The 106,408-nt window shown below is 52.6% G+C and overlaps 9 protein-coding genes across 16 annotated transcripts; 3 read left to right on the top strand and 6 right to left on the bottom strand.

Annotated features, from left to right (window-relative positions):
* Positions 1 to 783: 783 nt before the first annotated feature.
* On the top strand, positions 784 to 13,043 carry TFR2 (transferrin receptor 2). 4 transcript variants are annotated; one of them, XM_082857683.1, is made up of 18 exons: positions 784 to 1,065; positions 1,308 to 1,560; positions 1,661 to 1,847; positions 4,692 to 4,832; positions 4,913 to 5,024; positions 5,126 to 5,248; positions 5,641 to 5,757; positions 5,887 to 6,026; positions 6,390 to 6,553; positions 7,238 to 7,357; positions 7,998 to 8,080; positions 8,160 to 8,223; positions 8,312 to 8,379; positions 8,462 to 8,538; positions 8,633 to 8,717; positions 8,806 to 9,033; positions 9,386 to 9,526; positions 12,632 to 13,043. In XM_082857683.1, the coding sequence occupies exons 1-18, from the start codon at positions 1,033 to 1,035 to the stop codon at positions 12,911 to 12,913; spliced, it is 2,418 nt and encodes an 805-aa protein (XP_082713809.1). In that variant the 5' UTR covers positions 784 to 1,032; the 3' UTR covers positions 12,914 to 13,043. The 4 variants fall into 4 exon arrangements, with proteins under 4 accessions (XP_082713809.1, XP_082713808.1, XP_082713807.1 ...); XM_082857682.1 differs by having other exon boundaries at positions 1,269 to 1,560; positions 7,264 to 7,347; XM_082857681.1 differs by having other exon boundaries at positions 1,269 to 1,560.
* A 5,035-nt stretch (positions 13,044 to 18,078) lies between these two features.
* On the bottom strand, positions 18,079 to 21,167 carry MOSPD3 (motile sperm domain containing 3). Of its 2 annotated transcripts, XM_082858025.1 has the most exons (6): positions 21,081 to 21,167; positions 20,330 to 20,584; positions 20,054 to 20,129; positions 19,597 to 19,826; positions 18,384 to 18,548; positions 18,079 to 18,267 (listed from the first exon to the last, which is right to left on the bottom strand). In XM_082858025.1, the coding sequence occupies exons 2-6, from the start codon at positions 20,532 to 20,534 to the stop codon at positions 18,236 to 18,238; spliced, it is 708 nt and encodes a 235-aa protein (XP_082714151.1). In that variant the 5' UTR covers positions 20,535 to 20,584; positions 21,081 to 21,167; the 3' UTR covers positions 18,079 to 18,235. The 2 variants fall into 2 exon arrangements, with proteins under 2 accessions (XP_082714151.1, XP_082714152.1); XM_082858026.1 differs by lacking the exon at positions 21,081 to 21,167 and having other exon boundaries at positions 20,330 to 20,601.
* Positions 21,168 to 22,636: 1,469 nt separating this feature from the next.
* On the bottom strand, positions 22,637 to 27,757 carry PCOLCE (procollagen C-endopeptidase enhancer). Its single transcript, XM_082857178.1, has 9 exons — positions 27,652 to 27,757; positions 26,697 to 26,805; positions 26,004 to 26,262; positions 24,942 to 25,066; positions 24,255 to 24,391; positions 23,684 to 23,910; positions 23,342 to 23,419; positions 23,037 to 23,207; positions 22,637 to 22,892 (listed from the first exon to the last, which is right to left on the bottom strand). The coding sequence occupies exons 1-9, from the start codon at positions 27,747 to 27,749 to the stop codon at positions 22,729 to 22,731; spliced, it is 1,368 nt and encodes a 455-aa protein (XP_082713304.1). The 5' UTR covers positions 27,750 to 27,757; the 3' UTR covers positions 22,637 to 22,728.
* Positions 27,758 to 29,026: 1,269 nt separating this feature from the next.
* On the bottom strand, positions 29,027 to 37,585 carry FBXO24 (F-box protein 24; the record flags this gene model as incomplete). Its single annotated transcript, XM_082856317.1, has 10 exons — positions 29,027 to 29,392; positions 29,721 to 29,891; positions 31,940 to 32,071; positions 32,337 to 32,458; positions 32,725 to 32,883; positions 33,315 to 33,549; positions 33,788 to 34,017; positions 34,969 to 35,152; positions 35,250 to 35,348; positions 37,547 to 37,585. 10 exons carry the CDS (start codon positions 37,583 to 37,585, stop codon positions 29,027 to 29,029), a joined length of 1,737 nt encoding a protein of 578 aa, XP_082712443.1.
* Positions 37,586 to 38,087: 502 nt separating this feature from the next.
* On the top strand, positions 38,088 to 51,078 carry LRCH4 (leucine rich repeats and calponin homology domain containing 4). Of its 2 annotated transcripts, none has more exons than XM_082857049.1 (18): positions 38,088 to 38,321; positions 41,835 to 41,979; positions 42,128 to 42,254; positions 42,450 to 42,555; positions 46,215 to 46,351; positions 46,471 to 46,586; positions 46,727 to 46,826; positions 47,065 to 47,155; positions 47,252 to 47,328; positions 47,437 to 47,498; positions 47,608 to 47,724; positions 47,836 to 47,904; positions 47,998 to 48,101; positions 48,233 to 48,316; positions 48,539 to 48,624; positions 48,798 to 48,935; positions 49,028 to 49,105; positions 50,414 to 51,078. In XM_082857049.1, exons 1-18 carry the CDS (start codon positions 38,102 to 38,104, stop codon positions 50,516 to 50,518), a joined length of 1,962 nt encoding a protein of 653 aa, XP_082713175.1. In that variant the 5' UTR covers positions 38,088 to 38,101; the 3' UTR covers positions 50,519 to 51,078. The 2 variants fall into 2 exon arrangements, with proteins under 2 accessions (XP_082713175.1, XP_082713176.1); XM_082857050.1 differs by lacking the exon at positions 50,414 to 51,078 and adding an exon at positions 49,423 to 49,634.
* LOC309972969 (dihydrofolate reductase-like) lies at positions 45,038 to 45,656 on the bottom strand. Its single transcript, XM_082856860.1, has one exon. It carries the CDS (start codon positions 45,630 to 45,632, stop codon positions 45,069 to 45,071), a length of 564 nt encoding a protein of 187 aa, XP_082712986.1. The 5' UTR covers positions 45,633 to 45,656; the 3' UTR covers positions 45,038 to 45,068.
* A 43-nt stretch (positions 51,079 to 51,121) lies between the features above and the next one.
* On the top strand, positions 51,122 to 52,607 carry SAP25 (Sin3A associated protein 25). Its single transcript, XM_082857051.1, has 6 exons — positions 51,122 to 51,281; positions 51,492 to 51,592; positions 51,680 to 51,786; positions 51,882 to 52,029; positions 52,106 to 52,203; positions 52,286 to 52,607. The coding sequence occupies exons 1-6, from the start codon at positions 51,136 to 51,138 to the stop codon at positions 52,577 to 52,579; spliced, it is 894 nt and encodes a 297-aa protein (XP_082713177.1). The 5' UTR covers positions 51,122 to 51,135; the 3' UTR covers positions 52,580 to 52,607.
* Positions 52,608 to 53,840: 1,233 nt separating this feature from the next.
* On the bottom strand, positions 53,841 to 55,397 carry LOC309972940 (insulin receptor substrate 1-like; the record flags this gene model as incomplete). Its single annotated transcript, XM_082856835.1, has 3 exons — positions 53,841 to 53,887; positions 53,934 to 54,707; positions 54,911 to 55,397. The coding sequence occupies 3 exons, from the start codon at positions 55,395 to 55,397 to the stop codon at positions 53,841 to 53,843; spliced, it is 1,308 nt and encodes a 435-aa protein (XP_082712961.1).
* Positions 55,398 to 59,671: 4,274 nt separating this feature from the next.
* AGFG2 (ArfGAP with FG repeats 2) lies at positions 59,672 to 81,494 on the bottom strand. Of its 3 annotated transcripts, none has more exons than XM_082856985.1 (13): positions 81,169 to 81,494; positions 72,618 to 72,711; positions 71,658 to 71,773; positions 70,393 to 70,546; positions 69,661 to 69,826; positions 68,860 to 68,985; positions 68,183 to 68,215; positions 62,928 to 63,048; positions 62,657 to 62,739; positions 62,386 to 62,466; positions 61,375 to 61,518; positions 60,929 to 61,014; positions 59,672 to 60,601 (listed from the first exon to the last, which is right to left on the bottom strand). In XM_082856985.1, exons 1-13 carry the CDS (start codon positions 81,387 to 81,389, stop codon positions 60,542 to 60,544), a joined length of 1,485 nt encoding a protein of 494 aa, XP_082713111.1. In that variant the 5' UTR covers positions 81,390 to 81,494; the 3' UTR covers positions 59,672 to 60,541. The 3 variants fall into 3 exon arrangements, with proteins under 3 accessions (XP_082713111.1, XP_082713113.1, XP_082713112.1); XM_082856987.1 differs by lacking the exon at positions 81,169 to 81,494 and adding an exon at positions 80,681 to 80,806; XM_082856986.1 differs by lacking the exon at positions 68,183 to 68,215.
* Positions 81,495 to 106,408: the final 24,914 nt, after the last annotated feature.

The following is a 106,408-nucleotide window of genomic DNA, read 5'->3' as shown; positions in this document are numbered from 1 at the left end:
TCCCCAGCAGCTCAGAACTTCTCTCCCAACTTGGGTAGGAACTGAGGTCTCCCAGGAAGACCCCGACATCGGGCCCTTGAGCCCTTCCATTCCAGAGCTCCTTGCCCCCTGCCTGAAACTGTAGGTAAAACTTAGTAGTTTGTGCCTGTGTTCTGAGGTCCCCAGACCCCAGAGAGATAGAAACCCGTGTGGTCCAAGTCCTCTGGTAACCAAAGAGGCACAGGTGCCCAGGGAGGACCATCACTTGTCCAACGTTACCCAGCTCTGCCCGTGCCTTGGCCAGGATTCTTTCCACTGATGCCTGGTGGACCTTGACCCACAGATCCCTGACTCCAGGCAGGATCCCCATCCTGGAGCACTCACCGGCCCTGCCTGACCATGTGCTCCCACCCATGCACCTCCCTCCCCAGCAGCTAGCAGGAGCCTGGACCCCCCTTGCAGCCTGATTCCAACGGGACAGGCACCCACATGGCCAGGCCAAACCCCAGGTCACACCACTGTGGCCCCTTCAGCTAAGGATCCCACTGGGAGGGCAGCTAATGTGTTACAGGGCTTGGGTATTGGGGAGCCCGCAAGCCAGATGAGGAAGGGGCAGAGGTGTTCATGGTGGGGAGCTTAGGAAGGGGTCCCCGAGGACATTGGGAAGGGAGGAAGCAGGAGGGTGGAAGGGGCATCCATATCTCCGCCTTCCCCAGCCATCAGCCCTCCTCCCCCAGCCTTGACGGGAACTAGAGGCCAAAGTCTGCCCCAAGGCCAAAAAATTGATTGTTTTGCAAGAAGAGGGCAGGAGTGGGACTGCGGAGGGATTGGCAGGGGAGGGCACAGCCCCTCATCCTCTAGCCTGGGCTGGGGGCCGTGTCTGGAAGGCTGAACTGAAGCCCAGACTGTGCCCCCACCCTGGGACGGGGGAGACAGAGAAGGGCCTGGGCTCAGGCTGCCTGCCAGGGCTGATAAGGGGCCTCTTGAGGCTCCCACAAACGGTTTATCACTGGGGGTGGGGGACAGACTGCAGGGCTCAGGAGGGGCACGAGCATGGAGCGGCTTTGGGGTCTACTCCAGAGAGCGGTAAGATAGCGTGGGGCTGGGAGACCCTTAGGCCTTCTCTCCAGGTCCTCAGTCCCCTCCCAAACCCCAAGGCGGGCCCCTCCCCTTCCCTACCTCCTATTCTCCCCCCCAGCCTGCTTCTTGGGGCCCTCTCCCCTGCCTTGTGCCCATGGCACCCCGAAGTCACTGACCCCGTTATCGCCAGATTCCTCCCCATCCTCCAGGCCTCTTTCCCCGATTTCATGTCCACCACGCCCCTACAGCAAAGGTTGTCCCCAGGACCCTCTCAGACCATCTACAAGCGTGTGGAGGGCACCCAGCAGGGGCCCCTGGAGGAGGAAGAGGAAGACAGGGAGGAGGGGACCGAGCCACCGGCCCACTTCTTCCCCATGGAGCTGAGGGGCCCCGAGCCCCTGGGCTCTCGACCAGCTCGGCAAAACCCCAGACTCTGGGCAGCAGCAGGACGAAGAGCCACCCCCTACCTGGTCCTGACAGCCCTACTGATCTTCACTGGGGGTGAGAGTCATCCCCACCCCTGGTGGAGGGGCTGGGCTGGGGGAGATATCTGGGGTCCAGAGAGGGGCACAAGGAGACTCTCCATCTTGCCACCCACCAGCCTTCCTCCTGGGCTACGTGGTCTTCCGGGGGTCCTGCCAGGCATGTGGGGATGACGTGATGGTGGTCAGCGAGGACATGAACCATGAGCCGGGCCCGGACTCCCACCAGGGCACATTGTACTGGAGCGACCTCCAGGCCATGTTTCTGCGGCACCTGGGGGAGGGGCGTCTGGAAGATACCATCAGGTGAGGATCAGCCAGTCCCATTCCAGGCCCTCAAAAACCATCATCTGCTCAGACTCAGCCTCCCTTCCTCTTCACCCGGGACCCTGAGTCCTTCCACCTGCCGCCCTGGCCTCCCTGTTCAGTGGTCCTGGGAAGGATAGAAGGCGTTTGGAGCTGAGGGGAGGGAGGGCAGCAGATGACACATTTGGAAGCTGAGGGAGCTGCCTGAATGAGCACAGAGGGCTCCAGCATCCACATATGAAGTGGGACAGACCCAGAAAAGTCTTGAATGCCACGTTGAGGAGCTTGGATTTTGACCTGTGGCAGTGGGGAGCTCTGGGGGGCTCTGAGAAGGGGGGACTTAGGGAATCAGAAAAAGAAGCAAATGTATGTGTGGGCAAAGACCATCCCCCAATCTGTGGGGTCTGCCAGCCCAGCGTGAGCAGGCTAGCATTTCTTTTGTCCTGCTGAGGTCACCTTTTCCTACTGGGATGGAGCTGCTCGGGTAGGTCCAGAGAAGAGGTCAGGAATCATTTCTTCAGTGGGTTTTCCTGGGTTTCCTAAGTAGAAAATTATATAATCTATATTTAGTGAGAGACGCATAGTTTCTTTTCCAATGCATATATCTTTTATATCTTTTTCATTTATTATTGCATTGGAGAGGACATGAATTTAGGTAATGAGATAGTAAATATCCTTGCCTAGTTCCTAACTTTCATAGGAATGTTTTTCTAATACTTTGTCATTGTCGCTTTTTTTTTTTTTTTGGAACCCGGGCCCTTGGCAGTGACCGCCAGGGAATTCCCCCAGTTAGGTTTTTAAAAGCAAATTAAGGAAGTTTCCTTCTATTCCTAACTTACTGAGACTTTTTCTTTTTTTTTAATGATCAGGAAAGGAGGAACAAGAATCAATTTTTTTCAAATATTTTTCAAGAATGTATTGATATGATCACATGATTTTTCTTCTTTAAAGTTTATGTAGTCATTTGTATTAATAGATTTCCTTGTCTTCATGAGATCAACATAAACTTGATCGAAGTGTATTATTATTTGTTGATACACTGCTGGATCCATTTTGCTTGAATCTGTGACATCAACAACATGCATGTTTTTTTGTTTTGGTTTGGTTTTTAAATTAATTAATTTATTTTTGGCTGCATTGGGTCTTCATTGCTGCGCGTGGGCTTTCTCTAGTTGCAGAGAGCGGAGGCTACTCTTCGTTGTGGTGTGCGGGCTTCTCATTGCAGTGACTTCTCTTGTTGTGGAGCATGGGCTCTAGGCACATGGGCTTCAGTAGTTGTGGCGTGTGGGCTCAGTAGCTGTGGCACATGGGCTCAGTTGCTCTGCGGCATGTGGAATCCTCCTGGACCAGGGCTTGAACCCGTGTCCCCTGCATTGGCAGGTGGATTCCCAATCACCGCGCCACCAGGGAAGTCCCTACATGCATGGTGGTTTTTGTTGTTTCTTTTTCTGTTGAGCAACACTTAGTAGTCTGGGTACAGCCTGAGCAAGTAGATGGTTTGACAGATCTACGGGGGTGGGGGGTAGCACTGTGGATGCCATCAAAGGGCAGGGAGGCAAGACGGGAGCAGTGAGAGGGAGCAGGCAATGAGGTGATGTACTCTAGGTTGGTTGGGGAAGGAAGGGAAACCAGGGAGGAGCTGATAGACATGGAGAAATTGGACAGTGTGGAGTGCTCCATGGAGTTGCAGAACAGGTATAGTGAGCCTAAGGGAGTGAGTTCCAACCTGAAAAGCTCCAGTCAGGGAGTGAGATTCTGGAACTTTTAAGATTTATATGATAAACTGTGTCCTATTTATCTTGCAGTCTCCAGCACCTATCACCATGCCTAGCGCTTAGTAGGTGTTCAGTAAATTGGATCAGTATTCCAGAGATGGAGTTCTGAGGACAAGATCCAGGATGTGGCCAGGGAAGTGGCTGGCCAGATGCCAACGTCTTCACTGAAAGTGGCTAAGCGACCAATTGGCTAAAAGATAACAGCAGCGAGGAAGGACAGAGGGTGGGACTGCTGGCTGGCAGGGACTTTGACGGAAGAGAGTTTCATGGTCAGAAACGTGAACAGTGGAGCCAGAAGCACACCTCCTCTCTGGGCCTGGGTGGTATGAGAGCCTGAGCTGCTTTTTTCACATGTCCCGAAGGAGACCTGGCCTCCCAAGGGACAGCCAGGTTTCTGCCAAGGCAAAAGGTAGAAGGGGTATTCGGTGATGATGCTGAGAAGGGAAGTTTGTTTGCCATGGAAAGAGCACAGGTGGAGCTGGTTGAGAGAGAGGCCATGCAGGGGCCGTGCTGGCACAGGCAAGATGGAAGATCAGGGAGCGTTCCAGTGACAGCAGGCTGGCTAGTTAGGTGGTGACTATGGAAGGAGACAGGGTGAGGTCTCCAACCAGACAAGTGACCCCAGATTCCACTGGCAACCTTGGTGTAAGGTGTCTCCATTAGGCCCAGCTGGAGGACGAGAGAGATGCAGGGCCCCTCACCTCTGCCCAGATAGCCCTTTGGAAGAAGTGTTTTCATGCCTGGGGCAAAGCACAGGCTAGTTTGTGTATGTGTGGAAGGGACAGTAGGTAGACTGGTGAGTTTGGCCTGACCTGTGAAGAACCTAAGGGGTGGTGGACGGGACCCCTGGCTATCAGAAGCTGAGGTTTAAGCAGAAGGAGGCCCTGGAGACCTTCCAGCGCAACCCTGGTAGTGATGGCAGGAGAGCCTTAAGAGCCCCTCACTGCCCGGGGCTGGGGCCACCCCACACCTCTGGCAACCTTCCCCCGCTCCCGCCCTCTCCTCCAGGTCCCCAGAAGTCCCTGCCCCTCTCTCCTCCCGCGCCCCAATCCCCCCTCTCCCTGCGCAGGCAAACCAGCCTTCGGGAAAGGGTAGCCGGCTCGGCCGGGATGGCAGCCCTGGTTCAGGACCTCCGCGCGGTGCTCTTGAGCCAGAAGCTGGACCACGTATGGATGGACACGCACTACGTGGGGCTGCAATTCCCGGACCCGTGAGTGCATGGGGTGGGGTTGGGGGGCGAGGAGGGGTGGGCGGCCTGTGGGTGGGTCGCTCACCACCCCCGCTCCTCAGGGCTCACCCCAACGCCCTGCACTGGGTGGATGCCGCCGGGAAGCATGGGGAGCAGCTGCCACTGGAGGACCCGGACGTTTACTGCCCCTACAGCGCCACGGGCAACGCCACGGTGAGCGCCTCCTGCCCGGTCCCCAGGATGGGGCAGCGTGCACTTTCCCTGGCGGTGGAGCAGGGTCGCGCCTCACTGCCCTCCCCATCCTCTCTCCCCAGGGAGAGCTGGTGTACGCCCACTACGGGCGGCCGGAGGACCTGCAGGACCTGCGGGCCCGGGGCGTGGAGCCGAAGGGGCGTCTCCTGCTGGTGCGCTTGGGGGTGATCAACTTTGCCCAGAAGGTGAGGGTCCCTGGATGCGGGTTGGGGCGGAGCGGGGAGGGTGCCGGCTGGGAAGTCCGGGGATCGGATGGCGGCAAATAGGAAGCGTCTAGGAGGCGGTCACAGAGAGAAAAGGAAGAACCAAATGGGTCGTAAGAAACCGTTGGCAGGGAACAAAATCAGGAGGTTGGGGTGGGGAACAGAAACAGGAGGGGATGTGGGGGACAGTGAGGTCTGGGGGCTGCCGAGGCACTGCGGGAGGGCAGGAGGCGAGGGCCAGGGGGTGCCCACAGCCTCTCTGTGGATCCTCAGCTGATCAGAGGCCGTGCCATTCCACTTTCGCTTGCTCCTTCAGCCTTTATAAATCCGTTCTCTCTGGGAGAAGGGGTCCTTTAGCCACCTTCCTTCCCCAGGTGGCCAGTGCGCAGGACTTTGGGGCCCAAGGAGTGCTCATATACCCGGACCCGGCAGACTTCTCCCAGGGCCCACACAAGCTTAGCCTGTCCAGCCACCGGGCTGTGTATGGACATGTGAGTCTCGGGGAGCCAGTAGTGCCTTCCTGTGGTCCCAGGGCTGCACAGCCTGCCTAGGATGAGGCTGGCGCCCTATTGTGGGGAGCCCGGCTCACAGTTTTAGTGTGGGCAACCCTCTCCCCACAGGTGCACCTGGGAACGGGAGATCCCTACACACCTGGCTTCCCTTCCTTCAATCAAACCCAGTTCCCTCCGGTCCAGTCCTCGGGCCTCCCCAGCATCCCAGCCCAGCCCATCAGCGCGGACACTGCCTCCCTCCTACTGAGGTGGGGGCCATGTGGGGACCAGGAGGGGAGGAGGCAGGGAGAGGTAGGCTGCAGCTAGCCCGTAAGGTGCCTTTGGGTGAACCAGAACAAGGTGGCTCTTCTGGGTGGGCACGGCCTCTTGCCATTTGGTGAGTGGAGCTCCAGCTGGATATCACACCCACCTCTGCTGGGCACTCTTGAGCAGGACACAACCTGCACAACTGTCCAAGGCAGCCCTGGCTGCACTGGCCCCTCAGGCAGAGTACAGATGCAGAGAGCTGGAGCCAGAGGGTGAGGGAGAGAAAGAGTGAAGTGGGGGCTTTGGGCTCTTCTATAGCCTGGGACTCTCCCACTTCTAACCCTTTCTGCTCTACCCCTCCCCAGGAAGCTTGAAGGCCCTGTGGCCCCCCAGGAATGGCAGGGGCACCTCCCAGTCTCCCCTTATCGCCTGGGCCCTGGGCCAGGCCTGCACCTGGGGGTCAACAACCACAGGGCCTCCACCCCCATCAGCAACATCTTTGGCTGCATCGAGGGCCGCTCAGAGCCAGGTGTGCTTGCTTATCCAGCATCACCCACACCCTGCAGCAGGGGAGCTGGGGTTAGCAGGGAGGGAGGCTGGCAAGTTGGGGATGGGCTGGAACTGAGGGGGGTGGCAGTGAGGAGACCTCACGGTTGAAGCTGTCCCGAGACAGATGGGCAGTTCTGCACAGTAGTGAGTTCCCTAGCACGGGAGGTGAGCAAGCGTAAGTTGGGTGATGTTAGCATGAAAGGGAGGCCAGACTAGATAGATGAGCCTTTCAAGCATAACTTGTTGTGGATAACAGTGGGGAATCAAATTGGGTTCTTGAGCCAAAGAGTGTGGTACCTAGAAGCACTGAAGGAAGAGGCACAGGGAGGCCTGTGATGAGGCTCAGATGAGGATGCTGGTGGTGGGAGTGTGAGTGGGAAGGGTTAGAGAGAGATTTTAAACCTGTCAGGACTTTGTGAACAGAGGGGCACCCCGATCAGGCAGGTAATGGAGCCCAGAATGACCCCAGGCAATGTGATGAAGGAGCAGCCCACCCAGGAAGGGCCAAGGGGAGGAGAGGAACTCTCTTTAGGGGCAGCAGGGATTGCAGGGCTGGGGCTGCAGAGATGTGAGGGTCCTGCAGAAATGGACCCTCCCAGGGTCAAGGGAGAAGCCTCTGGGTTCTGCCCATGTAAGAGGTGGGCCCCAACATCCCCTCCCCCAGATCACTATGTTGTCATTGGGGCCCAGAGGGATGCATGGGGCCCAGGAGCAGCCAGGTCCGCCGTGGGGACCGCCATACTGCTGGAGCTGGTGCGGACCTTTTCCTCCATGGTGAGCAATGGTAAGGTCAGGGTCTGGGCCTGGGCCGGGCAGCTGGGGCTGTGGTCTGAGCTAGGACAGGGCAGAGAGGCAGTTACAAGCACAGGCTGGAGGGTGGCCACTGAGACCTGGGCTCCAAACCTGGCTCCTCCGTGTCCTGGCTGTGTGGCCCTGGGCAAGTCACTTCACCTCCATTTCCTTTTTTTTTTTTTTTTTTTGCGGTACGCGGGCCTCTCACTGTTGTGGCCTCTCCCGTTGCGGAGCACAGGCTCCGGACGCGCAGGCTCAGCGGCCATGGCTCACGGGCCCAGCCGCTCCGCGGCATGTGGGATCTTCCCGGACCGGGGCACGAACCCGTGTCCCCTGCATCGGCAGGTGGACTCTCAACCACTGCGCCACCAGGGAAGCCCCATTTCCTCATTTAAACATGAAAGTACTAATAGTCCATGTCTGAGTGAAGATTAAGCAGGAGATTCCCTATGTAAGCAATCCCCGTCACTGACACAGCTGAGTCAGGGCAGACCCGGCTGAGATGGGCTGGGATGGTGGCTTGATGGGAGGGAAGGAGAGATCCCAAGGGACCAGGACAGAGGAAGACAAAGAGGTGGGTCTTTGCCTGGCCCCCAGCCAAGCCCATCCTCCCTCCTTCCCCCCCCACCCAGGCTTCCGGCCCCGCAGAAGTCTTCTCTTCATCAGCTGGGATGGTGGTGACTTTGGGAGTGTGGGCTCCATGGAGTGGCTGGAGGTAACCTGGGGTCCTGGGCAGGTAGTCAGGCAGTGGGGAGAGGCAGGGGGATTTCATACTCCACACCCCTCACCCACAGGGCTACCTCAGCGTGCTGCACCTCAAAGCCGTAGTCTATGTGAGCCTGGACAACGCAGTGCTGGGTGAGCAGGGGCAGTGCCACCACCTGGGCCCCCTCTGGTGCACCCTGCCCTCCGGGCCAAGCCTTGAGCCCGGCATCCCTCTCCGCAGGGGATGACAAGTTCTACGCCAAGACCAGCCCCCTTCTGATCAGCCTCATCGAGAACATCCTAAAGCAGGTAAGAGCCTGGCCAGGAGCGGGGGATGAAGGGAAGCTGGTGGCCGCCAGAGCCTGACTGGTGCCCCCCACCCTGCCCCCAGGTGGACTCTCCTAACCGCAGTGGGCAGACCCTCTTCGAGCAGGTGGTGTTCAACAATCACAGCTGGGAAGCTGAGGTGTAAGTTGGGCAGGGAAGGAAGGGAAGAGAGCTGGGGGGGGGATATGTGGGGGGACCCTGAACCCACACAGCGCTCCAACCTGCCCATCCCCAGGATCCGGCCGCTGCCCATGGACAGCAGTGCCTATTCCTTCACGGCCTTTGCGGGAGTCCCTGCCGTTGAGTTCTCCTTCATGGAGGTGAGACTTCCGGGCCCTGCCCCAGAACAGCAGCCCCTGGGCCTGTTCGCACTGTGCCCGCGCGCCAGCCTCCGCCCTGTCCCGGCAGGATGGCCCGATGTACCCGTTCCTGCACACGAAGGACGACACCTATGAGAACCTGCACAGGGTACTGCGGGGCCGCCTGCCTGCCGTGGCCCAGGCTGTGGCCCAGCTCGCCGGGCAGCTCCTCATCCGGCTCAGCCACGATCACCTCCTACCCCTCGACTTCGGCCGCTATGGGGATGTGGTCCTCAGGCACATCGGCAGCCTCAATGAGTTCTCTGGGGACCTCAAGGTCCAAGACGCCAACCCTGCTCCCGGCTTCTGGCGGTGGGGGGTGCTCTATCCCATTAAAGTGCTGCCCGGGCCAGGGGATCTGGCCCCTCTTCCCTTGGTCTAGGGCCCCTCTGGCAACCTGGCCCCTTTACTCCTGCCCCAGTCACTAAGCCCCTAGGACCCAGCTAGCACCCGCCCAACAGCACAGGTCTTCTCTCTCCCTTCATTCTGCCCCCAGCATTCTGTCCCCCTATACCTCCCCACTCCTGCCAGGCCCGGGGTCCCAGCTCCGTCCCCCAGCACCTGGACCTCCACCCTAGGCCAGGGTCATGGCCCCTGCCGCTGGCTCCAGCCCGCGCCTTCGCCCTCAGGCCCGCGGGCTGACCCTCCAGTGGGTGTACTCGGCGCGGGGGGACTACATCCGGGCGGCCGAGAAGCTGCGGAAGGAGATCTACAGCTCGGAGGAGAGCGACGAGAGACTGACGCGCATGTACAACGTGCGCATTATGCGGGTGAGGCCCAGCCCGGCCGCGGCCGGCAGCGCCGCCCCGCCCTCTTCCGGCGGTGTGGGGCCCCTCCTTTCGGCCCTGCGCCAGTGCGCTGTCCTACCCTCGTTCCGCTTTCGTTTGTACCTGTCCTCGGGGCGTTCCCAGTCCTGGACTCACAGTGCTTTGCTCACAGACCCGCCAAGCTGGAGAGAGGCGGGCCCGCAAAGTGATGAGACAGGGAGGGTCAGCCCCTTAGCCACAGTCGCCCGGCCACCGAATGGCAGAACTGGGACAACCGCGCCCCCTCCGGTTCCCCACCGCCTCCTCTCCCTTCTGGAGAGAAGAAGCATGTCCACGGTGGTCCATGGTCTAAGAGGCACAGGATTATGGCTTGGGAGATGCAAATGGTGTAAACAATTCAAAGCGTAGAGAGCTCTCTTACTTCTGGTGAGATGGATGGAACCCAGAAAGGCTGCCTGGAGGAAGTGTCATGTGAAAGTTATACAAGATTATTATTCCCTCCTGCAGCCTGCACCCCAGCTCCAGTTCCAACCCATCCTCTTCCTTCCATTTCCTTACCCCAAGAACTCAACCCTGCGGCCCTTTGATGTCTGGAAATGGGTGGGTAGGGACTGTAGGCGAGGGGAAAAGTCTATAGGGCAAAATGATAAGCAGGGTCATCCTCAGTGAGTGTGGGGTGAACCGGGGCCCCGCAGTGTACACATGCGCGGTTTGGGAAGGTCTTGTTCTTTCTCCCCCCTCCTTTTTCCTGTTGTGTCCCTGCCTGCTTCCCTTGGCATCACTCATACCGTCTTTCTGTTCGCAAGCCCACCCATCTTGCTCTTTGGTCCTGGCTCCTTTCTCCTGGAATGGGCGATTCATGCTCATTCACAGATCTTGCTTTAACCCCTGCTGTGCCAGACTCTAGAGACAAAAAAAGACACCCCCTCACCCTATCCCTCAAGTTGCAATGTGCCCACCAAGGGATAAAGGGCCTCTGTGTGTAAGGGACACGATTCAGACTCAGGGCTGGAGAGTAAAAGATGCAGGGCTTCAGAACCTCAAACAGGGCTGGGCCAGACCCAGGGAACTTTGTGGTTCTAACCCAGGGGTTGGTAAACTAGCCAGCAGGCCAAATTTGGCTTGCCACCTGTTTTTGTAAATGAAGTTTTATTTGAACACAGCCATGCTCGTTGATTTTTCTATTGTGTGTGGCTGCCTGTGTGCTACAGCAGCAAAGTTGAGTAGCTGCAACAGAAACAGTGTGGCCTGCAAAGCCTAAAATAGTTACGATCTGGCTTTTTCCAGAAAATGTTTGCTGACCCCTGCTTTAGACTATAATGTGTGTCTTGAGGAACAGACAGAACTTGGGTTGGTGCAAAAAGAGCATGTTTCAGGATGGAGACACCAAGAATAAGGGCATGGCAGTGCACTAGGCCTGGCTTTCCTTGGGAGTAGTGTGTAGACCAGCAGAGCCAGAACAGAAGCCCTGTGGAGGAGCGGAGGGGAGTGGGTTAGGGATCAACTATGGGGAGACTTGAATGCCAGTATAAGAAGTTTGGGTTCTGGGACTTCCCTGGTGGTCCAGTGGTTAAGACTCCTCGCTTCCACTGCAGGGGGTACGGGTTCGATCCCTGGTCAGGGAACTAAGATCCCCGCATGCCACATGGCAAGGCAAAAAAAAAAAAAGGATGTCTGGCTGGGTTTTGAGGGTCTGGGCATCAAGGAAAGTTGGAAGGTTTTCGAGCAGGCCAGTGATGTGGGCAAAGTGGAATTTTAGGAAATACTTGGCCAGAGTGTAAATGGCTTGAAAAGGGAACGAAGTTAGTGATAGCTGAGCTCTGGGTGGGTGAGGGGATTGAACTGGTGTGCGACATTTGGAAGGAAAAATGGACGGACTGGGTGTTGAGGGAAGAGGAGGAGAATAATAATAGCAGCTACCATTTATGGAGGGCTATCGCGTGCTAAGGCTTTACTTCACTTTCTCCCGTAGGACTCCTCCAAATCCTGTGAGTTTGCTATTATTGTACACAGTAACTGAGGCTCAGAGAGGCTAAGTGACTTATTCAAAATCACACAGTAAGTGGTGAAGCTGAAATTAAGGACCAGGCAGTCTGATCCCAAAGAGAAACTGGAAACCAAAGTCTGACCCTGTGTCCACCCAACTCTTATTCACCTTTGAGGTTGAGAGCCTGGCACCTGGGGTACGCCATGGTGCTCATGAGGGAAGGTGGGTGCGAAGGTCAGGTTTTGGAAGAAATTGGTGTCTACATGTGTGTGAGGCTGTGGCTGGGTACCCCCTACCCCCGTGGGGAGGTCCAGCAGACTGGGGGATAGGATTCCAGGCGATGATTTGTGGAGTAGACTTGGCAGTTGTCCCCATGAGGTCCCAGTTGAAGCCAGGGGCGTGGATGAGCTCTCTGAGTGAAAGGTGGAGGACTTAAGAAGACATGAGTGTGTGAGACCACCCCTAGAGATTCTGATTCTGCTGGGGTAGCACCCACGCAATGGTAATTGTAAAATCTTCCTCAAGTGATTCTAATGTGCAGCCAGGGTTGAAAACCATTGGATTGTAGGTAATGAGAAGAGGAGAAAGTAGAGGTCGAACCCTGGGCCTGCCCACAGGTGGGAGCAGAAGGAACCGGAGAGGCTGGCAGAGAGGTGGGAGAACTGGGCTGGGAGCGCGGCCATCTCAGGAAAAACCAACAGCATCTGAGGGTGAGGACCCAGAGTCAGGCACTTCATCAGGGCTGGCCTGTCCCCTTGTCGTTTGGGTCGTGGGCATTCACGCAGGTGGGCAGGAATGACTGGGGTATGGGGAGGTGAGGAACAGCAGGACGATAGACGGTTCTTTGAGGCTTTGGGCAGGGAAGTGAATGGGTGAGGAAGAAAGATGCAGGCTTGGAAGCTCAAGGGGTAGAAAGAAAGGGATCCAACCCAAAACACAGTGGGAGGACGCATCCTACCTGACTACTGATGACGTTACAGAACGACCATTCCTGATTGGGTGGCCGAAGGGAGGTGGGACTTAAAGAGGCTGCTCAACAATATTTATTAAGCGCGCATGAGGTCCCAAGGTTGGTCTGGAACTGGTGTTCGGGCTCCAACCACATCCCCTTCTCGGCGCAGGTGGAGTTCTACTTCCTGTCCCAGTACGTGTCGGCGGCCGACTCACCGTTCCGCCACATCTTCCTGGGTCGCGGAGACCACACGCTGGGTGCCCTAGTGGACCACGTGCGGCTGCTGCGCTCGAGTGGCCCTGAGGCCCTTGGGGAGGAGGCCCAGGTGGCGCGGGGCCTGGGCTTCCAGGAGAGCCGCTTCCGGCGCCAGCTGGCCCTGCTCACCTGGACGCTGCAGGGGGCAGCCAACGCGCTGAGCGGCGACGTCTGGAACATCGATAACAACTTCTGAGGCCCGTGGGCTGGTGGGGTCGGGGCGCATGCCCCTGACCCCTGCCGAGAGCGCCTGCTCTCCCGTCGAGTGATTTCTGGGTGACCGAGATGCCTGTGCACCACCTCCCATTGCTGACTCATTTTTAGCCCTTACCAGCAATGACGCCAGCGCAGACCCCCACGCACCCCAGGCCCTGCAACGTAGGAGTAGGTGAGCAGTGCCTTCCATAATGGGATGGTCATACTGTCAGCTAATCAGGGAGCAGCATCTGCTCTCTCAATCACAGCCCCTTCCTCTTCAGGAGCAGGGTCCCCCCTCTACAGCTAGAGACCACTCTGGAAGGTTTCCTAGGCCCTGGGACCTGGCCAGCCTTCTTGGTGGGAAAGATCCGCTGCAACCATAACTTTATGGCCAACCCATGTCGTGCAGTGGGAGGGGCTGGGGTTTGAACCTCAATAAACCACCTGTGGCATCTGTTGTTTACAGGCACTTTTATGCGTCTTCCTCACCCTCACCTCACCCAATCATCCCTCCCTTGAGAGCTAGGGAAGAGTTGGGCAGAAGGGGCCAGAGAGGATGCAAGTGGGAATGCTGTCTCCATGGGTTAAAGAGCTGTTCCCGTTACCTAAGGAACTAAGGAAACTGCCTGAGGAAATAAGGAGGGCCCTTCTCCAAAGACCACCATGGGTGGGGGTCTGGCTCTGTACCTTCTCCTGGGACCAGGGACGGCTACATAATTTGCAAGGCCTGGTACAAATTGAAAATGTGGGGCCTTTTGTTCAAAAAGCAAGATTTCCCTGGTGGTCCAGTGCGTAAGACTTCACACTCCCAGTGCAGGGGGTGTGGGTTCAATCCCTGGTCATGGAACTAAGATCCCGCATGTTATAAGGCACAGCCAAAAAAAAAAAATTTTGTTTTTAAAAAGCAAGAACAAAGCTTTTTTCTTTCTTCCACAGTCTCTCAACCTGTCGTGGTGGTTTTTAAGTTGTTATTTAATGTCCAGATCCCTGAGACAAGGAAATACTCTGGGGCAGATCCCCATAGGCACGCAGGGTTCTGCCCCATGACTTGCTACAGATAGCACATGTGCCCAACCCTGACCCAGACCCAGACCTGGACCCTCTGTGTGCCTGCGCCCAGGTCCCTACTGGGGAAGGAAGGTGGCAGCTGTGGTTGGGTGGGGGCAGGAAGCCAACAGGTGAGAACCCATCCAGGGGAGGCAGGACCCCCAGCACATGCTCCACTGTCTCATCAGGCTGCACTTCCAAAACACAAATTCAGAGGTGAAATCATTAAGAATTTCAAGATAGAGACCGCAGGGCACTAACCCCTAAGCACAGGGCCCCATTTGGAGCACAGAGCCCTGTGAGACTGCACTGATTACACAGCCATTATATTAGCCCAGCCTGGGACCTCTCTCCCCTCTTGGGTCCCCTTTGGCCAATTGTTGTCCACTGAGGTGGAAGCTGCAGGAGAGCAGGGAATTACAGGTGCTGCTGCCATCACCTTACCTTTAATCATGGTCTCAGGAGGCTATGGCCCTCGTTCTTCCCGGCAGCTGCGTAAATCCTAGGGTCCGCCTCTCAGGCTCCTGGTCCTCTCTTGCTCCCAGTATGGCGTGAGAGGTCCTAGCCTGCTCCTCAGATGCTGGGACGTGAAGGCTTCTTAGTTTACGGCTTGGGATGCTCCTGGGTTCCAAGATGAAACTGCCTCCCCCTTACCTCCCTGAGTCGGACTTGGTGGGTTCTCAGGAGCCTGGACTAGGGGTCAGAAGCCTCCTCGACACCTTACTTCCCTGACATACTGTCCAGAACAAATTTCCCAAAGTTGTTTCTCAGCCCTTCTCCACCTTGTCCATTTGTTCCCTGTAGTAGACAGAATAAAGTTCTGGACAAAGATGTCCACATCCTAATACCCAGAATCTGTGAATGAATGTTACCTTACACGACAAAAAGGGCTTTGCAGAGGTGATTAAGTCAGGGATCTTGAGATGGGGAGTGTTTGGGGCTGAATTGTTTCCCCCCAAGTTCATATGTTGAAACCCTAACCTCTAGTACCTCAGAATGTGTTTGTGTTTGGAGATAGGGCCTCTAAAAAGGTGATTAAAGGACTTCCCTGGTGGCTCAGCGGCTGCCGATGCAGGGGACACGGGTTCAAGCCCTGGTCCAGGAAGATCCCACGTGCTGCGGAGCAACTAAGCCTGTGTGCCACAACTACTTAGCCTGTGCTCTAGAGCCTGCAAGCCACAACTACTGAGCCCACGCACCACAACTACTGAAGCCCTTGTGCTCTAGGGCCTGCGTGCCACAACTGCTGAGCCCGCATGCTGCAACTACTGAAGCCTGCACGCCTAGAGCCTGTGCTCCGCAGCAAGAGAAGCCACCGCAATGAGAAGCCCACGCTCCGCAACGAAGAGTAGCCCCCGCTTGCCGCAACTAGAGAAAGCCCACGCGCAGCAACAAAGACCCAACGCAGCCAAAATTAAAAAAAAGAAGTGATTAAGTTAAAATGAGGCCATCAGAATGGGCCTAATCCAATCTGACTGACCTCCTTATAAGAAGAGGAAATTGGATGCACAGAGAGACACCAAGGATGTGCGTGCACAGGAGAAAGACCATGTGAGGACAGTGAGAAGGGTGCCACCTGCAAGTCAAGGAGAGTGGCTTCAGGATAAACCAAACCTGTCGGCGGCTTGTCTTGGACACTAGCCTCCAGAACTGTGATCAAATTAATTTCTGTTTTTTGTTTTTACCGTACGCGGGCCTCTCGCTGTTGTGGCCTCTCCCACAACACAGGCTCTGGACGCACAGGCTCAGCGGCCATGGCTCATGGGCCCAGCCGCTCCACGGCATGTGGGATCTTCCCGGAACGGAGCACGAACCCGTGTCCCCTGCATCGGCAGGCGGACTCTTAACCACTGTGCCACCAGGGAAGCCCTAATTTCTGTTTTTTAAGCCACCAAGTCTGTGGCAGCCTTAGCAAAGTGACACAGGGTGATTATGCTGGGGGTGGGGGTGGGGGACGTAATCACCAGGGTCCTTATTTTTATTATTTATTTATTTATTTTGGGCTGCGTTTGGTCTTCGTTGCTGCGCACAGGCTTCCTCTAGTTGCGGCGAGCAGGGGCTACTTTTCGTTGCGGTGCGCGGGCTCCTCATTGCGGTGGCTTCTCTTTGTTGTGGAGCACGGGCTCTAGGCGCATGGGCTCCAGTAGTTGTGGCGCGTGGGCTCAGTTGTTGTGGCGCACGGGCTTACTTGCTCCACAGCATGTGAGATCTTCCCGGACCAGGGCTCGAACCCGTGTCCACTGCATTGGCAGGCGGATGCTTAACCACTGCGCCACCAGGGAAGTCCTCAGGGTCCTTATTAAAGGAGGCAGGAGGATCAGAGATAGAGAAAGGAGATGTGACAACAGAAGCAAAAGGTCAGAGTCAGAGATTTGAAGATGCTACACTCCTGGCTTTTTTTTTTTTTTTTTTTAGTGACTTAAAACAGTGATCATTTGTTATTTCCACTCTTTGGCTTTAAAGATGGAGGAAGGGGTCACCACCCAAGGAGTGCAGATGGCCTCTAGAAACTCGAAAAGTCAAGGGAACATCCTCCCCAGGTGCCTCCCGAAGGAACCAGCCCTGCTGACACCTTGATTTCATCCCCAGAAGACTCATTTTGGAGTTCGGACCCCCAAAACCATAAGAGAATTAATTTATGTTGTTTTAAGCCACTAGTTTTTGATAACCTGTTATAGCAGCCACAGGAAACTAACACCCACCCACTCCAATTACTGCCAGCTCAGTATTGTTTTCTAAGAAATTTACTTAAAATAATGTCTGTGGGGCTTCCCTGGTGGCGCAGTGGTTGAGAGTCTGCTCCCGATGCAGGGGACACGGGTTCGTGCCCCGGTCCGGGAAGATCCCACATGCCGCGGAGCGGCTGGGCCCCGTGAGCCATGGCCGCTGAGCCTGCGCGTCCGGAGCCCGTGCTCCGCAACGGGAGAGGCCACGGCAGTGAGAGGCCCGCGTACCGAAAAAAAAAAAAAATTGTCTGTGACCCAAGCCCCTCCCACCCCTATAGCTGCCCTTCATAGCTTTGTCTCAGAAAGCCTCCTGATCCCGCTGGCAGCAAGGCCGTTTCCCAGCAGATATCCACAAGATCATTAATGTGCGATACTTCAGATGCCTTTTGGGGTCCTGGGCACAGACAGCCCAGTGTGGATGGTTTTGTGAGGGGTTTGCTGGACCGCGGGGAGAGTCCTCACATCCTAGACACAGGCTGCCATTCTCTGCACAGGATCAGGCTCACATGTCACCGGGGCCAGTTCTGGGTGTGGGAAGGGCAAGGTCCCCAGGGCAGAGGGGCAGCTAGCTCCCAAGGCCCCCAAAGTAAAGCTGGAACAACTGATAACCTTCCAGCAGCATAACAGACTGAGTCTGTCTTAATGTTATCTTGCTAATTCTTGTTCCCAATCAACAAACTTCCAGTGTCTTTGGCTTCCCTTCTTCCTTTCCTCCCCTCTCGCCTTACATCTGAAGGAGGGCTGGAAGCCTGCCTTTCAAGGAGCCCATTCTTTTCCTTTGCCCTAACTTCTCCTGCCTGGTTAGGCTGAGGTTATGGCAGGCAGTGCCATCTGTCCCCATCTTGTCAGAGACCTTGGTGTTTCTGACCCACAGGGGTTGAGGTCAAAGGAAGAGACAAAAGCAGGTAAAGGGACAGAAAGGCAGAAGAGGATTCTGGGGGTGGGGGTGGGGGGGAAGCCCCCAGGCAACCCTGGCAAGAGGCTCTGATGGCTCGAGATGGCGGGACCTGAGTTCTCTAGCAGGTGGGAGTAGGTGGTATCGGGATTTGTTTCTTTTCAGTTTAAGGCATGTTGGCTTAGGGGCAGGATCCTATCCCTAGGATAGGGCTAAGGGGGATCTTAAGAATCAACTTTCCCAATTCCCTCATTTTAGAGGCAGAAACTGAAGCTCAGAGAAATTCAATGACTTGCTCAAGGTCACACAGTTTTTTTCAGTGCAGCACCAAGCCTAAGACTCTGACCTTCCAAATCCTCGCTGGGTCTCTTCGCTCCCCGATGTTCGAGGTCCCCTGGGAGTAGGAGGAGCTGGAGGAGAGAAGTGGGAAGAAAGGGGCATGTTCCTTACATTTCTCAGTTCAATTTTACAAATTTATTTTATTCAGCTTGGAAAATGAATACAAACCCCTGGGTTTTGGGGGGAAGGGGACGGGCAGGAAGAAGGAAGTAGGAGTTGAGGCAAGGTTATGAGCATCACAGTGAATGTCTCACGTCCACGTCCAGGTCCACGTCCCTGCCTGGGGAGGGGGCGTGGAGGTTGAGCAGGGAGCTCAGGTCCGGAGGAACACCATGGTCAGGAGGCCTGGAGCGGGGAGGAAGAGCAAGGTCCTTTGTGTAGCCCGCCGGCTCTGTACGCCCTCTTTCCAGCCCCCGCTCTCCTCTCTCTGGGCCCGGATCCCCTACCACCACCGTGCTCACCCAAGACGTAGGCTGCCACCAACTTCTGTCCCAGGGAGACGTGAAGGATTTGGGGCAGCTGGCTGCCAAGTTCATCCTGGAGCGGCAGCAGCAGGAAGGCCACAGAGACTGTGCCCATCAGCAAGAAGAGGAGGAAGGAGCTGGTGGCCAGGTGCGGGAGGGGGTCTGGGAAACAAGGCCCATCAGGATCTCTAGCCTCCACTCCTGCCCAGCCCAACGCCCTTCAGGGAGGAGGCTGAAGATGGAAGGTGTACCCACTTTCTGTTGGACATTGGAAGTATTCTCTCCTCCCTGGAGCCTTCGTTCCCAAAGCCTCAGGAAACCCTCTCCCCTCTGGTCCCTCATTATTCGTTTTATCTCCTCAACTCTGCCTTGATTACAGGCTCCTGTGTATCTGTGTGCCAGGCAGGGACCTCTGTCTCCCACAACTTGGCACATAATTGCTCAACCTGGTTTCTTATTATTTATTTATTTATTATAAATTTATTTATTTATTTTTCGCTGCGTCAGGTCTTTGTTGCTGCGTGAGGGAGTTCTCTAGTTGCGGTGAGTGGGGGCTACTCATTGCGGTGGCTTCTCTTGTTGTGAAGCACGGACTCTAGGTGCGCGCGCTTCAGTAGTTGTGGCACGTGGGCTCAGTAGCTGTGGTTCCGGGCTCTAGAGCACAGGCTCAGTAGTTGTGGCGCACAGGCTTAGTTGCTCCGTGGCGTGTGGGAATCTCCCCAGATAAGGGATCGAACCCGTGGCCCCTGCATTGGTAGGCGGATTCTCAACCACTGCCACCAGGGAAGCCCCTGGTTTCTTACTGAACTGAACTGAGCTGACACATGATGGGAAGTACTGAAGTCAGAGCTAAAGGAAGAATTTTTCTCTTTAAGTGGAGGCCAGAAACCAAGGAAACTGCAAAGTCTGCTTTTTCCCTAACCTGATATAAAATCTCTATTTCTAGAAATGTTTCCACCAAAAAGCAGAAAACTGAAACGGAAGGGAATTCCCTGGCGGTCCAGTGGTTAGGACTCCACTCTTTCACTGCCAGGACCCTGGATTTGATCCCTGGTTGGGGAACTAAGATCCCGCAAGCCACCAGGCACAGCCAAAAGGAAAAAAAAGGACTGAACCGGAAGACCTCTTCAACTCCAACTGAGCTCATCTCTAGGGTCATGCTAGGTCCTTCCTCCTTACAGAACTCAAGAATTCCCATCCCTAAACTCACTCTCTGGGAAGTGCTGAGCCGTGGGTGGTGCTGTCCAGGAAGGAGGCTCTGGGTGCGGCGTTGGGTCAGGCTGTCCCTGAAGCTCAAGGGGGTACGCTGGGGCCCTCAGAACCGAGGTGATGTCCTTGCGCCCCACCACTCGGCCGTCTGTTCCCTCCTCAGACAGCTCAATGCGGAAGCGGTCCTGGACGTCATAGTGGCTGGGATTGGGGGCCACGTGGCGAATCACACTGGTCCCAAGAAAGGAGAGCGGCCCATTGAAGGGCAGTGAGAGGCAGTGATCCAAGAGGATCCAGGCCCCACCCTCCCAGGAAACTTTCCCTTAGGGACACAGACAGAGGGTGGGGTAAACAGGTGGAAGAGGACCTGGTCTGAGGCTTAAGCCACGGCACAGTAAATCAGAGAAAGGTGGCAGCGACCCCTGGCTTCCATCAGCCTCCCCACCCTCTCAACTCACATGTCAATGCAGGACTGAGGCTTCACATATCCTTCCGCGTCAAACACTGTGTATTTGGCAGGTGCTGTGCACAGCACTGAGGGGAAAAGGCACACAGACAGAGACCGACTATTGCCTCAGACAACCTGCACAAGCCCCGCCCATGGAGTCCCCCCTGCCTTCTACCCCAGGGCTGGACATCCGACCGTACTCATCTGACTGCTCCAGCCCACCCAGCTCCCCAGTGTTCTACCGCCAGCCCCCAGATCCCTAGCACGAAGCGCCCATCCCCGTCACCTCGGAAGCGAAGCGCTGCTCCCGTGGGGTTATAGAGGGTCAGCAGCTGCCGAGATCCACTCCGCTGGTCCGCCCTGAATACTAGATCCGGGGGAAAGACGAGGACCGGGACAACAGGTCCCGAGGGAGGAGGGGCGCCCCGGGACCCCCGCCCAGGAGCCCCCGGACCCACCAGCTCCTGGTCCTGGGGCGCCCCACGGCGCATGCAAGCTCTGGGCGGTGGAACATCCGAGGGCAGAGCTCAGGGGACAGGGCCTGGAGTATAAAGCCGAGGGGCGAGAGGGGCGAAAGGGAACGGGAGGAGATCGTAGGGCAGGGCCTGGACTGATGCCGCCGCCGCCTCGGAATCCCCCTAGATGAGGGCCCCGCAGGCCAGGCCCAGGCCCCCCAAACCCTTCCTCTCCACAGCTGTGCCTCAGATCCCTTTAGGCCCCGCCCCCAAGCCCTACCTCGAGGGTCACGCCCACCCCGTAAACCCAGCCCCTCCCGGCTCCCAGCCCTGGCCCTAGTCTTCAGCCCCAGTTCCCGATCTCCATAAGCCCCGCCCCTCCCCGCCCCTTCCGGGCCTCCCAGGGCACCCGCCCCTCTCTTCGGCCCAATTCCGCTGGCCTCCGCGCCCTCTTCCGGAGTTGCCCTTTCCGTCTCCTGCTCTCCCGAGACCTGTATCTGTGCCTCCGATCCCCCCCTGAGTTCGGGCCCGCGCTTCTTCGGGCTTCCGCCTCCGAACGGCCGCTCACGCTATGAAGCTCACCTCTGGTCACAGCACCTGCCAATCAACCTGTGGCCGGACCAGGGCTGCCATCTTCCCGGCAGACCGTTTCTGCTCTTCCGCCGTACGACCTCTGTCATTGGCCAGGGCGGCCTCGTTTCAGCTCTAAGTATACACCGATTGGTGCACCTAAAGAGGTGATTGGCTTGATCCCAGTGACGTAAAACTTTACGAGCGTCTCTGGCTAGAACGCTAATTCTGGAATAAGTCGGGCGGCGAGGTCGGGGGGAGGGGCCCGGGTGAGGATGGGAGTCAGGCTTTGTTCCTTCCTCCCCACTCTGAGGCCGTCCAAATCACTAGAATCACATCCCACAAGGGAGCCCTCTTTCTCCACTTCAGTCCCAGGTTCTCCTAGACGCTTCCAAAGCAACGAAAGCCGTTTTCTGTAGTACGAGTTGGCGGTTGCTCCCAGTTGGACTTGGTTCGTAGCCCAGGGCACTTCTCTTGATTCCTTCCTGCACGGAACTCATATTTGAAATCACTCATATTTGCAGAGGGAATTAGTATTCAGAATCTTCAGCTCCCCTTACAGACGAGGAAACAGCCTCGACAAGGTGAGGAATCTCACGCATTTGGTTAGCAGCGGAGCAAAACAAAGTTACCCGAAAGCCTTCTCTAAGCACCCTATCAAATGTAGAATCTCCCTTCGCCTGTCCTCTTATCATACTTTTGTTTTCTTCAGAGCACTCCTAGAGCTACTTGACATCATGTTTATTTTAGTTTATCTCTGCTCTGGTAGAATTTACTCTCCTGTCCACAAGAGCAGCGACTTTGTTTTGTTGTATTTTCAGCACCGAAAACAGTGCCTGCCATTTGGAATGCACAAATGAATGGGTGACTAGGATGAACTGAGCTGAGATCTCACTGAAGTTAGGAAGTGAGCCAGGAGATGTCTGTGGAAGAGAATTCCGGATAGAGGGAACAGCAAAGGCAAAGCCCGGAAGCAGGTGTGTACTAGAAATGGCCAAGGAGCCAGTGTGATGGAAGAGATTGTAAGGGAGACAATATTCAGAGATGAGATGAGGTGGGAGGGAGGACACAGATCACCTAGAGCCTTAGAACCCACAGTAGGACTTTGGATTTTATGCTGAGACTGATGGGAAACTATGGAAGAGTTGTTTTAATTCCTTTTTTTTTTTTTCCTTTTTGGCTGCCCCAGGCAGCTTGCAGGATCTTAGTTCCCCAACCAGGGATTGAACCCCAGCCTTCAGCAGGGAAAGTGCTGGACTGCCAGGGAATTCCCTTAATTTCTTTTTTTTAAAACAGCTTTATTGAGATATCTTTGACATATAAAAATTGTATATATTTAAGGTGTACAACTTGGTGTTTTGATATCTGTAGACATTGTGAAAAGATCAGCACAAGTTAATTTACATATCCATCACCTCCACGTAGTGAGCATTTTCTGTGTGTGTTGAGCATACGGGAGAATTTTGAGCAAAGGGGTGACAAGATTTGACTTACATTCTTCTGTATAGTAACTGTTGAGTTTAATGAATGAATGAAAACAAACCCCCAGAGGAGCACCAAAACCATACAAATGGACATGTGACCCCTTCCTCAAGTCTAGAAACATTTATTTGGATAAGAAAGGGGTCCCTAGGGCCAGGGTCCGGAGGCTGGCCTGGGCTCAGGCTTGGGATCCAGCAGCCTGAGCAGGCTTGGAAGGGCACCTCTTGCTGAGGTTGGTGAGGATCTGGTGCTGGGTGGGCCGGTAGAGAACCACGAAGCTCTCTGGAGGAAGGATCGGACCTCTGTTTTCTTCCACCTGGCCCATCAGCAGATAACTGATTCCTAGGGAAGAGGAGGAAGGGATTGAGAGTTTGTGTAACTGAGACCTTATAGATGTACCCCCTCTTCCCAGTCCTTCAGATTCTACTGCCTCCATCATTTTCATGAGGCTAAGTCCCCCTCTACATTTTCCCACATCTCCGTTACCTTTCTTCATGGGGGGGCACTGCTTGCAGGGCACATAGAACTTCAGGGAGGTGTCAGTGGGGGGAGAGGGCAGGTCCAGGCCTCCGGTTTTGTAAACACCAGTGAGACTGACAGTGACTGTGAGGCCCTCCCCTGGGCCCCGAACCATGGACTTCATCATTCCCGTCACCACTGTGGGAGAGAGAGGGAGAGGTGAGGAGACAGGAGGCCAGGGCAGGGCTGGAACCAGAAGGAGGGGGGCTTTGGGGACAGGAGGGGAGGTTAGAGGAGCAGGAAGGGCAGAGCTGGGGCATGGGGCTGCTTACCCAGGTCGCTGTTACAGAAGTGGCTCTGCAAGGTGCCTGCCCGCCGGCACTGTTTTGGGCAGGAGACACTGGGTGCATCTGGTGGGGGGTGGGGAAGGGGGGCACTGTTTGTGGAGGGTAACCTACCCAGGAGGTAGGAAGGACCACTTTCCCCACAAAAGCCTCATTGCTTTGAACTTGTTCAGAGCTCTATCCAGCTTCGTGTCCCAGCACCCAGTACCAGCCATTAGCATGGAGGCGGCACCCGTGGGTGCTGTATTGAATGAATGAATGAGCGCAGGAAGGAACTCGGATACAACTCCCTCCAGCCTGCGGCCGCTTCCTCTGCCTTCCCAGACTCACCGGGGCCCACCGGAGTTGCCTCTGCCTTAGGCGCGGCCTTCGGTTTCTCCTCAGGTGGGACTTCGGGCTTGACTTTGGGCCCGACTCCGGGCTTGGGGCCCGGGCCTGGCCCTCCTTCGGTGGCGCCCCGCGGCAGGGTCCTGTAGGAGGCCGAGAAGCCGTCGGCCGTGACGCTGAGGTCCGAGACGAACTGGACGAGGAGCTCGTTCCCTTCGGAGGAGATGGTACTGCGGGCGCGGGGCATTGGGGGAGGTGTCAGGTGGGCAGCGCATCCTGCCCCCTACCCAGGCCGGCGGCCTTTTCACCTCTGCCCCTCGGTTGTCTGCGTTAGCTTCCCGATTTCGCAAGCCCCTCTCGCCTCTCCATCCACGGACCCCAGGCCTGGCGTCAAGCCTCGTCTTCTGCCAGGGCCGCTACCCGCTCCGCCCACCCGTTTGGGGCCGGCAGGTTCGCCTCCTGCGGCTTCAGCTCAGCCCCGCCCCTCCCACCAGCAGCGCTGTCCCCCCACTCCCGCACCAGGCGCGGCGGAGACTCCCGGACGCCGTCACCCACCCAGGTGCCGCCCCCTCACCCCGGGGCTGTGTCGCCGCAGAACTTCCCCAGCCGCTTGGCGTCGTCGCTCACGGCGCCGTTGAACACGCTGACCGAATCGTAGCGGCAGTAGGAGTCGGGCTCCAGGTCAAACTTCCCGAAGGTCAGTGAGATCACCTGGCGGCGGGGCAGAGGTGGAGGCTGCGCGGTGGGACCCCGGCCAGCCGAGGGAGCGGAGCTCTCACCTCTCACCTCCTCCGCCCGGCCGCCGCCTCCGGGACGCTCGCCGCGGCCTCCTCGCTCACCTCCCGCGTGCCCTCCAGCCCCCCTCTTAATGCATTCACACCACAGCTCGGAGGAACACACACATCCACGGGGGCCCTGCAGTGGCCTCGGTCGCCGTAGTCCGCAAGGTCAAGTCCTGGCTCATTCTCAAGGAACAGACCCAGAATCCACCTCCACCACCACTACACACACACCCACACCCCCCCCACACACGCACAAATCAGTTTATATATCAGCATCGGGTACCTCGCTCTCGTAAGGTTCGTCACAGTCGTAATTTGACATTTTTTGTTTGGGTGCAAGCAGGTCTGGGTCTGTTTTTGCTGCCCACCATGCAAGCTCAGTGCTCGGGACATTGTAGATGTTCAATAAATCTTTGCAGGCTGCATACTGGAGGACGCCGCCTGGGTCCCCGAGGGCAGCCCGGGCAGGGGGTCAGTACCTGGTCCGGGGGCGCGATGATGTGCCAGGAACAGCTGATGCCCGGGGGGTAATCGGACTCGGGCCAGTTGGGCGTGGTCAGGGTTCCCTGGGCCTTCTCCAGCCGCCCCCCGCAAAATTGGTGCTCTGGGGAGGGGAGAGAGGAGTGGGGGTGGGGGGCGGTGGAGACCCTCGGTCAGCTGGAGGAGAACTCTAGGCTGGGAGCCCGTGCAGAAAGCTCAGATGTCTGGGTCTCGGGATGATGGGGCGAGAAGAGAGGAAGGAAGAAGGGGGGTAGGTTAGCAGAGATGGGGCTCGGAGGAGCGGGGCTCCGGGAGGTCTTGGACCGCGGGGGGGTAAGTCTTGGACCGCCGGGCACCCAGGCGGGCGGTGGCAGGGGGAGGAGGAATTGACTGGACACGCTCCCTTCTTGCCCCTCCCCCTGACCCGAGGCCACATCGCGAAGCCACATCGGGAAGCCACATCGCGAGGCCACATCGCTCCTCTTCCCCTGGAAGATCCCATCTCCCCGGCCCGGCAGAAAAGTCCCCGTCGCAGCTGGAGAGTCCCCATGTTGTGAGGGTGCCCTCAAATTGGGGCACAGCCCCGAGGCTCCTTTGGGGAGGTCCCTCCTTAAACATTTTAGGGGAGACTTCTGCCGCCAGGAGGAGGTGATGGGACCGCAATCGGGAGCCCCCGGGCTGGGTGTAGGGGGCTCCGGGTCGGGGGAACCTAGTCCCCCAGCCCGGGGGTGCCCCCTCGCGCCCGTCTGAGGGAGCCCGATTGCGGACGGGGGCGGGCAGTTACTCACCGTCCCAGTAACCCCAGGCCGCCCATTCCACCCGCGGGTCGGTGACCCATTTCCGCCTCGCGCCTGGGCGGGGGCCTGGAAGAGGGGGGGGTGGGAGCGGGAAGGAGGGGAGAGAAGACGGGGAGGAGGGACTGAAGGGGCGGTTAGTGAGGAAAAAGGGTAAGGGAGATAATGGGGGTCCCAGGCTCTTGGGGTGGAGGTTAAGGCTGGGGTGGGGCCTGCGCCGGGGGCGGGGCCAGGAGAGGGGGACAGCGGAGGTGAGGGAGGTCTCACCAGTGCCTGAGGTGGCCCGCCCGCTGTACCAGAGCAGGAAGCCTCGTCCTCCCGTGCCCTCGTCCGATGTCATCCTCAGGGTCACCTGGTTGCCGGGGGCGACTAAGGGCGCTGGCCGGAAGGTCCCGCAGAAGCGTCCGAGCCGCTGGCCTGAGGTTCCAGCCCCGGCAAAGACCTCCAGAGCGTCATAACGGCAGGATGGGTGCAGCTCCAGGTCAAAGACTCGGAAGGAGAGGGACACAGTCTGGCCCTCAGGGACCTGATGGTGGGGACAGGGTCGGGGACCTGCAAAGTCAGGCCGGACACAACCAGGCAGAGGGGACTCTTTTTCCCCAAGCATTTCCTACAGAAACTGGGCCTGAAGCAGAGGGGACCCCATCAGGGTGCAGAGCAGAGGGCTTGTGGCTTGTGCAGGGGACAAGACCTGAGGTCTGTGGAGAGACCAGAGGGGATGGGGATGAAGGTGGGAATGGAGAAGCAGGCTCTGAGTTAAGGTGTGAGGATGCTTGCCACGTGTTACTGTGGGCACTGATGCTGTCAGTGACCAGAGGGGAGGGGGCTGGGACTTCCCCAGGGAAAAGCGGCGGTGCTTGCCAGGAGGGGGGTTCCCTTAGCAGTCTGGCCTCTGGCTGCCTGGACCCAGGCCTCGGGGAGACTTGGACAAGGGGACGGCGGCCAAAGGGGCCTTCTCACCGTTATCGTCCAGACGCACTCCTTATTGGCGGGGTAGAGGTTAGGGAAACCCTCGCTTGCCAGGTAACCCGACTCCCCAGTCACATCCCCTCCACACAGGAACACAGGTCTGCAGAACAGAAGAGAGGTCAGGCCTGAGTGGGGGAGTAGTGCAGGGACTGGGGTAGGGCAATGAGCATGGGGGCGCCAAGAAGGGCAGCCAGCGGGATGAGGAAGGGAGGCCCAAAGGATTCGAGGCGGCCTCAGCCAGCGGGGCTGGGACTGGGGTGGGAAATACTCCAGCAGGGAATCAGGAAAAAGTGGGACCAGCAACTTGGCTGTCCCTCCAGCCCCTCAGAGTTCCCACCCCCACCCCAGCAGGAATTCCCGGAATCCTCCTCGGCCCCCCTCCATCATTCTCCCCCCTCGCCCTGCCTGGCAGTCAGGGCCTGGAGCGGCCTAACTACTTCCAGATGTGGACACAGCCTCGAGGTGGGGGGGTGAGGGGGCGGGGAGATGAGGGAGAAGCAGCAGCCAGGGCCTTGCGCTCCCAACCTTTGCCCTGCTCCGGCTCCAGCTAACTACTGCGGTGACTGACTCCCACGTCTCCCACTTGCAGCCCCCTCTCCCCCCCACAGTCTCTGATTCCCTCCTGGAATCCAGATGTACAGCTACCAGGCAAGTTCAAGGTCTTGGTGCTCTCAGGTTCCATGGTGGGGCCAAGGGTCTGGATAGGTGGGGAGACTTAGAGGGCAGAGGACGGAGGGTGGAGGAGTGGGGAGCAGTGGTGACCGCAGGAGACAGTGGTCTTGCAGCAGGGAAGGAGGACTTGGGGGCCAGAGAAGGGTGAGGGCTGTGGGAGATCTGCGCGGGTGGTGTGTTAGCAAAAGAATCTACAAGCTCCACAGGCATAGCCCCCCAGGAATCAGGGATCTGAAGTTAACTCAAGCCATCTGGAAGGTGCCGAGAGACCTACCTGGTGTAGTTGGGGCTCTGGCCCTGGGAGAAAGGCAGCAGCAGAGCCCAGGCAGTGAGGAGGGGCCCCAAGAGGGAGGCTGTGGTAGTAGGCAGCATGGCCCGAGGGAGAGGCACTGGGGTCCTCAAGACAGAGGCAGCAGCTGAGTGTAGCAGCAGCAGCAGCGGCAGCGGCAACAGCAGCAGCGGGGATAATCAGTGCCAGATGAGGCAGCCTTGGGCGTGTGGGCGTGGGGACTGGCCAGTGGGGCGGGCGGCGGGGAAGGCGGGACAGGGAGAGAAGAGCCGGGACAGTGGCGATTCCAGGGGCCTCTCTAGGTCCAGGACACATAAATACTGGCCCAGTGTGGGAGCGGGGGTGGAGCAACGAAGGGCAGAGGGAGCATCAGCCTCTCAGCATAACCCAGGCAGTCCAGTAACGGCATCTGCAAGCCCACTCTGTCCAGTGCCCGAGCATCCTTCCAACACAGCCTCGGGTCCTTCCTGAGGACTCTCCAGCCCACCTGTGATCCTCCCCATTCCTGCTTCCTCAGCACCCAGAGGAAGTCCTTCCCTGGACTCCCAACCTCTAATCACTTACCCACTTCCTGACCACCCCCTGCTCCAGTTTATTTTCCACTTCAAATGTCTACTATCCTCTCCATACCCGGGCCAGACTAGGCCACGGAGGAAGAATTCTGCTCACCCATCTTCTCTCCCAAATATTTGGAGGTATGGGTGGGGGCAGGGAGGCATGCTCTGTGGGTAAAGGGAGCGTCTTCCTTATTGAGGAAGAGGAGGATGGAGTAGAAAGTAAGGGAAAGGACATGTGAGATCAGATCTGGAAGGGAAACAGGAGGAGGAGAGCCGGGGGTGGGGGTGGGGGGGTGGGTTGGCTTCATAGGGATGAAGGGAAATGGGTAGGAAGCATCCTGAACTCAGAGGAAGCGCCTTTCTCAGCCTGATGGACGGAGAATCCAAGTGACGGAACCAAGTAGGCATCAGGTCTGGGCGTTGGAGGGAAAAGGAAGCTGAAGGATCCAGGTGCTGTCAGCTCTGCAGCAACTGACAGCCTGAGCTGCGTCCACTCTGCCTGCCCACCCCTCCCCCCGCACCCCGCCCCACGTTCCTCCCAGGCCCCAGGGTTACAAACCGGGCCTCAATCAGCCTTTTATTCTATTTGTCCATCAAATCTTTTGTCCATGTCAGGTTGGGGGCCCCTCCTGGGCAGCTCCCTGAACATTTTACAAAACAGTCCCACCCTGACATGTCTAGCAGGCCCTAGCCCACTGCATCCCCCTCCCCACACGCAGCATTCATTGCTGTCATTCCACCTCTCCTTAGCCCCTGGCCCAGGGCCAGACCCTCCCTCCAGGGGTGAGACCAGGAGAGGGGGGTCAGCTGTCAGGGGTTGGGGGGCCTTGGCCAACCCCTCCAAAAGCCCTCTGCAGCATGTCCAGGGTCTCCCAGAAGAAATCCTCCTGTGTAGCCATCAAGGGCATCCAGCCCACGATCACCTTCGTCGTTTCCATGCATTCCTGCAATGTGGGGCAACTGTGGATCTGGCCGAGGTACGGCTCACAGGCCTGCGCTGCCACCCCCTCAGGGTCCTGGGCTGCTTCGGCCCCCAGGCTGGGCTTGGGGGTCCCCGCCACCCTGCTGGCTGGTAGGTCCCGGTAGGCGGGATGGTGCTCGATGTCATGGCCGGACAGCACGTAGAGGCACTCTCTGGTAGGACAGAGGGAGCTGGCATACAAAGGGACCTTGGAGGAGAGACAGAGGGGGAGTGGCTGAGTGGGGCCCCGGGAAGGGGTTCCCAGGAAGCCCCAGCCGTTGTGCTTGTCCTGCTCAGACCAGCCCTGAGCCAGCAAGTGAGCTGGCTGGCTGAGCCCCAAGGTTGTGTGAGGTCGGAGCAGGCCAGCAGGGGCAGCTCAGGGAGAGAGCCAGGAGCCATGGTACGTGGCAGGAAAGGGCGGTGGGTGATGCTGGAAGATGGGGTCCCTGGGTCCCTGTGGGAGCCCCAGCTACAGTCCTGTGGGCTCTACTGCTCTGGCCCTCCCTGGACGCCCGCTCCCTGGACCCTGCTCTGACCTTGATGTGGAGCTTAACGAAGGAGGCACTTCCCCTAGGCCAGCCTGGCAGGCGGCCTCTGGCCCCACATCCACAGCCCAGCAGCTCCTTGCTGAAGTCTGAGCGCTGGCTCAGCACCAGGGAGTGGTTGAGGCCACACCACAGGGCGACGGGACGCTGCAGATAACGTACCTGAGAACACAGGGCAGGGTGCCTAAGTGGGGAACACCAAGGCACCGTGGGGAGGGGCCGGGTTGGAGAAGGGTGACAGCTTCTCCTAGGGAAGCTAGGGGGAGGGAGGAGGTGGGCCCCAGAGTACCCTCCCCCTCCCCAACGAGGTCCGCCCTGCCGACTGCAGACTGGCAGCTATCACTCCTCCTTGGTTCTCCTACAGCCCCAGTCTGACCACAGGGGCGCTAGCACGGCTGTTGGTTCCTCCTCTCGGTTCCCTGGAAAACAGGCCTCTTGCCTGAGGCCAGGGCCTGCTATCTGCTCCCTGGTCTCATCCCCCAGGCCTGGGCCTGTCCAGTCTCTCATTCTGCCTTCCAGCCTCGGGGGAGGAAGAGCCTTCCTCCCTGTCCCTGTGTAGTTCCAGGTTAGGCCCCTGGAAGGGCCTGCCTCCCACTGCGTCCTTCCTTCCGTCTCTAGCATTTTCAGTCCGTCATATCTTTATCTTTCAAAATGGCCACTCCTTTGGAAAAACATTTCCACCTGATTTCTGCTGCTTCCTACCTCTGTCTTTTAGGCAGTAGGACTGGCTACGTGATCAGTCTGAAGTGGACCACGTTCTTGGTCTCACCACAGCCAGTGTCGCCTGAGACTCCCCACTCCCCACTACTATATGACTTCTCTCCAAAGGCACTGGACCTCCCAGCAGCCAAATCCCAGGGCCTCTCCTGCATGCTTGCTCCCGAGACTGTGAGCGCTTTACTTTTGCAGACATAGATAAGTAATTTCACAGCCATTACAGGAAAATTATAAAATACTGGCAAGCAAAAATTCCTTTAAAAATCACTGGAAGCCCCACCACCCACTATTAACATCTTGCTGGACACTCTTCCTCACTGTTGCCTCAGCAAATATATACACGCAAGTTGTATATTTTTAAACCAAGATGGGACTGTGCTGTGTAAACCATTTCACGAATTTTTTTTTTTTTTCACTGAAAAATATGGTATAGCCATCCTTCCATGTCAGGGAGCATATTCCTTCACTATCACTGTCACCACCCCCTCCTGGGTGAAACTTTCTGTGCCCGTGGCCTGTGAGACGTGGCATTTGAGGGTGTGTCTCTCTCTCAGAGACAACTCTTTCAGTCCCTCCACCCACAATCATGGCGACCACCCAGCTTTGCCCCTCTGCCTCTACTTTTGTCATTTCAACCTTGTTCCAACTTGGAATCCAGCTAGACATTTCTACTTTAGTGTTTTACTCTCACTGCAAAGAAAAAGCCTAAATTCACATTCTCTCCTCAAACCAGCATTCCTCGCCCACTGGCATGTTTACCATGTCTATTGCCAGAGCCACCTCTGTCCTACCCCACTGTCCTCATACCTAGTCAGTTTCCAGAGACTGTTCATTTTCTTTCACTACACCTCACGTCTCCATTCCTCTCTGTTCCCGCCGCCACTGTACCAGCCCCAGTCCCCTGTCTCAAATGCTGGTGTCATTCAGCAGCCTCCCGGTGGGCCTCTCACTGTGCCCTCTGGCCACGTGACCCGTTCTCCATCATCCAGGGGGTTGCCTTCTCCTGCTCCAGAACCTGCAACGGCTCTTTCCCAAATCGATACTTCTGTAGGCTCGCAAACACCTATACCACCTCGTAGCTACTGAGTTCCAAAACACACTCTGCTCTGGTCAGGCCGGGCCTTCCACCGTCCCAGGGATGTGCAAGCTTCGTCCCCATCCCCATTACATAGGATGCCTTTCCCTGTACCCACCCGAATCCTATCTAACCCACTAGGCCCTGCTTATATCTCACCTCTTGGAGTTACTTCGGCCCGCCCAGGTCTCCCTGCTTCACTAAACTCCTACTGCACTTGTAGCATGAGCCACACAGAATGCACCTCGTGGTGCCAACCCCGGGTGAGATACAGTAGCACAGGCGTTACAAACTGGTTGGCTTAACATCCTAGGGAGTAGAAAGTGGATTCTATGGAAAGTAGAGATGTGGAGAGATCCAGGGGTCAGGGAATTAGAGGAAGGGGGGCAAGATGAGAGTAGCTGGGAAGCAATCTCACCTGTGTGGGTTCCCCTCGGTCCATTTTGTCCCCGGTTCCCAGCTGCCCATATCTGTTACTTCCCTGCATAAAGATTCGGCCAAATTCATCCACCAGGCCAAGGTGATTGTAGCCAAGAGCACAGAATAGGACCTAGGAGGTAAGGTAGAAAGGAGAAGTGGGCCTTCAGTCGTCTCCAGGGGAACTCTGAGCTCCAGTATCTCACAACTGCTAACCTGCCACACACAGCTGATCGCTTTTGGTCTTGCCCTCTAGGTCACCCCTCTCCCTGGGTCCCTTGTCCCTCGCTGATCAATCATTTGATTCCTGCTCCTGTTTCAGACCTTCAGTACCTTGCGGGCCCCCTAAGGCCCCGCCCCCACTGGTCTGCCCCCAACCCCCCACCCCAGGATCCTACCTTGGCAGGCAGTGAGACCGGAAGCGGCATCTGCTGGTACGTGGGGTCAAAGGCTTCAAGGGTTCCAAAGAGATCACGATACACCCCTGGGGTATGCACCTCAAAATACACTCGCCCCTGGTCTGGGGGGTTTGGAGCCCTCAGCTCAGCAGCTCTGGGCACCCATTTCCTAGGGATCAGGCCCTACTTGGGATGAAAGATGTAAGATCTGGGGAGTCTCACACCCACTAGAAATGCACCAGCTATGATGTCTGGGAACTTAAACACCTCTTTTGACTAGGATGCTCTACGGGTACCCCACAGAGCTGGAGTAAGGATAAGGGAGGGTTCTGTATCTGGAAGGTCTGTCCAAGGCTGGGGTCTGGAGAAGAAGGGAGGTGGCTCTTACCCGTAATGTAGAGAGTACTTCCCTGGTTGGAAGCCATGCAGGCCACACACAGGTGAGGGAGGTCATGGGACACCTTCCTCAAGGTCAGCTGACCTGTATAGGAGTGTGGCTGGTCCAGCTGGGCTTCATTCACTACCAAAGAGTAGATCTTTCCTTCCTCTGGGGGAGGGGGCGGGGAGGCAGACAATTGTGTGGGGGAGGGGACCCTCCAATAACCACATTAACCTCCCAAGAGACTCCCTAAGCCATACAGCATGAGACATTTGCTGCCCTAGAGTGGGGCTGGAAGGAAAAGGGTAGAGATGAAATAAGGGGGCAGTGACCTCAAGTATCCCAGCCTCCAGCCTTCACCACCGAAAATCAACCAGGGGAGCTCTTCAGTGTGAGGGATGAGTGCAGAGAAAACCGAGCAGTTGGATTTGGCGGAATCCAATTTGAGTGTTGGGAAGAATGATGTCTGGGGGTTCAGGGCCCTGCCTAGCATTAAGAAGTTCAGAAGCAGGGAATTCCCTGGCGGTCCAAAGCTTCCACTGCAGGGGTCCTGAAGAAGCTGCAGGAAACAGTTTGCAAACCACTGCTCTAAGCCTCACCTGTGAGGAGCAGCAGGGTCCGCTGGGTCTCCAGACCAACCAGCACCATCTGTTTGAAGCTCATGGCGCGGTGGAAGGTGATCTTGAAGACCCGCTGCCCGCTGGACTGCAGGTAGACCTCGACACAGTCGCAGGACTGGCTGTGGGCTGTGTCCACCACTCCCGGCTGCTCCCGAGTGGCCAACACATAGAGGTATTTACGGTAAATTGTGTCACCTCTCGGGTCCGAGGCAAACTGTAGGAAAAGACAAAGGTGTCCGGGATCTCTAGCCTTGCAGTGGGATGAGGCTGGGGCAGCTGGATCCTGGGGTGGCAGATGAGATACTTGGGTCCAGGGCTGGGAAAGGCAAACTTGGTTTCCAGTTCCTGGTATCGGAGGGTGGCTGTCCTAAGGATGCCACCTCAGGACTGGTGTGGGCCCTGGGTTCCCGGAAAAGAGGTGGGGTCTCAGCTGCTGGGGTCCTGGTACTCACATCCTTGGCTCCGTGACACAACACAACATAGCAGCAGGCCCGCTTCTGGCCAAGGGTGGAGGAGACCAGGGCATTTTTCAGGAAGAAGATGGTCCCCATGTAATCAAGAATGAAGATGTGGTCCTTGGTGGGCAAGAAGCGGCGGTAGCCATGGGCCAGCACAGGGGCTACACTCTTGCTGAGACAGCGGCGGCGGCCCCCAAATGCCTGGAAATACAGGCCCTTCGTGTCTGCAGAAGGGAAGGAGAGGGAGGTTTAAGGGGTCGGGGAGGCACAAGGGAGATGAAACAGAGCTTGGGAAAGCTAGATTTCTCGATGGATGGGTGTTTAGCTCCTCTCCTTCCCCAGGCCTGGGGAAAGACCTCTTCCAAAGGGCACATGGAAAGCTCAGAAGATATCTGAAATTATGCCCCATGTCTGAACTAAAGTTCTCTGCCCCACCTCAGCCCAGGGCCACACACATGCTTCTAAGTGAGCACTTCTTTGGTCCAAACTTGCATCAGAGACATCAAAGGAAATATAAGAATGCATAGAAAAGCAGAAAGAGGTGTGAAAAGGAATGACTGGGAAAGGCCAGTAACCCTTCCACACCCCTAGCTCTGGATCTGCTATCTGCATCTCCTTTCATCTCCGTTGTGTGAGACGAAGTTATTGGATAGGGGCTCCCTGGGAAGGGAGGGGACTAGAGCATATTTCTCAACCTGGGGGTGATTTTTGTCCCTCGGGGGACATTGGCTGTCAGAACTGGGGGAGGTGCTACTGGCGTCTAGTGGGTAGAGGCCAGGGATGTTGCTAAACATCCTACCATGCAAAGGACAGCACCTGACCCCTGCAAAGAATTATTTGGCTCAAAGTTTTAATAGTGACAAGGTTGAAAAATCCTGGTTTAGAGGAGGGAAAACTCCAGGTTTTGGGAGAGGAGGATGTCTCAAGGTAAGATATGGAAGAGCTTGAATATGGTGGGCAACTTGGCAGGGATGCTAGGAATGGGGGCTCTGGGTGACAATGTCTGTCCGAGAGCAGCTTTAGAGACTTGGAGTAAGTCCTTGTTGGAGTATGTTTAAATCTAACAAGTTTCTTCCAGAGAAAGGGGCCCATTAGGCAATTTTATGGAGTAGGAGGGATCCCAGAATACGGTAGGACAGAAGCAGAGAGAACTAGAGGTTCCCGGGAAGGTGTACAGTTCAGAATCGCAGCTCTCTTCCAGGGCTGGACCCCAGAGCCCTGCTCTCGAAGTCGAGGACTGAGCCGGTGACAGATGCGTTTCCACACGCCCTCAGAGTCGCACACTTCGTGGAAGTAGTGGCAGGTCTGACCTAGAGAGACTACATCTCTGACTGGGAGGAATGAAATGATGTGCTCCACCTGTGGGGGCAGGAGGGGGAAAGCAGGGGTCATGGAGGCCCCTCAGCAGCCCCCAGTCCTTTATTCTCAGCACCAACCCGCCCCCCCAAGGACTCACCAGCTCTGGGGGGAACAACTGAATAGATATAGGGTTTCCTCTCCCCTTCTTCTCTTCACCCCCAGGCTCTGGGCCACATGAAGCGCAGCTCCGCTTCACCTACCCAAGGAGAAGGGGGTGCACAGGGGTTCCATGAGGGTCATGCCTCTTCCTTCTGTTAACTACTTATTAACCACTACCTTGGGGGCTCTGGGCTGTCAAATCCTCCCATCTTTCTCTCTAGGTCCGTGGGTTTACCCTTCCCTGTCTGCCTTGTTCCCTGTCCAACTTCTCCACATAACCCCTACCCTGATATCTGGCTGCCATCTTGCGGCCTTTGCTTCGCCCCCTGCCCCCTCACCCTGAGCCCCACCTCTGGTCTGCAGAGCCCGGTGACTTTTTGCAGCTTTCGTTTCTGGCTTCTCCTCACCATCCTGACTGCCCCCTCACTGCTCCTGCCCTCAAATCTCTGGGCCCCTTGGCCCCTTGTACTCAGCTCCCTGGCCTTTGTCCCTGCTGCCTTTCCCACACCATGCCCCCTGCCTGGGCTTGGGGAACCTCTGGGGCCGCTTTGCCTCCTAGGCCCCTCCCCTATGTAGTCCGGGTCAGACAAACCTCTCTGTGACCTCACCACCCAGCCACTGTGACCTATTTCCCCCAACCTTGCCCGGGATTTTCTCTCTTAGCTCCTTGGTTCTAGCCCAGTTCTAGCCACCCAGTGGCTCATGGGATATGCACAGGACAGGAGCAATAAAGTGTGAACTACTGGTAGACGAGGCCTTTACTTTCAGGGAGTAGTAGGAGGTTTTTCCACTTCATACCCTTTTAGCACTAAGTGTAGAGAGACACTGGTGAATTCTTCACATCTCCGCAGTCCAGAGCCTCCAGGGGATTTGTAGCTCAAGGATATAAACTAAAAAAAAAAAAAAAAAAGGTATAAACTCAGTTTGACAGGTGAGGGGGCAAGGTGACCCTGCTAATTAGACCATCTATCTCATGAAAGCAGGCATCACATGAAAGTGGGCACAGCTGAGCACAGACTCAGGCAAAACACATCCAAAAGCAGAGTGCTTTCCTGGGACAGTAACATGACTGCATGTATGAAGGGCAGCCTCTTAAGGTGGAAGAAAGGGATGGATTTACTCTGAAAGCTTAGGTTATCTCCCGAAGTCTAAGCTATTAACTTACTCTTACGGCGGGGGTGGGGTGGGGGGAGGGATGACATGGATGAGAAACAGCAGGAGCTGGGGCTGTGTCTGTCCACATAGGGGCAGAGGATCTACACCAATCCATCCAAAGGGTAGCTGGCTCTCCCATGAACTGAGGAATCCAGGCCTGGACAACCAGCCCTCAGCTGCATAGTATTACAGACCCATTTGTTTTCCGTGTTAGCTAAAAGACGGTCAACCATCCAATCAAACTCCCTTATTCAGAGGGACTAGTAAACAGCTCGTTTGGGACACGTAGGATGGAATTTTCATAATTCGATAAACGTTTCGGAATGTCAACGTGTGAGATGTGACTTATGGGAAAGAACCTTCAGCTATTTGTGGCTTGGCAACTATTAACCAATGAAGTGGATTATATTAGGTCCTATGCCACCTAACAGGATGCTAAGATCTCTCAGCAGACGGAGCGAATATCTGCAGCTTCCTCTTGTAACTGGGTCCCGTTGATCCACTCCATTTCACCTCGGGAGGCAAAGAAGAGGATACGAACAGAAAAAAAGTCCACCGCAAAAGCTGCTGCAGGGGGAAGCCTGGCTTCTAGTATGAGCTGTCAGTAACCTGCTGTTTGCTCTGGACAGTTCATCGACTTCCCTCCGCCTCAGTTTCCTCATTTGTAAAACGGAGGACTTCTTCTAGGTGGGGTGGTCCCTTCTAGACTAACCCCCCAGGTCTGATCATCACAATTCCTGCCCAGGCGCGCTCCTTTGGGCAGGGGTGTAGGCCGGGCGGTATTTTCGAGGCTTTCCCGGTCTCCCTTAACCTTCCCTCGAGGCGTTGAGCTGGGCCTTTCCAGCCCCTGGGAAGCCACAGGTCCGCCCGGACTCCGGAGATTGTCGCGGGGCCTCGGTCTCCGCAGCCAGGATGGCATCCAAGGTCCCTTCGGCTGCAACGACCCCCCCTGTACACTAGCCTCAGGCATCAGCTTGCCTCCCGCTCCCCCCATCCCTACGGTCACCCTGGCGCCCGCAAAGCTGGCTCGCTCCCTAACACGTCTAGCTCGCACACACTACTGCAATCCCTGCACTGCTTCCAGCCAGCCCAGCGTGCCGCACTCACATTCTTTACCTCAACCTCAAAGTTCTAGTTCACCCATCTCCTCCTGAGCGAAGGGACAGACTTCTCGCCCATGCTATTGGTAGGTAGAGCAGTCCCTCAGAGAAGAGGCCGGGCCAGGTTCCCTCTGGAGGGTCTAATTGGCCTTCTTTACAGTCACTCGGCTGTATCTGGCTTGCGATTGGTTTTCGTTGGAAGAGGACAAGGGTTTGCGTTTCTCGGCCTCTATCCCTTCTAGTGGAGGGCCGACGTCCCCGCCTCCTGATTGGACCTGATTGGCTCCATCTCCCCTCCTAAGATTTGTGATTGGATGCGGCTGCGCGGGGCGGGCCGGCCTGGAGAGTAGGCCGTTGGCGAGCACTCTATTCTAGTCACCCTCCCTTTTCTCGCCTCTCTTCAGCGCCGGAGTCTCCACCCCGCCGGCGGGTTCTGATTAGCCACTTCCGACGCGTCTCGGGATCCCGATTGGTCCGTCGGGTCCCTGAGCCCGCTTCCTCCCCCTGGAAGCGACTACGGCGGCTCCGAGGAGGGGGAGGGGCAAGGAGGGACGGCCGGTCCCGTCAGTCAGGCAGCGGGAGCCGCCGGGAGCGGATGGCGGCGGCGGTAGCGGCCTCTCTCGCCGCCGGGGGTGAGGAGGCGGCGGCCACGACCTCCGTTCCAGGGTCTCCGGGTCTGCCCGGGAGCCGCAGTGCAGAGCGGGCTCTAGAGGAGGCCGTGGCCACCGGGACCCTGAACCTGTCTAACCGGCGTTTGAAGCACTTCCCCCGGGGCGCGGCCCGCAGCTACGACCTGTCAGACATCACCCAGGCTGGTGAGTGCACCCGGCTCCGAGCCCGGCCGGGACCCTCATTTGCATAGCCCCGCCCCTCGCTTGTTTCTTCCCGGGCCCGGGAGTCTGGCCCGCCCCATCACCTGGCCGTCGGAGTTCTAGATTCTGCTGATTTGCATAAGTCTGCCACCACCCCCTCCCCACCTTAAGAACTACTAGACAATGAGCGCTTTTCTGGTTTGCACGGAACGCTCAAGAATCTCTGGCCGAGCGTCGTGAGCGCCCCCCTACCCCGCCCCGCTTCTCTTTATTTGCATATCTGCGCACCTGTAGAATGGTCCTGCCCCTCACCTGCTTGGCTCATTTGCGTGATCTCTTCAACCTCAGTTCTGATCGTTCCATAAAGCAGCCCTCACGAGCCCCCCCCCCCATGACTCCTTTCTCTTTCTCCACTTAGTCTCCAACTCTTTCCCCTGTTCCACCAAAGATAAGAGCAGCCCCAGGCCCCCAATTCCATGCGTTTGCCCCTGACAGCCCCAAGTTTCTGTTTCCTTTGCTTGTAGTCCCGCCCCCTAAGGCCGCTGACTCTCTCCATTCTTCCCCCAGCCAGCCTGTGGGAAAAAAGCAAATCTCCCACCTCCCCCAACTCTTTTCTCCGCGAGCTCTTCCTCCTATTATCCCTGACTCCTTTATCTGCGACTCCTCCTCCTTCTTGCGTGTGTGAGGTCACTGTGGAGCCTGTGATCTCACAGAGACCCTAGAATTCCCATTTCAGTTTCTGCTTTCCCCACGGGGGAGGGACTTGAGGCAGCTGCTGAAAGGAGGGAAATCTTATCTCCCAGCTAGGAGTGCTGGGAAGCTAGAGACGGCCCAACTGTCCTTCCTAGTCCCCCACCCATAGGATCCCTCCACCCTGGTGTCTGTTGATGGTAGGGTGCAGGGACTCCACTGTGACGAGTGAGTCAGGCTCAGCTGCTCAGGAGGCAAACTCTGACCTTGGGCTGGCAGCTGGGGGGTGGGGATTGGAAGAGGGGTGGAGGACTGCATTCCCAAAGCCCCACCCCAGCCGAGCCCAGGGTGGGACTTGGGGCTGGATGAGAGTGTCCCCCTGATGCCACTGCCCTGGGACTGCACTGCCCCCCTAGCAGGTGCCTGCTCGCCTGCAAACACCCTAGTGGGCGCCGACGCACACTCTTTCCTCGACTGTTCTGGAGAGAACCAGTTGAAACCACTCCCCTTGTCTTGGGTTGCTAGGTAAACTCACTCGCCCACTCCTCGGCGAGTGAGTTCAGGGCAGCCGAGAGCCACTGCTGTCCCTCTCAGACTCCCCGAGCCGCCTAACCCCCCAGCTCCAGACTGACCTCAGCAGCTGTGTGACACTTGCCGTCTGTTCCCTTTCCCCTCCCCCTTGCTTGTTCTTTGACAGAGACCAAATGTTATTCTTTACTTCCTTAGGGCTCTGTCTGTGTGAGTGGACTCCTGGGGAAAACTCCCAAGACCTCCCGGGCCCCCTCCCAGCTCCCACCCCCTCTCCGCCTCCTCCCCCAGCATTCCGGCTCAGGGTGCAGCCCGTTCTCCAGGGCAAGCGGGACAATCCCAGCTTCCTGAGAACCTCTCTCTACCCTGCTCTTCACACAGGAATCCTCAGTCCTTTCAGGGCCCAGGTTCTAGGCCAGGTGGGTCTCTCTCGTCCAGAACTCTCTCCTCCGGCCCCTCTCCCCAAGCAGGGTGCCTGTAGCTTGGGGTGGAAAGAGGAAGTGACAGGAACCCAGTCTGTTGCCCATACCCTGCTCTCCACACTTCCTTGCCCTTCAACCCTGATGGACTAAAAACTTCAGCTCTGCTGACTGAATCTTGTGGAACCTCTCCTCCTGCTTCCGCAGCTCTTTCTGAACCAGCGTTTTCCTTGCACGTGTGCTGTGGCGCAGGTCCCTGCTGTCCCTTGGACTCGGTCCCCGGGCCCTGATAGTAGGATGAATCCTGAGGTGGGGGGAAGGGCTGCTCTCACAAAAGAGAAGTGCAGCTCATTCTCTCGCAGACCGCATCCTGTGCCTCCTGTGCACCGCTCCTCCAGCCCCGCTCCCTTCCGCTCACTCGCTCTGAGCTTTTGCCCCCGCTCCCTGGCCCGCCCCATCACAGCTTGCCCTCCACCCCCCTCATCCACATGCGCGTGCAGCACACACATTTGTGGATGCAGAGGAAGCGGGCAGGTGGAGGGGGAGGGCGGGAGGACTGCATCGCATCCTCCCACCCTCTCTGGAACTGTCTTCTCCTGTGACAGGTCTTTTTTCTGTGCACACCAGGGCTGGGAGCAGAGAGGGTTCTTGGGGCATCAGGCTGTCGTCCGCCCTGGTAAACACAGGGCCCAGAGACAGAACCTGACAGGTTATTTCTACTTCATTTCCTGTCACAAGACTCATTTCCTTGGGGGATATACCCCCGCTTCCCCTCCCCTCGGCTTTTGCTTGCCCCTCCGTGGAGAGGGCCCTCTAAGAAGCTCACCCAAGCTCTGTTCCCTGGGACTTCTCCAGCAGGCCCTGGGCCCCTCCCAATACAGGCTGGGCAGAGGGAGCAGAGACCCGGGCTTGTAGCAGTCTAAGCAGTGAGAGCCTCCAGACTGGCAGGAACCCCGTACTGGACGCCTTGCACTGGTCTAGCAAGCCGCTGGTTGAGATAAAAGGATGCTAGTAGACTCTCCCGTCCTTTCCGCCCTGTCCACTCCTCGCCCGTGCCCAAGACTCGAGGCAAAGGAGCTGGTCTGAAGTCCGGGTCAGCAAGAGAGGAAGTAGAAGCAGGCCGTTGAGACTGTAAGAGGGCAGGAAGGAGGCCAGCTCTGAGGAAGGTGTGCCTGGGACTCCACCTCCCACCTCCAGCTTGGTCCATTTGCCTTTCTCTCCAGGTCCTTGGGAATCTGTGACTTCATAGTCCCTTGGACCTGGCTTGCTGATCCCAGGGGCTGGTGAAAAACCAGTGGCCAGTGTCAGGTCTCCAGAGCCAGGCTATGATAACCCTTGGTGGCCAGTGTCAGGTCTCCAGAGCCAGGCTATAATAACCCTTGGTGGAAAATAGGTAGAGGTTGGGAGACAGGGCGCCTAGGAGGGGTGAGCTTTCTCGTTCGTGTCCCCCAGGGGTTGTTCATATTCTTACCTTGAACCTCCCAGCCCATCACCTTGCTAGTTCCTTTGGAGCACCAGCCTTCTCCTGTGACCTTTGCCTTCCACCTCTCCAGGCATCACAGAACAACAGAAACCACAAGAGTTATAGAATCCAGCCACCCTTACAGGATAGCCCTGCATTTGTGCGTTTGAAGATGGTGTTCATGGCTCGCCCCCTTCCCCCAAGTCTAGGCTTCTCCAGCCCAGAGACCCCAAGGCCTTTGCCTTCCCTTTGCCGCTCTGGCTACGCTTGGAATGGGCTCCAGGTTACGGAAGGTTTTCTTCTTGCTCCAGAGGGTCCAGGTTTATAGGTCTGATTCCTTGGCTCTGGGGAAGTTCAAGGTCTTCCTGTCCAGGGCTGGGTCTTTGCAAGCTCTCCGCTGACACTTGCTTCCCCTAGACCTGTCCCGGAACCGGTTCCCCGAGGTGCCAGAGGCAGCGTGCCAGCTGGTGTCCCTGGAGGGTCTGAGCCTCTACCACAATTGTCTGAGATGCCTGAACCCAGCCTTGGGGAATCTCACAGCTCTCACCTACCTCAACCTCAGGTAGGGAGGCAGGGCCACTGCAGGGTAGGGGGTGGTCCTTCTCGGCCCCAAGTACCAGTGAACAGCACCCTGAGTGACCCTCCCGGTGACCCTGAAAGGACAGCGCCATGCCTGGAGGGTGAGCCCACTGCCCTCCTCCCTCCCACAGCCGAAACCAGCTGTCATCGCTGCCGCCCTACATCTGCCAGCTGCCCCTGCGAGTACTCATTGTCAGCAACAACAAACTGGGGGCCCTACCTCCCGACATCAGTGCCCTGGGAAGCCTGCGGCAGCTCGTGAGGATGGGGAGCAGGGTGACAAGAGGGACTGATGAGCCAGGCACTAGGGACCTCTGGGGGGCGGGGGAGGGCAGGAAAAGGAGGGATGCTCCCTAGGGGAAAAGCCGAGACTAAAGCAGGCGGCCAGGTCCAGGAGGTAGTTTCTGATGCTCGGGGTCTGTGGCTCCTTCCCTACTTCTTTCCTCATCCTAGGATGTGAGCAGCAATGAGTTGCCATCTCTCCCAGTGGAGCTGTGTGGCCTCCCTTCCCTGCGGGATCTCAATGTTCGGAGGAACCAGCTCAGCGCCCTGCCTGATGGTGAGGAAAAGGAAGCACTGGAGGGGTGTGAGGATGTGTGTGTGTCTGTGTGTGTGTCTGTGTCTGTGTATCTACCTTGGAGGAGTCACAGACAAGGAATCTTCAAGGAAAAATAATGCCTTAGTTGCCCAGGGTTTTGCAATGCATGAGACATGCTGTAAATTATTTTCTTTGCTCTTGACCAGCAGCCCTCTGAGGCTGGCAAAGCATGGGTTATTAGCCGTGCTTGACAAATCTGGGGAAGGGTACAGGAAGGGGAGTGGTGAGTGCATTGGCACCCTGTAGAATTTCACAGTCAAGAGGAGCCCTCAAGGTCACCCAGTGTCACCATTTAGCGCCCACGAAGCTCTCAAAACCTGAGTCAGGTGAGGTCCTGTGCTGCCTCCCCAGAGATTGTGAACCAGTGAGCTGGAGCTCAGGCAACCCCATTTTAATGGGCTAATTGTGATGCACCCGACACTTGATAGCCTTTGCTCCAAAGCAGGCACACCTTCCTTTATTCAGCCAGCATTGTTGTGTGTGTGTGTTTCCTGTGTTTTAGGTGGGGAACAGGTAGATGTGAGTGATGTCACTCAGATCTGGGGCCAACTCTTAAGATTTAGTGGCTTAATGGGGAGAGACAAGCAGAGGGAAGCGCTAGAACAGGAAACTTAGCGCCGTAGGGGCTAGAGGGAGCCGTGTGGCTCGGCTCAGGGACCCGGGGAAGGCCTCAGTCAGCCCAGAGGTGCAGCAGGAGCTGACCTTTGAAGGAGAGTTCTCCATCCTTCTGCAACCCAGGCAGAAGCAACCCTGTGTGTAAAGCACGGAGGTCCAGCACAGACGTGGTTAGAAAGGCAAGCCAGGGCTAGGTGGGAAGGCTGGGGCCATGCTACCCATGGTTTTGAAGAACAAGAGAGGGGAGTCAGGTGGCCATCCATTTTCTCTAGGCTCCCCCCTACTCCTTCTTTCCTTCTAAGACAGTAGGGGTACAAATAAGCATTTGATCAGGGCTCTCTCTGGGCCATAAAGGAGACCCCAGCAAAATGTCCTGGGGGCCCAGAGGAAGGAGCAATAAATTCCAACCTAGTGTTTAGAAAGATTTCATAGAAGAAATGACCCTTAAGCTGAACCTTGAAAGATGCATGGACAGAAAAATGGGGTTCTCCTACCTGAGCAGACAGCATGTGGAGAGGCCCAGAACAAAGGGGGTGGAGGGTTGTCTGATGTGGTGTGAGGGTGGGCAGCGAGGTGCGAGACATGGGCGGAGCCAGATCAGGAACTCCTTAACCAGGGAGGGGTGCTTGACCAGAGAGCAGTGATTTTTTTCTTTTCTTTTTTTTTTTTTTTTGCTTTTTCCCCACACATGAACATTTATTAAACATTTTGAGTATTATACACAGTTTCCTTCTTTTACTTAGCAATTTTTGGCATTTTCCTGTCAGTACTTCATTGTTTTTAACTGCTGTAGATGTTACATTTTATAGACATATTGGTTAGTTATTTCTTATTAATCAACATTTGGGCTGTTTCCAAGTTTGAAAAAAAAAGTTGCAACAAATACTCTTGGGTCCATTTCTTTGTTCAGGATTAATTTCTAGAAGTGGAAGTTCTGGGTCCAAACCCAGAATATTTTGAATTTTAATTGATGTTGCTAACTTACACTCTAAAAAGGTTGTACCAATTTATAAGGCAGAAAATGCTTTTTTTTTTTTTTGGATACTTAATCTGAATCTTTGCTAACGTGTTGGGTAAAACATGTTTTTAATTTTCATTTTTTAATTCTGTGAAGTTTAGTTTCTAACTTGCTAATTTTGGTTTCTAGCAATATTCATTCTCAATTTATTACCTCTTTGAATTTTTAATTTTAGCCATTATGCTTGATATTAGATTATTCTTTTTTGTAAAGAGCAGCCAATTCTTGTTCTGTCATTGTAACATCCCATGCAATGTTACTGAAGATCAGAAACAAAGTTTTTTAAGGTCTCAGACCTTCTCCTTTAACCACCAAAAAGGTAGTCTTGTACCTGCCTCTTTACTATCCCTGTGGAATATCCTGGATTTTTCAACTTATTGATTCCTGGTCTGAGTGAAGAGAATTTTTTTCAGAAGTGTGATATAAAGTAATTCACAGTCCCTCTTTTGATCTGATTCTAATAACTGAATGCTAGCTCTTCTGTTTATAATCCATTTCTGACCTTGCACCCATCTGCCTAGCTCCTAGCTCTATGGGCTCTGGTTTCAGCTCATGCTGCCAGGGCGCTCTCCCACTTCGGGCTGTCTTGGTAGACGTTCTGCCCTAGGCAGGTGCTGCTCACCTATTCTTGACTCTTGGTGGACATTCAGGAAGTTACAGCAAGAAATGTTTCACAGATGGTATCTGATACAGTCTAGTTAAGATTAATGGGGAATAAAAGTACTTTGCTTAGAAATAATTATCCACAGATCTAAAGTCAACAAAAGTCTCTACAACAAAAAATACATAATTTTTTCGGGGGAAGGAGGAGGCTTGAAATAGATCAGAAAACACTTTCACGTTAATTGTTCTTTTCATATACTTCAAATTTGTACTTAATGCCTTTCTCCTCCTGGACATCAGAAGGAACACCTGGATATTCTGAGATAAGTTTATATTTTTCCAAATCAATTTCTGGAAAAAATGTGTCACTTTCAAATTCCTGCATGGTCCTTGTCACAAATACTCTAAGATGGCCTGGCTTGTTCATGGCTTCCTTATAAACAGAACTGCCTCCCACTATCCGGACCATGTCCACTTTATTTGTTAATTCTGGTCGCTCAGTAAGTTTTAAGGCATCATCCAGACTTCTGGCAAGAAAATGAGCTCCCTGTGGAGGTTCCGTGAGTTCTCTACTGAGAACTATATCAATTCTGTCCTTTAAAGGTCGATTCTTCTCTGGAATGGAGAACCAGGTTTTCCTACCCATAATCACCGAATTCTGTTTCCCTTCTACTGAAGAGGTTGTGGTCATTCTTTGGAAATACTTGTATTCGTTCCTGAGCGAGGGCCAGGGCAGGTCCCCGTTCTTGCTGATGCCCATGTTCTGGGACACAGTGATGATGCAGTTTAGTGGACGAACCATGATAGCGGCAGAAAACACTTCCGAGCTAGCATGTCACACTGACACGGGGATTACCTGCCAGCTTGGCACGAAATTTTTCAGAGCAGTGATTTTTATTCTTATTCTGTGTCTCAGGGCACCACTAATCCAGCTGTGCCTTTCTGAGAAGGGTACCCTCTCCTGCGGGTGGGCCAGGGCTTGGCTAGTGGAGCGCTGTACGGTCGCAGCAGCCCCCTCTCCCCGTGCCTTTGTGCACGGTGCAGCCCGCTCACCCGCAGCAGCCCCGCCTGCAGATCCTGGAAGGCTTTTGAGCAATGCGGTGGCACAGCTTGGTTTGGGCCCTGTGACGGACACTTGAGAAGGAGGAAGTGGCGGTGGGGTGGGAGGACAAGGCGAGGGAAGCACGTGGGGTGGGCAGCAGCTGAAGTTGGTCTGAGCGGGAAGAGGAGCAGGGAGGTGGGTCCTGGGGAGTGCCCTCAGCCAACCAGGGCGGAGGCGCGGCGGCCCCAGGGGTGACCCACTAGCCAGAGCAGGGGGCAGAGGAAGTGAGCACAAGGCCCCGCACCGGGGCATGCTTCTAACTCTTCCCTCACCCACCGCCAGAGCTGGGAGACCTTCCTCTTGTCCGCCTGGATTTCTCCTGTAACCGTGTCTCCCGCATCCCGGTCTCCTTCTGCCGCCTTAGGCACCTGCAGGTCATTTTGCTGGACAGCAACCCCCTGCAAAGCCCGCCTGCACAGGTGAGGACGGGCCCAAGAATGGGCAGGAGTTGGGGGCATAGGTCCCTTTGGTAGCCAAGCAGGATCTGGGAGGCCCCCCTCTCTTCCCCTAACTACCCTCCATGCGCCTCCACATCTAGATCTGCCTGAAGGGGAAACTTCACATCTTCAAGTATTTGTCAACAGAGGCTGGGCGGCGCGGGGGGTCTGCACTGGGGGACCTGGCCCCTTCCCGCCCCCCGAGTTTCAGCCCCTGGTAAGTTCCAAGTGGGAAGGAAGGAAGCCCCTGGATACTTAAACCCCTTCCTAGCACCAGGGATCCCATGGTTTCTGGAGGGCGGATGACGGGGTTGCTGCCCAGAATGGAGCTGACCAGCTCTCCCTGGCTGGCCCCAGCCCCGCTGAGGACTTGTTTCCGGGACGTCGGTATGACGGAGGGCTGGACTCAGGCTTCCACAGCGTTGACAGTGGCAGCAAGAGGTGGTCTGGAAATGAGGTAAGGGCCTCCTTTCCAAGGATCATGGGGGATCTCAGCCCCAGGGGAGAACCTCTGAGCTGGGACCCTTCGCCTACTACCTCTGAAGCTCAGAGTGACTGGTAATGGCTGGAGTCCTCTTCCTTTGCTCGCCCAAGTATCTCGCGGGGAAGGGCTGGCTTAGCAGCAGAGCCTGGGGCCCTGAACCCCATGGGCCCCGGGACTCCAGAGAGGCTGTCTCCTATCTCTGCATTTACAGTCAACTGATGAATTTTCCGAGTTGTCGTTCCGGATCTCAGAGCTGGCCCGGGAGCCTCGGGGACCCAGGGAGCGGCGGGAGGATGGCTCTGGTGTGTAGTGGGGTCACGGGCTAGGGGCCGGGGGGTGGGGCATGGACGAGGGCCTAACGCCCGCATTGGCTCGCTGATGCGCACTGCTCTCTCCAGCTGAGGGAGACCCTGAGCAGGTTGACTTCATCGACAGCCACGTCCCTGGGGAGGACGAAGAGCGAGGTGCTGGCGAGGTGAGGGGAGCCCGCGTCCGCCTGTCCATCCACCATGAGAGAGCTGGAGGAGGGGAGCCAGTGCAGGCTCGGGCAACCCCCTCAGCCCCTCTGCTGTTCTTTCTTCAGGAGCAGCGGCCACCAGAATCGAGCCCTGTGGCAGGGGATGGGGAGAGGGCACCAAGCAGCAGGTACCCGGAGCCACCTGAGGCGGCGCCTCCTCCCTTTACTTACTTCATCGCCCGCCCCCCGTCCTCTCCTCCGGGCCGCTCCACCTCTCATCCTGCCTCTGCCCTGCAGGCGGGAGGAGCCGGCAGGGGAGGAGAGGCGGCGCCCAGACACCTTGCAGCTGTGGCAGGAGCGCGAGCGGCGGCAGCAGCAGCAGAGTGGAGTGTGGGGTTCCCCAAGGAAGGACAGGTGTGGGCGTGGGAGCAGCTGCCCTGGCGGTGAGGCCTCCTGAGCTTCCCTGCCTCTCGGGGTTGGCGGAGCCCCGCCTGGCACTGCTGACCCCACACCTTCATTTTCTAGTTTTCCGAAGCTGGGGGTCAGGGCTTCTGGCGGGGGTGCTGCCGCCTCGTCCGCTCAGGCCACCTACAAGTATGTGTCCTCCTGGACCCCGCCTCTCTCGGTCCTCGCCTTACACGCCCTTCCCCTGAGCATCCCCTCGATTCCCCTTCTGTCTCTCCTCAGCGGCACGCCCAAGTCCAATGCCACCCAGCTGGGAGCTTCGGGGGGGCAGGGTGCTCCCACCCCCGCCTCCACCTCCCAGGAGCCCCTTCCTACAGCGGGACCAGGTGGGACGGCGGCGCTGGGAGGAGGGTGCGGGCCTGTGTAGGTGGGGGGGGGGGGGTTGAGACCTGGTGGCCTGAGGGAGGAGTAGGACACTGAGGGGATGCTTCTCCTGCCCCCTGGCTCCGGCCTCCAGCAACCGCACCTGCTCCCCGGCCGCTCAGCTCCATTCAGAGACCAAACAGCTTCCTCTTCCGTTCTTCCTCTCAGAGCAGCTCAGGTGGGTCTTCCCTCCTCCCCAGTACTAACCCGGTGCTAATCCAGCACTAACCCCGGCGCTGGGGCCGTCCCTTCTGGCCTGGGAGTTCTCTGGTCAGTTGTCCCATTGTGTTGAAAATCCCACAAGCGCAGAGGCAGGTGATGTGGGTGCCAGACCCTGCGACCGGGCTGCAAAGTCGATGGTGCGTAGTGGAGGCGGCCCCACACCCTCCTCTCTCTCCAGGCCCTTCCTCACCGGACTCTGTCTTGAGACCTCGGCGATCCCCCCAGCTTTTGGACGAAAAGGAGGTGATGGCTCAGCTGCGCCAGGTATGAGAGGTGGGATCTGCGTGGGTGGAGCCTGGGCTCCGCGTGGTGCCTGGAGGTTCCTGGCTTCCCTCAACAGCCTTTTTGCCTACCCTGGTACCTCCCCTGAGATGGAAGGGGCAGGAGGGCGTTCCCTGCTGACCCTGACCTCTCCCCCTCCTTCGCCTGCCTCCCAGGTGCTTGAGTCCCAGCTGCAGCGGCCCCTACCCGAGGACCTGGCAGAGGCTCTAGCCAATGGGGTCATCCTCTGTCAGCTGGCCAACCAGCTGCGGCCCCGCTCTGTGCCCTTCATTCACGTGCCCTCACCTGCTGTGGTCAGTTGGGGCCCAGGCAGGAAGTAGGGGTTGGGACGGGGCCTCCTGGGGCCTCCCCCTTACTCTCTTTTTCCTTTCTTACCCACCCCCAGCCAAAACTCAGTGCCCTCAAGTCTCGGAAGAATGTGGAGAGTTTCTTAGAAGCTTGTCGAAAAATGGGGGTGCCTGAGGTATGGGGGTGTGTTCTCAGGGGCCCAGGGCTGGTCTCTCCTATAAAGGGTGCAGTGTCCTGGGCTCAGCGGGGCACCCTGCATGGATGGCAGGGTTCCATTCACGGGGGTGTCTGCTTCTCAACAGGAAGCACATCCGCCAGCCCCTGTCCCGCATGTCTCCCCTGCATGCCTCCCTTCCTTGCACTCTGCATGTCGGCGTGGCTCTGGCCCTGGCACGTGAGGGCAGGGGGTGGGAAGGATTGTCCTGCTGCTGCTGCTGCTGCTGCTGCTGACGTCCTTTGTCCTTGTCCATCTGTCCTACTCTCCCTTCCCAGGCTGACCTGTGCTCGCCCTCGGATCTCCTCCAGGGCACTGCCCAAGGGCTGTGGACCACCCTGGAGGCTGTGAAGCGGGCGGGGGGCAGGTCCCCCCCGCCCCTCTGGCCCCCCTCTGGTCTGGGAGGCTTCGTCCTCTTCTACGTGGTCCTCATGCTGCTGCTCTGTGTCGTCTACACTCGGCTCCTGGGTTCCTAGGACCTGACGTCACCCCTCCCCCTACCCCCTTGCCCTACTTCTATTTATAAGACTCCTGTGCAAACCCCCTTCCCCGCCGGTGGTGCCTTCAGCCCCTACCAAAGACACTAGTGAACCCCCCTCCCCGTATAAACACTGACCTCAGAGGCCCCACTCTGGTGCCCCCAGACCCTGGGTCCCCAGCCTCTGGCCACCCTCCTGTAGCCCCTCCCTTCTCAGTGCTGATGGTGCCTTTTAAGTCCTCTCCCTGCCCTGCCCTCTGCTTCCCTAGAGGGTGGGTCTTAAATTTCCTCCTTGCACCATCCCCCCCCCCAGCTGCTATAGGGGGCTAAATTATCTATATTTTGTAGAGAGAACTCTATATTTGTAGGGGATGCAGGGGCCCAGGCTGGGTCTCTGTCTCTTGTATAAATTGTACAGACCGTGGCTGCCTGTGTGTGTGTGTGTGTGTGTGTGTGTGTGTGTTTGCGTCTGCTCCTGCTGTGCCGGGGGCCCATCCCTGGCCGTGTCTCCTGGGCTCTATGTGCCAGCTTGCCTACTCCAGCATTTCCCTCTGGAAATGGCAGGTCTGTCCCTCCCTCTGAGCCTTGGCCCCCTGTGTCATCTCCCTTCTGTTATCCTCTGGCAGCTTCCTTGCATCTCATTTGTCCCCAAGCCATGTCCAGGGTGCCCTTGACCCTTGCCTGCTACATTCTGTCAGCTTCCTTTGCCCAGGCTCCTTTAGGGTGTCTCCCACCCTACAGCTGAGAGGAGGAGGTGACAAGGGGAACTTAACCTGGGCCCCTCCCTGTAGGAGTCCCTGTGCCAGCCCCACCACATCCTGGAAGAGGAGGGGGCCCCGGGAAGGGGCCTCCCCTACATCGCTGCTGTCATCCATGCACTGCTGGAACGGCCTTAGGGGTTGAGGTCGGGGTGCAGGGGCCCGACCCGGCGGGAACCCCAGGAACAGAGAAGACAGCCACACCTGGGCTCTGCTCTCTAGCGAGGACTGGTGAGGGCGGCCTCGGGCCTGGCCCTGTGCCTCGGGCACCTGTCTGCCCGGGAGCTTGGAAGCAGGCTGGCCCAGCAAGGCGCGAGGCCGCCTCTGGGCGTGGTCGAGGGTATGGGATGGAAGACTGGGGGCTGGGTGTCGTGTCACGTGCAATAAACGGAAGCCGGAAGCCCTCTAGGTTGCCCCTTAGCTGTGTGTGTGTGTGTCTGCGAACGAGAGCGGTGTGTGCTGGGGACGGTGTAGCTTCCACGTGCGGGCGCCGCAGTTCCCTCTGGCCGTTTTCACCCTTCCGTGCGGCCCCGCTGTCCGCGCCGCCAGGGGGCGCTCGCGGGCTCCCGGCGGGACCGTGCGCCACGTGGCCCGGAAACGCGCTGGACGCCTGCGCCGCGAAGCCTTGAGAGGTGGGCCGCAAGCTGGGCGCGCAGGGCAGCGCGGGCCGCTGAGGGAGGCTGCGCCCGAGTGGGAGCCGGGAGGTGCCAGGCGGGCGGCGCGGGGCCCTGACCTGCCCTCCCCGTGGACGCGGCATGTTGCCCTGGACCCCCCGGCGGTGGGGCGCGGGTGAGGAGCAGGCGCCCGAGGAACAAGGCCCCTCGGCGGGCAGCGACCCCGGCCAGGCCTGGGACTCTGGAGAGGAAGCCCTGCGGGAGCCAAGAACAACCCCACGGGACAGGTGAGGGGCTCTGCCAGCGGCACTTGGGCGAAACCCGACGGGGGCCCACAGTGTGAGAATATCTCAGTTGTCCCTAGTAGCGAAGAAAGGGTATGATCAGCTTCCCCGCACCGGGCACCCTTGGCCCGGCCTTGGAAGTATTCAGACTTGGAGCAGGGAGGTGATTGCGGGAGGCTGTGACCGAAGCATCTCAGTACCGCCCCTTCCCAGTCCTCAGCCCTGGTCCCGAAGGCCTTCCTGGACCCAGAAAGAGCAGCAGCTGCCTCGGCCGCCCCCAGGCCTGGCTGCCGAGCGGGCACCGGGAACCCCAGGTAGGTACAGGGTCCTGCCATCTTTACCCCCAAGACCCTTTCACCGACTCCTGAGCCGATTTTAATCTCTTCAAGTCCCCCCCCCAGTTCCCCTCCCCCCCCAGATGACCTGGGAGGTGGCCCCGTCAAGGATGACCCTGCTGGCGCCACAGGACCCCAACTGTGAAGCTAAACCGGGACCTCAGCTGGTGTGGGTGAGTTGGGGGTACCTGTGGCACCAGCCTCGGGTGGGGCAGGGATGCCTTGGGAGGGGGCTGAAGCTCCAGGCATCTTTCCCATCCCTCCACAGGGGCTCAGCTGTGAGTCAGGCACCTCCTTCTCCGGCCGGACCTTGCGCCATCCCTCATTCTGCCCTCTGTACGAGGCAGCCTCAGGCAGAGGCCTCAGGCCCAGTCTAGCAGGACGTCAGAGTGGAGAGCAGGTGCCCAAGGATGCAGGTATGGCCCTTGGTCCCCTCAGGCTCCGCGGAGAACCAGTGCAGCGCTTGCCACCCTAGCAGCTTCTCCTCCCCAGGGTTCCCGGTGATGTGCCGTGAAGATGTCTTTCTTTCTGACCATGTGCTGCCCTGTGGGCAGCGTGTTCCCCTGTACCGGTCTCAGGCCCGTCAGCAGGTGAGCGCTCTTCCTGCCCTGGCCTCACCCCAGCCTTCTCGCAGGGCTCGGCGGGAGACACTTGCCTCTCCTTTCTCCTCAGGTGATGGGCTCTCTGAAGCTGCTGCTCCCACCCCCAGTCATGTCCCCCAGGGTCCTCCCCGCTCCATCCTCTGGCTGCTCCACCGCCTGGCTCAGTGGGCCTGAGCTGATCGCCCTCACTGGCCTCCTGCAGATGAGCCAGGGGGAGCCGAGACCCAGCTCCCTGGGGGCTCCCATGCCCCCTGCTGGCCCCCCAGACCCTGCCTCTGGCCACCCAGGTGCCAGTGGTGGCCAGAGCTGTTCTCACTGCATGGACCCATCTCTCCCACGGGCCCCAGACAGCCAAGGTCCATAGCCCCTCTGGGGGAGAGTGGGCCCCTTACTTCCCCAGGCAGGTTCTGTTGACAATAAACAGTGTTGGTTTGCAAACAGGCTCCTTGTGGCAGGCAGCAGAGTGGGGCGAGGAGGCAGGGATGGGGTCTCTTCTTCCGCCACGGCTTTGGTTGCTCTCCCCTCAGATTCTTGTTACTCATTCCCCCTGCAGTTGGGCAGGGGAATCCATGGACCTAAGACTTTTCCAGGCTCACCCAGCAGGGAAACTTTAATGGGGGTGGGGTGCACAGTATAGACCCCTAGACTAGATTAAGTATATTAGAAGCAAGGACTCCATCGGTTCTGCCAGGCCCGGGAGAAGGAGAATTGTGTGAGCACATAGCTGGCGTTGGGAGAGGCAAAGTAGGGGGTAGGGGGTGTCATCACTTCGGGAGGGCACTAGTGTAAGATACCTGTTGCTCTCATCCTTCTTGCCCTGGGGTCCCAGGAGTTCAGCCGACACCAGGCAAGCACAGCAGGTGTGTGTGTGTGGGGGAGGGGTAGATCTCTGTCTTCGTGGTCGTCATCATTGGAGGCAGGGTGTGGGGCCAAGGCTGACTTGAGACTCTGGAGCGATGCTGCAGGAACTCTGTGGGGAAACAGAGGGTCAGGGCTTTGGCTGAGAAGGTCCAGAAATTTGTAGGGGTTTTGTTTTAAGGGGGGAAGGGTTCTAGAATTTTCTCCCTTAAAAGAATCCAACTTCTTGGGGAACCTCCTCCCGAAGACTTCACAGGTGCCACAGTTGGAAGGGGCAGAGCCCTTAAGCAGCCCGTCCTAAGGGGCAGCTCAGCGCTTCTGCTGGTCACACGTCCTAGGGGACATCTGGGCTGTAGAGCCTCTCCATCGGGCAGAAGGGGATTATGGGGTTCAGCGGGGTGGGCAGGAAGGCATTCTTAACTTTGCCCTTTTTTTCTTCCTCCACTCCCGTCTGTCTCTCCATCCATCAGCTATACCCAGGGGCCACGGGGGTCTCCTCACCGGGGCCTCCCCGAGGTTCTGGAACTCGATGTGTGCGTAGCTGTGTGGGCGGTTCCTGGCCCCGGGGGCGTCGTCTTGCACCTCCAGGGGAGGGACCAGGTCCAGGTCTACATAGTTGAGGCTGCCGTCAGGGGGCTCGGGGATGTCAGTGCCCATTCCTATGTAGTCGGCGGCCGCGTACTCAATGCACACGTACTCCCCGGCTAACTCTGACGGCGGCTGCAAGCAGCGCTGAGCCCCTGCGGATCCCCAGTCGTCTCCCACGCCTAGATGAGGGCCTTGGAGCCCGGGTCCAGGCTCCCCGGCCCCAGGCCTGTAGGAAAGAGGCAAGAAGCTCGAGGAAAAGGACCGTGGTGCACAGAGGCTCATGGACACATATTCAGTGACCCCTCCATCCTGGAGCAACTGGTGGGAAGCGGCTTTGGCTGAGGCAGGAAGGCCCGGGGTTGCCATCACCACGTAGCCACTGGCCTGGCCGCCCCCCATGGGTTCGTAGTCACTCCTGGCTCCCTTGGTTATGTAGACCCCGCCCAGCTCCAACCCCTCGGGGTGTGAGGCTGCTGCCCCCGGCCTGGCCAGGGTCTTGAGGGTTGCTCGCTCGCTCCTCTCACTCAGGCGCCCCGGACGGTACAGGCTGCTTGATTGGGCCGCAGAGGCTGGGGTCTCATAAGATTGAGGGACAGAGGGTGTGGAGGCGCTCGTCGGGGGCTTTCTTGGCAGTGGCTCAGCCCTGCCGCCGGCACCACTGTCCCCGATTCGTTTCATGGCGGCCAGGACAGTCTCGTGAATGCTTTGGGCCACGACGGCGTCGGGCGCCTGTAGCCACAGCTCCCCGGGACCCGTGGGTGCCGAGCGGCCAAGCTCCAGGAAGAAAAAAGCGTCGGCATGGCCACAGCGGCGCACGCTGAGCAGGGACAAGCGCAGGGCCGGCGGCGGAGATGGCCGGGAGGCCCTGGAGCTTCTGCCCCCGGGCTTCCGCAGCAGGCTCAGTACCCCAGAACCCAGGCACAGGCAGTAGTCGCCGCTGCCCAGGCCTCGTGCCCGCCCCAGCCCCTTGGGCCGCAGCGTCACGGGCCAGACGTCCTGAAACGGAGCGAGGATCCAGGCCCCGGGGTCCTCGTGGGAGTCGGGACCTGGAGAGACAATGGTCTGGTGACAGGGGCTCCCGGGCCGGCAGGCTGGATTCACTGTGGCCCGGGAACTGAAAACGTGTAAACCCTTCACGTTTGGTCTTGATTTCGGAGAGCGGGGGAAGGGACAGACTACGGATAAACCAAATCCACGATCATCCACCTCCCCCGCACCCCCCCCCCCCCCGCCGGGGCTCGGGCCTCACCGGCGGCGGCGGCGGCGCGCGCCTGGAGCAGGGCGCTGTACCACGCCTGCTGCTCCGCCTCGCTGGCCGCCGCCACGCCCAGGCTGCGGTCGCGCGTGTACAGGACGATCAGGTGTCGCTGACGCGCGTCCACGCGCTTACTGATGGTGCACGCGCCCTCCAGGCTCACGCTGAACTTAGGCGGCGCTCGGCCGGCGCGGAACTTCTTCTCGCTCTCGTAACACTCGAGGCGCTGCGGGTAGGCGCGGAGCACAAAGAAGCGGCGGCGCTGGGACTTCTGCTTCCGCAGGTGGCCGCAGAGCCGCACGTCAGCCGGGCAGGCCCAGGGCCACGGCGGACCCAGGGCCACGTCGGCCGACTCGAACTCCGGGGTCGTCGTGGGGCCTCCGGGCTTCATCCCGGACCCAAAGCAGTAAAGTGTCCGGAGCAGGGGCTGGAACGGCAGAGGTGGGGTAGACGTAGCGGCCCCTGGAGAGGGGGGCGGCATCCTGACAGGCGACCACCCGTCTTGATGCCCAGCGTCTTTCCCCCCACTCCCGACTTGAAGTTTGGGGCAGGGGGTCCGCACCGTGTGCCCCAGTGGCTGCCCGGTGGCCTGAGACACCCGAGGCTCCGACAGACTCTGAGGCTTGACCCCTGCGCCTCTCGTCGCCTCCTCTCCTGTCCTCTCCCCTCCCTCCCAGCGCGGATCGCCCGAAGTCCCCACCCCTGCGAGGTTAACCCTTGCGCGCCCCGGAGCTGGACGCCGGGCGGTGGGAGTGGAGTGTGAGTGGGGAAATCCAGGAGAGGCGGCCTCCGCCTCACCCCACCCCGTGTCCTGGGACTGGGCTTTTGCAGGGGCGGGGGTGGGGTGGCGTCTCTACTGGTCTGAGCTGCCGGCCGGCCGAGAAAGAGGTGAGGTGAGGTGAGTGTGCGTGGAGCCACGTCTGTGGTGACCGCGCTGGTGGCGTCTGCAGTCCTGGAGGTGAGCGGGTCACTGAGCCGGGCCACCCTTACAGTGGCACCCCCTTCCGGCCTCTGCCACTCCCCACTCAGAATGGTGTCTCCTCTTCCCACCCAGGAGTGGCTCTGTTCTCTGCCTTCCCAAGTAATCCCAGGAGCCAGGGCTACGGAGCACTGGCCTATGCTGATCTTGGAGGAGCTGGAGGTTCAGTTTCTCTGCGGGGTTGGGGCCATAGGAGGTGTCTTGGGGTAAGTTAACTTCTGGATCGGTCCCTGTGCACAGACCATACCCACCAGGGTTCCAGGCAAGTGGCACTGAAGGAGAGCCAGTAGAGGAAGAGACCATCTCTCAGGGGCACTGCCCTCTTGCTGCACCATTGCCCTCAGCTCCTTCTCACCACCTCTGTTCAAAAATAACGCTGCCCAGGCCAGCTGAAGGCTCTGATCACATAAGTGCAGACTCTCTGCACTGGCGGAGGTACCCTTTGCCCCTTGCATCCCGGGAGGCTTGAAATGGGGTTGGGATTCAGACATTTTTACACCCCACTTCTGATCCTTCCAAGGACCACTGACTCACGTTGGGGGCGATGGCGCCGGTCAGTGCACACTCCGTGAGACAAACCGGTAGTTGACACATGGGTGGGGGCCTTAGAGGACCTTATGATTTCACTGTCATGGCAAGTAGGACACCTACAGTGGGGGAGCTGAGGGTTTGGGAGAGGGCAGCTGTGGCCCCTATTAAAGATGGTATTTGGGGAGGAGTGCCTTCAGGTGAGTTAGGAGCTGTACCAGGAGTACTGAAGCAAGGCCACCTGGTTCTTTTTCTCCAGCTAGTCCAAGGGCCAGGAAAGCCTGAGTAGGAAGGGCTGGGCTTCCCACCCCGGCTCCTCCACTTCCCAGGCGTGGGAGGAAGGGGTTGGTCTATGAGCTGGAATACTGGAGAAGCCAACAGTGCGTGCGGAGTGCAGGAAGGCTCAGATTCTTGAACGCCCTTTAAGGGTCATGCTGAAAGTGTGATGCAGGGCACCACCTGGCATCATGAGGATGGGCATCTGGCCAGCAGGCAGCAGCGCCCAGGTTCTGCTCCAGGTGCCCCCCACCCACACCCAGGTCAGCCAAAGCCTCTCCAAGGTGCCAGAGAGGTGGCGGCAGCTCAGGTGGTGCACGTGGGCCAGCGGCAGCCTCCACCGTTGATGGGTGTTGGCCAGGGAGAGGCAGGTATGTGAGAGATCCTGAAGTGGACACCAGAAGTATATTCAAGGTCATAGCCTCCAGTGTGGCCTCAACATATGCGCCATGGAGAAGTGGCAGGGACACAAAAGACATCTGCAGGCCTTTCCCCTTCCTAGTTTTGGTGCTGCCTTGAGGAGCAGGGCACCCATGGGGGCCACGTACCTGCTGCGCTCCTGCCTGGAGCCTTACTCCCCAGGTTTGACTTGAAGCTACGCACAGGAGGGTCTCTTCACATCTGCTCCTTCCCGCTTCCCACCAACCAGTCCACCTTGGAGCACCCCAGTCCTTGTGAAATCACAGCCGCTGTCACAGAGACCAGCTCCAGACAGCCTTGTGTCATTGAACCCCTAAGTGCTGGGTAAAGATAAAGCAGGAAGCAGCAGGGATTGGAGCACCTGGGCCCTGGGCAAGCAAACGTGGTCGAGTGGGTTGGTAATCAATGCCACGTGATTTAGCCTGCTGGGTACCAGGAAAAGCCTGGAGCCAAACGACTGACTTAATCAGTTGCCCTGGCAACAACATTGCCCTTGGCTCTACCCAGACAAGATTGATTTGAGCCTGTTGCCCTGGTAACTCGTGTTGCTCCCCCCGGGACAGGAAGTAACAGAACTTCAGCTCTGTTGGGTGAGAACACCTCCCCCAACCTGAGGAGGTCCACCTGTGCATCATGCTGCGAGGTGCAGGGCAGCAGTGGGATGGGCTCTCCACATTCTAAGTGCCTATGGAAGACTCTTGTTACCAAAGGGGAGCCCCCAGGAAGGAAGCTGGGGCACTAGGGCCAGGCTCTTCCCGTGTGCCCCTCTCTCCTCCCTCCAGGTTCTCACTCCTCTGGAGGGGTCTGCAGGGACAGCGCCAGCCCCTTCCTCCATCGGAGAGCTTGATAGAGGTCCTGGGCACTGGCTCCTGCTTCCTCACCCACAGAGGCAGCCATCAGTGACCTACTGAAGGCTGGGGTCAAGCCAGAGGACTGTTGCCTGCAGAGCACTGTCACAGCATTGGCCAGGGGGACATGAACACTTGGTCAGAAGCCTGGTGGCAGTCTGGGTGAGTCCTTCCAGCCCCATGGTGTGGGTCCAGATTTGTAACCACCAGGCAGGGCCTGCAGGGAGGCCCTGGGTGATGGGGCGGGGGGAGCACAGCCCAGTCATTTAGACATTTCCTGAGGCCAGGGGTTCTTCCATCTTTGCTGCCTGCCTGGAGAGAGGACGCCGGGTGGAGGCAGCACCAGGCTGTTCCACACCGAGACAGGCAGCTGCAGTCCCGGTCTCAGCCTACGCCCTGTGAACTCTTGATTTTTCTGCCCTGGAGTTGGACACTGACCCGTTGTAACTTCTCTGACTGGTCATCCTGCCCTGGCCAGTGAGCTGGTGGGGGTCCATGTCGGACAGAGTGACTGAGAAGCGTGGAGTGGGGACTGCAGGGAGGTCCTGCGCCCAGGCACTGAGCAGTTGAGGAGATCCCTGGGAAACAGTGGCAGTGTGACTCAAACAGTAAGAAGCACTGCAGCTGCTGGTCCTTTAAATCTCACCTCCAAACCTGTGTTTTTGGTTAGGAAAGGAGGCGCCAGGGAGCTGGGGAAAAAGGCGGCTCCTCCTCCCCCTCCTTCTCCACCACAAGATTCCAGCTTCCCTCCTGTCCCTGGCTCTGAGCAGAGAATGGGGAAGACACAGATAATCAAGGGTGACAGAGAATACCCAGGGAAAGAAAAAGATGGTCCACCCTGGGAGCGCCACCAGGAGATGGAAGGAGAGTAGAGGCTGGAGAACGGGAACCACAGACACAAGACAGGATGAGGACTGAGCCCTGGGAAGGTGGGGAGGCCACGCCTGGCTGTGCAAAGAACAGCAGCTGAAGGTATTTACAGGAAAAATCCTCAAAGTGAATCAGTGATAAGACTGTCCCGGCCTCTCCTTGCTGTCAGGTTAAAGGTCATTGGGTGGAAAGACTCAGAGAAATCCCGAGAAGGGAAGACTGAAGGGGCCAGAGTTCCCAGGCAGCCTTAGGAAAGGGAGAGGCGCTCACAGCAGGGCTGAGTTCGGGGCCTCTCCTCCCCCAGGTGAGGTGTCTAACCCAAGCCGGCTGTCTTGTTACCACACACACAACCTAGACACTGTTGACACAACATCCCCAGGTGGCAAGGGTCTGGGGAGGGGCTGAGGAGGCAGCTGACCTGGGACAGCTGGACTTTGACTAGGCCCTGCCCGACCCCCATGCCGGGTCCTCCTCTGCACCCTCTCCCCCGCTCCCTCCACTGCTAAAACTGGACTCCAGTTCAGACAGGGACTGGCTCTGTCCTTGGCGAACAGCAGCATGGGCACCGACCCAAGAAGTCACGTTGACTGACATGAGGCCCCTCAAGCTGGCCCAAAGCAAGACCACGAGAGCCGTTTTTTCCTTTCAAATGCAGTTCTTTTCCAACATTGCCTGCAACAGCTTCGGTGCAGAGATCTGGGGCCAGGGGGAGGAGCGGGGGAGGCACAAGGGAAGAAGAAAGGAAAAAAAAAGCCAGCTGCACAAAGCCTTTCTCTGGAAAAGCCCAGGCTCGGGGTGGTCGAGAAGTGTGCCTCCTTCCCCACCATCCCCTGGAGCTCCGGCTTTGCGAGGCACAGATCCCATTCCCCGTGTGAAAGAGCTGTCTGGGAGAGGAAGAATGGCTGCATCTGGATACGTATGTGTATGCATATATATAGATATATATATATAATAGGCTATATTAGAAAATTCTTTATGTATAAATATAAAACACTGGTATCCAAACATGACACCACAGCTAACTAAAGTGCTTGACGCAAGTTGGGCATGTATAAGTATGTAGGTAAAACTATTCATCCTGAGGGAGCTGGGGAAGCGAAAACATGGAGAAAGGGGTGCTGTCCCAAGCCAGGGCCCCAAGGGCACTCTGGCTCCCCAGGACCTCCACGTCCCGTCTGATCGCCATCCCATGTCAACACCATGCACGCCTCATCCCCACCTCCGCCCTGCTTTCCCCACTGTGCTTCCTCCCACGAGGAGAACAGTGTTAGACAGCTGGGCAGTGGGGAGTTGTTCCCACAAGGAGCACAGCTCAGCCTGTGCCCCCAGCTTCCTCTGCCCACAGGGTTCGGAGTGAAGGGAGCGCTGGGGGCAGGAGAGGAGGACTCTTGTCATCATAATTAGTAATTTGAAAAATAAAACACCAAGGCTCCTCTAGGCCAGGCTCTGCCAGCCCGCCTCCCGGGCCCCCTGCCTGGGTGGGGGCTGGAGGAGGAAGGAGGAAGCCTTGGGGTGGCTGACCCGGGAAGCTGCCCTTTTATCTGCAAGCCCCAAGCAAAGCATTAGCACCTCCACCATCCCCAGACCCCTACCCTGCGAAACAAGACCCATCTGGTCTCAGACCCGCAAAACTGCCACAGGCAAGTGGTCATCGGAGCTCCAGGGAGTAGAGGGGCCCCAGAGAGCAGCCCCCCGGACACAGTGCTACAAGAATGGGTTGGTGTTTGGAGGGTTGCAGGCAAACGGGCTTGATGAGGATCCAGTCTGGAAAGAAACAATCACCACAAATTGTTAGATTAGGGAGGAAAAGCTGGAGGCCACAGAAGAAATGCAGCTCAGGATTCTTTTCTCCCTCAAAATTACTGTGCTGAGGGAAGAGGGAAAATAAGGGAGCTAGGAGGCAAGCAGAGGGGCGGGGAGCGCAGAGGCTCCTTAACTAGCCCACTCATCCCTGGCTGGGCCAAGGCAGTTTCACGAGGAAGGGGCGTGGTTCCGCCCCACATTGCCCTCTTCTCCTGGAAGGATTCTGTCCCAACCCCCAGAGTGAAAGGCCACACCCACACCAGGCCCGGGCCCTGCACCGCCACTCACCATGAAGGGGTTGGTGGAGATCCCAGCGGGCTGGCTCAGTGGCCTCTGCCCCAGCTTGGCAGATCCCTGGTCTCCGAAGGAAGAGCCTGGCAGGAAGAGCAAAAACTCAGCTGACGGGAACCCTGCCCCTCGGGGCTAGTGCTGCCTAGCTCGCCTGCCTCCCTGCAGGGCAGGCCCAGTTACATCCCAAGGTGGGCAGCCAGCGGGGGCCTCCCCAAAGCCAGGAAGAAATCTGTGGAACAGTCAGAGGACACAGGCAGGTCTGTTGCTTCCCTGGTCTCCCCCTGCTGGTCCAAAAGGGAACTAGCTCAGATGTCTGGCTCCCTAATACGTATTTCTAATATTCACACACACACACACACACACACATACACACACACACAGAAAGCAGAGTCCCTGGGGGTGGGAATGGGGTAAGAAAGGAGGGCGCGGTCTGAATCCCTTACCATTCTGCTGCTGAGTCACTGAGGTCGGTGGGGGGAAGAGCGGTGGGGGAAAGAGCGGTGGGGGGAAGGGGCTGGAAAAAGCCCCGGTGGGTGGCACCGTCTGGGGGAAGCCAGGCCCTGCACCGCTCATCCCAAAGCCTGGCCCTGTGGAGGGAGGGAGGGACATGAGGTAGGTGAGGTTCTGGAAGGTGGGCAGGAGAACAGTTCTTCCTAAGTCCCTCCAAGACACAGAAATGGGATATAGTTTTTCACCACCCAGAGGTGTGGAAGTACCCGAAATGAGCACGAAACCCTTCAGCGTCCAAGCATCGTGTCAACCCTGCCCTCTCCGGCCTGTGGCCTGTGGCTCGGACAGCAGGGTAGTTATGATCATGGGGTCAGCTTTCTGCCACCTCTTAAACTGCATAAATCAAAGCAAATTACCAGCCCTCTCTGCCTCAGTTCTCTCATCTCTAAAATGGGGACCATGCCTATCTCCTCGGACTGCTGTGAAAATCAAATAATGGACGTAAAGCCCTAAGTGTTGGGCCTGCCATGTGGGTCAGCTTGGTAGCGAATATTATTCTCTCTTCCTGGCCTGAAGGTTTTAGAGGAACAACAAAAAAACAACAAAAAACAAACAAAAAAACGAAGGGGGGCATGAGTGTGAGTTTGGAGAGAGAAAAGCAGAGGCAGGGGCTGGGGAGGGGCAGGAGACCACAGGACTCCAGCTGAGGAGGGCAGGGAACAGGGCCATGGTTTCAGGTGGGACACAGAAGGGAAGGAGGCTGGGCTCCCAGAGGGAAACTGAGGATTGGAGAAAAAAGAATCACCACCACTACCAGTCAGCCTTAACCCTTCGGAACTGGCTCACGGAAGGGGCAGCCTGTCTCTTCTAACTCCGAAATTCTGATTTGGTGACTTAGGGGCCTCTAGTTTTTGCCCACTAGGTGGACTGGAAATTAAACCGGCCTGGCCTGGGCTGGTGACTATGGAGAGAGTCAGGGCCAGGGGACAATCTGGGAGGCTTACCTGTGGCCAAGCCATTGGGCTGGAAAGGGTTGGTGGAAGGCAGCTGGGCGTGAGCAGCAGGTGTGGTGAAAGGGTTGAAGGCTGCTCAGGGTGGAATGGGGTAGAGGAGGGATGAAGAGCTGGTTATTTTTTTCTCATTTGGTTAATATCGTGATAACTGAGCATTCCTCTAAATCCTGGTGTGCATCTCTCCCCACTCCCCTCCCTCCAGGGTCCCCAATTTCCTCTTGGCCTTAGATCCCCTCCCTGGGTCTCTACACACAAGACTCACCTCCAAAGGAGAGCCCTGTGCTTCCGCCTCCACCAGTGGTGGCCGACTGGAGCGTGGGGACCTGGCTGGCCATCCCGAACATGCTGTGATATGGGGAGAAAAGTCGGCGTGCACATCATCTAGCACCAAGGAGGTGAGCTGGGCAAGGAACTAGGAGATGGCAAACTCTGTCCTGCCGGACGGGAGGAGCCGAGTGGCTGGTATAAGCAAGGCCAGGCTTTCCTGGCCGGCTCTCCTGCCCGATGGCAAGCTGCCCAACATCTGGACCTACCTGCTAGGGATGCCTCCAGCTGATGCCCCGGGTCCCAGGAGGCTGCCCGTATCTGCAAGGCTGTTGGGCTGACTGGCAGGTGCCAGAGGAGAGGCACCAAATGGAGTCCCCTGGCTGCTCCCTGGGCAGGCACAGGAAGTAAAACAGGGGGTGCTGGCATGAGACAGGACGGAAAGGGCAGGAGGAGAGATGGAGGCAGAGGTGCAGTGGAGGGGGAGGGGAGGGATGGCACAAACGGAGTCCTCTGAGGCAGCCCGTTCTTCCCCCGGATCGGATCACCCAGTTCAGGAGGGTTTGTCTCCCACCGAGAATTCTAGGCGATGTGAGACTCAGCCCTTCTTAATCTCCCTAGCGCTCAAAACCGCCACCGCAGAGAGAGAAGCAGTTCTTCCTCCTCGTCCAGGTCACCGTCCCTCCTGCTCTAGTCTGGATTACACTTCCCATTTTTTTCCTTAAGAGATGGAAACGTCTGTCTTTTGCCTAAACCAGCATTTCCATTTATGAATAAATCATATGAAGGGGCAGGTAGAGGGGTGGGGAAGGAGCTGTGAAGGGCAGAAAGGCTCAGGGACACTTGGGTGACTCGGGGAACGCGGAGATGGCACTGGAGGTGCTGAGCATAAATCTCCGGCCTCGCCAGCACCCTTCTCACTCCCATCGAGCCGCCTGCTCCCCTCTCGGGAGCCCCCTGACGCCAGGACCTCAGATCAGGGCTGGGACGCACTGCCCACGGCGCAGGGCCGACAGCAGGGCTCTCCTGCCCTCCCTGGTCTTCATAGTCAACATGGAAGAGCCTCACAGGGGAAGTTTACAGAACAGCCCTCGGGGCGGGTTAGGGTTAGGGTTAGGGTCCAATCAGCAACCTGGTCTCGAAGGAAGAGGCCTGAGGCCCTGTCATTTTAAGAAAGCCTCTTTATCTGAGTGTCTAAGTCTCATTTGTAGTGTGGGGTCCTGCCAACTACTCTGGGCTACAGTGAGGGTAAAATGAGGCTACAAATGGGGAAAAGCTTGATTTTTCTGAGTGCTGGAAGACTTTTTGTTACCGAAGGGAAACACACTTTACGTAGTGCCCGCCTCCTGACGGTGCTCCGGAAGGGTTTGCTGAATGAACAGCTGAACAGGCAGAGGGAGAAGAACTGGATTCCAGTTGTGGTTCTGCCACCTGCTACCGCTGTGACTTCAGCAAACCATCTCTCTCACTCTCCGGAGCCCACTTTTGTTCTTGCTCCCCAACCCCGCCCCCTGTAGGGTGGCTGTAAAGGCCCTCTGAGATAAAGTATTTTGAAATCTACAAAGCATAACACAGATGTGAGGTATTATCATACCTATGAGATACTACTTCCAGGGTCAGAGAAGCAAGACAAGGTCTCAAAGGAAACACAGGATGGCTGGCTCAGATGGTAAACACGAGCGGAAAGGGCCCGACCCACAGCCCTCAGCTCTGGCCTTTCCACGCTGCCTTGAACAAAAGGCCTTGCCCATGGCCTTGGCCTGCTAACTCCTACTCACCCTGCAGGCTTAACAGAACCATGTCTTCCATGGGCCTTCCTGACTCCAGTGTTTGATCCTGGTTTTCCTCTCCTAGCACCTTGTTCTTTTCCTTCCTAGCACTTGACATATTTATAGTGATGTATTTTTGTTTATTTCTGTATCAACTGGGTCCCCACTATACCAATTCCACTGCCAAGAATTCCCTTACAGATATAACTTGCCAATGTGCGGAAGCAGGGTTATTAACTGCAGCGCTGTTTAACAGCAAAAGACTGGAACATCCTAAATATTCAACAACAGGGAACTGAGCAGATAAATTATGGTCTAGACATAAGTTGGACAGTGGTGCAGCTATACAAAAGAATGAGGAAGCTCTTAATGTACTACTAAAACAAAATCTAGGGCTTCCCTGGTGGCGCAGTGGTTGGGAGTCCGCCTGCCGATGCAGGGGACGCGGGTTCGTGCTCCGGTCCGGGAAGATCCCACATGCCGCGGAGCGGCTGGGCCCGTGAGCCGTGGCCGCTGAGCCTGCGCTCCGAAACGGGAGACACCACAACAGTGAGAGGCCAAAGTACCGCTAAAAAAAAAAACAAAAAAACTAACAGTACTGTTATTTTATTTATTTATTTTTTTGGCCGCACCATACGGCTTGCAGGGTCTTAGTTTCCCAACCAGGGATCAAACCCATGCCCCCTGCAGTGGAAGCATGGAGTCCTAACCACTGGACCGCCAGGGAAGTCCCTAATAGTACTGTTAAGTTAAAGAAAAATCAAGGTTCAGAACAGCTTGTATATTATGCCATAAAATGCTCAGTAAAAAAAAAAAAAGAGAGAAAACAGGACAATAAAAGATGAGTAAGTGAAGGCTACTGGCTCCTTTCACCAGAGGCACAGCTGTGGAGAGGTGAGACGAGAGACCAGCGTGGGTCAGGCTGCAGAGACATTTTGTAGGACGGGAGCTTGAAGTGTATTTGTGGGAAAAAGGGGACGTGCCAGTACAGGTGGAGAAAGTGGAGGTGAGATTCAGACAGGAAAGCTGGTGGGACCAAGCCCTGCAGAAAGCGGGAAGGACGAGGGAGGCAACCTTCACAAGGGAAGGTACTTCTCTTTCTCAGACACGAGAGGAAGAAGAGGGAAAGGAAAAGATAAAGACACAAGGCAAGGAAGGAAATGGCAGGGCCGGGGTGGTTCTCAAATCCGCGTTGCTCCCTGGTCCCCTCAAACCTCAGCCCTCGTTTCTTGTCAGTACGGTTTTGGGCTTTCTTCTGAGCACCTCAGAACTGTAATGTGGATCTTCCTTTCCTAAAGGGTGAGGCTGCTGTGTTTATCCAAACCCCTCTGTTAAGGGTATCTTCCTGGTGCCAGGCACAGAGCATACCTGATGGGGATGGGGGACCGGCTGTAACGTGGAAGGGCCGAGAAGCCAGCAGGGAAGCCGAGTGCCCAGGGCCTGCCTGCGAGGTTCCAGGGATGGGCTGCTTCTTGAGAGCCAGCACTCAGGGGACAGTGCTCTCCTCAGCCCCTCTCCCTCCCCAACCCCTGGGCTTTCCTGAGGGACAGTGCTAGGCTGTGGCCACTGCGAGCCCTGGTCTTCAGTCCTCTCGCACCCACAGGCTGTGAGGAAGGCTGGGAAGCCACCAGGGCGGTGGTGGATCTTTGGCTTCTCAGACCCCAGGCCTTTCCTTTGCCCAACGGACTCGAGGTACATGGACTTTCCCAGCGGACACAGCTCCCCGTCCTTACTGGGGTCCGACTCCTCAGTCTTGCTCTGGGCCCTTGGGTCAGGGTGCTCCCCTCAGTGAGGACCAGGCTCTCCGCCGAGGGCGGGGAGAGAGTGCTGTGTGCCTCCTGGCCGGCGCTAGAGGGCAGAGCGGCCCTGGCTCAGGCAGGCTGGGCTCCCTGCACCGAGGGCGCGTCCTCAGAAAGGAGGCCGACGCTCCCAATACCTGTGCTCCTTTGCTTCCTATCCACTGCCAGAGCCTCACTCCACACAGCTGGATTAGTAGACTTGCCTTCTAACAGTTTCAGGGGAAACCGCACTTTTAGAAACCCCCCTTCTCCATACTCCCCCTCAGATATATAACAATACAACCAGCCTTGTCAGAAGAGACATCCACCTCTCACCCAAATCTCCCTACTTCCTCCCCAGTGGCTCCTCACGTCACACTCACAGTAACCCCCTCGTGGTCATGGTGTGGCTGGGAATGAATGGGATCTGCCACTGATCACACATTTGATTTTGGCCAAGCTGAGCCAGTTTCCTCAGCTGCAAAACAGAGCTTTCTTTCCTCATGGAGATGATACGGGGGTGCTCCCCAAGCACCGTCAGCGCTGGTGGGCTCTGGGTCCGGCCGTGGGCTGTCTGCTTCTTGAGATGAGCAGACAATGGACAGACGGTCCATCCCAGGTTCAGCCTGGGATGGCTCCAGGGCTGACGCCTCCCTTCTCTCCTTTAAAGCTTGGCACTTTAAGCACTCCCTTTAAACTAATCAGTTGCGCTAGGAATGCATCTCTGAACCAACCAATTTATAACCACCTTGTAATAGGCTGTTTCCTTTCCAGATCCCATTCCTGGGAATAGTTCCCTCTTGCTAAATTGATTATTCCTGTACCAGTATACACGTTTGCCAACAGCATACAAAAGGGCCTATTTCCCCACACAATACTGGCCATTATTCATCTTTAAAAATTTTGTGAATATAATGTGCAAAATTACTATCTTATTCTAATTTGTGTTTCCCCTGATTAGTTAGGTTGAGGACATTTTCATGTTTTTTCTGGGTATTATCTGCTTCTATCCCTTGTCCATTATTCTAGTCTTTCTTATTAATAGGAGTTTAAAAAGGCACATTATGGTTATTAGCTTTTTGTCTGTTTTCCATGTTGTAAGTGTCTTCTCCTCATCTGCTTCATGCCTTTAAGGACATGAAACATTGTGTGGGGACATTTTTTAGGACATCTTTTACCATATAGAATAACATGTTATATAGAATAACATGTTATATAGAATAACATGTTATATAGAATAACATGTTATATAGAATAACATGTTATATAGAATAACATGTTATATAGAATAACATGTTATATAGAATAACATGTTATATAGAATAACATGTTATATAGAATAACATAACAATTTCTCCTTGTTAGAATTTATGGAGATTTTGTTTCCCAGTATATGGTCAAATTATAAAAGGGTTATATGTTTGAAAATAATGTATATTCTGTATTTTTGTTACAAAGTTCTACTTATACTTCTTAGGTCAAACTTGTTAAAGTGTTCCTCAAATGGTCAACTCTCTTCCCTCCTCGTCTATCTACTCCACCTATGAATCTTGTGAGAGAATCTATTATAGTCTCCATCTGTTGGTTTATCAGATTTTCTTTCCGTCTAATAGTTTTTGCTTTATGGATTTCAAGGCTACTCAGTCAGTTACTTTAAGTTCACAATGTGAGAACTCTGTTGTGAATTTTAAATTCTGTCAATATAAAATGTCTCTTCCTGTTCCATTCAAAAAATTAAAGACAAGAGCAACAGTGGGAGGTGGGGGCGCTGTGGACAGAGCAGAGAGTCAGGAAGTCTGCGCTGTGGGATGGGCTCTGCTGGGCTGTGGGCTGCATGACTAGGGAAACTGCTAACTGCCTCCTTTGTTAAAGGCTAAATTTGAGGGGTTCCTTCCAGACCTCAAAACTCTAGGGTCAGAGGACCTGAGACAGAGGCTTCTACCTTGGGTCGGCTGTGGAGTGGGAGGAATAACTTACCGAAGCTGTGACTTCCAGTTAGCATCCGACTGGCTGGCAGTGAGGGTAGGGCAGGGAAAGGGCAGGTAGGTGGGGAGGAGAGAGAGAGTGTCAGTCACTGGCCGTCCCCAGACATCTGTCCTCACAGCGCTCCGGCTGCCCTCCTGTGTGCAGGGTGTCCAAAGGAAGGAGGCAGCCCGAAAGCTCTGAAGCCTGATTGATGTCTGGGAGCTTCAGGAGGGACCGAGTGCCTTAGGGGCCTTTAGACTCTCCTTCCATCCCACAGGAACAACACGACGCAGTGTTGGCAGGCTTCTGCTCTAAGAGGGATGCCTGAGGACTTCTGGAGACCACCTAGGACGCTGACCCAGACCTTGCCCTGGGGGCCCTCTCGGGGAAAGGTCATGTCCATTCTCATGTTTTCTAGGACTCGGGTCTCCATTACTTCCCAGTCAGCGACCTCCTAGTGCACAGCCTGCACAACTCCTGATGCAGTTTTAGCCATTTCCTTACATGAAGAAAGAGAACAGAGCCCCTTCTTCCTGACAAGAACCTCATCAGACTGCCCTCATCCTTTCCTGGAGCTTCTCCTCTTTGTGCGGTACTTTGGGTGGGTGCGGATGTGAATGCAGGGTGATGTATGGGTGTGGACAGTGGGTCACAGTTGCAAGCAAGGAAGCCAGAGGGGCAGAGCTTACCTGGGGGTGCTGGCTGCGCCTGGAACGGGGCTTGGCCAGCTGGAGGCATGCTTCCAAATGCAGAAGAGCCAGGGCTACTGCCAAAAGCATCGAAGTTGGCAAAGCCCCCATGGGAAGGCGTCTGGCCTATAGGTGGAGAGAACATAAAGGTTATGTTTATATATGATGTATATGTAATCCACACCACACGGACTAGTTCTGAAGGCCAAGGGCTGCTCAATGGGACATCTGCCTTCCTGCAGGGTCCTCTTCAGAGGGATTTGGCAGGAGCCTGGGGCAGAGAGCCAGAACATGCAGGGGAAAGGGCATCTCAGAGGCCTCCAAGTTCACTCCCCATTTTTTATCCTTACTCCGTGAGGCATTAGCATTTTTGTCAGGGCCTAGTTTAGGCGGAATCATGGAAAAAGATTTTGCCGCGGGGAAGGGCTTTAAAAAGGAAAAAGGGAAACTAGATAATCACTTTGTTCCACCCTCTATTGGCTACTACTGATCTTCTGGAAGAGGGCAGGGGAAATGGAACCTGTGACAATCCCCTTGCCCCATTTTAACAGAGAGAGAAACTAAGAAAAAGGCTCTTTCCAATGCTCTAAGAGGGAGGGCTGGGAGCCCCCAACTGCCATGCTTTCTGGTCAAACTCCCAAAACCAATCCCGGCTGTACTCATCTGACCCACACCCTCCCAGCCGTGATACTTCAGAATTACCATCACGTTCATTCCTGTGCAGAGAGCTAGGGCCGAGTGAATTCCTTGTGTGATGGGGACATATGTTGTAGGAAGGTTCTCTTCCCAAGTCCCACTTACCCCCAAAGGCTGGGAATGCAGCAAAAGCTGGTGCCACCTGGGGAGCAGCAAAGGGGTCTCCGCCGATGTCGGCCAGCAGGTCAGTACTGGCTTTCTTGACCGAGGAGGGGGGAGGTGGCTGAGAGCTCCGGGGCTGGGACGTCCGGGGCTGAGACTGACTGACAGACTTGGAGGAGAAGGCAGTACATATAGCACTCGGAATCCCAGCCATGACCCAGGCCCTTGCATGGCTCCCCGGGCTGCCCCCAGATAGGCGAGTGGAGAGAGAAGAGAGGCAGAAACTACCCTCAACCCAGAGGGTTCCCGGGCAGAAGGTGCCTGAGCCCTTCTCATCCCTAATTCCTGTCCTCTCAGTGCAGCAGCTCCCAGAACCACATATTTTAGAGCACGTTAGTCAAGGCAACCCTGAGATACACAGGGATGTCGCCCAACAGCCCCTCCTCATCTTTCCCAGGCGCCTGAAGCAGTGTCCTGGCCCCTGTATTTCCTTGGAGGAGTGGTCACGTTTGAAGTTGATACTCTGACTTCCCTAAATACCACTTCCTGTTGGGGTCTTTCTTCCAAAACATACAGATCCAAGGTGAGAGATGCAAGACATGGGAACAGCAGGGCTGAGAACCTGCTCACACCTCTTGGACCGTCGTCTGCTAAGTTCAGGCGATTGGATTTAGGAAACTGATACCCCTGCCTCCCAAATCCCAAAATAAGTTGCAGGGCACATCTGAGAGTTACCTGGCTGGAAGTGGAGGCAGCAGCCGAGAGAGATGGCACAGGATCCCCCAGAAGTGTCCGCGGGGGCTTCCCTTCTGGAATGGAGCCCTGGACGGGGGTGGAGGTGCCACCTTTGGTGTAAGTGGGCCCTTTCACTTGGTCTGGGGGGACATACCTTGGAGAAAGAACAGTTAGGCTAAGAGGAGAGGGGTGAAACCTTGGACCTTGTCAGCTTAGGTGCTTGAGAAAACACAGGTTACAGCAGTCAAAGTCCTTTCTCACTTTCCCTACTGATTCTCTTTTTTGAACTAAAGGGAATTTAGCAACTTAGCAAAGTTCTGCCTAACTTGAGCTTCCCCTTTACTGTCAGGTGCTCATTTTTCTCCTGCAGGGATGTTCAGTTGGCTCTGGCTTGTGCCGGTCTTCCCTTCATCTCTCCCTCCTCTTTCTGACACATCAAACCATCTGGGTTTCAAGTAATAACACCTGCAATCATGCTGAGCAACAGGTGATCCTATTTTCCAACTTCCTACTCAAGGGCCCCCTTTTATTTCCTGGGAGTATCTTCAGGTTCCTCCTTCTCTGCCACCTCATCTTCTAAGTGCTCACGGTCTATCCTGCCAGCTGCTACGCCTTCTGATCAAATCCCCTTCCACTCCAGTGGATGTGGTCTCTACTCCGGATGTATTTTCTTTATCCCAAGGACCGCCCCCCGAAGGGACTCCAAAATTCTGTTTTATCCACACCAGTCTCCTTGCTCCCTGAATTCTCTTCTCCACCCCAGAGTTACCCCCAACCGTGCACACCCCCCCACCTCCCAGAAATCGAACAATAGGAAGTGACACCTGGGGAGAGAAAGGGCAAGAGAGAACAGAGATGCTGTTTCCTCAGCAGGAAAACAGGGGACATATGAATCACGGGTTAAAAGCATGAAGCTAGAGGACATGTGCTCCCAGCCACCTCTCTCCATAAATGAGATCAGCTGAGCTATAAAAATGAACCCAGACTCCCTAGTGGGGGCCCTAGCTCTCCCCTCCAACCAGTCTACTGTCTCCCCAAAAGAGGGGACATCAAATCTGCAAGGTTAGTGACAAAGAGCAAGTTGTTCTTTCCTGTACCTTTGTTATTTTGAAGTCAGAATTCGGCCCTAACTGAATCTGAAGGGAACAGACTCAACCCTCGTCTAGCCTTTGAGAGAAGCCCCAGTTCAGCTCTGGAAACTGGACTGTAAGATGAAGTGTGTCTTGGACACATGTCTCCAGAGCAATCTCTTTCCTCCTCCTTACCATCTCTTCTTCTCATATTTTTCCTGGAGAAACTCCTTCACCTTCTGAGGATCCCTGGAATCTGGTATTAAAGATGTGCGAGCATCGAAAAGACCCAGCCAAATCTTCCTGCAAACCTAAAGGAATGAAGTCAGGTGGCAAAGGAGCTGAGGCAGAAAGCATGAAATGGGAGTCAAACCATTTCCAGCTCATTCATCAACAGACGTTTATCGAGCATGGACACAATGTGAGGATCTGGGTACACCTACAAAACAGACATGATCCCTGTCCTCGCAGAGTGGATCATCTAACGGGGAGGTCATGCCTTAGATAAATAAAAATACATTTATAATGACACATTGTGACACATCTTGTGAAAGAAAACAGAGGGCCATGAGAACTAAGAGGGACTAAATTTGGATGGAGGTGGGGTCAGGAGCAATTTTTAGAACTGTGGCTTCCAGAACACCACCTAGAGGCCCTTGTTTGCACCCTCCAAGTTAAGTCTGTCACCCATAAGCTAGGGATACTGCTGACACCAAGGCTGGCATCTTCCCACCAGCAGATTTAGCTGGAGAAGGGGTTTAACTCCCTTTCAAGTAAACGACATGGCTTAGACCCAGTTGCTGAGGCTCCAGTCAGCAGAGCTGGCTCCAGGAGCTCTTGCTCGGAGGGCCTGGCTCAGTCAACCCTGAACGCTCGTCACTGTGGAGCATTTCCCCCCTCGAGTGCCCAGGAGCCACCCCCGACAGAGATTTTGCTTCTTCCCCTGATTCTTCCAACAAGGGGCTTGGACAAACCCCAAATTTTATAAATAAGTCTGTAAATGTACACCTGGACATAAGTTAAGATACCTTACATACTAAAAAATAAGGGAAACTCGAACAAAAAAGAAAACTGTAGGGCTTTTCTATACTCTTGAGGCAAAGCTCCACCGACAGATAGGGCAACTGCAGCCTGGAACCCTTCCGTCTGGCTCACCTCGTTTCCACGGGATTGCAGGAACACTACTTCAGGCTCAGTGAAAGTTGTCATGGAGATGGACTTGACACGATGAGGGGGGTTCAGGCCTCTCCTGTGGGAGACAAATAGAAAAAAAGAGAAGTAGAATGCCACTAGCACTGCAGGTCTGTTTATGGGAGGAGAGGGAGGGGGAAAGGATAAAACTACACGTACATGAAACTCTCTGACTGAAGCTACTTCCTAATTCAAGGAAAGAAGGGAGGCAAGAATGTTCTGGAGGCTTCTCATGAGAGACAGGGAACCCCAGTCATTCTGGAGAGAAAGGTAGAGCCTGCCCATCCAGGAGCCTCCTCTACCTCGGCTCAGACCACAGCAGCTGAGTGTTCAGGCTGAGGGGTATTTCTGGGAACCCTGGCGTGGGCCCACTTCCCGTTTCCTGCTTCATCACTGTTTGAGACCTATAGCACATCCTCAGGGTCCCAGAGCCCATGGAGACACAAATCCCTCATGCATGAGGGAAAGCAAAAATGAAGGCCCGTGACTATCCCTGATAATACCAACACAGATAAGATTTGGAGACAAGAGTCCCTAGGCTGGCTGCTCCCCCTCTTGACTACACAGGAGGGCGGTGTGGTGGAGGGATGGAGCGGGCCCCCCTTTTTAGGGAGTGATCTCTGGGAAAAGAAGTATTCCAGACTTTCTTTCACTTCTAGATCTTTCAATGAAGCAGGAGGAAGTCAGGTTCAATCATGAGTATGAGACGGGCATGAGTCAGGAACATATACCCTGTAGGGATGCTTTTGTGCCAGCTCTGTGTATTCTGTTAACTCCCTGGGAGTCCAGCTCTGCCCACAGATGCCCTGTGGAGATTACAGCTGAGAAGGCTTCCTCGCCCCAACTCAGCTGCCCTCCAGAGTGCTCTAACGGGAGCCTGGAGCCAAGCCAGGCAGGCTTTCAGAGGTTCCCCTTTCCTTACCTTCAGTTTTACTCTAGTCTGAACCTATGGCCCTCATCACATGAAAACACAACTGGCTGAACCAAAACAAATAAATTAGACCCTGGGGTCAGGAGTGAAAGACCACGGGCACATGCAAGAAAGACAGTCTCAATTGATAAGCCCTCTTCTGGTTTTCACTCCCCTGGAAAAAATGGGCAAAGCAAGACGTGAAAATAAAAGTAACTCTAGAATACGGTCCTGGCTGACGCCCTCAGGAAAGCGAACAAAATTTGCCAGATGGAAATCTTAGGGAAAGGTGGAGAAATCACACATGCAGGCTTACAGGTACACACGATGAATACAGGTGCCCAGGCGAGCCTGGCAGAATGGCAGTGCGTGGGTTAGCATAAGTGAAGGCAGCCTGGGTGGGGAGAATGGACAGAAGACAGAGTACAAGGTAAACAGTGAAGGACAGCTGCTCTTTTGGACAAGTTACCGATTATGGGATTCTAACCAAGGACAGGAAGGACACTGGAGGCTACAACTGGAGGCGTTTTCAGCAATTCTGCTACTAGACTTGGATGGGTTTCAAAATACCCCTTTAAAAGATAAGCAATATCAAAGAGGACGGATGCCCTGAGGAAAGATGAGGGGGGGGGGGGACCAAAAGCCAGGCTTTGTAACTCGGTGTCAAACCATAGCTCTTAAACCTGATTTGACCTGAAGACTCTCTTCTGATTGCATTTCAGAGACTCCAGTTTTCTCTCCTAAAGCCTCTCTTACCAGTGGCTTGGTTCTGTTTTGGTCCTGAAGTCCAGACATCCCGCAGTCCAGACTTCCCACTTTGATACTCTTTCCCTTGCCCTTTCTCACCTTAACCACTGTGCCCTTCCCCCTGGGAATGCCAGGCCTTTCCGAGGTCTAGCCAGAGCAGACCTCTCTGTTCCTATGATCCCGGGCCGCCCTATCACCTCCCACTGACAAATATTTACTTTGCTAAATAAAACACAAGGCATTGCGTTTGGCACTGTGGGGGATGCAAAAATTACAGGACCTAGTCCTCGATCACTTGCTTCCAAGAAGGAGCCAAGGAGCCCGGAGAGGGTACTCCACAGTGCAGCAGGCGCACACAGTCAGATGGGGGAGGACGTGGCACCAGGAGGCAGCAGTGAGGGAAGAGAAATGGTCATGGGAAAAGTAAAATGTATTATGTTTACACTAGAAAAACAGATTCTAAGCCTATCACAAAAAGGTCATTGACATTTCCTGACAGGACAACCAGGAACTGTTAGCCAAGTATAAACAGGGAGGTGTGCTTCCTTGGCAGGGGTGGGGGGCGGGGAACTTGACCCACTCATCAGTCTAGAGGGGATGCTTAGAGCAACAGAACTTCCTCTGGCTGAGCTTGGATTGGAGGGGTTTTGAGGTGGGGTGGAGAAAGGATAAAGGAAAGGCAGAGAAAAGAAGTGATTTAGGTGCTTTGGGCCAAATGAATCTGGTGGAACGGGATGTTTCCATAGCACAGTACAAAAAGCACTGCTCTGACCTTGATGTCTGTAGACTGGATCATGTATAACCAGAGCCACGGTTTGGGGGCAGGGAGAGTCTACAAGGCAACACTGCAGCCCAGGAAGAGGGCCTTGTTACACGGCCTATGAGTCAGAGCGTTTGTCTCTGAATCACAGGGAGGCCACTGCTGGCCAAGAGAAGCAATTTAGAAATGAGAGCCCCTCTCCTCCCAGGAGCCGAAATCAAATGGTCTAGGAGTGTTGTGTGTTACCGGGTACAAACCAGGGTCATGCACTGGGCCAGATGGGAATCACTGGCCTGGAATTAAACAGACCCAACTCTCCAACTTGCAGCCGGTCTCCCCAACATAACTGTCAGGTTCTCCCCAAAACAAGAAGAAGTGAGAGCTTGAAGGAGGCACTGCCCTTTGGTTATCACAGCAAATTTATTCTATTATTTCTAACCAGGAGGAGCTGGGGAGATAGAGATAAAGGTATTTGCCCAGAATAGGCCAAGTTTCTCTAGTTGAAGGCAAGTACATTACTGGGGCTCAAGCCTTCAGCCCAGTCATGATGTCTTCTTCTACTTCAGTTTCCTTTTCACAGGGCACCTAAATGGCACTTGAAGTACTCTGACTCACTCTCTGAAGCACTCTGAATCATTTGGCAAGTGAAGCGACTTGCAGAGATCCTGAAGTCTGCCCAATCCTCCCTCTCTTTGCCTCTCTCCCTTCCCTTTGCTTGTATTAAGCATACTACTATTTCTGCAAATACCACATCTTTTGTTTCTCTGTGGTCATCACCCTCAAACTGGTCCATGTTTTGTTTCTATCTTGCTTCATAGAAGCCTCAAACCTGCTCAGCTGCTCAGATAAGAAGGGTTCTGCCAGGTCGACAGTGGAAAAAAACAGTTCTACCCAGCACCCAAGTTCCTTCATTTGTGCCAGATTTGGACTCGGGCATTCCTTACCTCTGAATATTTGTGTTCAAATTCATACACTCTAGATTGTGTTTCTTTGCCCCTGGGATTCCATTCCTCTGCCTCTGAGCAGGGTTCAGCTAAACCAGGTTAGCTCTTATCTTGGACCCAAACATTACCAAGAAGAGTTCCTCTTAGGAAGGCTCCCCATTACCCTGCTCCAGGGTCAATTTCACTAATTTTAAGGAACTCCTTCCTAACTGAAAGTCCCCTGCTTCGACCCATTTCCTGAAGTTCTTCCTCAGTGACAGTAATAAACAGCTGCCGTCACGTAGAGACACGTGGACTCCTGATACTACCAGCTACCTTCCTCTTCAGGCTCAATCTCAATCTTTTCACATTTTGCCCCCTTTCTTCTCACCCCTTTGTTAATTTATTATTTTCTTAGGAGCTTTTCAAGTTGTCCAAAGGCCCTATACAATAAAATGCCTAAATCTGTAATTTTAGAGACTCTGTCCATCTCTGCCTGGCAGACGTGAATATGAAAGGAGAGGTGCGGACTTCCCTGGTGGAGCAGTGGTTAAGAATCTGCCTGCCAATGCAGGGGACACAGGTTTGATCCCTGGTCTGGGAAGATCCCACATGCCGTGGAGCAACTAAGCCCATGCGCCACAACTACTGAGCCTGTGCTCTAGAGCCTGCAAGCCACAACTACTGAGCCCTTGTGCCTCAACTACTGAAGCCCGTGCGCCTAGAGCCCATGCTCCATAAGAAGAAGCTCACATACCGCAACGAACAGTAGCCCCCTCTCGCCGCAACTACAGAAGGCCCGCATGCAGCAACAAAGATCCAACGCAGCCAAAAATAAAATAAAATAATTTTTTTTAAAAAAGAAAGGTGAGGTGCGAGGGGATGGAGGGACAGGACTAAAATAAGGGCAAGGCATACGTCTACCTCTCCAGCCCAGACAGATGGAAAAGTACTGAATTATTGAACAACATACTATACCTTTCCTTCCATGGAGATAAAAGTGTTTCGGTTAGGAACAGCTATTAGCGAGCCAGACAGGGAAACTAAGGCACCAGGAGGGTAGCAACTTGTCACAAATAAAGAGCTGTCAAGCACATCTCTTGACATCCAGTCCAGGGCTCCGTCCACCTCAATTCTGACTTAATCCCACTGTCAGAATAAAGTTGTAAAGAAGTAGAAGAGACACATAGCCACTACTGAGACCTGAAAGATGATGGATTAAAGGATAGACTCAGACAGATAGGTCAGGGAAGCATGTCACATACTTGGCTGAAAAACTGGGTGTCAAAGATAGTGCCTAGCCCAGATGCCAATGAGATCTCAGGCCTCTCCATCTATTGCCTTTTTAAAGAAAAGTTGAGGCATTTTTCTTTTCTTTTCATTTCTCCACTGAGGCATCCAAGCAAACCAGAACAAGAAGGAACACTGAGGCACTGCTTTGGAAAGAAGTCCTTTTCGGTGGCAATTTTTACCCCCCCCCCCCAGCTTCAAATGGCAGATTTCGTCTTCTAGTTGAAGAGTTAGAAGTATAACTGAACAGACAAGCGCATGAATAGATTAGGGAGAGTAAAAGGATCTCTATCCAGGTTAAGGAAATTAGGTATTGGAAGAAAACCAAATGAATAAAACTAGGTCAAATTTGGGACCTACCACTGTGGCAGCATGTACGTAAATTTAGAAACGGCAGAAATTAGCAGCCTCTCTCTCAGGCCCTCACACCAACACTGTGGGTTTCTGCTTGAGCTGAGAAAAAATTTCTCATTGAAAAAGACAGAAAGAATGAGCTCGCATATGCAGAGCTGAAGGCACAGCCATACCCACCCCCACTATTAAAATCTCAATTTTTCTTCAGATCTTGGGAAATTCAACTTTGGCTGGAACAGTCAACTTTGTTATTATCAGTCAATCCAGCCAGAAGGGAACCCTGGCAATTCTGCTCACTGCCCCAGAACACTCCAGCCCCCTAAGTGGTCGACATATTTGTAACACACTCAACAGAAAACTGGCTTTCAAAAGAAAGCCAAGCCTCTGTCTCCTTTCTCTGGCTATGGTGTGAAGTATGATACTTCAATTTCCTCCCCTTCAGTATCCTCTTTATTTTAAGCAAGAATATTTCTTCTCTTTTCATCATCATAGCTAAATATGAGCTCTCATCACTCTCTAGGCCATGCTGAACTTTAGTTTACTTCGTAGCACTTATCACTACCTGAAATTATATATTTCATCATTTATTTAGAGTCCAAGGCCTCCCCTAGGATGCAAGCTACATGAAGATAGGACTTTGTCAGTTTTGTTCATTACCACAACTCCAGTGCCTAAAACAGTGTCTGGGGCTCAAAGACACTTGACAAACATTTGTTGACTGATAGACTGATGCAAGATATTGGCCTACTACTACGATTTTCACTAGCACCACAAAATCCAAATCTGTGGGCAAGCAACCATGTGGATTTAAGACGTTGACTGGTGTATGGGTCACCGTGGAGCCACGCCTCTCCATTGCCTGCTGGGCTGCGTGCCCCCTCCTCACTCTACAGCCAGCAGTAAGCACACCCCACCTCACATTCTGCCTATGGCCCACCTGCCAGCTCCCAGCCCTTGCCAAGGTACATCAAAGGGCACTGGTACTACTTTGTGAAGACCCCTTTTAAAGCTTTACATGCTTTGCCCTAGTCCATGCTATTACGACTCCAATTAGCAAAGGAGAAGTACCAAACCACCAGAACCCCAGCAGATGGTCACAGCCAGGGCAACTAAAGCTTTCTTGTAGAGTTTCTTCTGAAATTTGTCTCTTTATAATCTCAACATGCCTTCAGTTCAGCTTCACTTATTGGTCCAGCTTCTTGACCCTTCACTCTACCCTCACTTCCTGCTAACAAACAGTTGGCCTAGCTTCTGATTTCCCCACCACCAAAATGCGTTCCCTAAAGTTTACCACCTTGAGAATCACTCCGAGTGATTCTCATAATGCTTTACCAAAATACTAAGCAAAAATGTCCTTTCGAGAATCTTTTGAAACTAAAAGAAAAGGGGGAGGCTGGTAGACTCCCACCACTTGGTCCTATAGGAACTTAGCTTCCTAAGGAGCTAAGCCCCTAGTTGGAAGTTACGTGCGCCACAGACAGAGACAGGCCTCTTGAGGTACTTCTCTATTAAGCAACCTTAGGCCATCGTCAGCCCCACCCACTGTCTGTCCAGATCACAGGTGTTTGACTTTTCACCAGTGAGCTCAACAATAGTGACCACAGTAGGAAGTGGTAAAGCTCTGCAAATTGTGCACTGATGTTTAAGGAGTTAACTTGTCCAGCAAAAGAAACCGGGTTTTTAATGTGAGCCAGATCCCTTGGCCCTCCTTCTGTCCTGATTGAGGGACATTCATTATAGAAGGGAAGTGTTGTCTATGGGATACTTTAAACCAAGATCTATAAAATAATGATAATGATGTCAGCACTTTCCATTTATTCAGCGTTTTAGCTTTCACGCCTTCGCAGCTGACTAGGGGAATGAGTTAACACTGCTTCCTGATATTTTCTTCCTGGGACCTAGACTCTGATATGCCATCAGTGTTATCCCCCTGCTTCCTTTGACTTCTCTCCAGACTCTGTAATCAGATTTGCCTTCTCATAACAGGATCTTCAGGAATCTGCTCCCTTTGTACTCTGCACTATAAATATTCCTAAACTTTGCTCCTATTCTCCTCAAAGTACTTGTCCCAGTCTCGAGTCTCTATCCTTTGACTTCCTTTGCCTCTATCTCAACTTTTGACACGTTACTGTTCGTGTTCTAAACCACTATCCCAAGAGCCACAATGCTTTTACTTAGACGAAAGTCAAGTCTATCCTCACAACACACAAGTAAGGTTGATTAAAACATAGAAGTTTGGCTAAGGAAGTAAGAATCGAATGGAGAAATAATCCTAAACTGCATGAGGAGACCTGGACCCTCATTTCTGCTCTGCCATGATCATAACTAATATGGAACAACAAATGCTGAAAACAGCAACCCCCATCTGGCATTGGATAAGTTACTAAACCTCTCTTTGCTTCTGTTCTCCCATCTGTCACGCAAGAACAATACCACTCCCTCCTCAGCTCCTAAAGATGTAAGAAGAAACAAGGAAAGCGCTCCTAGTTAAAAATGAAACCAACCAAACTAATGTATTAATACTAAAAAAGTCAAAATAAAGCCCCTGATAAGCTTATAAAGATAGACATGCAGGCTTGGTATCAAATGTTAGTCATGCATCTAACCAGATAACTCCCTTAGGGGGAAAAAAGAACCTTACTATACAACCAGAAATCTGGGCTAGAAATCTGTGGCTCTAAATTAGCTCAGGCATGACCAAATTCAGTGCCAGTGCCAAGGTAGCACTGCAGATTATTCAACAACCCCCCCCCCAATATCTAGAAAGAGTCGCCAGATGTTACTACCACGAGCAAGCCATGGTAACAAGGAGCTTAAAGGTGTAAATTATTACACTTAAGGATGGCTCATCCAGACCCCCAAACCTCTGGAAAAGTTAAGTTCTCTAACAGGGCAACCCATCAGCATTCATCTCTTAGAATTGTAAGAAATCTCCCTCTGGGTAGCATTCTAAAGCCCTGCAAGATTAGGATCTGTTCCTGAACACTGGAACGTGGCTCTTTACCTGCCATTACCGTTGTGCTGTCAACCTGGGTTAACTTACCTATTTTAAATTGGTTTCTCCGTCTCACAATCCAGGATGGGCACAAGCCAGAAGGAAGAAAGGTACCCCTTCATGTTGAGTCTAGCTTGCTCTACCTCTTTCCCGTTTGCCCTCCACCTACATGAAGTTCCCTTTCAAGGTGTCTATCATTCTCTGGCCCCTTAAATCTCTAACCCCCACCCGACCCCAGTTTCCTTCAATTCTCCCCACTTTCGGACCGCCTCGCCTCCTTTAGGGAGTTTCTCCAGTTCTCACGCTGTCTTTCCTTTCCCCTGCATCGCGACTCCAATCGTTTTTTGTCGCCCCTGACCCTTCGCCTTCCCCGTGACACCCCTGCAGCAGACGACCCTCTCGGCACATCCTGCGCGTCCCAGGCCTCCCCACCGCCCCCGACCTCGGCTCTGTCCCTTCGCCCCGGGTCCCCGCTGTCCTCAACGCCAACTCTCCGCCGCTCCTTCCCGGTCCTCCCCCCGCGCCGGTCCACTCACAGGAGGCCGGAGCAGGTGGTGCAGACGAAGCTGCCCACGGTGATATCCACGTAGGTGACCCCGCGCTGGGCGCACTCGAAGCAGTGGCGGTTCCCGGCCTGGCTGCAGCCTCCCAGCTCCCGCACCCGGCGACACCACACCTCCGAGGCCGCCTCCGCCTCCGCCTTTCCCCCGCCGACCCCGCCACCCGGCCCTGGGCCCTTCTTCGCTGCCATCACCATGGCTGCTCAACCCCTCGGACCTCCTCCCTGCAAGTCAGGAATCGCCCCTTCAACCACTGCCGCCTTCCCGCCTCCTCGCCTCCTCAACCGCCCCCGCACGCCCGGCTCCCCCGACAGAAGCTAGGGAGCCGGCGACAGCCGCGCGAGACTCCTCAACCCCCTGCTTCTCCTGTCCTGCACGCTGATTGGCTAGCCTCCTCCACCTCCTCACTCTGATTGGTCCGGCATTGGACGGCCTCGAGTTGCGGGAGCTGCCAACGCCACGCCCCACTGCCTTCAGACCTCAGGCCTCTCGGATTGGGCTGCTGAGACCCTGGCCGCGAGAACTGTGCTTGCTCTCTCCTTGTTCCCGCCCCCTCTCGCCACTGCCTCCAGGGCTGACCGCCTCCCACACTCGATTGGTGAGTCTTCGGAACTCGGCTCCGACGATAACTCTGATTGGCTGTCGAGGCTGCAAAGATTGCTGACGAGAAAGAGTGGGTGTCCTGCGCGTGCGCAGCTATGGTCCTCCTGAGGGATGATAATTCCCGCTAAATTTCAAAGGACTAGTTTCAGCTAGGCTGTGCCGAGAGGAACGCAAAGCCGAAGGGAAGTGGCCAAGTGAGGGGCCAAAGAGAGGGAGAAAAGACGGGAGCTGTCAGAGTAAGGAAGGGAGAAGGAGAGGGAGTGCTTTATAAACGCTATATATGTATATATTTTTTACTCCTACCATATGCTGTAGGAAATCTCATTTTACGGAGAGTCTTAGGTATACAACTTAGGTAGGTCACACGACTGATTCGTGGCCCCAGCCAGTGTTCTGTTCTGGGACGTCTGACTTTAGAAGCCCTGCTTTTAACCACCACCCTATCCGTGGAACAGTATTTGAGCATTCATTTGACAAACACTTATTGAGTAGTTTACTAGGTTTCAGGAACTGTTGTAGACACTTGGAATACAGCAGTGAACCAACCAATCAAAATTCCTATCCTCATGGAATTTACATTCTAGTAGGAGAGGCAGACAATAAACAAAGAATCATCAGCTCTGGTAAGTTCTATGCAGAGAACCAGAGTAAGGTATTGTAAAAGAGAGTGACTTGGGTATTTCAGATTGGTCAGGGGACCGTCTCTGAAGCAGTGATATTTAAAGCTAAGACCTGAGTAACAGAAAAGGAGCAACCCAGGCAGAAGGAGAAGCAAGTTCGAAGGCCCTAAAGCATGAGGAAGCTTGGTGTGTGGAAGCAGCAAAGAACAAAGCAGGTTGGAGTGTGGGGGGGATGAAAGGGATTATACTGGAGTGGGACCTGATCGTGTAGAACCTTACAGACTTCAGTAAGGAACTTGGGATTTTCTTCTGAGTGTGATGGGAAGCTGTATTAGAATTAAGTCCCACTATGACAGAATACCTCACATAATCGGGGCTTAAACAAGATGAAGTTTATTTCTCTCTCATGTAAAAGTCTAGGTAGGTGTTCCAGGGCTGGTGGGTTGCTCCACTGTGTCAGGGACCCACACTCCCTCTGTCTTGTTGCTCCACAGTGCATTACCTCCCCTCCCAAGTTCACCTCATGGTCTATTCCAGCTTTAGCCATCATGTCTGTTACAGCAGCAGGAAGAACCTGCTCTTTTTAAGGACATACACACAACCTCATTGGCTCACCCTGGTCAGAATTCAGTCACATGACCACACCTAAGTGCAAGGAGGGACTCTGGAAAATGTTTTCTTTATTTTGGGCTTCTATGTGCTCACCTAAACTTCAGAGGTTCTATTACCGAGGTGGAAGGGGAGAAAGGATATTAGGATAAAACCACAGCCTCTGCCACAGAAACCATTGGAAGGATTGTAGCAGGAGCAAGAGATGATCTGATGTTCAGTTTCAAAAAGAATCATTCTGTCTGCTATAGCGGAAATGGTTACAGTGGGGATGATTGAAACTAGGGCAATTAAGAAGTGAGTTCAGCAGTCGGGGTGAAAGGTGATGGTGGCAGAGACTAGGGTTGTAGGAGTAGGTTGGAGAGTAATGGATTGATTCAGGGAATGTTTTGGAGGTAAAATCCATGGGGTTTGTCAATGGATTACATGTGGGAGGTGAGAGAAAGAGGAATCAATGGCAACCTCTCTAGAGAAGCACTGTCCAATAGATCTCTCTGTGATGATGGAAATGTTCTGTATCTGACTGTCCAGTATGGTAGCTACTAGCTACGTGTGGCCATTGAGCACTTGAAATGTGGCTAATAAAGCTGAGAACCTGAAATTTTTATTTTACTTTATTTTAATTAATTAAAATTTAAATTGAAGTGGTCACATGTGGTTAGTGGCTACCATATTGGACAGGGCAGCTCTAGATTTTTGTTTTGAGCAACTGGGTGGCTTATGGTGCCATTTATTGACAAAAAAAAGGAGACTGTGGCAGAAGAAGGTTAGGGGATGCTGATAGCCAGAAATCAGTAGCTTTGCGTTGGATATATTGATTTGAGACACTTGTGAGGCCTCCAAGTAGTTGATCAAGTAGGCAGGTGGATATATAGTTTGGATTTGCAGGTGAGGCCGGAAGTGAAAATGTAGGTGTAGGAGTCATCAGTGTACAGGAGCTAGTTAAAGCCATGAGACTGGGTGAGGTTGCCTAGGTGCAGCATGTAGACAGAGAAGAGGGCCCGGAACTAAGCTCTGGGCACCCCGATGTGTACTTGGTTTCATCTCTCCAGTTATCACAGCCGCAAATGCACTTAAATGCTGCCCCCACCCTGCCCCCCAGAAAAAAAGATGACACCAAGTCACATCCAGATATGCAGCTGTGACATCTCGGACCACTTTAAACATTCCTTCTGGAGTTCAGAGTTTCCAAGTGCTGCCCATTCCTCCTGTATTTCCCGTTAGCCGAGGGTTATTTCTTACTATCCTGAAACCTTGAACAAATTGGTAGTCTTAGCTACCACAAACCCTGGTGTACAGGATAGTCGTGGGGGAGGAAAATTAGAACGTTAATATGCACTGTGATCGTTTTCGGTTAATTTGTGCCACTGGGTGTGGTGGTGCAAGGAGGCAACCTCCTCTGCCCCTCCCAAACCCTATCGGGGAGTAACAACCCCATTTCCCCTGTATAATCAGAGCACAGCTAGCACGGGAACACCCTTTTCTGCCATTAGCCTGTGGTGGGAGGAGTCCCAGATGGCCAGGTGGAACCCTCACCGGGTTCCCTGGTGAAAATACCTCGCCCACTTGGACAGTCAAGTCCACAGAACATGAGTGATTTGGGGGATGGAAAGGAAATATTTTTAGAGATCAAAGTAATAGTGAGAGCTGCCACCTTCCACCCCCGACCCCAGCCCTTGGTTTCTGAACATCTAATATCGGCTGAGGGAGAATTGACACTGCATTTCAGTCACTGTGTGAGATCACATATCATTTTCTTTTCTTTTCTTTTTTTTCCACGTATCATTTTCTACAAGAAAGTGTCCCAGCCTCACAGGTGCAGTCTCCTGGGTACTGCTAGATCTGTTTTCAGAACACCGTTTCATTGTTCTATAGGACCAGCTGCTTCTTGTGGATGGGAAATATGATCATGGCCCATGGCTGGCCAACTGTCTTATTTCTCTCACTGGGAAATGAGTTTCCTGGTTGGAGAGATTTTGTCTGGACCCCCCTGTGTTATGCAAAGTCAGTAATTCCAGGGTTGTTGAAATACTCAGAGGCATGACCTGCTGGGAAAGAAAACCCAAATACAGAAAAAGTGTTTCTTCCAGAATGTTTAAATGACCACACCCTCAGTGAAGGGATCTGATAGACATGACCTGCCACTACATTCCTGACGGTTTCCCAAGAAACCTGGTGCTCCATTCGGGCCTCAGGACTGTATCCAACCTCCTACTGATTTCACTTACTGTTTATAATACTTTTTTTTTCTCGGTTATTTTCTTCATTTTTTTCTAGATAGAGATCCCCTGATATTCAAATAGTGATAGTTTTAACTTCTTTTGATTTTTTAAAATCTCTAATTTCTCTTGTGTAATTTAGTTTTTGAGCATCTAGAACTAGTTAAATAATAGTGGATATCTTTTCTCCTTCTTTAAGGAGAGAAATGTCAGAAGAAACTCTACAAGAAAGTTTTAGTTGCCCTGGCTGTGACCGTCTGCCTGGGTTCTGGTGGTTTGGTACTTCTCCTTTGCTGACTGGAGTCGTAATAGCATGGACTAGGGCAAAGCATGTAAAGCTTTAAAAGGGGTCTTCACAAAGTATTACCAGTGTCCTTTGATGTACCTTGGGAAGGGCTGGGAGCTGGCAGGTGGGCCATAGGCAGAATGTGAGGTGGGGCGTGCTTACTGCTGGCTGTAGAGTGAGGAGGGGGCGCACAGCCCAGCAGGCAATTGAGAGGCGTGGCTCCACGGTGACCCATACACCAGTCAACGTCTTAAAGATCTTAATTTCTTGCGTTGGATGCTTACTTATTTTATTTTAATTTTTTATTAATTGAGGCTAAAAACATTTCATATAAGCACTGTTTTAGGGAATTCCCTGGCGGTCCAGCGGTTAGGACTCGGCGCTTTCACTTTGGGGGCCCAGGCTCGATCCCGCAAGCTGCATGGTGCGGCCAAAAAAAAAAAAAAATTTTTTTTTTAAAAGCACTGTTTTAGCTGTATCTCATAGATTCTGTAAGGTTGTGGTTTTGTTATTTTCTAAATATTCTGCATTTTGATTTGTACTTCTTTATTGACTCAAGTTTCTTTTAAAGAAATATATGTAGAAGCTATAGAACTTTTCTACAACAAAGCTGTAGCTGGTATGAATAACCTCCCTTCTTCACCAGCCGGTTCATGTTCCCTTTGCCTTCAGCCTAAAAAAAAAAGAGTTCTTTTAAAAGAGAACAATAAAAAAATATTCAGGTCATAGGGACATTTTTTTTCTCTTAGTTTTAATCTTAATGTTTAGTGATACTACACAGTGATCAGAGAATGATGGATGTGTATTAGTTCTATTTTTTCAAGCTTAACAAGGCTTTCTTTGTAGCCTAATATATAGCCAAGTTTTGTGAATTTTCTTTGGGTACCTGAAACTAAGGTGTGTTTGATAATATCAGACCTACCTTATTATGCTGTTGAGTTCATCCAACTCCCTGTTTACTTACTTGTAGAGTTTTTCATAATGTAAAGTGTCTCTCTCTCTCTCTCTCTTTTTTTTTTTTTTAGCTGCACCATGTGGCATGCGGGATCTTAGTTCCCTGACCAGGGATCCGAGCCCTCGTCCCCGGAAGTGGAAGCACGGAGTCTTAACCACTGGACCACCAGGGATGTCCGGTAAAGTCCCTCTTTTACCTTGCTACCCCAGAGAGAGAGAGAGAGAGAGGGCCTCATGCCAGGACTTGCCAGTCTGACTGTCATTCACTCCAACTCTTCTGTTTCTCTGAGTTAAACTGGGTCCAGGAAGCTCCTCTCTGACCTACTCAGTTCCCCATCTCAAACAGCTGAGACAGACCCTCAAGGGCTTTTGCGTGCCATGGTATGCCCCTCATCCTTGAGACATGTATTGTCCTGGCTGTTTTTGAGATCTGCAATAGCAGTGACCTTGCTACCCTTCCTTCCATACACACCTCTAGAACTCCTCTAGAACTCCTACTACTTTCGGCAGCCATTCCATTGGAATTGTGGTTTGAAGCTGGAGCTAGTTGATTGTTTTGCTGAAATTGGAATTTGTGTTTTTGTTTCTTATTCTCTCCATTGCTCTTGGACGGTTGCGAGAAGGTAGAGAGGAAATGCTGCCTTTATGCTACCATCTTCAAAATGAAACTGTCTATGGGCTTTTGATTGAATAATGCTGAACCAGTTCACTTCTAGGTAGCACTAGCATACTACAAGGAACCATCTGTAAATCTGGCTAGAGTCTTTATACCCTCGTTTACCTCGTCATAGGGGACTCCCTCCCAAATGGGCCAAGTGAAAACATATGTGACAGGGGAGGGGAGAAGCATACAAAGATGTAAACAATGTCTCAGGTAACTTACTTAGGCCTTCAGAATCTGGAGTCTACTTAGTTATGGAAAGCTCTGGGTTGCCCCATTCTGAGGCAGATGGATAAACAGTGCTCAGTTCAGGTTTCATGGTAAATTTCTATCCCCGATATTTACACCAGACTTCAGGAGCACGATGGAAGATGCTTCCTGAAGGGAGAATAGTTATCTGCTGAAATGTCATCTTGCTTCAAACCCGCAGGAGCCCCACTGTGATGCTCTGTTGGCCATGCCAAAGTTCAGTGGACTAGAAACCTCCAGCACTATGGTTGGCAAGGCCATAAGGGCATTTTGCTCTGCAGCCTGGACAAAACTTCCTTTTTTGTCCTCTCCTCCCTCGAAGTTTCAAAACTTCCTTTTTTTGTCCTCTCCTCCCTCGAATGGACATATTTTCAGGCCAACTGGTAAATGAGTCAAAGAAGGAGTCCTAAGCAGGCTCACTCTATGCAAGTTGGCCATGGGCCCATCCGGGCTCACAGATTCTTCTAAGGAAATCAGCCCCGTCTTCCCATGGCCCACACTGAGTGGGCAGCCCACTGTAGCAGTAGAATTTTGTGCTTAGGGTCACTGACCGCAACTGATGGGAAAGGTGGGAAGACCCATGATCCTAAGACAGACAAATCATACCATGACCTATGGCCTTTAAAGTTGTCTGCTGTGATGAGACAAGCAAGGACACTTCATCTCTGCCCATGATGGAGTAACAGGGACTGCATTCACCCTCCCACTTTAAATGACTTAAGAATGGGCAAAGGGGAATTCCCTGGCAGTTCAGTGGTTAGGACTCCGCACTCTCACTGCTGAGGGTCCGGGTTCAATCCCTGGTCTGGGAACTAAGATCCCGCAAGTCGCGCGGTGCAGCCAAATTGAAAAAAGGGGCAAAGTATATAAAACAATTGTTTTCAGATATTGGACAGTGGGCAGCACAGGACATTGATACCTGAGAAAAGGGAAAAGAACGAGGTCAGCCCTATCATTGCCCCAGCTTGCTGTCTGGATAGAGTTCCCAGGCTGCAGTACAAGAAGGGGGACCTGACACACAGCCCACTGGGTTCCCTGAGTTGAGGAGATAGAGCTTAGGCCAAGAGAGCTTGAGTTTACAGGGCAAAGTATTGGAAGGAGAGCTGCACAGAGACAGAGAAAGAGGTCCTGAAATCTTCAGAGGGTTCCTCTTGAGTCTTTGGCTGAGTACTTATCATCACGTGTGGATGAAGAAACTACTCAAGGCTGGATACTGAATCACCAGAAAGGAACAGGTGAAACACTTTCTAGAGAGCACACAAGTCTAGGAATATTTCACATTCCTAACAGCCAGAATGGAAAACCTCATAATACACAAGGCATTGAGAGTACTCCGAAAGGTATTTGCTAAATAGTACTGTAGCCAAATTAGCCCTAGACTAAAGACTGCTTTGGTCCCCACTGACAAATCTTAAAAGCAAGCCTTGAAAAAAAATTACAAACTATTTCCAAATAGCTTAGCTGCATCCCAACAGAGAAGCCAAAAATATTTAAAGGAATACAAAGAAATTCAGCACCCAGATGTAAAATTCACGGTGTCTGACATCTAATATAAAAAGAATCAGATATGAATTCTCTGGCGGTCCAGTGGTTAGGACTCCACGCTTTCACTGCCAAGGGTGAGGGTTCAATCCCTGGTCCGGGAACTAAGGTCCCACAAGCCATGCAGCATGGAAGAAAAAAAGAACAGAATCAGTGATTCAAAAAAGCAGGAAAACAACCCATAGTGAGGCAAGAAAATCAAACAATAGAGACAGACCCAGAAATGACACAGATGATAGAATTAGTAGACAAGGAGAGCAAAACAGCTGTTCAAAATATATATCTTATGTTGAAGAAGGTAGAGGAAAGTATGAGCATGATAAGAGGAGATAAAGAGGATATAAAAGGCCCAAATTTAAGTTCTAGAAATGACAAATAAAATGAGATGAAAAGTATGGTGAATGGGGTAAACAGTGGACTAGACACTACAGAAAAAAAGATTATGAACTTGAAGTCATACCAATAGAAACTACTGAAAATGAAATACAGGGGGGATAAAAAGATGGGAAAAACACCCACAAACAAACAGAACCCCAGTAAGCTGTGGCACAACTTCAGGTGCACCCCTCAGGAACTGGTGGCAGCAGGTACCTCTGGAAGTGGGGTTAATATGGAGACTAAAAATAAGATGTGAGATTTAATTGAAAGTCAGTTTACAAAGGCATTAGACTCAACAACAAAAAGAAAAACCACCCAATTTAAAAGATGGGCAAAGGACTTGATTAGACATTTCTCCGAAGAAGATATATGAAAAGCCATAAGCACATGAAAAGATGGTCAGTGTATCATTAGTCATTAGGAAATGCAAATCAAAACCACTTCACCCCCACTAGGATGACTATAATTTTTCAAAAAAAGGAAAGATAAAAGTGACAGTTGTCAGACAGGATGTGTAGAAATTGGAACCCTTGTACACTGCTGATGGGCAGCCACTGTGGAAAACAGTTTGACAGTTCCTCACAAAGGTAAATATAGAATTACCATATGACTCAGTAGTTCCACTCCTAGGTACAGGCGTACCTTGGAGATATTGTGGGTTTGGTTCTGGACCACCGAAATAAAGCGAATATCACAGTAAAGTGAGTCACACAAATTTTTTGGTTTCCCAGTGCATATAAAAGTTATGTTTACACTATACTGTAGTGTAATAGCATTATGTCTAAAAAACAATGTATATACTTTAATTTAAAAATACTTTATTGCTGAGACTTCCCTGGTGGTCCAGTGGCTGAGACTCCATGCTCCCAATGCAGGGGGCCCGGGTTCGATCCCTGGTCAGGGAACTAGATTCCACGTGACACAACTAAGAGTTTGCATGCTGCAACTAAAGATCCTACGTGCCGCAACTAAGACCCGCGTGGCGCAGCCAAATAAATAAATAAATATTTTTTAAAAAGAGGGGGTGAGAAACATTTTTTAAAAAATACTTTATTGCTAAAAATGCTAACCATCATCTGAGCCCTCAGCAAGTCATAATCTTTTTGCTGGTGGAGGGTCTTGCCTCAGTGTGGATGGCTGCTGACTGATCAGGGTGATGGTTACTGAAGGCTGGGGTGGCCATGGCAGTCGCTTAAAGTAAGACAGCAGTGACGTTTGCCACATTGATTGACACTTCCTTCCACAAATGATTTTTTTTGTAGCCTGCAATGCTGTTTGATAGCATTTCACCCAGAGTAGAACTTCTTTCAAAATTGGAGTCAATCCTTTCAAACCCTGCCGCTGCTTTATCAACTAAGTTTATGTAATATTCTAAATCCTTTGTTGTCGTTTCAACAGTCTTCACAGCATCTGCACCAGGAGTAGTTTCCACCTCAAGAAACCACTTTCTTTGCTCATCCAGAAGAGAAAACTCCGCATCCATGAAGGTTTTATCATGAGATTGTAGCAATTTGGTCACATCTTTAGGCTCCCCTTCTAAATCTAGTTCTCTTGCTCTATCCACCACATCTGCAGTTGCTTCCTCCACTGAAGTCTTGAGTCGTCCATGAGGGTTGGAATCAACTTCTTCCAAACTCCTGTTAATGTTGGTATTTGGACCTCTTCTAATGAATCATGAATGTTCTTCATGGTGAATCCTTTCCAGAAGGTTTTCAGTTGATTGCCACGATCCATCAGAAGAATCACTATCTGTGATAGCTATAACCTTAAGAAATGTATTTCTTAAATAATAAGACTTTACTACTATATATAGAATAGATAACCAACAAGGACCTACTGTATAGCACAGGGAACTATACTCGATATTTTGTAATAACCTATAAGAGAAAAGAATCTGAAAAAGAAGATATATATCTGAATCACTGTGCTATACCCTTGAAACTAACACAACATTGTAAATCAACTATACTTCAATAAAATTTAAAAAAAACAAAGCAAAGGGAAGAAAATAAGACTTGAAAGTCAAAATGACTCCTTGAACCATGGGCTGGATGTTATGTTAGCAGGCATGAAAACATTAATCTTGTGGTCCATCTCCATCAGAGCTCTTGGGTGACTGGGTACATTGTCAATGAGCAGTAATATTTTGAAAGAAATCTTTTTTTCTGAGCAGTAGTTCTCAACAGTGGGCTTAAATATTCAGTAAACCATGTTGTAAACAGATGTGCTGTCATGCAGGCTTTGTTGTTCCATTTATAGAGCAGAGTAGATTTAGCCTAATTCTTTATTTATTTTTATTTATTTATTTTGGATGCATTGGGTCTTTGTTGCTGCACGTGAGCTTTCTCTAGTTGCGGTGAGCGGGGGCTACTCTTCGTTGTGGTGCACGGGCTTCTCACTGCAGTGGCTTCTCTTGTTGCAGAGCACAGGCTCTAGGCACATGGGCTTCAGTAGTTGTGGCACGTGGGCTCAGTAATGTGGGCTCCGGAGCACAGGCTCAGTAGTTGTGGCGCACGGGCTTAGTTGCTCTGCAGCATGTGGGATCTTCCCAGACCAGGGCTCGAACCTGTGTCCCCTGCATTGACAGGCTGATTCTTAACCACTGTGCCACCAGGGAAGCCCATGGAGACAACTTTTTTCCTTCAACGTCCTGAACCAACCTCTGCTAGCTTCAGATTTTTCTTCTGCAGCTTCCTAGCCTTTCTCAGCCTTCACAGAATTGAAGAGAGTTGGAGCTTTGCTCTGAATTAGGCTTTGGCTTAAGGGAATGTTGTGGCTGGTTTGATCTTCTGTACAGATCATAAAACTTTCTCCATATCAGCAGTAAGGCTGTTTTGCTTTCTTATCATTCATATGATCACTGAACTAGCACTTTTAATTTCCTTCCAGAACTTTTCCTTTGCATTTACAACTTGGTTAACTGTTTGATGCAAGAGGCCTAGCTTTTGGTCTGTCTTGACTTTCAGCATGCCTTCCTCATTAAGCTTAATCATTTCTAGCTTTTGATTTAAAGTGAGAGACATGTGACTCTTCCTTTCACTTGAACACTCAGAGGCCATTGTAGGGTTATTAATTATCCTAATTTCAATATTGTTGTCTTAGGGAATAGAGGGGCCCCAAAAGAGGGAGAAAGGTGGGGGAATAGCCCGTCAGTGGAGAAGTCAGAACACACACAACATTTATTGCTTACGTTTGTTGTCTTATATGAGCACGGTTTGTGGTGCCCTAAAACAATTACAATAGTAACATCAAAGATCACACATCACTGTAACAAATATAATAATAATGAAAAAGCTTGAAATATTTCGAGAATTACTAAACTGTAATTTAGAGTTTAGAGTAACATAGAGACATGACGTGAGCAAATGCTGTTGGAAAAATGATGCAGATAGACTTGCTCAGTGCAGGGTTACCACAAACCTTCAATTTGTAAAACAAAACAGAACAAAACAAACAAAAAAACCCATACCTGTAAAGTGCGGTAAAATGAGGTATGCCTGTATACACCCAAAAGGATTGAAAACAGGTTCTTAAACAAATACTTGTACACAAATGTTCATAGCAGCATTATTCACAATAGGCAAAAGGTGGAAACAAGCCAAATGTCCATCAGTGGTTGAATGGATAAAGAAATTGTGGTACATACATATGATGGAATATTGTTCAGCCATAAAAAGGAATGAAGTGCCGTCACATGTGACAGTGTAGAGAAATCTCAAAAACGTTATGCTAAGTAAAAGAGTTCAGATACAAAAGGGCACAAGTTGTATGATTCCATTTATAGGAAATGTCCAGAATGGGTAAATCCATAGAGACAGAAAGCATGTTGGCGGCTGGGTCTGGGGGAGACGGGAATGAGGAGTGATGGCTTAAGGTCCGTGAGGCTTTCTTTGGGGGTGATGAAAATGCTTTAGAACTAGATAGACACTGTGAATGTACTAAATGCCCCTGAACTGTATACTTTATAATGGTTAGTTGTATGTTATGTGAATTTCACCTCAATTTATAAAAAAGACATTAGACAACTAGGTTCCGTTCCCCTTTAGGGCCCACAGGTAGGTGACTGCCCCTTCTCTACCTCGAAAGAACACTGGAAGTTTATTCCTGGAGAAGGTAAAACAGAAGGTTTCTGGACTGTGGGATCCAAGCCCAGTTGAAATCCCCATTGAAAATATGGGGATTTAAAGAAAGCTAAAGTGCACCAAATGTTGGGACACCAAACCCACCTCCGCCCCCGACCTCAGCTCCCAAAATGCTGGTAGCCGGCCTTTATCCTCCAGGCAGAAGCTTAAAAGTATATTTTGAAATATGACTAGCCCCAAAGAAATATTTTCTGAAATATGACTAGCCGAAGAGAATAGACTTAAAGACATTGCGTTTGGAGTTTCTCCATGGAAATGGTTGAGCTGGATCACCCTACAGTGAACCCCACAGGCAGAAAGCTCTACCCAGGCACACAGAGCTGCCAGTCACCTTTTAGTACTCACTGCGGTGCCCTGCTAAGGATCGCTGGTATTTCTGAGGGAAACACCTTGTGTGAAAGGCATAGATACAAAAACAAAAACAAACAAAAAACCAAAACCGAAAACAGAAATAAGCAACCTGAAAGAAACAGATACAATGCAGAGAGAAGATTTTACAAAAAACCCCATAATTAATATCCTTAGAGAGATAAGATACTACTTTCATGAAACAAAAATAAGATGCTTTTTTAAAAAGAATAGTCAGAGAACGAGAAAGAAATGTTGGAAATTAAAAATACGAAAAAATATGAGAAGGGAAAAAAACGGAGGGAAAAGTGTAACTGAAAAAATTTAAGAAATTTCCCAGAATAGAAGGGCATGAGTTTCTAGATATAAAGGACCTATCAAGTGTCCCAGCACAACTGAGAAAAACCAAGAACCTCACCAAGGCTCATCCTTGTGAAACTGAAAATAGTGGAGATTAAATATATGTATTTAATACATATATATTTCTAAGGATACAAACAAATGGTCCAAATTAGTATTTATAATAGCACCTCTGGAAGCTAGAAGGCAAAGGAGCAATGCATTAAAAATTCTGTCAGAAAATAATTTCCAACCTGCAATTCCGTACACAGCTAACCTGCAATTATGAATTACTCTGGAATAAAGGCATATTCATTAATTCGATGTTCGGATGCAAGCGACAGAAAACCCAAAACAATAGTTACAATTTTCTTTCTTTCTCACATAAAAATCCAGGTCACTAGAGTGGTTCTGTTCCATGAAACTCTCAGCAACTCAGGTTCATTCCAGCCCTCACTCTGCCATGCCCAGAGTGTGGACTTCATCCTCATGGTCCAGGATGGTAGCATCTGAGTACCAGCCACCAGATGGAGAAAGGGATGATGAAGAAGGAGCAAGGGGCATTTGCCAGCTATGTCTTTAGGAAGTTTCTCAGAAGCTGCTAAATGACACTTCTGCTTACATCTCATTGGTCAGAATTTGGCCACATGGCCACACGAAGCTGCAAGGGAGGCTGGAAATGTAGAAATAAAGACTTGATTTTGGATGACCTTGTGCCCAGCTAAAAACTTTATTACTAAGGAAAAATAGAAGACAGACGTGTGGAATAAGTAGCAGTCTCTGCTACACAGTCGTGAACATTTCCTGAGCACTCTTTTTCAGAAGCTACTTGTATACAGTTGTCCCTCAGTATATCTGCAGGGGATTCAGTCCAGAACCGTCCCTACCAAAAATCCATGATGCTCAAGTTCCTTATATAAAATGGCACAGTATTGTTGGCCCTCCATATCCGTGGGTTCTGTGGAGGGTCAACTGACCAAAGTGAAGGGCTAAAGCAAGAAAGAGGAAGACTTGGGATCCATGAGTGAGGGTCCAACACCAGAAAGATAAAGGGACTCCCCGGGGTGTTGATTAAAGGAGATTTCAAGATGACAGCTGAGCTACAGGCCTAAATGGCAGCCAGCCCAGAGTAAAGAAGGTCAGATGGTTCTAGTAGGGATTTCTTTAAGAAGATGAAACTGACAGAAGACCTCATAATTAACCTTCACCTGGCAGGCACAGCAACGTACCTTTACTTCTGTGACAGTCTACTCCATATGTTTGAATATAATGAGAAGACATTTATGTATCAGGGGGTCAATTAGGAATAAATGCTTAGAAAACTAGGCAAACGAAAAGATGAGGCAATTATGAACTCCAAGGCAATGAACTCCAAGGCAAACATGTGGGAAAGTAATAACATTATAACATATGGCTCAGTTGTGAATAGCATTTACATAGTTATAAAATTATAATCCTAAATATCTTTCTAACTAAAATTCCAAATGTATATTTGGAGCATGGTGACAGGGGGTGTGTGTAGGGGGTGGGTGGGCGTGGAGACTGGGTAATGGAAGAGAGCTAGATCTCCTTGTCCCACAGTGGTAAGTCAATAGATAATGGTTAAAACTGGAAAAATCAAGAATTCTAAATATAACCATATTATTTGGAAATATGGAGATAAATACCAAGTACCAAAATAATCAGCTAAAGAACTGAAAAAGTGCTTACTTCCAAAGAGCTGGAAATAAAGAAGGGTTGAAAGGATTCTTCCATTTTTTTCCTAACAAGCCTTTGGAAGTATCTAACTCTTTAAATTATGTACATGCCAAACTTTATTAAACATAAAACATAAATTTTTAAAAAGAAAAGGTAATCAGATTCTCTTTCTCGGGCTCTTCAGGTGAGAAATGTGGAATCAGATGGTAGGAGAGAAACACTAACAGGAGTGGTAGACAGTGGCTAAGCCACACAAACAATCTGGGATAGAAGAAAATCCACAAATTCCTATTCCCAGAGTTCTCCTGGACTCCACACTTCCTTGGGTTTCAATTTATATGAAGCCTGATCCCACTAGAGCCTCAGATCTGGGAGACTTCATCTCTCTCATCAATGTTTCCCTTACCTGAGCTTTGTGAACTTTTGTTTCTTGCAATGAAAAAAAGCCCTGCTAAAATAGAGATATGCGGTGCTTCCAAAACTCCTTATCAGGTGAAAGGGTATAAAATGTAGCAACTTGTCCTTCATGGTCTCCCCCTGCCCCTTCATTTTGAAGGAGAGATTCCATTATACTTTGACCTCCTAAGAACTTCACTGATGTGGCAGGTCCTTTTATTTCTGCAAATTTTCGCTCACACCCCCATTACATTCATGTCTCAAGAAGACAACAAAGATGCTTGTTCCTTTGTAATGTCCAGGCCAATCAGCATGATATCATCAATGTAGCAGATTAAGGTTACATTCATGGAAGAGCAAATTAGTGTGATCAAGCATCCCTGTTTGCTAGGGACCCAGGGGTTTCCTGGGATGCAGAACTTTCAGACAGCCCTGGGCAAACCCGATAGTTGGTCATCTTTGCTAAGGTGGACTAGGTCCCTGTGAAGATATGCTGTTCTACCTGCCAGTGGAAGAGAAATAGCTTCTGCTGGTATGGGTAAAGAGATCAGGAAAAAAAAAATTATCATATATCAAGTACCCACCTAATTAAGCTTGAGGTAACCCTCCATTATTTTTCAAGTCCTGTCAACCTTTGGTACCAACCAGCCTGGAGAATGGAATGGTGCTTTAGCAGCCTTGCTCCAAGGTTCCCAAGCTCTAGGTCAATAACTGACTCAGGGATGTTTACGGTCAGAGGGCATGTGACTGTGTAGTGTGCTGGCTTGAGTTACATCTTTGTTTGTTAAACTAAGGAATTATTTTGCTGTACAAATCAAGCAGAACCCAGACCTGCCCATCTGTCCTGTTCCTGCCCATGCCTCAGGCAGAAGCCAAAACCTCAACTCAGTGAGTTAGGCCATTTCTTGTACCAAAAGTACCACACCTACTTGGCTTTGGCCTTTTTTGTGGCCACAGCTAGGGGTGATATTCAACATATTTAGCAGCTGGTTACCACATGGCCACCAGCCAATTAGAATAGGCACTGACTTTAGCACAGAGATAGATTCCAGGAGGCCAAGAGCTGTGCTGGGTGTTAACCCTTTAGAAGCAGGATCAGAGGGAGGTCCAGTGGCCTGGAGGCAGGTAGATGGGGGTGAGGCATCAGGGGACTCTAGGCTGCTATTTCCCAACTGATAGGAGAGCATTTCAATCCATCAACAACGAGTGTGGCCACAGGCAGAAGGTCAGCCTGGCCTCAGCAGAGAACAGAGACTGGTTGGTCCACTCACTTTGCTATTTATTTATTTATTTATTTATTTATGATTGCGTTGGGTGTTGGTTGCTGCGCACAGGCTTTCTCTAGTTGTGGCGAGCAGGGGCTACTCTTCGTTGCGGTGCGCGGGCTTCTCGTTGCGGTGGCTTCTCCTGTTGTGGAGCATGGGCTCTAGGTGCACGGGCTTCAGTACTTGTGGCACATGGGCTCAGTAGTTGTGGCTCGCGGCTCTAGAGTGCAGGCTTAGTAGTTGTGGAGCACGGGCTTAGTTGTTCCGCGGCATGTGGGATCTTCCCGGACCAGGGCTCGAACCCGTGTCCCCTGCACTGGCAGGCGGATTCTTAACCACTGCGCCACCAGGGAAGCCCCTCACTTTGCTTTTTACACCTGCCTCCCTTTGAGTCTGCCTCCTTTTTTTTTTTTTTTTTGCAAATATATTCTCTTTTTATTAAACTCCAATGGTTTTGACTCTTAACGGTTTATCTTAGTAAAATCAAGCGATCAGCCACCATAGTCTAAGACTATAAACCAGGCAGTGATCTGTTGTTCATTGTTAATGCTTCTTTTCTCCTGTGATCCTGAGTCACTGACTCCTGGATGCTAGCAGTGTGGGGATTTCCGGCTAGAAGGAGGCGTCATGTAAAACAGAACCCAACGCTGGCTCTCTACAGGGAGAAAGCTTCATTACTGTAGATGCTGTAAAAGTGGCACATGGAAAAGGCAGACCCCACACAAGTGGGACTCGGCATGGAATTCACTCTGCATGATAAACCATTGAGTTCTATGAAGCAAATTAAGAGTTCATTTTTAGTGACTGCCCATCAGTAAGAGTCTCCAGCACAGAAGGTGAATCCTCCACCCCAGGCATCAGCCTTCCAGGTTCTTTGTAAGCCTTTCCCCAGAGGCTCTTAAGGTGACGTCTCAATAAATCTGTCATGGTCCTAGTGTCTTCTTGGACCTCCCAGTCCCTGGAGGAAGTTGCCAGTTGCTGCCCTTGGGAACAGTTTGAAAACTGGAAAAGGCTGGAAGACATCCTTCTGTTCTCTTGAGTGTCTGGAAAGATGGCATCTTGGAAATTGACTCCATGAGGCAAGAGGTGCTTTCATTGTGGTTAATCACTGTCCTTGCATGTTCCTGGCTGGGACAGCTCTTCTGGTGCACCACCCTGACCGCCCCCAACAGAGAGGCTGTACTAATTAGTGTTTTCATCAGTGGTGAATTTTTCTGAAGAAGATGAGGTTTGTGTGTTGTGGGGAGGGAGGGAAGTAGCCATCAGCAGGTCACTGGTGACATACTGTCACTCCTTCTCCTTCAGTCTTGGTATTTTTTTCATCTAGGATGGTGTACCAAGAACCAAGAACCGTCAAGCTCTTCAGTGTCAGCTCAACAAAGTATCATCAGCCAAACTCTGTGCAGGAAGAGAAGGAAAATGGGGGCGGGGTGGGGAGGAGGGAACAGAGACAGAGACAGAGAAATAAAGGGACGAAGGAGGCAGGAAGGGAATGAAGTCATAGTCTAGCCTCCTTTATTCCATCTTTCTTGATTATGAACCCTTAGAATTCAATTCCACATAGTCACTCCTGCAACAACTCCCTAGAAAATTTCTGCAATTCATTTTGCCTGTAATTCCTCTTTTTCCTCCTCAGATTTTGCACACCATCCTTGGTTTCACAGTTTTTCCAAACTCCTATGACCAGATGTTCCTCATTAAGAGGTGACTCATCACATTTGCTTGGCAATCCTGATGAATGAAGTAGAAGTTATTTGGAGGGGCCCAGGAGACTGGGGAGTTCCATCCCTTAAGATATTGCTATTCCAACTGCCAGGATTTCAGTCTTTGATAATCAAGACCTTAATTTTAACCGTAGAAACCCAGGACAGTTGTGAACTTAGCAAACACTGTACTTTGGCAATTTACAGTATCTTTTTTTACTGTAAAATATTTGGCAGGAAAATTTCATGATAACATATTTGAAAATATGCAAAGAATACATATTACACATATTATCTATGATGCATTAAAATAAATGAACACTGGTAAACCTGCCACTCAAGCTGAAAAATAGAATATGATCAATATTCACTTTAGAGAGAATATGATAAAAATTCACTGAAATTTAATTTTCAGTGGTTTCCAACAGTAAAATGGTTTCTCGTTACAGGGCCACAAAGTAGCCTTGAATATTGTTATCTGGTTCTATCCAGGTACCCTGGGTCTAAAATTTGTTCCTTCTTGATTCAAATCACCTAATGCTGTGAAAAATGTCCCTACAGTCCTTACACTCCTTATTCCCTTAGAATGTCTCTCAAGCTGTGGTTCTTAAACTCTGATGTACTTAAGGATCAGTTGGGGAGATCTGAAAAATCTTGATGCCCTGCCCCTGCCCCAGAACAATTAAATCAGAATATCTATGGATGTAACCCAGGCACCCATGCTTTTTAAAGTACTTTAGGTGATCTAATGTACTTTAAAGGAATAGTAATAATGTCCACCAAAGCTTTACTTTCAGTGGACATAATATCTGAATACCAAGACTTCATTAACTGTTTTATTAATCTATGGAATTCTAACTTCCCATTCAGGGATGTAGAAATTGTCTCTGTCTCTTCCTCCACTGTATTGCTACAGAAGATTCCATAGCTCTTCTGAGATTCTGTTGCTTGCAACTCCACTCCTGGAATAAACGTCTATGTTTGTTAGGGTAGTTTGGTATTTTGTTTGCAAGAAATAGGGCTAACTCTGAAAATATTAGGAAAAAAAAGTGTGTGGGTATACTGTGAGGATATAGGTGGGCTGGAACTGGAAATCTACCCAGAATCTGAGGTTGGGCTGGGGTCTGGTTAGTGTCTCTTCTGTGTCTCAGTAGACCTGTAACAAGAGATTGAATTACAAAACAAAACAAACAAACTACACACAAAGAAAAGCCCAGGTCCCTATGTCCTCACTGGTGAATTCTACCAATATAGACAAGAGAATTAATACCAATTATTCACAGACTCTTCAAAAAAATAGAATAGGAAGGAATACTTTCCAAGTCATTCCATGAGACCAGTATTACCCTGATACTAAAACCAGGCAAAGACATCAAAGAAAAGAAAACTATAGACCACTATGAATATGGACACAAAAATCATCAACAAAATATGTGCAAACTAAATCCAGAAACATATAAAAAGGATTATATAGCATGGCTAAGTGGGATTTATCTCTGGAATGCTAGATCAGTTTAACATCCAAAACCCAATTAATGGAATACACCGTATCAGTAGGATAAAAACCAAAAATCAAAATATGACCATCTCAATAGATGCAGAAAAAGCATTTGATAAAATCTAACACTCCTTCATTATAAAAGTACTAAAAAAACTAGGATTGAAGGGAACTTCTCCAATCTGATAAAGGAAATCTGCAAAAAAAACCTACAGCTAGGATCACGCTTAATAGTGAAAGACTGAATGCTTCCCTTTAAGTTCAGGAAAAAAACAAAGATGTTCTGTCTCACCACTTTTGTTAAACATTATACTGGAGGTCTAGCCAGGGCGATTGGGCAAGAAAGTGAAATAAAAGTCATCTAGACTGGAAAAGAAGAAGTAAAACTATCTCTGTACACAGATGGCATTATCTTGTATATCGACAATCCTTAGGAATCCACTAAAAAACTATTAGAACTAATAAATGAGTTCAGCAAGGTTGCAGGATACAAGACCAATAAACAAAAATCTAGACTATATAAAGAACTATTTATATACAATAGCAATGAACAGTCTGAAAGTGAAATTAAGAAAACAACTCAAGGGCTTCCCTGGTGACGCAGTGGTTGAGAGTCCGCCTGCTGATGCAGGGGACAAGGGTTCGTGCACCGGTCCGGGAAGATCCCACATGCCGCAGAGCGGCTGGGCCCGTGAGCCATGGCCGCTGAGCCTGCGCGTCCGGAGCCTGTGCTCCGCAGCGGGAGAGGCCACAACAGTGAGAGGCCCGCGTACCACAAAAAAAAAAAAGAAAACAACTCAATTTACAATAGCATCAAAAAGAATAAAATACTTAGGAATAAATTCAACAAAAGAAGTGTAAGTTTCATATACTCTGAAACTTACAAAACATTGATGAAAGAAATTTTAAAAAGAATGAAATAAGTGGAAAGACATTCTCTATTCATAGGTTGGAAGACTTAATATTAAGATGGCAATACTTCCCAAATTGATCTTCAGATTCAATACAATCCCCATCAAAATTCCAGGTAGCTTCTTTGCAGAATTTGACAACCTGATTCTAAAATTCATATGGAAATTCGAGGGACTCAGAAGAGCCAAAACAATCTTGGAAAAGAAGAACAGAGTTGGAAGACTCACACTTTCTGATTTCAAAAATTGTGACAGGGACTTTCCTGGCGGTCCAGTGGTTAAGACTCCACGTTCCCAATGCAGGGGACATGGGTTCAATCCCTGGTTGGGAAACTAAGATCCTGCATACTGCATGGTGTGGCCTAAAACAACAACAACAACAAAAAATTGTGACAAAGCTACCGTAACCAATACAATGTGGTACTAACATAAGGATTAGACATATAGTTCAATGGAACAGAATTGAAAGTCCAGAAATAAACCCTATATTTTTGGTAAATTGATTTTTGATAAGGGTGCCAAGAAAACTATATGGGGAAAGAATAGACTTTTCAACAAACACTAATGGGACAACTGGATAACTACATGCAAAAGAATGAAGTTGGACTCCTCACTCATACTGTATACAAAAATTAATTCAAAATGGAGCAAAGACAGAAATGTAAAAGCTAAAGCTATAAAACTCTTAGAAGAAAATATAGGCATAAACCTTTGTGACCTTGTATTTGGCAAAATTTCTTAGATATGACACCTCAAGCATTAACAACCAAAGAAAAAATAAACAAATTAGACTTCATCAAAATTAAAAACTTCTCTGTTTCAAAGGACATCATCAAAAAGCAAAAAGACAACACACAGGATAGAATGAGAGAATATTTTTGCAAATCATATATTTTGCAAAGGATAAAAGATTTGTATCTAGAATATATAAAGAACTATTACAACTCAATTTTAATAAGACTAATAACCTAATTAAAAATGGGAAAAGGACCTGAAAAGACATTTCCCTAAAGAAGATATACAAATGGCCAATAAGCACACAAAAACATGCTCAACATCGTTAGTCATTAGGGAAATGCAAATTAAAACTGCAAATCAATGAGATACCATTTCACACCCAGTAGGATGGCTATAGTAAAAAAAGATAGAAGTATCAGTAAGGATGTAGAGAAATTGGAACTCTCATACACTGCTGATGGGCATGTAAAGTGCTTTGGAAAAGAGTCTGGAAGTTAGTCAAAGAGTTACAACAGTCAAAAAGTGGAAACAGGGGCTTCCCTGGTGGCTCAGTGGTTGAGAGTCCGCCTGCCGATGCAGGGGACACGGGTTCGTGCCCCGGTCCGGGAAGATCCCACATGCCGCGGAGCGGCTGGGCCCGTGAGCCATGGCCGCTGAGCCTGCGCGTCCGGAGCCTGTGCTCTGCAACGGGAGAGGCCACAACAGTGAGAGGCCCGAGTACCGCAAAAAAAAAAAAGTGGAAACAATCCAGACGTCCATCAACTGATGAATGGATAAACAAAATGTGGGACAGCCAAACAGTGAAATATTATTTGACAATAAAAGGAATGAAGTACTGATACACGCTACTACATGGATGATGCTTGAAAACATTATGCTAAGAGAAGAAAGCCAGACACAAAAAAGACCACACATTGTATGATTTCATTTATATGACATGTCAGAATAAACAAGTGTATAGAGACATAAAGTGAATTAGTGGTTGTACAGGGCTGGGAGGGGATGAGGGCATTGAGGAGTGACAGATAAGGGTATGGGGTTTCTTCGGAGGATTATAAAAATGTTCTAAAACTGATGGCTGCGCAACTTGCGGAGCACAGGCTCCGGACGCGCAGGCTCAGCGGCCATGGCTCACGGGCCCAGCCGCTCTGCAGCATGTGGGATCTTCCCGGACCGGGGCATGAACCCGCATCCCCTGCATCGGCAGGCGAACTCTCAACCACTGCGCCACCAGGGAAGCCCAATGGTTGCACAACTTTGTGAATACCCTAAAAACGATTGAGATGTATACCTACAAAAATAAATAGAGCAGGGCTGCTTTTCTTCAGGGGTTGGGAGCAGTGTAACTGGAAGGTATCATGAAGATTTACAGCCTGCCCCAGGCAAGAGGCCAGGATGGGGAAGACTGAGCTGAGGCCTTAGCAATGAATGTGCTACAATCATGTGGTGATTTGATGCGCGTGGGGACTGAGAAAAGGAATGATCCAGTAAGAATCTTGTTCACTCTCCATGTTCAATTAGTTACCATGTCCTGCTGGCTCCTAACAGATCTCCCTGTTGCCTCCCTCTTCCCCTGCAATTGACTGGATGTCGTGTCCCCCCAGTATTCATACAGTGAAATCCTAGCCCACAGTGTGATAGTACTTGGAGACGGGGCCTTTGGGAAGTGGGTCCTTTTGGCATAAGCCCTCATCAACGTGATAGTTCCCTTATAAGAGAGACCCCGGAGAACTCCCTCGCCCCTTCTATGAGGACACAGTGAGAAGACAGCTGTCTACGAGCCAGGAAGCAGACCCTCACCTGACACCGAATCTGCCAGCGCCTTGATCTTGGACTTCCAGTCTCCTGAAGTGTGAGAAATAAATTTCCTCTCTATGGGATTCTGTTATAATATAAGGGACAGACCTTAAGGGATACCCCCTCCCCATTCAATCCATCTTCTAAACCAGAGTTTCCTTCCTAAAACTCAAATCTAACTATATCACTTTCTCAGAATCTTTCAAGTAATCTGTACCCAGTTTACCTCACGCAGCTCTCCCACAACCTCCCCTCCCCCACCGTGCACGCATCTTTCATTACAGCCACAGGGAACCACGTGACTTCTTTGATGTCAGCACATCCCTCCTCTGCTCACCCCGTTCCCTCAAGTAGGAATGTTCTGCTTCCACATCTACAGCAAGGGTGGAAATTCTCTCCATTCTTCAAGGCCTGGTTATAATTACACCACCTTCATGTAACTTTCTTTTTTTTTCATTTTACTCCCTGCTCTTGGAGCACACAATCTGGTAGAGGAGATAAAGGAGACAATTGAGTTCTGTATTACCAGGCGATAAGACTCTGGCTGTGAGCACCGTGTCTTAGGAGGCCAGAGGTGGAGGGCAGAAACTGTTCCATCAGCTGAAAGACTGAAAATTCCACACTCAAGTTGACTTCCCAGTCCAAGGGCTGAGAACTCGGTGAGGAGGCATTGACTTAATCCTAATGGATACCTTGCCACTAATCTGCTATTTTCTTAAGAGTAAGGCCAATGTTTTTAAAAATTGTTATTATTATTATTGAAGTATAGTTGATTTACAATGGTGTGCCAATCTCTGCTGTACAGCAAAATGACTCAGTTATATACATATACACATTCTTTTTTTTAAATATTCTTTTCCATTATGGTTTATCCCAGGAGATGGGATTCAGTTCCCTGTGCTATACAGTAGGACCTTGTTGTTTACTCGTTCTAAATGTAATAGTTTGCATCTACCAACCCCAGACTCCCCACTCCATCCCTCTCCCTTCCCACCTCCCCCTTGGCAACCACAAGCCTGCCTGATCTCCATGTCTGTGAGTCTGTTTCTGTTTTGTAGATAGGTTCATTTGTGCCATACTTTAGATTCCACATATAAGTGATATCATATGGTATCTGTCTTTCTCTTTCTGACTTACTTCACTTAGTATGATCATCTCTATAAGGGCTATGTTTTTAATTTCCGTACCTACAGCACCTAGTAGGGGTCCTAGCCTACTGGTGACAAGAAATCTTTACAGAAGGCTGAATGAATGGGAAGGGTTGTCTAACTCTCCTTGGAGAGGGAGCAGGAAGTACTTCCTAGAAGAGGTAACACATGGGTTGGATCCTGGAATGTGGGTGGAGATGAGCCCCCGGAGATTAGGGGAGGAAGGGGGGTCCAAGTAGAGGAAACGTGACAAGGGCATGGAGGTATGAGAGACCCAGACCCCTCGGGGAATTGGAAGGAGGCCAGCAGTCCTGAACCAGAGGTAAACTGGCTTCAGATTATCTGAAAGGTTTTGAGAAAGTAAGTGACACAGTTAGGTCTGAGTTTTAGGAAGGAAACTATGGTGGTGGTTTAGAAGATGGATTGAATGGGAGGTGTCTCAGTTTGTTCGTGCTGTTATGACAGGATATCTTGGGCTGGGGAGACTTATAAACAACAGACATTTATTTCTCACAGTTCTGAACCAGAGATCTTGGAAGAGAAGGCAGAGAGAGAGAGAGAGAGAGAGAGCTGAAAGGACTGGGTCACAAGGGCTGTGAATGCTGTGTTGATGAATTTGAAATTGATGCAAAAAGCAGTGAGGAGCTGCTCAAGGATTTTGTGAGAGAAGTTTGGCTGCCTGTGAGTGATGTTAAGGAGATGGAATCTAAATCCATCGATGCCAACCTATTTGGAGGACTCTCCTTTCTTAGAATTTCAATTCAATTTGGTTTTGAAAAATAAGCAAGGGACTTCCCTGGTGGTCCAGTGGCTAAGACTCCACGCTCCCAATGCAGGGGGCCCAGTTCGATCCCTGGTCAGGGAACTAGATCCCGCATGCCGCAACTAAAGATCCCATATGCCACAACTAAGACCCGGTGCAGCCAAATAAATAAATAAATAAATATTAAAAAAAAAAAGAGGAAAAGCAATACAGTCACACCATTCAAAATACAAAAGATACTGAGGGTATATTGTGAAAAAATGTCTCTGCCTAGCCCTCATCTCCAGACTGTGTGGTCTACAGCTCTGCTTCCATCTTTCTTCTCTGGGGGAAACCATGTGTACCAGAG

This window comes from Leucopleurus acutus, assembly GCF_964270905.1.
Source record: "Leucopleurus acutus genome assembly, chromosome: 16".
Classification (NCBI taxonomy): Eukaryota; Metazoa; Chordata; class Mammalia; order Artiodactyla; family Delphinidae; genus Leucopleurus; species Leucopleurus acutus.
Note: the sequence above shows the minus strand (reverse complement) of the source record. Positions and strands in the feature narration are given on the sequence as shown.

Excerpts from the sequence above, each read along its gene's own strand:
- TFR2 (XM_082857681.1), top strand. The coding sequence starts at position 1,033 with ATGGAGCGGCTTTGGGGTCTACTCCAGAGAGCG. Across the intron at positions 4,833-4,912 it reads GGGCTGCAATTCCCGGACCC|GGCTCACCCCAACGCCCTGC; the intron begins GTGAGTGCATGG and ends CCCGCTCCTCAG. Across the intron at positions 7,358-7,997 it reads TTCCTCCATGGTGAGCAATG|GCTTCCGGCCCCGCAGAAGT; the intron begins GTAAGGTCAGGG and ends CCCCCCACCCAG.
- MOSPD3 (XM_082858025.1), bottom strand. The coding sequence starts at position 20,534 with ATGCGCCGTGGGGCGCCCCAGGACCAGGAGCTGGTGGGTCCGGGGGCT. Across the intron at positions 20,130-20,329 it reads AGCAGCGCTTCGCTTCCGAG|TGCTGTGCACAGCACCTGCC; the intron begins GTGACGGGGATG and ends TTTTCCCCTCAG. Across the intron at positions 19,827-20,053 it reads CCTCAGTCCTGCATTGACAT|TGTGATTCGCCACGTGGCCC; the intron begins GTGAGTTGAGAG and ends TCTTGGGACCAG.
- PCOLCE (XM_082857178.1), bottom strand. The coding sequence starts at position 27,749 with ATGCTGCCTACTACCACAGCCTCCCTCTTGGGGCCCCTCCTCACTGCC. Across the intron at positions 23,911-24,254 it reads TGCGGCGACACAGCCCCGGG|TACCATCTCCTCCGAAGGGA; the intron begins GTGAGGGGGCGG and ends CCGCGCCCGCAG. Across the intron at positions 22,893-23,036 it reads GTGCCCCCCCATGAAGAAAG|GAATCAGTTATCTGCTGATG; the intron begins GTAACGGAGATG and ends CCTCTTCCCTAG.
- LRCH4 (XM_082857050.1), top strand. The coding sequence starts at position 38,102 with ATGGCGGCGGCGGTAGCGGCCTCTCTCGCCGCCGGGGGTGAGGAGGCG. Across the intron at positions 48,317-48,538 it reads TTCCTCTCAGAGCAGCTCAG|GCCCTTCCTCACCGGACTCT; the intron begins GTGGGTCTTCCC and ends CTCTCTCTCCAG. Across the intron at positions 49,106-49,422 it reads GAAAAATGGGGGTGCCTGAG|GCTGACCTGTGCTCGCCCTC; the intron begins GTATGGGGGTGT and ends CTCCCTTCCCAG.
- LOC309972969 (XM_082856860.1), bottom strand. The coding sequence starts at position 45,632 with ATGGTTCGTCCACTAAACTGCATCATCACTGTGTCCCAGAACATGGGC.
- SAP25 (XM_082857051.1), top strand. The coding sequence starts at position 51,136 with ATGTTGCCCTGGACCCCCCGGCGGTGGGGCGCGGGTGAGGAGCAGGCG. Across the intron at positions 51,282-51,491 it reads AGAACAACCCCACGGGACAG|TCCTCAGCCCTGGTCCCGAA; the intron begins GTGAGGGGCTCT and ends GCCCCTTCCCAG. Across the intron at positions 52,030-52,105 it reads GCAGGTGCCCAAGGATGCAG|GGTTCCCGGTGATGTGCCGT; the intron begins GTATGGCCCTTG and ends TCTCCTCCCCAG.
- AGFG2 (XM_082856985.1), bottom strand. The coding sequence starts at position 81,389 with ATGGTGATGGCAGCGAAGAAGGGCCCAGGGCCGGGTGGCGGGGTCGGC. Across the intron at positions 69,827-70,392 it reads CTGCCTCCACTTCCAGCCAG|TCTGTCAGTCAGTCTCAGCC; the intron begins GTAACTCTCAGA and ends TTCTCCTCCAAG. Across the intron at positions 61,015-61,374 it reads AGTGACTCAGCAGCAGAATG|GCTCTTCCTTCGGAGACCAG; the intron begins GTAAGGGATTCA and ends TCTTCCTGCCAG.